Raw genomic sequence first — 144,179 nt, 5'->3', positions numbered from 1 at the left:
AACCAAATACACCTATAGACACCTAGAGTTCAGTGCGCCTGCCTCGACTTCATACCTCGGCTCGCCATGGTGTAATAGAGGAATTGAGGGTAACAATTCTAAGTGCCTAAGAGCCGTTAGGACGATACAGATGGTTGGGGTCTAAGGGTAGTTAGGAGGACCTGGACACCTTGTTCCAAACGACGAGCCTAACAAGCGGATTGTAAGGTGACTTGGCTCGACTCGTCAAGCAACCAAGCTTCAAAGGGCGGCTCGGCTCTGCTTCTTAATTGGCATTAGCCAAGTAAGCTCACAAACTTCGAGCTTTTTGTCTACTCTCAGCCCCTACATGTATGTTTGTAAAATCAGTTTTGAACTTTAACTCACGTAAGTATAAAAGTGTGGGACTGGGATATTCGGCTTTCATGTTTGTCATCTAGTTGCAATTTGCCTGCATAAGCCCAGCGACCTATACGATGCAATTTGCTCAATTCTTCACCTTTTCTTTCTTTTTTCTTCGGAGAGAAGCTCAATTATTCTTTACTTGACACTGTATATGCCTATGAATGATTTTTTTTTAAAAAAAAGAAATGAACAGCGATCAATTGTCAGGCCCAGCACGTGGAGAGGTACTTAATTATTCAGGAGATCGATCTATCTGGCTGTGTTTTGCGTCATGAACGTGTTTACCAAACATGGGTCCAATGAGTTGTATGCACACACATATGCTTACTACGAAGAAGTGGTGCCGTAGCCACAATCTGTCACTGCACTGCACGCTAATGATAAGGCTAATAAGATGCTTCGGTTGACTACTCACTGCTGCTCCAATCAGCTGGTTAAACGTAGTACGATTCGGGATGCTCGCTTTTACCGACACATTGGCCACGGGTCAAATCTGACAGATCAATTCACTGCTGCGATAATATGATCGACCACTACTTCTGTAAAGTACTAAACCACAGGGGTTTCATTTTCAAATTATTTCGCCGTCCCTGATCTTGTACTACAACTCTCACGACTCTGTAGGGTAGAACTTTAGCTTCATCTTAGATTTTGAGGCCGTAAGCTATAATAATATAGTTTAAATTATTATTTTTAATTAAAATAGAAATAAGATGGTTCATTTAAATATTCTAAGTGTACTCATATATAAAAAAAACAGATAAAGGAGATACGAAATGAGTGATGGATCATAACATAACCCGTTACTGATGATAAAAGTGATGAGTTATAGTTATGATACGTCACTTATAATTTATCATAAGTGACGGATCATATTAAATCAGTCATATGTGACAAGTCATAGTTGTGACCTATCACCTATTATGACTCATAAGTGATAGATCATCCTATCTAGTCATTGACTACGGACCACAATTTAATCCGTCACTGATGATTAGCTAGGACGATCTATCATAATTTGATTTGTCACTAATGATTAACTCATCAATTATAAGTTATCCGAGCTAGTCATTAGTGACGGACCAAGTTATGATCCATCACTAATAACTTGATCAATACATAGATCTATCATTTCATATATTATGTGTATATATATACCCCTAGTTATTTATACATACATTTAGGTTTATGTAGATATATATACACAATATTTTTCTCTATGCAAAAGTGCATGTACATATACTCATATTTATGTATAGTAGGCATTTTTTTCTATTTTTTTCTTATTTTTTCTCACCTTGGCAGCATTAGAATAGGAATTATTGTATAATTTTGCTCAAGTTTGATATAAGTCGTGGCGGCTATGGATACAAACGCGTGTTTTGAAAACGGTGCAAAAACTTTCGAGAGTGAGAACTCAATCTTTCAAGCTATTTTTGGCCTCGAAAATTTTTTCGAACCCGACAAAGTCAGATAGAAATGGATGTAAATTTTTATGCTGATGTCCATAGAGTTAAAAACGTCGAAATCGGAGTCCGTATGTAAAAATTATGCTATTTTTACTAAAAGCACTTCGGGTCACCTATTTTATTGGTCAAAATGAAAATCAATCAAAATGAAAATCAGTCACCAAGGCAAAAAAAAAAGTTAAAAGAATAATATCTCTGTCTTCCTTCAGAACGCATGCGAGGATGAGCTGGTAAGGGCGCTACGCGTGCGAGCCTAGGTCGTGGGTTCGATTCCGTTAGAACACAAAGTATTAAAACAATATGAAAAATCGCCTGTGACACGTGACGAGTGGTGATGACCTTACGTTGGGATGCCTCAGGTGAAATTTTTTTTTGATTTTTTCATGTAAAAAAAGGGAAAAATGTTCGTCATTGGTGATGGATCTTTATCTGTCATTTATGACTAATTATCAGTGACGTATTCGGGTGACGGATGCGGTACCCAACATCCATCACGATTATGACATGTTACTTTTGAATTTTTTTCACGTAGTGACAGCTTCAGTATCATAAATTTTTAAAGTTACAAATAATCAGCTCTAAATTTTTTTAAATTTAAAACTCTATTGAACAGACCCTATATAACATGCTTAAGCTTTTTGAGTTTGCCATCATGCATGTGGCTGTACATTTCCTGGCTGAATTTTCCCGTGTGGTTGATTACTGTGATCACAGCATTTTTCATGTGCCACGATTAGCTCTCACCATGAAAATCACTGCAGGAAGTTGCAAAATACATATTTATGGCGTGAGGGCTCCCCCCTCACATTTGCACCCTTCTTTAATATTTGTCAGCAGTACTAGGAAAAGTTTACCACGTTGCATGCTTCTGGTCTTCATCGATCGCAGCTGTCCTTTCGTTAGAAAAACTGATACGCTTGACACCGAGTATCTGTCGCCGTCGAGATGGCCGGCCGATTATAGATCAACCTGTTGGGAACAAGACGATTCGTCCAGCCATCATATCCATCCACTTCGCGACTGATCCATCCAACTCGATCGAGAATTTGCAGCTGCTGCAATATATTGTAGCTAGATGTGGACTTTTAGAACATTATACAAGAAAAAAAAAAAGTTGCGTGTGCTGGCTAGCTAGCCTCCTCTAGAATAAGCTAGAGAAATTTGGATGCAATATTTAACAAGTAGGAGCAATATAGTGATACTACACGTACCTAAGGAATGATTATTGAAGATGCATCTATTTTAAAAAAAATGTAAAATATTTTGGAGTGATGCGGGAGCTTTGGACTGTAGTGCTCACGATGGCAAATTTACGGGGCTCATGACGGCCGTATTACTGTAGTGAGAGAATGATTACAGGCTCGAAGCAAGGAGGAGAGTAATAGAATGTGAGAAATAAGATAGCTGCTGAAGATAGAAAAAATAAGAGTACTATAATATTGTTATGAGATGTTGTAATAGTGTTATAAAGAATAAATTTGTAGAGTATCTACTAGAGATGACTTTAGAAATTACCTATTTCATCCGTATCTTTTACACTGTAGTTGTGTTTTTTATTTTGCAATAGGCCTCATCAGGTCAAGGGAACCGTTTTATTTTTTTTAATTTTAGCTAGGACTAACATAAAATTGTTGAAGTATATCCCTTAGATTATTTGGTCAGCTTAAGCATTTCGATAAGCTTTATTATATCTCAATACGGTATGAAGGCCAGCGGTCTTTATGTTCAAATCTTTGCTGATGTAATTACTTCTAGGTCACACTGCAGACCTTGGCAGCCATATTGCGCACCGTTTTAGTCAACTCCATAGGCGTGAAGGAGCCTCAACACGGATCACGGAGCATTGAAGTAGACTCCCTCCGTTTTTTCTTTCTATTTGGCATCCTAAGTTTTGTACTTCCGAACTTTCAAATGTTTTTGACTATTGGATCGGTGTTATGAAAATTATATGACTAAATTTATCCTTAAAAATGGTTTCATAAATTATATTTCATTAGTATTTATTGGTATGAAGCTGAAAATAACTAATGCTCAAAGTCACATCCTGGGAACCGCGAAAAGTAAATAACACACGGAGAACAGAACGGGTAGAATATTATCCATAGGGTTAAGTTTTTAGGTGAACCATTTAATACATGCAAATAAAAAAAGGCACTTCATGTCTTTACTTACTATACTTAAATTGGGAACAAATTAAGCCAGATCTAAGTACACCAAACACCTCTATTAAATCCAAGAGAGAATCCAACCCAGCATGTGGGTTTGCTTCCTTGTTCCATTTCCCATCACTCCACTGTCTCAAATAGAGAGTTTCCATAAGAGCAACTCTAACCATTAGAGCGTATTTTTTAAAAATCTATATAGATTTCATCGTTTACAATTCTTCATACGTTACAGATAAGAGAGATATTAAGATAAAATCTATTTCGTATTTAGAGTTATCTCTTAATAAAGAAAATTATACTCTAATAATTAGAGCTAGCAACTAGCTCCTAACATCCCCCCCCCCCCCCCTCAACCAATTCTGCACCGTCTTATATAAGGTGTGGTGAGAATCGCGTGCATCAGGACCACATCGCGGTGGTGTTCGCCTCTCAACCACGCGTTCTTGGAGATGTCCATTCTTGTCTTCTGTTACCTAGTTCCTCCCCAATGACTTTCTGTCGATATAGCAAAATAGCTTTGCACAGCCTCTGCTGGATTGGATACTCATGCCATCATGTCACGACTACAAGAAAATTCAAAGCTTGGTGATGATGTATCCCGTGTCTATGGTAGATGCTCGACGCTTTAGACAGGTCGGATCAAATTTTTTAATTTTTTATCATCGATAAGTTTTAAAATATTTAGTTTGAAAACATGAAATCAAATTTGTAGATTCTTCAAACACTCTTGTAACCTCATAATTTTATTAGATTTTATAAATAGTTTCTAATAGAAAATAGTGATACACACTGTAGACCATGTCACATCCAAAACTTCATGTATTTCTAATGGTAAGGGATAGTTTATAAAAATCAGTACACACTGTTAATGGTTACATTCACTGTTCCCACAATTTCCTGTGTGTCATTTGTTTTTACCCTTTGTCACCACATGGTCTGATTATTGTCATAAGGACATGCCCAACCGTTTCCCTTCGGGGATTAAAATTCCGTCGTGAAGGGATTTGCGTTCCTTTCAACGCTCCAATGGTTTCCCTTCACGGTTCCCTTCACGACGGGATTCCAGGGTCATTCCCTTCAGGACAGGATTCTCTCTCCTTTCCCTTCACGATTCCTTTTGAAGGGAAGCTGTTGGAGATGAGAGAAAATAAAGGGAATGAGAATGGAGAAGAGAATCGGGAAGGGAACGAAATGAAGGGAATAAGCAGAGGGAGCATGGATGGGCATCAAAGTGGCATATGGTTTTGCATGACAGCTATGATGTGCTATGTATATGCACTCGCGTTTCCGTTTTGTGAAACGGTGGTCCCTGTGTCTTCCCTTTCTTCATGGTAGCTTGGTCCACTGCGGAACGAAGAGGTAGCAGAGGATTGTAGGTTTTAGGCAAATTCAATAACGAGTTAACAGGACTTATGGGATGTAAGTGGATATTTAGTGGATAGTTTTAGTCACTATTTAGTTTATTTTTTCCTTAACTTAGTGTTGACGCTAAAAGATGCCGCGCGCCAAACACCGAGCAACTTGTGTGCAATCCTGAACCAGAATCTCTGATCAGGATAATCGAAAGATCCGATTTAGATCGGAAATTCTGATGATAACTATCCGATGGGCAACGCCTAGGAATCGTAGTTGTGCTACTACACCATTAGACCTTCGTCGTCACCCACACTCAGGAGGAACCCCATCAGATCGTATATGGCCGGCGGCTTATCCTTGGTCGTCGAGATCAAGAACGAGTAGCAGCAGGAGAGAGAAGAAAAAAAGATGGGACTACAGGAGCCAGGTAAAAATAGATAAAAACAAAACGTAATGTAAATTGTGTTTGATCGATTAGATGATTCTCAATCGGCTATGATTCTCTCATATTTAAAGGACGGTAGGTCTTAGTTGTACAAGATCATGACTCTTAATTCAAATCGAATAAAACTTATAGATATGATTTGGCCATACTGTAGGATCTAGAATATCGATTAGAGGGAGGTGAATAGACGGTTTTAAAATTAATTGCTAAGCGATCAAGAAAACTTGCAGAAACAAACTAAAGATCACCAAAACAATAAGAAACAACTAAGAACTATGTCAAGATTTGCAATCCTAGGGTGACATGCAATAATTATATTCTAGGAAGATAAATCATATAAGGTAAATTGCATGAAAGTAAATAGCTCAACAATAAAGTAAATAGCTCAAGAGATGATACTCGGAGTTTATCCTGTAATATCGGTGATTTGACGATCACTCCTAATCCATGTTGAGATGAGTTCAAGCTTCTAACTACTTCTCTATAAAGTACCTAATTCTCACACAGAAAAAGGGCTCACACCGAGCAACTTGATCTTAAATCGGAATAGAGTAATAAACTACTCACTATCTCAATTTCACTAGAGTTGCACTATGTCACTCCGGCAAGGCGTGCTTAAAGTCTCTCACAATCACCACCGTAGCTCCTTCACAATCTTATTTGAAAAGCTCAACAGAATATGTTTAGACTCACTTTGAATGGTCTATATCCCATATGTTTAGACTCACAAGATGTTTGGCGAAAATTTGACTTCAAAAGAATGAGAGACATGATATATGGAGCAAAGTATAGATTTGGAGTTATGCTCACTGTGATATCATCAATAGCCTTCAACATATACTTGATCATATCAATTTTCCTCCTGTTTATGACATTCCAATAATGATCCCAAATAGCATCACCGTTTCCACTTTTTTGAGCAAAAATGGCTCTCACTATTTTATTGATAGTTGCATGTAGCACTTTTAACCCAGAAACTGTCCCAAGGGTGACTTTAGTAACAACTCACAGTGGCTCATAGAAGGCACTTCACATATTTTTAACCAAACATCCTTCATCATACCCATTAATGGATCCATAAACAATATCATAAGGAATTCGCACAGCATTTACAAAATCCCTAAAAGAAGCATTATATTTTCTAGACCCAGTCATCCACTCAATTTTTTGACTCTCATGTGACATTTCAACAGTTGCATAGAATTGTCTGATGATAGTTGCATTCCAATCACATTTGAAGCTTATAAACTCATCAAGACCTAACTCTTGAAAGATATCAGCTAAATCATCCATATTATGCTGACTTCTCACATAAGTCCAATCAATCCATTTTTATTCAAAGATTTTCTTGTTCACAATATGACCATAGAAGGCATCTTGTTGCACTATAGTATAAAAATATGGTTGAGTAGCATCATTATCTAGAGCATACTGATAAGTGTTTCTAGCTCTAGTATATTCAGTTTAAGTCCAAGATTTTCTATAGCCAACATAAGCATGATGATTAATTTCAAGATGTTCATCACTGATATCTTCATGTCATGATCAATATTACCAACAAAAGACGAGGTTTCCTCACCAATATACTAAGAAGGAATCCAACAATTATCCTGGGAATCCGATTCCGTCAATCTTTTTTTTAGCCTTACCCCAACCAAAATCCTTTTCAACCTCCTCCCAAGACCACTTCCATTTCCACTGATCATAAGAGATGTCAAAAGGGATTAAATCAAAGAAAAGGAACAATACATAATGAAACAGTGAAAGAAATAGATTCTGTCGCTGTTGGTGGTTAGACCGACATAGGCCACGATCTGACCGCGAGCGTGCAGACGGATCCAAACAATGGATTTTGATGAAAATTGAAGTTTCAACCTATCAAACTTTGAGAATAACTCAATATAGATGCTAATAACTTATTCCAACAAGTTTCATCTCAAATCCATGCCTCATGTGATAGATCATACCCTTCAAACCCTAAGCTTCAAAAGCTTTGAAAACCATGGCAAAAAGGGAAGGAATCAAGAAAATACCGAGAAGACATATCAGAGGAGTTCGCAGTTGGACCGGGGATGGTCTCGGATCGTCCGGGGACAAAGGGTTTGAGTTTTCTTGAGTTGGCACCGAGAGCACGTGTTCATGAGAGAGAGAACAAAAGCTTGGTTTGGTGAGATGGTGACCGGAGGAGAAGATAAAGAAAGAAAATGATTCGGCCATATCAGGCGTTGGCGGTCAGACCTTGACTTGGGGCGGTCAGACCACTGGAGTCCAGATGCTAGAAAACCCTCTTTATAGATCTGGCGGTCAGACCGGGCTTCTGGCGGTCGGACCGCTGGAACCAGAAAACTCAAAACTTCTTGTAATTGAGCTAGGAAGCAAGATATTGAGATAACCTATGATCTATAGAGATGAGATATGAGATAGAACCATATGCAATATAATTCAACCATAAACTTAGATGAAAAAACTTGAATTGAAATATTGCAACAATTTAACATGTTCAAGAACTAAATAATCATAAGCAATATGAGCATGTAAAGCATTATATGATTACTAGAACATGTAAATGCATAAACATTATGTGCCTATTGTTTCAATCAACATTTAAGAAGTCGATGACGTTGAGCTCATTTCTTTATTTGCAAAAATGACTCTCATCTAAAGGTATGATGAAGATGTCCACCAATCGATCTTCTGTCCTCACACTATCTACTAGGATATCGCCTTTGCTTACATGATTCCTAAGAAAATGATGACAAATATCTATATGTTTGGTTCTAAAGTGTTGGATCGAATTTGTGACTATTTTCACGGCACTTTTATTGTCACACAAAAGAGAAACTATTTTGAACTCAACTTTATAATCTACCCACGTAAACATATTCCGCTTCGGCGGTAGATAGTGCTACGGAGTTTTGTTTCTTAGAAGACCATGAAACTAGCGATCTACATAGAAATTGGCAACTTCCAAAGGTGCTCTTGCTATCTATTTTACAACCCGTATAATCGGAGTCCGAATATCCGATTAGCTCAAACTTTGCATATTTTGGATATCAAAGCTCTATACTAAGAGAGTATTTCAAATATCTTAAGATATGCTTAATGGCCATCAAATAACATTCTTTAGTTGATGCTTGAAACCTTGCATACATGTACACACTAAACATGATATCAGGCATAGATGCGATAAGATAAAGCAAACTACCTATCATGAATCTATAAAGCTTTAAATCTATCGGTTTATCTCCCTCATCAAGATCAAGATGACAATTTGTCACCATAGGAGTCTTGATAGGCTTCGCATCTTCCATACCAAATTTTTGAATAGATCATTCAAATATTTTGATTAGCTAATAAAAGTCTCATTTTTGAGTTGCTTGATTTGAAGTCCAAGAAAGAAGCACAATTATCCAAACATAGACATTTCAAATTCCCTAGACATCATTTTTTAAAATTCCTCACAAAAATCTTTGTTAGTAGATCTATAAATGATATCATCAACATAAATTTAACATACAAAGAAATCATTTGCAATAGATTTAGTGAATAAAGTAGTATCAAATTTTCCAACTTCAAAGCCTTTTGAAATAAGAAGATCTATAAGTCTCTCATACCACACACGTATGGCTTGTTTAAGGCGATGGAGAGCTTTAGAGAGTTTATATTTATGATTTGGACTTTTAAGATCTTTAAAATCGGGAAGTTATTAAATAAAGACAAGTTCACTATCTTTACCATTCAAAAATCTATTTTTCACATCCATTTGATATAACTTAATATAATAACATGAAGCAAAAGCAAGTAAGATTCTAATAGCCTCAAGTCTAGCTACAGGAGCAAAAGTTTTATCGAAATCCAAACATTTGACTTGAGTATATCCTTGTGCAATCAATATTGCTTTGTTTCTCACAAAAATTCCTTCTTCATCTTGCTTATTCCCAAAAACCCATTTTTTGCCAATGACATTATAATTTCTTGGTCTCTCTACCAATTGCCATACATTATTGCGGGTGAAGTTTTTTAACTCTTTATGCATTGCATTCACCCAATCCGAATCATTTAGAACTTTTTCTATATGGTTAAGCTCAATAAAAGATATAAAATAATAGTGTTCACAAAATGAAGCAATACAAGAACGAGTTTGAACACCCTTACTAAAGTCACCAACAATTTAATCAATGAGATGATCCTTGGCAATGGTATGGTGAACTTTTGGATGAGCTATCGACATTTGTGATGTATTTGATGAAGTGGTAGCTTGTTGTGATTGATCATCCATGTCTTCCACATTATGAGTTTGAACTTGATCATTTGTAGTGGAAGTAGATGGAATAGTCTAAATTGAGGTACATGGATCATTCTCTTGTTTATCTTTCTCTTTTGGCTTAATGTCACCTATTCACATATTCTTGATAATACTTCTCAAACCATACCTACATCATCCCAATTTCATTGCTCCTCTTGAGAGCCATTAGTTTCATCAAATTCAATATCATGTGTCTCTTTAACAAAACCAAAATTTTGGTTGTAAATACGATAAACTTTACTATGAGAAGAATAACCAAGTAAGAAATATTCATCACAATTTCTTTGGAATTTTGATAAATGAGTACCTTTATTTAGAATGTAGCATTTGCATCCAAATACCCGAAAATAAACGAATACCTTTCTTTAGAGAAATCATCAACGATGACAAGATAATACTATTACCTCCAATACTTACATATGTGGTTGGACCGAATAAATTCATGTGTAATAATTTTAAAGGTCCTAAGGTTAACATAGAGTTTTTGTACGAATGTGAGTTTCCCACTTGCTTTTCGGCTTGATAAGCACTACATAGCTTGTTTTTCTCAAATTTCACATCCATCAACCCTACAACTAGATCATGTTTTAATAAATAATTTAGTTGATTCATACTAACATGACTAAGCCTTCTATGCCAAAGTCAATTTTTGATGACTTTATAAATAAATATGTGCTTAGGCTTGCATCATTAGAAGAGAAATTAACTAAATAAAGATTACTATATCTTTTTAAAAATTACACACTATTATCCTTAATGCTAGATATTATCACATCATTTGTAGAAAAAATACATGAAAGATCAAGATCACATAATTGAGCAATAGATAATAAATTGAAATTTAGATATTCAACTAGTAAGATATTTGAGATAGATAAATCATTTGAGATAGCAATTTTACCTAATCCTTTTATATTTCCTTTGCTATTGTCCACAATTGTGATTTTGTCATATTCTGATCCATCATTACTCATAAAAGTGAACAACCTTTGATTTACAGTCATGTTTTAAGTGCAACTACTATCTAGCACCCAATGTCTCCAACCAAACTTGTAGTTCACATACAAAATAAAGTTAAGCTATTTTATGTACTCAAACTTTTTATCGTCCTTGGATGTTAGTCACCAAGGCTTTAGGCACCTAAATGGTATTCTTTTTAGCACCAATTATAGGAGTGCCAATAAATCTAGCTTTATCACTACTATTAGAATATCTCTTAAGATCATAGCATGAATAAAAAGATGTATATGAATTATCCTTGATATTTTTGCAATCTTTTGCATCATGCCTGATTTTCGTGCATTTCATGTAATAACCACTACTTTTCACAAAAGTGGTTTTGTGATGAATGAATGATTTCTTACCCTTTTTGGGAAGATACCCAAGACCTTTCTTCTTCATGGAGAACCTTTAACTATCCAAAACTTGTCTAAATTTGGATTCTCCAACATAGAATCTTGCAAGATCATTGGTTAGTTTTCTAACCTTTTCTTTTAACATGATATTTTCATCAATAATCAAGACATCATTACAAGATATAGCTTTAGACAAAGTAAGCAAATCATCATACAACGTAGATAAACACATAAGAGATGAAGTAGATATATCATCAAGAATATTACAATATATGCTCATATCTACTTTTATTTTGTTTATTTTATGAGAAATAAGAGAGTCATGAGCTTCTTTAAGCATCTCAGGAGTTTCTTTTAGACCCTCTTGAGATGTCTTTAGATCCTCATAGGATTCTTGAAGAGAGACATGTCTTCTCTTCAATTCCTTAAATTTTGCTCTTTCTTTGCTCATAAAGTCATCAAAACTATTTATTAACTTAACTAGATCATCGTATGAATATTCATCTTCATCACATAATACCTTAGAGTCTCCTTTTGCCATGAAGAAATAAGGTGTGGAGAAGAGTGAAGGTGTCTCCTTGATGGCTACACCGGCAAGACTCTTTTGAGATGACTTCTCATCATTGGAGTCGGAGCTTGAGCTTGCATCCGAATCTCACTCAACATAGCATGCTTAGCCAACTTTCTTCTTCTTGTAGTATTTCTTGAATACCTTCTTGTCATTACTCTCTTCTTTTTCTTGGTATATTTTTCTTCATTGTTCTTGTAATTTATGGCAATATGTCCTTTTTCACCACATTCAAAGTACCTTCTTTCTTTGAAGGGATTCCCTTTGGAAGATTATCCCTTCTTGCTATATCCACCTTGATATCTCTTCTTCATCATGAATTTCTTGAATCTTCTCACAAAAGAGCAATTTCTTCATCATCTTCATCTTCATTATCACTCTCCTCATGATCATCTTTGTCTCTTGATGATTGAGCCTTGAATATAACATTTTTCTTCTTGGCATCAGTAGTATCATCATGAAAAATCCTCTTGTGAGTTCTTGAATATGTCATGTGTGAGAATTTCACTCAAGATTTACCTTGGAGTTGTATCTTTCAAATTTGACCTCACAAGCAAAGTCACAATAATGTTATATTTGTTAGAAAAAGCTCTAAGAAATTTATGAAAGAAATCAACATCGAAAATATCCATATCAAGCCCCTTGAGCTTATTTATTATGTTATTTAAATGATTGAATATTTCTTCAATGCTTTCATTTGGCAACATAGTAAATTTTTCAAGTTGCTTTTTGTAAACAAAAAGCTTTGCATTCTTAACCATGGTTGTTCCTTCATGAATTTCTTTGAGCCTTTCCTAAATCTCATAAGCGGTTTCAAGTTTACAAATGCGATTAAACTCATTAAGATCTAAAGCACCATAAAGAACATTCATAGCTTGAGCATTTGAAAGAGTATTATCCCTATCTTCAATGATAAGATTAGTAGGATCAAGAATTACATAATGCTTATCCACTATACCCCATAACTTACCGCCCATAGTATTAAGATAGACAGTCATTCTAGCCTTTCAATAGGCATAGTTTGACCCCTCAAAGAATGGAGGCTTCCCCACATCACATGAGCATCAATAGCCATAATTCTACTCCAGGATAGTCATATGCTCTGATACCACTTGTAGGATCTAGGATACCGACTTGAGAGGGGTGAATAGACGGTTTTAAAACTAATTGCTAAGCAATCAAGAAAACTTGCGAAAACAAACTAAAGATCACTAGAATAATAAGAAACAACTAAGAGCTATGTCAAGGTTTGCAATCCTAGGGTGACATGCAATAATTTATATTTTAGGAAGATAAATTGTATGAAAGTAAATAGCTCAACAGTAAAGTAAAGTAAATATCTCAAGAGATGACACTCGAAGTTTATCCTGTTGTATCGGTGATTTGCCGATCACCCATAATCCACGCTGAGGTGAGTTCAAGCTTCTAACCGCTTCTCTATCAAATATCCAATTCTCACATGGAGAAAAGGATCACACCGAGCAACTTGATCTTAAGCCGGAATAGAGCAATGAACTACTCAGTACCTCGATTCCACTAGAGTTGCACTTTGCCACTCTGGCAATACATGCTCAAAGCCTCTCAAAATCACCATCGTGGCTACTTCACAATCTTCTTTGAATGGGTCAACATCGCAACAACCTCCAAACCATCTAGGAGATGGCAACCTACAAGAGTAACAAGTCGATGACCCTTATTTGAAGGATCACTAGTGTCTCAATGCTCAAACTCTTCAAAGTTATGCACTAGATACTCTCACACCCTCAAGTATGCAACCACTAAGCCAAGAGAGGGAGAGAGAAGGAGGGAAAGAGCTCAAATGCATTGTGTTGAAGTGCTAGAGAGCTCCCTTGAACCAACCAAGCGACTATATATAGATCACACTCTAAAATGTGACCATTTTTGTTGATTTGACACCTCTACAACACTGGCGGTCAGACCGCTAGCCGTTCAACAGCTATAAAGTCGTGATGATGACTTCTGACATAGGCTGGCGGTCAGACCGCGAGCAGGGAACAGAGTGCCAAAACTCTCTGTTCATAGGCAGTCAAACCGGCCATGCTCCCGATGGCTAGATCGCCAGCTCGAGCAGAGGGTCTGAACCCCGCTGTTCCTTAGCGGTCAAACCGGGCCGCACCACGGTCAGATCGGGACTAAGGTCCAAACACATCTCAAACATAGTTATATAGCGGTCAGACCGACAAAACCCTTCGGTCAGATCGTGACACTTGAAACTTGAACAGAACAATCTTTGCTATATAGTGGTCAGACCGGCCGTTCCAATGGTCAGACCGCCACAACTCAGAAACACCCCAAAGGACGTCTTTCTTTGATTTCTCTCAAACTAAATTTTCCACTCTACATGAAATGCAAGGTTGAGAAACTATGTCACTATAGATTTTTCAAGTAAACGCACATCAGCCTCTCTTAATAGTACGTCACTTATCCTATCAATTCGGTCAATTTTCTTATCTAATTTGCTTTGACCAGCAAAAAAAAAACCTACTATTATACCTTTGCCTTGAGCTAGCCATTTTCATGTTTTTCACATATGCTTCTTCTAGCTTCGCAATACCTTTGTGACTAACATTTTTATAACTTAAATAAACATGTTAGTCCACAAATTTCTTATTGTCATTAATTACTAAAACACGAATTAGGGGCCTAGATGCTTCACATACCTTCTAATTTCCAAACTTTCTATGACTAACATACCTTTCATAATCAACCACATAAACTCCCATATATTTGCCCGAATATTCTTTATTGCAGTTCGGTCTTCTTGGATTCAACTACAAGCTTGACCTGAGCATTTGTCCGTGTTCTACCTTCTGGGTCTGACTACCTGCTTAGAGACCAATTGATCTATGTACCCATATGCTCGAATCCGTCCAGTTCTTTCACCTGTACAGAGACCAATTACCGAAATTCGTGTTCGAAGATCACCGTGGTCGGTGGTCACTAGTCACTGGTTGTGGTCGTTGGTCGCTGGTCACTGGTCGTGGTCGCTGGCCACCGGTCGGTGGTCACTGGTCTATGGTCACTGGTCTATGGTCACTGGTCATTATCATTGGCTCGAAGATCACCTCCCACGTATTCGATCAGGTCCAACAATATCCCATTGAGCTGATCATCATTATAATGACCACTATAGATGTCAAATCTTGTCATCAACATATGTCTCCCTTTTTTTTGTTGGCAAAGCTTGCATGCCAAAAAATAAACCTGACTCTCAAGCATGACTACAAGCCCAGAATGATTACTACTTAAACACCGGCTCTTACTCCCTCGGACGACAGAAACAATTCATGTTTCTAGTTTAGATATCCCTTTGAGCATACTAATAAAACCGAAATAAAAAGTTATAATAAATGTTCTGGCTTTTAATACATAATAACAATGTTCTAGATACGACTGTAAAAGCCGATCACATTCATCCCCTTTTTATGATACCCAACTAAAATATGAAAACTTATAAAATGGCATCCAAGGACCATACACAGTCCACAACTTGTCTTGAAGTTGTTTGGATGCCAACTTCGGCTTTGTCTTTTGGGTAGCTTCAATAATTGATGTTTGAATATTAGTTTCAACCCTTTCTCTACCTTTAGGGACCTAAACCATCTTCCTCTCTTTCAATTTTTGTGTGCAAGGTTGCTGCGGCAATCTTCCCTTTTGTGGATATGCTAAACTGAGTGAACATCGTCTCAGTTGTGGCTTCGTGTCAGACAACATAGACACTTCCATTCCCTTTTTATGCATATCCAATTTTATTTCGAACACAGCCAAATCTGCTGCTTTTGCATTGCTCCTGGCCAAATTCACATTATCATTGCCTCTCTGCTCAGCCTGTATACTAGTCTAGACATCATTAGCATCCTTGTGACTAGCTCCCGCCATTGTTTTGTTATTATCACCAGCAACAAGGACAACCGTAGTAACTAACTATTTACGCTCCTTCAAATCAGCTGACTCCTCCTTTGCATAGGTAGTAATTTGATTGACCATATCTCTTTCAACCCCTTTGCCTTGCATAATAGCCAACCTTGAAGTAGCATCAATCTGCCTCTCCTCCTTTCCAGCTAAATTGGATTGCCCATCAGAATTGTCGTTATCCTTGACGCGATATACTTTCTTAACCATTTTATTCCCTCGTTTATTATTAGACCAATTTCTTTGATCAAAACAGTCATTGTTAGGATATGATGATTTGTCGAACACAAGTCCCCTTCGCGACACCCATCCCGAACAAAAAGAAGTAGAATGCATTTGAGATGGTGACATAACGTTGAAACCCCATGATGAGCAAGGAGGAAACGCAGTTGAATAATATCTCCAAGGCATGGGTATTGTCAGCCGGTATGGCGGAAACAGAATCTCTTCATTGTAACTCTTCTGTTGATAACGTTGACTGCCGAATTCTTGCTTTGATGATGACCTCGGTCGTCTGAAATTATTAAACTCACTAGTACTTTCCCTATCGGTCTTGTCCTTCTTATATTTAACCAGAAGCTCCTTGAATGTAATCTTCATCCTTTTAATCATGTTCATGTCATTGTCCTTGTTATTACTAACTTTTCATCTACCAAACTCTAGTTTTTTATTTTGACTTCTTCGACTTAGCACTCTTGTGCCCCCCGAGCTTGGTGTTGATATTGACTTACAAACTTCCAGAGTACTTTCAATATTCACTTTTCCCAAAAGATCCTTATTCTCTCCTGAAGGTCTTGGATGTTCCTCTCTAATAACCGTATCCCTGTCTTTTGTAAACTCGGCCTGAGATGGCCGAACAGGATACTTTTGCTCTCAAGTTTGATCATGTCGACGGGAAATGACCGAGTACCCTCTCATATCTTTGGGCTTTCAACAAACTTCAATTGCCCTTCATTAGCTTATTGATCCTTGCCTAATATCCTAGAATTATCTTCCATCACACGAATATCGATATCTTTAAATTCCTTTAGCATTGGTCTTGTATCTCTAAATCCAAAATAATCATAAAACTTATGCCCCATTCATGACCAAGTATAGACCGAATTTAGAAAAAGTAGAGTAATTCATACAAATACAATGCCTGCCAAAGATGATGGAAATAATTCTAACTTTAATATATCACTACTGTCGGCCTCCTCATATGGCGAAATAACTTGGCCGACAGACTCCACATCAATTCTATCATCATTACTCATGAATTGTGCAAGCTCTAGTACTTCAAATCCTCACAGGTACAGGACCGCATTATCATGGTCAGAGTACAGTCTTTTGCATATAGATATTGTCTTATCAAGTTCTATTTCAAATTCCCCTTGCAACACACTATCAATTTGTTTATTAACATCTCTACACTTTATACATAGTTTGACTTCAAGCAGCAAGGGTGTTTCTTTTTTACCTTTTGAAGCATCCAAACTATTCATTTATTTGGTTGTAGATGTTATTATGACTTCGCTCAAGCTAGTACCCAAACTATGATCATGCCCAGCTATTATGCCTTGTTTTGTAATGCTAGGGTTTGAAACCGAATTAAACTGTTGTTCAGTTATTATAGTCGATAACCCCTTTTCATTATGCTTAGCAACCAACAACTCTTCTTTTTCCTTAGTAGCTACCGACATCTTTTCCTTTTCACTAATCGACTGTTTGTATGCAATAGTAGTCGGCTTTTCGATATTTGTACTCAAATCTGATTGTTTACTTACATTATCTTCTTTATCCAATCTTTCAGAATCATTAAGCATAGTATAACCAAGAGATTTATCTATTGAAACTATAAAATCAGATTGGGAAACAGATAACGTATTTGCATATCGTACCTCTTTTAGCATGGTATCGATGGATGAAAACTCTTTTATCTTAACGATGACTTGCTTTGTTTTCTAATAGCATGAAAGCAACTTCTTCTGTTGTTCTTGTAATTCTGCTTCAATCGCGCTATGATCTCCTTCAAATAATTCATCAAGTGTAGACATGTTACCACTATTGATGTCAGTTGTACACATGGGTACGACTGAAACGCCTTTATCTGTGACCAACAAATTAGAAACAATAGCTGGTCTCTGTTCTTTTGAGCTTGAATTTGTCTCTTCATATGATGAAGTCCAAACTCCTTTTCTCATATCAAATTGCCCCACAGCTGAATTCACTATTTTAGCACCGTTCAAGCTAGGCATATGTTCAGTTGTATGCATTGTTCCTGTAACACTATTGCAACCAGAATTTCCTTCATGTTGCTCCAACCCAATAGCCGAATAAGGTATGTATAAAGGTGAACTATATGCAACAGTTGCATGTAGGTCCATACATGTTTGCTGATTTTTCGTTTATTCGGCTATAATCTGAAACCGAAGTGGAAGCAATAAGTGCAGCATATAACTGTAGTGTTTCATAACTTTGGGGCTGCATATATGTATTTTGCAAATGAGCCCTAAAATTTTCTTCTGATAATGACTCATATGGAATACCAGAACCCTGTGATAATGTATAAGGCACATCATAGGTTGCAACATTGTATGAAGGTGTATGTATGCTTGCCAAATCATCAACTCAGCTATAACTCATAGTTGAGGCATAGGTATTAGGCACTTGCGTATTTTCTGACTCAACTACTCGGCCATCACTAGCCGAATATGTGGCCAAGTTAAGTGAATATTGCGATGCAACCTCTGGTCTAGATGGCCTACTATAAGTATTTGAATCGCTAATATCATTCTAGCCATATATATTGTTCATCGGTGTAACTCGTTGCATAAACGTGTTAGATGAAAACATTGCTCATGAATTAATATGTAAACTACCTTGTTGCATGGTATCAATATTACCAGCAAATGGGGGCTCGAAATAATTTGTCAAATTCATCATCTTAATTCGGCCATGTTGATCATTCATCGACACTTTAGTTTGTGATGTCCTAAATGGTGTAAGCATTGCTGATGAACTAGGAATCATAGAATCATGTTGCATGTTACTAAAAGAATTAATATTTAGAGTACTAACATCATGCAATGGAAGTTGTCTCTGACGTTGCTCATATGGTACTTGAAACATTAAAGCTATAACATGGCTAGATAAATCTAAACTCTCAACTAATCTTTCACATTGTTTAGCCACGTCAGTACCAACTAATTGATCAATCATAGCTTTGTTAAGTGTGCTACTTATATTGGGTTGTACCTCTAGCTTAGTGTAGATAGATGGTAGTGCCGTTACCATGAGAGTAGCTGTAACAATACTCCCTTGATTAATTTTCAGCCAGATTGATTATAGCCAAAAGCTTCGATTCCCCAGCGGAGTCATCAAAAAGTGTGTTGATGTGAAAAGATATCGCGCGTTAAACACCGAGCACCTCGTGTGCAATCATGGACTAGAAGCTCTAACCAGGATAATCAGAAGATCCGATATGGATTGAAAATTCCAATGATAACTATCCGATAGGCAGTGCCTAGGAAACCCTAGTCATGGCACTACGCCATTGGACCTTCATTGTCACCCACACTCAGGAGGGACCCCGTCAGAGCGCAAATAGTCATCGGCTTATCCTTGGTCGTCGAGATCAAGAACGAGTAGCAGCAGGAAAGAGAACAAAAAGAGACGGGATTACATGAGCTAGGTAAAAAGAGATAAAAATAAAAGATAATGTAAATTGTGTTTGCTCGGTTGGATGATTCTCAATCAGCCTTCAGCCATGACCCTCTTATATTTAAAAAGTTGCAGGTCTTAGCTGTAAGATCAGGAGTCCTAATTCAATCCGAATGAGACTTACAGATATGATTCAGCCATACCTTTTAATTTCTATATTTTCTATGACTAACATATATTTCCTAGTCAACCGCATAAACTCACATATATTTACCAAGTATCCTTTATTGCAGTTCGGCCTTCTTGAATTCGACTACATGCTCTACATGAACATTTGCTCGCGTACTACCTTCTAGGTCTGACTATATGCTTAAAGACCAATTGCTCAATGTACCCATATGCTTGAATCCGTCCAATTCTTTCACCTGTCTAGAGACCAACTGCTAAAATTGGTGTTTGGAGATCTGGTCGGTGGTCACTGGTTATTGGTAGTGGTCATCGTCGCTAGTCCCTAACCACTGGTTGTGGTCACTGGTCACTGATCATAGTCATTGGTCACTGGTTGGTGGCCACTTGTCGGTGATCACTGGTAGGTGGTCACTGACTTAAAGATCACCTTCTACGTATTCGACCACATCTAACAATATTTCATTGAACCGATCATTATTGTAATGATCACTGTAGATGCTAAATCTTATCATCAACACTTAGCTAGTGATAGTAAATCTTTAGTTTACATTTTTAGTTTTGGGTTAACCCAATGATTAAAAAAATACAAACTTGCATCTCTCTAACAGGACTACGGCCATTTAACTCATTGTTCATTCGATGCTATATGATGGGATGTTTGGTTTTGAGAAAACCGACTCGCCGTGAACGGATTATTATTCCACAATAAAGTCATCTCATGGTTTTTATAAGATGATGCAACTCACCATCTTTATGCTAAAAATACGTGCTCATTACATAAGGAATGACATGGTAACAAACTAGCCCATTTTATTCCTCAAATAAAACGAAACGTGTTAGGTTGAGAATTAGGATCGAATCAAACACCCTGATACATCCCATCAAAGTGCTACATACATGGGCATAGGCTAGTGATACTTGTCAATCAAAACTTTGTCTTTTTACTTAGTACCTTGCAAGAATTCAAGCCATCCTTTCACACAAGCAACTTAGTTTCCACGGTAGACACGCTGTAAAATTCCCCACGGCACCCGCATCAGGCAGACAGCAGCAGCACAACGCTCGCAAAGAAAGCCCCGAAGTCCTCGGCTGATGATCACCGATTGGGAGAGGAAGAAGTTGCTTTCAAAATTATCTTCGGCTAAGAGTGCGACGCGAACCGAAAAGTGAGGCGTTCTCGCGAAGCCGTGAAGCTTTTTCTATGGGGCCGCTGCCTCCTGCTGCTTCCCTGGCCGGCTAGCTTATCCTGAGGAATCGATTCCTCCTGTGAAATGACCTACCAACCTCATCATCTTCAGCTAGCACATTGCACTGACCTTGCATGCATGTCTGGTTCCTGTCATTTCAAGGAATTACTGGTAGGATGAGCGCCCTTTTGGTTGCACGAGGTCAACACGTTTAAACTTTAATCATTGGTATCTTTCTAAATATTTTTATTGAACTTTTAAAATAGTATAGCTAGATTTGTCTTCGGTAGCAATTTCATAATATTACAAATTTGCTATGTTTTGCGTATAATTTATATTAGAAATTAGTAATTAAAATAATGTATTGATGGTCAATTTGATGTCCAAAACGACAGTCTTGTGTGACGAGAGGAGTACTGCAGAGAGCCACTGTTCCGGAGTTATGTACAGATGCAAGGGGAGATAATTAAACAAAGTCAGGTTCTGCATTAAAGTTACTCAGGTTGTGCATTAAAACTGCTCCAGCAATTGAGAGGATTGATCATAAGTTCAAAACAGTGGAACCAAACAGATGTGCAGTACTAATTGTTGTTTACGCTTTAGGCAACTAGGTCTGTCTGGGTCAGATCAGCTCAGATTAGGACTAGACAGGCTAACTAACGTTTCGACAGTGAGATATGGTTCAGGTTCAGCACCAGCTACCAACCTTTAAAGCACTCGAGATTAACAAATGAAAATTGGGCTTCACAAGATGGGCCAATTATTCGAGCTGCTTGATGCCCTGCTTTCCCAGAAGGATAATTTTGTTTTCTTACGATTTAGGTGCAAGCTGGAAGGAGCTTGCATTGGGGGGTAAAAATCTCAGCTACTTTCTCCCACTACTTTTTGTGCGTGCCATTGATTCATACGTAAGCTTGTTCAGGGGCGGATGAAGGGGAGAAGAAGAAAAGAGAGAAGAGGAGGAAGATGAGAAAGAGGAAAAAGAAGATGGAAAGAAAGGGGTGAATGAGTCTTTCTGCTCAGCTCTTTTGCATCCATCTCTCTACCTAGCTTATTACTAGAGCGTGTGTTGCTTGGACATCTTGCACCCCTTTCTGGTTGGATTCGGTGGCGAAGGCAAGGATAAAACAATGTCAACAAGCAGCCATTGTAGATGTCTATCTCTCCCAATTTCATCTGTTCTTTCTATTTCATTTACAGTGGCAGCTGTTGCTAACGAGAAGCTGACAGCATGAAGGTAATCTGTGTAGTGCGCGTATACTTGTGCCTCCTCTATTTTCGTTGTCGTATAATATGACATCTAAATATCCCACGTCTGTGCCTCCTCGTGTATGTGCGAGCCGACAAAACCAGCCCACGTCTTGGTTAAAAGAAAGAAAGAAAAAAACAAAACCAGCCCACGTGATGATGGAGCGGACACCGATGGTGAAGCTGCTCGAGGCGAGGCGCGGCGCCAAACTCCGCAGTGATGGGCGTCTCGGGTGTTGGCCAATGATCGATCATGCAGGTCGGCGAAAGCGATGCAGGACGAGCTCGGAGATTAACCTCAGCAGTCCGAGATGCAGCACGGCAAGTTTACCGGTTTACACATTCCATACTCTAGACTACTCGTATTTTTAGTCTGATTAGGTTCCCTTGAGCAAGTGGCCTGTACCATGAACCGTCGGCATGCATCGGCGACGTCTACGAACTCTTTCTTACACGGAGCCATGGACCAAGCATGGGCGGCAGGGTCGGCGCGCCATGCCGCCCAGCACGGACAGGACAACCCCGCGCCCGCGCGCCAGGAACCCACCCGTCCGTCCGTCCGTCGAAGCAAGATGCGGCCGGCGCTGGGCAGTGAACCGGCACGGGCGAGATACGTTGCGGCACCCATCATCAGGCAGCCCAGCCCAGGCCATGCGGGGTGCCCGCGGCTGCTGCGGCACTGGCGATAGCGCGACGTGACGCGGCTGCTGCGGCAGGCGAGACACGACCGCCCGTCAGCCCGTGTCAAGGGAATCCTGCAGCGCACGCTAGCCGCTGCCCCGGACCTCAGGGGGCTCGGGCCAGGCCCGTGACCTCACTCAGCGCTAACAATCAAACACACGAGTAAAAACCAAAGCTATCAAACACTTGATTACGCGGCAAACTTTGTTTATGGTATGGCTGTAAACGACTTAGCTCAAGTCCGCGGGTAATATAAACCTTTCCATGTATAAAAGAAACCGGCATTTAGTGAACTAAACTTGGAGTAAAATGGAACCTGGGCTTCCTCTGTGTCGCTAAGAACACGCAACTGAACTAGAGAGGGCTATCAAGTGACGTCCATGTCGGCAGGGTCCAGAGGGAGAAAAATAGGGCAGCTCATGGAGTAGCTCCAGGGCCGTATATTGGCAGGTGCGATTGCACAGTGCCTCCAAATTTTAGAGCCCTCAATTTGTGATTAATTTTCAGTAATTACTGTCTAGTCTGGAGCAATCAAGTGAGTTGGCCCGGCCTTGTCCTTTTTCCAAGAAGCTCTCGCATCTACTTTCTCAACCTCTCTTTCTCAGTCTCTCTTTACCTCGTATTTTTTAAAGAAAACAATACTTCTTTTCTCATCTCATCTCATCTGCACAACCGCTACTGTAAAAACTCAGAAAGTACACACATTAACTGCGAATCAACGCCTTACGCCTCCAATGACATTCTCCTTCTAGCTAATGATTTCCCTGTTACAATTATAGGGGTTATATAATTTTGATAATTATTAACAAGTCTCAATAACTCATCTTGTGGAGAGGTGACACATCATGCGGCCTTCTATCCATTAGTATCATATTACTAATAGAGATAGAGATAGATATACAAAGTTTTCTCTATATATATCTAAGGACATCCACTTCATTAGAGAAATAATATAGATTATTAATTAGAGAGTAGCCCTTAATTTGAGAACCCTCTCATTACGTGAATCTATATAAGAATTAGGGTTTCTGCATCTTCATCTCTCTGTTGCATTTTCGATGTAGTCTAATCCATCCTAGTGTTAGTTTGCACTAACGAACAGGAGAGTAGGTCTCCGAAACTCTCGCTCTTGAGATCTTGTATCGGGAGAGAGCGAATAAGGTTTTCATAAAGCACCCTACGTAACTACTCAGGTTCTTCGCCACGGCTTATCTTCCTGGTCGTCTGGGCGCCACCCGCTGTCATCGTCAACAAATCCAGCACGTTGTCAATAGGATCGATCGTGCTGTGAACACGGCGCAACCTACACCTTCAGTAACCTCCACAGTGCATAGCCAGTGGAGGAATTTTGCCACTACTCTGAAACACAAGAGACAAAGAGATTATATTATTGAGAGTTTGATAGCATCTCTTGATGTTGAGGAGAAAGCTCGGGCTAAGGATGCACTTGGAAAATGAGGCAAGAACCAGTCAAACAACAAATGGGACAAAGCTTACTATGTGTGCGGTGAAACTACACGCTTTGTTAAAGATTGACCAGACCGCAAAGGAAAGCAGTTTCAGTAAGGACGAAACTCAAAGTCTGTCAACGTGACCATTAGCAATATTGGAGGAGGAACTGAAGGGTATGGTAATTTACCATCTATTTTTTTCAGTGACTTAATCTACTAATTGATGGATTGATATATGTGCTAATGTACATATGTGTGCTGATATTTCATTGTTCACTTCTTATCAGATCGCTCGGGATGTCTCCTTCCTAATAGGGAATGGGTCACATGCTTTTATTCATGGTGTTAGCACGATAAATCTAAAGTTTACTTCGGAAAAGATTATGCAACTAAAGAATGTGCAACATATCCCTTCAATAAATAGGAACTTAATGAGCAGCTCCCTTCTTTTAAGAGTCAGGTTTAAGTTGGTGTTCAAGTCCAATAAAGTAGTTGCGTCAAAACATGGTTTGTTTATTGGTAAAGGATATGAGTGTGAAGGCTTGTTTCATTTTCCCTATCTGATTTTTGTAATAATTCTGTGAACTATATTTGTGGCCATATCAGTGATAATGCTAGTGTTTGGTATTCGCGGGGTTATGTCATATAATTTTTTATTGCATGTCTCAACTTTCTAGTATGAATTTAATCCCAAAGATTTTCATTGTCAAAGGCTCTAAGTGTCAAACTTGTGTGCAATCAAAGCAACCTTGTAAGCCCCACAAGGAAGCTGAGCAGAGAAATTTGGCACCTTTAAAACTCATACATTCAGATATGAGTGAAATGAATAGCATGCTAACAAAGGGTGGAAAGAAGTACTTTATGACGTTAATTGATGATACGACTAGATTTTGCTATGCATACTTGTTGAAAACGAAAGATTAGGCTCTAGACTACTTTAAAATCTATAAGGCAGAAGATGAAAATCAATTAGAAAGAAAGATCAAAAGGCTTAGGTCGGATTATGATGGAGAATACTTTCCTAAAGTTTTCTATTTATTCTGTGAGGAACATGATATTATTCATGAGATGACGTCTCCCTATTCGCCCCAGTCAAACGAGGTTGCCAAAGGAAAGAACTGTACAATGATTGACTTATTCAATGCCATGTTAGACACTGTGGGATTATTTAATGCATGGTGGGGAAGGCTATATTGACATCGTGTCATATCCTGAATATAGTTCTTACCAAGAATAATGAGAAAACAACATATGAAGAATGGATAGGGAGAAAATCATCGCTCTCTTATTGCGCAAATGGGGGTACTTGGTGAAAGTCAATGTATCAATAATGAAAAAATGCAAGCTCGGACCTAAGCCAATTGATTGTGTCTTTCTTGAATATGCTCAGTTTTTAGTAGTAAAATCCGAGGTACCTGACATGGTTATTGATACAATTATGGAGTCTCGAGATGCAACATTTTTGAGAATATATTTCCCATGAAAGATTTACATAGCACCTCTAGGAATTTTTCTGAGATAATTCCTGAACCTATTACACCAGTTGAGTTTTCTGAACAACCACATAAACAAATTCCTAAGGAGGAACAAACATATGAGCAAGTTACTGAGGAGGATGATATTGAAGCCCTAAGGAGGAGCAAGAGACAAAGGATTGCTAAATCCTTTGATGATGATTTCACTGTATACCTTATAGACGATACTCCCAAGAATAATTCAGAAGCTTATGCATCTCCTGATATAGACTACTGTAAGGAAGCAGTTCGTAGCGAAATGAATTCCATTCTCGCTAACGGAACTTGGGAAGTCACGGAACGACCTTATGGTTACAAACTAGTAGGTTATAACTGGTGTTTAAGAAGAAGTTTAAGCCTAATGGTACTATAGAAAAGTATAGGGCTCGACTTATAGCCAAGTGTTATACCCAAAAAGAAGGTGGAGATTGCTTTGATACTTATTCACCTATCGCTAGATTGACCACGATAAGAGTACTACTTTCCTTGGCTGCCTTACATGATCTTCTCGTTCATCAGATAGATGTTAAAATAGCTTTACTTAATGGAGAGTTGGATGAGAAAATCTATATGTATCAGCCTGATGGGTTTGTATTAGAAGGTCAGGAGGACAAGGTATGTAAGTTGTTGAAACCTTTGTATGGTCTGAAACAAGCTCTTAAGCAATGGCATGAGAAGTTTGATAGAACTTTAACATCTGTTGGATTTGCAGTTAATGAGGTTGATAGTTGTGTATACTATCACTATAGTGGGGGTTAGGGAGTTATTTTGTGCTTATATGTTGATGACATACTGATATTTGGGGTGAATCTTGAAGTGATTAATGAGGTTAAGTCCTTTCTCTCCAAAAACTTTGATATGAAAGATCTGGGTGAGGCTGATGTCATCTTAAATATCAAGTTAATCAAAGGTGAGAATGCCACTATTGCAATCTCATTATGCGGAGAAAATCTTGAGCCGTTTCGGCTATATGGATAGCAATTCTTCTCCAACACCATATGATCCTAGTTTGATACTTCGAAAGAATAATCGGACAACTAGAGATCAATTGAGATACTCTCATATCATTGGATCACTCATGTAGTTAGCTAGTACTATGAGACATGATATCTCATTTGCTTTGAGAAAATTGAGCCGGTTTACTTCTAATCCAGGAGATGATAATTAGCATGCACTTGAGCGAGTTATATGCTACTTGCTAGGCACTACGAAGACTTCACTATACTGGGTACACATCGGTACTGGAGGGTTATAGTGATTCAAACTAGATGTTTGATGCTGATGAGATCAAGATCACGAGTGGATATGTATTCACTTTTGGTGGTGCTGCTATATCATAGAGGTCTTGCAAATAGATCATCTTGACAAGGTCAATCATGGAAGCAAAACTCACTGCATTAGATGCAGCAAACGTTGAACCAAAATGGTTGTGTGAGCTCTTGATGGACTTACCTGTAGTTGAGAAACCGGTACTAGCTATCCTTATGAACTGTGACAATTAAGTGGTAATTGTCAAAGTGAACAGTTCTAAGGACAATATAAAGTCCTCAAGACATATGAAGCAACGAGTGAAGTCTGTCAGGAAACTTAGAAACTCCGGAGTAATATCATTGGATTATATTCAAACAGCTAAGAACCTGGTAGATCTTTTTACAAATGGACTATCACAAAATGTGATAGATAGTGCATCGAAGGAAATGTGTATGAGACCTACATGAGTTATACCATAGTGGTAACCCAACCTATGTGATCAGAGATCCTGTGAATTAGGACTTGAGAAGAACAAACTATTGGTTGACTAAAGGAGAGTACCTTTATTTTTTACCCACTCAAGTGAAGATGCATTACTCTCAAAATATGTAGACAGATTGACTATTGCCTTAATGTGTTCTATTGGCTTTAATTAACGAAAATGATGTTCTACAGAGCATTCATGAAAGAACACACATATATAAGTCCAATTGTTGGATAGCCGCAGTTTATGAGACTTGGATAATCTCTATTAAGCTCATAAAGAACCAAAGAGTATGACCTATATAAGCTCTACCCGCAGGGTAGCCTATAGTCAGCCAAGTACAAGTTATGACTTTAAGTGAAATTTATTCGTACAAAACTTGCAATTCAAGGCATAGTCTATTGTCCAAGTCGTGGATGAGTGTAACTTGAAACTCTAGGTGGATGTTCAACTTAATAGTCTTCACTGAAATGTTAATATATAAAACAACAGAGAGGATCAGGCAAATCTCTATAGGATTTTGAGATCTGATGGAGGATTGTTAGAATTATAGGGGCACATATAATTTTAATAATTCTTAATAAATCTCAAAGACCCATCTTGTGGAGAGGTGATCCATTATGAGGCTCTTCATCTATTAATACCATATTACTAATGGAGGTGGAGGTGAAGAGTTTTCTTCCTATATATATCTAAGGACCCCACTTCATTAGAGAAATAATGTAGACTACTAATTAGAGAGTAGTATTTAATTTGGGAACACTCTCGTTACTTGAGTCTATATAAGAATTATGGTTTTTGTCTCTTCCTCTTTTTGTTGTGCTACCGCTGTAGTCTACTCTATCCTAGCGTTGGTGTGTATCGGTGAATGGGAGAGCATGTCTTCAAAACCCTTGTTCTTGAGATCTTGCACCGGACCGGAGAGGACGAATAAGATTTTTGGGAAGCGCTCCGCGTGACTGCTCAAGTTCTTCACCACGGCTCATCTTATTGGTCGCCACTTATTGTCATGTCAACAAATCCGACACGTCATTAACAGGATCGATCGTGTCGTGAACACGGCGTAACTCGTATCTTTAGAACCTCCACAGCGCAGGATCAGTACGTAAAAAATATGTTACTTATACTTTATTTCCCGCGGTTACTAATTTCGAGTATAATAGATCTAGTCATATGTAGCTCTATCATTTACCTATCTAGATTATACTATAATAATACGAATATATTAATTTATCGGTTTATGCTCATGAACAATTTTTGAATTAAATTACACCTAAAAGTGTTTATATTTCCAACATATCCTAATGTAATCTCCGGTGGCAATGAAACAATCCAGTCCAGTATCATTTATTGTGTTTTCCCTTTTGAAAATTGAGATAAAGCGTATATTTCTTTCCTCTCAATTTATGTAATCTTGTTCTATTGGCCTTTTTGCATGGGAGCCTTCCATTCGTGCTAAGTTGACACCCCATTCATTTCAACAATATTCGCTTGATCGACCATGTCGTGCAAATTCATTCACAATATTCGCTTCACAACCAAAACAATACCAATAGTCGCCATAATAAGTGCATTGAGATATTACTCTACAATTTGGATATTATTTTAGCAGAAAGTCATTCTTATTGATGTAATAGAAATAAAATGTTTTCCTAATCTATTAGTTAACTTCATTTTAAATTTGGCACAGAGCCTTCAAAAAGCTTGGTACGGCCCTGACTAGCCCAGGACCTAAGCGTGTGGATTCTTGTGATATTGCCGGCCGGAGTTCTATCTTGTATCGAGCAGTTTCTCGGATGAATGCAATGTACTATATGAGTAATCAATGAAACTATCGTTAGCACAAAAAAAGGAGGACAACGAGTCCCATCTTCTTTTTCTTTGAGTGGGCAAACACTTTAAGCAATTACAAGTCTAAAGTTCACCCAAATAAGAAAAGCTAATAGCTCACTAGGAGGCTATGAGCTAGCAGTACGAAACTAAAACTAAAAGTGACCTAAACTTGGATTTATGGTCATGCAAGCAAGCGCATGGGTCAGCTAAAAAAAGCCCATGGGGGCAAGGCCCGCATATATCTGTTAGGGGCCGTTTAGGTTGGAACCTTGGAGAGAACGCGGGAAGAATGTTCATCTTCATTCATTCTTTTATTTTCCCTGCCAAAGTTCATGCCTTTTTATTAATGATGGTGCCAATTAATGTTCAAATTGAAAATTTGATATTCCTCTATCAACTTATTCTGTTTGGTATTTAACATGTGGTAAACCATTCCGACGATTTTGGTGGCTTTTGGGGTGAGGATTTGGACATAGAGCATCATCTTGACCTTATCTACCGTATAGGACCACATGTATAAGCCGAAATTGACCAAAACTTGATTATTGCTACCAAAATATCAAGAACTCATGAACTTCAACCCTATCTCCAAATTCTTAGATTTCGACCAACCAAATCGTGTATTCATGTCATGGGAGTCTAGAAGACTCACACACGGTGCTTATGGAGTTAGGTGACCATCGGATAACGAAGGAAATGGAGGAAATCACTCGGGAGACGAAGAAATACGGTGTTATTCATATTTCAACCCTAAACACCAAAAGACATCAAATCCGGCCTAAATCCTTCGGGAAAGAGCAAACGAATTGGAGGGATAGGAAGCTTATAAGCTAAGTATCGCGTGAGTACCACATGTATACCTCAAAATCCTTCTCTTGAGGTCGGATTTTGGGAGAAAGGGAGAGAGAGCTTGAGAATGGAGTGAGAAGGAGTTGCTGCCCTTGCTAGCTCGGTTGAGCACGGGAGAAAGGGAGTGGGAGCAGGTGGGTACTGTGGGGCTGTTGGTGGGGGCAGCCAAGTGAGAGAGAGAGAGGGGTAAAGTGTGGGACCGGTCGGTGGATCCCACGTATAAGAGAAAAATGTCCATTGCCGCAAGAACTCAAACTAAAAGTGACCTAAATTTGGATTTATGGTCGTGCAAGCAAGCGCATGGGTCAGCTAAAAAAGGTCCATGGGGGCAAGGCCCGCATATATCTGTTAGGGGCCGTTTAGGTTGGAGCCTTGGAGAGAACGCGGGAAGAATGGAGTTCATCTTCATTCATTCTTTTATTTTTCCCTCCCAAAGTTCATGACTTTTTATTAATGATGGTGCCAATTAATGTTCAAATTGCAATTTTGATATTCCTCTATCAACTTATTCTGTTTGGTATTTAATACGTGGTAAACCAGAAACAACCTTGACATATTTTAATAATACAAAATAAGCGACCCTGTTAAAAAATGATGCCACTATGCGAGGCAGCAATGCCACTTGCCACGGTGAAAGTAAGGCAAATGAGGGAGGAAAACATAGGTTGTGAGAAGCAAGGAAGCTTCAAAGTAACCAGTATGCACTACAAGAGATCGGGGCATTAGTGTCAAAAAATTTGTGAATAAATTTTGTATTATCACTCATTCTCATATTAATTGTGACTAAACTAATTTTCATCATTATTATATAGTTTATTGGTGACAAAATTTTATATCGCCACAAGATATACCATTAATGATGAAATATAGTAGTGAAACATTGTTTTGTCGCGATTACCAGGTTAATTATGACTAAATATTTTTTCCTCAATATTATGTAGTTTATTAGTGATAAAATTTCATATCACCACAAAATATACTATTAGTGACGAAATATAGTGGTCAAACATTGTTTCGCTACCATTTACTAGGTTAATTATGACTAAAATAATTTCCCCACTATTATATAGTTTATTAGTGTCAATTTTACATCACCACATGATATACCATTAGTGACTAAAAGTAGTGGCGAAACGTTGTTTTGCCACTGTTTATTAGTTTAATTGTGACTAAAATAATTTTTCTCGCTATTATATAGTTTATTAGAGATAAAAATTTATATTGCCACTGGATATACCATTAGTGACAAAATGTAGCGACCGAACATTGTTTTTGCCACTATTCACAAGGTTAATTGTGTCTAAATAATTTTTTCCTCACTATTATGTAGTTTACTAGTGATAAAATTTTATATCACCACAAGCTATTGAAGGATCGAGATACGGCCTAGAGAGGAGGTGAATGTACCCTTTTTCAAATAATTAAAACAGAACAACACAATGGAAATTAAGAAGCCATTGAAGCGGGATAAAGATTGAATTGAATTGGACAAGTCCCAGAAAAAAATATACATATCGGATAGTCCGGTGATGAAGTGTTGAATACGCCGGAGTATTTCTCAAGGAAGATTTGGAGTTGTACACGCCTAATGGTCTGGCGTATATACCGAAGGCTTCGCCAGAGCAATGTCCAGAGGGATTTCCTTCGGTTCAGTGGAAGAATGAAATATACACGCCAAATGGTCCGACACTTGCATCGGAGGAATCGTCGATGGATTCACAGAGCGGCAACCGCTAGTGACAGCTAGCAACTGAGGTTGTGAATGGGGAGGATACACACCGAATGGTCCTGTGTCTGGAAGTGGTGCACACTGGAACATCCGACGTTCACGAAATATGTGATCGTTGGGGCAACGACTCGTTCGCGGGTTTGAGCCTATAAATACTCCACAACTCGGTCATTTAAGTGTGTTAGAATCCAAAGAAGCTCACATACACTTGATGAGATATTCAAGCCACTAAAGTGCTAAAAGTTTTCATTCAAGGTAATTAGCATAAAATTAGTAAGTGATTAGTATTATTAGGTCAAGAGAGGGTTGTTGCTAGGTATTGTTGCCTAGAAAGGGGATCAAGGAGTTGTCCTACCGTGTACCAAGTGGTACGCTGGTGCCTTGGAGTCTTATTGACCCTTTGATTTGGTGTGAAGTGGTGGCAAGATGGTTGTGCGAGAATGCGGAGACTTTTGCCTTGGTGGCTCAAGCTCTGAAATGAAGACAGCGACAAATAACCAAAAGAGAGGCTTGTGATGAGCTTTGCCTTAGTGGCTTAACCTATTTGAGGCCAAGGTGGCTCAAAAGACGTGATTAGGTACCGTCTAGGGGCAAAAGCCTACATGACTGCTTCAATATGGATTAGGGGTGGTGTTTATGCTATCGATACCACGGGATAAAAATCATTTGTACCGAGTTTGCTCTCTCTATCTTATTTACATTTTTGTATTTAAATACTTGCAAGTTATTTTTGTATGTTTATATTTTAGAGTAGTTTGCTAAGATTAGCTATCGATTGTAAATCTTTTCAAATAGTAGAGTAGACACACTAGATGAATCTGGAGCAGATTTAGTTAAAAATTGATAGAAGTTTATCTTATGAAATTTTTAGAACTGATGGAGTTAGATATCCTAATTTACCCCTTTAGAACTCACTGATCCCTTTTAACTATTGTACCAAAGTTTAGTCCCTTTATCTTGTTCCTATATATAAAAAGGCTCCACAGACATACTCACCGTGTCACCTCTGGAGCATAGGTTTAGGTTACTCGAGCCTAAATGAACTAATGTTGGATCCGGAACATGAAATTGTCATGTCTTATGAAATATCTCACAAGAGAAACCTATTTACATCAATTCTCTATTTTCAACAATATTTATGTATAAATATTTATGATATGAAATATATGTTATATTAGGATCTGTGTCGGTTAAACATTTTAGAATTTGACCATTAACATTAAAATAATATTTAGATTGAGAATATAAAATTGAAATTACCAGATTCATCATTAAGAATATTGGAATAACATATATTTTTATTTGAAATAATGTATTTCACAGAAATCAGTAGCCAAAGTGTCACCTTGAAGACGATGTTACCATCCGAAACGACTTATATTTGGAATCATAGGAAATAAGATGCTGTACACAGTATACATCTCTCGCGATGTTCTAAAACAGAGAAAAGAAAGCACCTTTGGCCTTTGGAGAATGTTCTGTTCTGACCACTGAGGCACAAAACTGTGAATTCTGAGATACTGAACGCAGGACTAATAAAGGAGAATTTGGAGGACGAGATTGTGAAGTGTGCCTGCCTCCTAATCACGAGATTTTTTATTTTTTAAATTAAAAATTGCAAATATATAAAAATAAAAAATTCTCCTGATCACCATCCACGTATCTTGAAATTCCATAGAGTAGTTGAATACTTGAATTATTGGAGGTGGTGGCCCAATTCCAAACCAACGGTGGAGCGGCTTTTCCTACTTGGAAAGCTGCCCACGACACGGGGCCCATCACGAAAACTTCCTAGCGAGGCACTGCTGACAGGCAAGACTCCTCATATGACATGCGGGCCCGAGATAATTTCGGGCGAGTTGTCAGTGAGATAGGGTGACATTGGGTGATGTGAAGAGGGGCAACTTGTTGACTTTGATTACGAACTCCACCCACGCGCCAACTATCCCATCGGTTTGACCTTTTCTCAACCCGGTCCCTTCTCTTTGTGATCTTCTTTTATTCGATGGAAGCCCCACGTAGGTGTCAGAATTACAGGCTCGTCCCCCAAATCGATGGGACACGAGCGTTTTGAATACATGACTTGCAAAAAACATGTGAATTCAAATGTTAAAAAAATAAGAAATGATTAGGGAAATCATGCTGCACATCGGGACTCTTGAGAGTTTGAAAATCGCAACACAGTGGGAGCCCCTTCCAGATAGCCCCTTTTCTGCAGAAACGAACAAAAAAATCACGAGAAAGGCCCTTTTGTTCACATTTATGATTTGAAGAATGGAAACCGAAAGTGTGGTGAGAGCTGAGACTGTAAACGTAAATTTCACATAAGAAATGGGCCTGCACGCAAAAGGAACCAACCTCACCAACACCTAACGCGTCGTGGCAATCCAGGTTGGGTACCACCACTGGGAATGGACTCCACCAGCAACCAGCTCGCCGGCGCCGCCGGCAGCGGCAGCGGCGCGTTCAGGGGTGCTACGGCGCCGCCTCCGCCGACCATGATCCTGGGCGGAGAACCCTCTGACGCCCTTGTGGGCGGCGGCGGCGGCGGCGCCGGAGCCGGAAGGGACGGGGACCCCCGCGCCGCTCTCCTCCGTCTGGCTGCCCTCGGAGACCGCATGGCCGCCGTCCGGCGCCGCCTTTATGCCTCCCTCTCGGGCGAGTCCCGGCCCCTCTCCTCCTCCGACATCCACTCCGTCTCCTCGGAGATCTCCTCCGCCGCTCAGCTCGTCGTCTTCAACGCCGCATCGCTCCTCGCTTCCTCCCTCCCCTCCCCTTTCCCCGCTCCACCTCCTCCAGCCTTTGCTCCGGCTCCCGCTCCCGCTCCCGTCCGAGAGCTCCCCGCTGCGGCCGCCTCCGCCCAAGAGCACCCCCAAGAAGCCACCAAGGGCGACGGCGACTACGAAGTCGTTGAGCTCGACGCTGCCGAGCTTCTCGTGGAGCACGTCCACTTCTGCGAGATCTGTGGTAAGGGCTTCCGCCGCGACGCCAACCTCAGGATGCACATGCGCGCCCACGGCGATCGCTTCAAGACCCTGGACGCGCTCTCCCGCCCCGGCCAGCCGAAGCAGCCCGCCGGCCGCGAGGTGCGGTTCTCTTGCCCATTCGCGGGCTGTAACCGGAACCGTGCACACCGCCGCTTCCGGCCGCTCAAATCGGCGGTGTGCGCGCGCAACCACTTCCGTCGCAGCCACTGCCCCAAACTCTACGCCTGCGACCGCTGCGGCGGCAAGAAGCGCTTCGCCGTCCTCGCCGACCTCCGCAGCCACCTACGCCACTGCGGCGAGGAGGTGCAGTGGCGCTGCTCCTGTGGCACCACCTTCTCCCGCAAGGACAAGCTGTTCGGCCATCTTGCCCTCTTTGAAGGCCACGCTCCAGCCATCACCGGGCCGAACAAGGATGTGGTGACAGGACCTACAAAGGCATGTCTTGATGCGATGGAGGAAGGAGGAATTGAAGAGAATTGTGACCGGGAGGAGGATGAGGAGGGCGGCTATGATCCAGAGTTCTTCAAGGAGTGGATGGAGGAGCTCAAAGGTGGTGATGCTGGCTCGACTTGGCCTGGACTGGCAGCAGCCAGGCAATAGCAATGTAGCGAGGGCTATTTGGGGTAAGAGCTTTACCTTCCCGCCAATTTTGTTGTCATATTGAAATTTATATGAGAAAACTTGGCGCGCAAGAAGCTTTGAAATGATGCCAAGTAGCTGTTAGATACTTGGCATTGTCACATTCTTCTGCAACTTGACAAAATCGATTAAATCATTAAAACTAATAAGAAAAGGGAAATATGCTAGAAATTCTCACCAAAAAATAACCCGGCTCTCAATTTGGTGGGTTCTGAAATCCTGAAAATGATTTCATAACCATTAGACATCATTAGATATCATATCCAAATTCAATGGATACGTGTAGATATAATCGACTTGTGCTGTAACTACTTATAGATAGAACCGATTCTCTCCAATACTGCAAATAGGTCATGCTGTGGAATAGCGTGAACCAACTGACCTAGTTTTGATGTAATGGATGTGTCAAGTTGATCATGTGGGAAGTTACCCTGATACGGAAATCATAATATGCAACTAAACTCTGGTTTCTAAGACATTTGATGTAATGTCTCTTACTCAAGTTAGTTTTTAGTGGGCCTCCTGTTTCACCACAATAGTCGATGAATTGAAGTGGGCAATTTGATTTCAGGGGACAATTCTATTTGTTTAACTGGTGCACTCTTTTTTTTCCTCTCAGGATCTTTACTTTGGCTTTTCTTGTATGTCCTGGTTCTCATATTAGTGGATGCAATTCACTGCAATTATTTATCATCTATGTCGACTGAATCATTAAGTATGTAGTATTTCTGAAGTGCCGCATGTTTTAGGTCGGGCCAGGTGAGTAGCACTAGGGCCCGTAACAATTGCAAAAGGTTGGACAGGGTCCCTCATTTTATATTGTAATAGAAGTTTTTCGGCCCTTTAAATGCAAAATAATTAAAATGGTCATTTCACAGTTCTATTGGTTTTTGCATGGCCTCGGGGCCTCATTTTCTCTGCCATTTATGGTTAAGGTGATAAATAGATTATGTTTTCTCTATTGTTCTAGAGTTCTAGGATATAGACAACTAACTACCGAGGGTTATTATGAGCGAATATTAAAATTCTTGCTAAATTTTCCAGCATCGTCTGACTGTTGTGCATGACACCTGGTTTGAGTTCAATGGGGGTGCACCTATTGGCCGTATTAGGTAGTTTCATAAAGTCATAGTAATATTTTCAGATCTTCCTCGAATTAGTTTCAGTTGTCATCTAGTTTATTTCTGGACAAAGGTGGGTTTTCCACCCTGCCGTACAAGTATTGAACCATGATTGGCTTGTTCGCTCTCCTGCTGTGCCACCACCAGGAGCTCACCCCAACCTCACTTGCCCTTCTTGTCTGCTGTACCTTCATTTTGTCCCTTTTTTCAGCATGAAGCTAGCATTTTTTGTCATTACCATCTTTGTTTTTCCTCTAGATATGTTCTCATCCTGATGCTTGTTAGTGCCACATCTTTTTGCTCAACTACAATTTCACTTTTCTTTTAGGAATTAAAATTTTACTATTCGCCAATACACTCAGATAATTTACTTATAAGGAAATTTCTTTGTGAACTTTTTCTCATTGTTCCTAATGCATAAGAATATGGGTTACATTGCTCATGCTTGGTTAACGTAGAAAATACTAAATTCAGACAGGGTATAACAAGCATTTTCAAAAAGTACTAGCTTGTAGATCATTTCTACTAAATTCAGACAGGGTATAACAAGCATTTTCAAAAAGTACTAGCTTGTAGATCATCTGATTATGAATATATTGTAGGTTGATAACAACAAGGGGCATCAGTTTGCATTATATGACTGGAAGAATCAATAAAGAATGGGGTTGTGAAGAACAGAGGTGTTTTTACCCGTGTATGTGTGTGCTCTAACTTGTATTGTATGCTGCGAGAGCTGCCTTGCCCTGTCTAGTTTTTTCTTTATAGTTCACCTGGCCTAACTTATCATTCGCGGTTGCTTTCTTATTATCCTGTAGCTGGTACCAGTTTATCGGAATACAGCCGAGAAATGGTTGTGCTATGCAAGGCTTCTCCTTTCTGTTTCGGATCATGGGTCATGATAAATATCATGAAACATGGTGAAATCAGTTTCCGGTGCACTGGAAGAAGTACGGAATAACAAAGCACTGTTGTTACATTTAGGAATGAGAATGCTCGAAGCGAGGCAGACCATGGTGGCTCGGTGCCCACCAGGAACTGAAAAAAAAGAACTCCGCTGATTGCAGGAAGAATTTCAGTCTGGTGATCCTTCTATCAAAAAGGAAAAAAGTACACGTAATTGACAGACTGCGCTGACATCATCACCGAAAACTGATCCACCAGCATGATTACACAATGCTATACTGGCACTGTCATGATCATATGAAACGATATCATCTCCCTCCAACTCTTGCTCCATTGCTAGAAATCGTGCGCCTAGAATTGGGATCGTATTACAACACTCTACAGGCCTATCCTTCAAACACACAAACGATTCAATCAACCATCATATTTCCAGCAGAAGCGAGATCTGAAGACCATGGTGGCGGCGGTGATATACTTTTTCCCTTATGCATATCAACCAACAAGGACACTGCAAAGCCATCTCGCAAACATCTATGGTTTATCTGGATCCTAGTAGTGCAGCACCGGAGCTAGATTGGACTTGTACAGGCTTCGCCTCCTGAAGAGATCCCCAAACTTCCTCAGAATCGACCTCCTCTTCCTGTGCTTCATGGCATGCTCCGTGCCACCGTACTGGCCCACGTCGAAGTGATCGAACTCGTAGTCGTAGTCGTCCATGGCCGCCGCGGCCGCCGATGACTTGAGCTCGGCGAGGTTGCTGAGCGACGCGAACATTCGGTCCTTCCGGCACGCCGTCACCCTGCCGGAGTCCAAGAACGCCGCGCTGAGCTTGCCCTGCACCGCTTCGCTTCTCCACTTCTCCGGTGGCAGCTCTGATGTCTTTCCAGCGGCAGCATCGGTTGCTGTCTTCCTTGCTGCCGCGAGCACGAGCTGGCCGTCGCGCTCCTTGGCGCGCGCCCGCGCCGCGGCCTCACTGGCCTTGAGGCTCTCGTTCTCCTGCCGCATGGTCTCCAGAGCGCGCTGTTTCTCGGCGATGGCGTCTTGCAGCTTGGAGTTCTCACCGCTCGCGAGCTCGAGCGACTCGCTGCACGCGTTGGCCTCCTCGACTGCCTGCTCCAGCCCGCGGTGCAGGCCATCGTTCTCGTCGCTGAGCGCCCGGTGTGCCTCGGCGAGCTCGGCGTTCTCCTGCCGCGCCGCGCCAGCCTCCTCCTCGGCCGCGCGGGAGCGCCCGAGCAGCGCCTTCTCCCTGGCGCGCCACGCGACCGCGGCCTCCTTCCACTCGATCGTGACGGCGTCGAGCTGCTCGGTCGTCGACCACAGCTCCGCCTCGGAGGCGTGCAGCAGCCCCCTGAGCCGCTCGACCTCGGCGTTCGCGCCCTCCAGCTCGATCTGCGCGTCGGACAGCCAGGCCTTCACCTGCTTGGCCTCCATGGCGACCGCGGACAACGCGGCGGTGAGGTCGTCGGCCGCCTTCCTGCTCCGCTCCTCTGCCAGCACCGCCGCCCGGAGCTTGGTCTTGAGTCCGTTGATCTCCTCGTCGACGGCTCCGAACATGAGGTCCATGACGCTCCACTGCGCAGCGGACTCAGCGGCCCCTCTAGAGCCCTGCTGCCTCAGCGTGGCGACCTCGAGATTGGCCTCCTCGAGCGCGATCTTTGCCTGCTCGAGCTCCTTGGTCCGATGGATCAGCGACTCCAGGATCTTCATCTCCGTCTGTTTCGCCACCGCCACCTCCCGTTCAAGGAGCTGAACCCGCTCGCCGGACGCTTCCTCCTTCGCCGCGTCGCCGTTGCTCTGCAGCTCCGTCGGCTTCTCCTCCCTCTCTGCCCGGAGTTCCTCCTCCATCAGGCCGCCGTGAGTCTGCAACGAGTCCATCACGATCAAGTTACCGCTATTTGCGCGCATTATATTACGTGCGCGGCTGTAAACTAGGTATTGGATAATGACTCAACCTCTGCGAGTATCCTAGTCACGTAAATAAATATGAGCCACTCTTTTACTTATAATCTTGAGTTCTATTAATAAAGATTTGTCTCACATGGTTATTTATCTCTGTATTGAAGGGTTTGTTCACATAAATATATGTCTCATGTGTCCAAATTTCCTATTAAGTGGTACAAAAGCTTAGTTTGTTCGTCGCCTGTTCGAGCCATTGCGTTCGCACCCAATTCATCACACTCGTCGTGTTTGCGCTGTCGCCGCTCCAGATTTTGCATTGTCGCCCCCGGATTTTCGCGCTAGGCCTATCGCGCCCTTGGGTTTCCTCTGCACTGTGATCGCCTGTCGCATCGCATTCACACATGGTACACCTGTCTTCGTCCTTACACGTGTCTAGGATTTACGCTCGCCGCCACGCATGGCCCCTAGAATTTTTCGATGTCTAGCGCTCCCTGGGACTCACATGATTCTTCGCCATCATGCACCGTCGGGATCCTTCACCATCGAGCGACTCACATGATTCTTCGCCGTTGACAAACATGTCAAATAGCAAATATGAGGAATTAGATGAAAAAACACTCACTTCTCGGGTTTTTAGAGACAATTTCTTTATGGATATCTTTTTAAAGATTTTGAGTTAATGGGATGCTTTTTAGATAATGATATAAACTCTAGGAGCATCCTAGTCGAATACAACTAAAAAATATCTATAAATATGAATCACCTTATACTGGTAATCTCGAGCCAAATAATAAAGATTTATCTGCTGTAATTCTTTACCTCAGATTGAAGGATTTTCTCACGTAAATTCGTACCTACTTTGTCCAAATTTCCTAACACCATGCATGTAACATACTGCAACTACGCACCTCGGAAATGAGTGGCGAGTAGGTGGAGGACCGGCTGCGCTCGTGCCGAGGCTGAAGCCTGGGAGACGAGGGCGGAGTACTAGCAGTCCACGTCCCAGCTCCCCAGGACCAGGACCTGGACCTGCACGGCACGGCGAACACTCATCAGATCGATCGGAATGCTCGCCCGCTGCGTGTAACAAGCGCCGAAACGGTGACCTCGCCCTGGAAGACGGCAGCATCGGCTGGCCGAGTAGGAGTGGCGTTTCCTTTCCTTCTCTTTCTTAGTAGTATCACACAGGGCTAGCTAGCTGTGAGGGGAAGCGCAGAGTAAAGCAGAGAAATTTTATAGCTCGAATTGAGCTCGGGGTGTGGAGCAGGTACAGTTAGAAAGTGACCTTCCCCCGTTGCGTGTGATCCCATGCGGGTCTTCCTTTTGCTACGAAGCAGCCAGCCGATAGATTATTTGTCAGCGGACGTCCCAGGCACTGGCGTGTCGGGCTGGCATTGGCATGGCAGCTTCCAATGAGTTGAAAAACAAAAGGCAAAATGGATAGATTTTTGTCATGGTATGCTTGTTTAGCATCGCAAAACAGGATGATCAGGTTAGCATCAGCACAGTCCATTGGATGGCTAGCAGCAAGAGGCAGCGGTAGCTAGTAGCAATTCAAATTCAGCTAGCGGCAGTTGCGTTTGCATCATCCGCGGGACCATTCAATGAGCTTGCCCGCGTCACTCTGCACCAACTCAACATGATAAACTTGCTTGTACAGCAGATACTAGTATCTGACCAAACGGTGCGCATACATTTTACGGCAGTATTGATAAGAAAGGTAAAAATTTAAAAATAGATAATATATGGTATCGTATTTGTTAAAATAGATAATATATTGACGTATTTACAAATTTAGCATGTGTATTTGGCATCTCAAATTCTGAAAACCAAATTTCAGCAACCGAGACACGAAAAAGCGTGAGCCCGACAGTATTCAGCACCTGATGTGTTAAATATGGCACGGTGCACCATATTTGACACCTCGTGTGCAAAAAACGGCCTACTAAGATGATAAAGTCAGACACTTCAGAAGCATAGAACCCAGAAATTATGAACATATATTTACATTCATCTTTTCAAAGTAGGTAGTGATACGATAAGATTTAATATTTATCAATTAAATATGATAAATGATATATCTAAAATTTAAACAACCAGATAAGGAGTATGCAGATGGGGATGTCATCTCTCAAAGCAGGAAAAGAAAAAAGAAGAAATGAAGCACAGAGAACAGCAAGAAGAGGTTTAATATTAATATGAGAGGTTGTCCGTTGTTCTCAGCTTGGTGCCGGCAACAGATTAAATGGAATATGTTTGAATTAATCTCAGAACCAAGGTTTTGTGCATGTTTGAATTTTTTTTATTCAAATTGAATTAAAAAGAGAATATCACATAAAATGATAAATATGCATATAAATGAAGCATTACAAAGGCTTAATATTAATATGAGAATCAAGGTTTTGTGCATGTTAATTTTTTATTCAATTTGAGTTAAAAAGAGAATATCACATGAAATAATAAAAATATATATAAATAGAGCATTACAAAGGAACTCACTTTTTCACCAAATAATCTAGGGTTAGAAACATTTTTATAAATTAGTACATCACATGCAAAGAATATTAGTGATTTTTTATATATTTTTGGGAATTTATTTGAGGCATTAAAAATTACTAGAATTTATAAAAGTAGTCTTATTTGGAGAATCTTAATTAAATATTGGCTTAGGCTTTTTGATTAAACTAATTAAAATGGGTTGTAGTGAGCTCTAGTTTATTCATGAAAATGTCTATTTTTTATACTCCTAAATAAAAGCATGAGTTAAATAAAATACTTAAACGCACACGTACACACAACTTGTTAGCTTCTTTCTTCGCGACGGCACGACACTGGGTGGTAGCTGTATTCGGCACCTGAGGCACTGAATTCGGCACTGTTCACTATATTTGACACATCAGGTGCCGAATACAAGCCTTTTTTTGCACCTGAGGTGCTGAATATGGTACTGTGCACCATATTCGACATCTTAGGTGCCAAATACTGTCGGGCTCACGCTTTTTCGGTGTCTCAGGTGCCAAAATTGGGTTTTCGAAATTTGCGGTACCGAATACACATGCTAAATTTGTAAATACGCTATTATGTTGTCTATTTTGGTAAATATGGTGTCGTATGTTGTCTATTTTTAGATTTTTGCCGATAAAATAGACAACATATGAAGTTTATATTAAAAAATAGATAATATGTTATTGTACTTGTAAATATATCATATGTATTTGACACCTTATTTATCAAAAATAGATTCTCGATACACTATGCACTGAAAAAGGGGAGCCCGGGTGTTTTCGGCACCTCATATGCCAAATACGATACTGTGCACTGTATTCAGCGCATGAGGTGTCGAAAACACCTAGGCCCTGCCGCATTATCACGTGTTGCTGCTTTCGATGCTGCGTGCTGCTGCTTTCAGTGTCTCCTGTGGCGTGTGTTGCTGCTTTCCTCGCACTCACTTTTGTAGTCAGTGCTATAAAATGAGAGCTGGCTTCAGTTGAGGAGCAGCAGCGTCAGGAGTGGCGGAGGAGCAGGAGAGGAGCAACGCGAGTTAAACACTCCGAGAGCGCTCCCTTCAGTTATAGTAAGTACTTAAATTACGTATTTAATTAATACTTAGATTAGTAATAGTAATTAGAATAAGTAGATTGTTTAATTTATTCAATTATATTTGTTTGATTATATTAAGTTAATAAATTAGAATACTTATATTATTTGCTTAGTTTGATTATATGATTAATGAGTCAGTATAATTAGATTATTTACTTAGTTTAAAAACATAAATTTCATTAACAGTATAATTAGATTATTCTTTTAGTATATTTGTATGAATATCATTAACTAATATAATTAAAGTATTTATGTAATTTAATCGGAGTTATTAGAGTATATGATCCATCATATTAATTAGTTTAATTCAACTAATTTGAATTAGCTTAATCACTTAGGTTAAGTAGAGTAATATGATTAATCAGATTATTTAAATAGTGTATTATGAATTTATTTAATGGTTATCAAATAATTATGACAAGTAACTTTAAATATTAATTATAATTTTTAATAGTTGTTTATTATTTACTAATTATTTTGGGATTTTTGTTGTTTAATGTTTATGTAATAGTTATTCAGTAAATATTTCTTATTACTTTTAATGTTTATTAAATATTTAATCACCTTAGTGGTATATTAATACTTAGTTAATGTATATTAAATATTTTAATTCAATCTTAAATATTAATTATTTCATTTGAATTCAATATTGATGATTTAATTAGCATTCTTAATTACTTAAATATTTAGCATTGTTAAGTACTGTACTTTTTAATTTGCATTGTTAATTTACTTATGATTCATTGAGGGGCATAATTAGTTATGTATTGTATATATATTTAAGTAGTTATTTTATTACATATACGTCTGTTTAGCAGATACGATATGACTATCCATATTTATTATGCAGAAAGTCCCGCTGTTTTACACGGGAGGTTTGTAATAATTCAGAACTGTCAGCATATAGAGAGTCCGGTTGAGCTATCTATTGACCTAGATGGTCTGAAATCGCATATTATGAGCCTTTTGCGTGTGAACCAATAATCTCCTACTATTGTCCTAGAGGGCATGGTCACGGCTTATTCCAAATAGCTTAATCCTTGTCCATACGTTGTTTGAGATGAGAAAGAACAGCTCATGGGCTTTGTACTCACGTAAGGCATTGGAGGATAACTTTGAAATGAGGGTGTACATAAACATAGTACCACGATTGGTGTAAGGTGATGCAGTGACTAGTACAAAAGGATCATGCTAGTAGGTGATGCATAAAGAGGAGGGAGGGTATGTCAGGGAGGGCAGTTTTGGTGCAGAGGGAGCTGGAGTGTACACTTCTGAGGTAGATACAGGATGCATGGATGATGAAGCCGATGGTAGCGGGGATGAAGAAGTTGCTGATAACGATGATCTGGTGCTGACGATCCAGTACTTTTGTGATGTTGGGCTGCTGGATTATGCCGTCGTTGAGTATAACACATTATCTAACCGGGGATATCAGAATAGTGACATCCAAATCGGACAATAGTTTTGTACAGGGAGGATGTCATCCACTTTATTAGCAACTATTTTTGTTGGTGTATCAAGTAAAGGGGTACCCCGACTAACTAGCCCCACGAAGGGTACAAACAGCTAGGGGAACATCTCCTAAAAATGCTAATCGATCGATGAGCTACCCCGACCAATGCAAGGCCTCCAGCGACCAATCTCGCTACACCTTCACACATACCCACGACCAGCCCCCCTGGTCGTAGGACTGGATTGGACACTAGCCCGAACACTTCTCTTCACCAGGCACCGGCCCTGACGGATAAGGTCGTGGGCGGTGCAAGGGGGCGTTGTCCCATCCCGTAGCATTAAAGGCTATGGAGTGAGACTCTACAGGCTGGCGCAGCGCCGCACAACAGATGGGATGTTGTCAGCCATTCGGCAGGGCAAGTGGACGGAGATGGTACAGAGAGGCAAGTGGACAGGGATAGCACAGAAGGCAAGTTGACGGGAACAACGCAGAAGGCAAGCGGACGGGAACGTTGTAGAAGGGCACCGTTCCGTCCCGTCGCATTAAATGCAGCAAGATAAAGGCTCTACGGGCTAAACAAAGACAACGCGCGGCAGCACGATACAATGCCGTCAGAGCAAATTGGCATGCCCGGTACTCCGTGATGATGAGTTGAGTTAGATATTAGAATGAGCAGATGTCATCTGTGTAGGGCCCGCTTGTAAGTTCTCCTTCCCCCTACTATATAAAGGGATGGGGACCCCGTCTGTAACCAAGATAGATCAATTCTGGTAAACTGCTAGAACACAGTCTGTAACCAAGTGAGATCTACTATAACACAAAACACAAGACGTAGGGCTATTATCCTCCGGGAGACCCGAACCTGTATAACCCCTGGTGTCCCCGAATCCCTCATCTATACATAAACACATTCAGTCCCTGAAACGTCGTTCACGCACCCACTGTCTGACATACACCAGAATCACTGTCAGGGATTTACCCTCGACATTTGGCGTACCAGGTAGGGGGCGTGTTTTCGTCGTTTCAGCAAGTTTGAAAAAACTTGATTAGGCTACCCATGGCCGAATCCACGGCAACCGCTGAGTCCCGTTCCGAGGACCCCGGCCACTGCGACGTATTCGTCATGGGGTAACATTCGGACGAACTAGGTGTACTCCAGGCGTGGGACACCGAGCCGGAATCAGGGAGCTCCAAGACCTAACGCGAGGTCTGCATGGTGGCCCATTCCACGGAGGGCGTTGGAGGGCTCCACGCCTCAAACGCCGACAGTGAACCCCTGGCTTTTCGCCCAGAGGGAAACCAGCTAGGAGGCATCATATTCTGCAACACGGCAGGTGATTATGTCATCCCCTATATTATATGATTAGCGGGTCAGCTCGCGTCACGTCCTTATGAGATGACATCTTATAGTTGGGGATCTGCTATGCTGGTTACAACTTATAGAAGATTGTGTGTTGTAACCCAGCGGTCAAAGAATAAGGAATCTGTTATAGGCTATTTACACCTCTTACAGCTATGGAGTTGGGAGTACCTCCCAATTTGTCAGCCTTGGGTGAGCAAGAGCTACTATCTAGTCCCCATCTCCGATGACATTGCAGATGACATGAGGACTACTATGGGGTATCAGTGGATTTATGCTAGGCTAAGATGGAGTCAACAGCAATACCATTTTTGCTACTCTCTGGTGGTTTGTGATCTGGACGTAATCAACGCCGATCTCGTGGAGTGGGATCTATGACGTATGGTACGAGTGGCCGAAATTACAATTGGAGGACTCATCGCATCCTTTTGTTTGCATGACTCGAACTTATGGATGATCAGATGCTTTTTGTTGTACATGAATAACGTGAAAGTATATTCTCCTGAGTGTGTGGTGCCAGTACCTCCCGTATGAGATGCCAGATGGGCGCATGAGTAAGTATGTTATTGTACGTAGCATTAGTATCTTAGGTGATCCATGTTAAGAAGTTATAACTATTTATGTCACATACAGGAGGAGCGCACAGGGGAGCGGAGGCATGCAGGAGGGGCATTTGTGAACACCGAGCACATACAGAGGTGGATGGAGCCAGCCACTATGGATGTCGTCATTCCTGATGGACAATACTACGATGCCACGTATTGAGAGTAACTTTTGTGGTACCGTTTATGCACGTGTGCCACCTTAATCAGTGGACTTGTAGAGGCGACCCCCAGAGCCTTCCTCGAGGATCGTGCCTACCTTCTTCATATTGTGGTAAGTGATGCGATACTTCTAATAATTTTTTATCGGTTAAACATCTGTATTACTAACATGACCCTCATCTTATGGGGAAGCAAACAGGTCATCAACGCTGAGGGATCGAAACCCTCTCCGAGACTATATGAGGATGAGAGGGTCTTGCTTGTTGTTAGCTATACCTGGTCTAGGTGGTTGTGCCCCGCGTTGGAGGAGGTACGACCTACTAGCCATGGACTCGTCTCGTGTCTCCCACAACAGGCGCTCATTCAGTGCCCGTGAGGAACCCATTCGAGCACAGTCACGAGAGGCACCTTCGGTTGTGGAGCATCATGTGTCACGTTCCTATGCTGAGGCCGATGAGTGCACGCAGGCTCCTGAGCCCGAGCAGTGTATACTAGGTTCACAACCCTTGCAATGGACACAGCATCCTCATACTACAATGATACCTCTGCCTGCAGCATCGACTCATCACGAGGACATCATGACTGCACGCAGTAGACACCTGACTGAGCGGCACGCATGATTTTAGCTGGGCTGCTGTAATGCAGGCCGCCAGCTTCACCAAACTCCTCAGCGAACAGTACCCCTAATATCCCAATGCACCTGAAGGTTCACAGTGGTACCAGCAGGGTGAGCCTTCGGCACACTAGACTCTATCGGAGCACGTACTAGCGACGTTCACACTTTCACATGAGGATCCTTCATCATGGTATATGCAGGGCTGAGTTAGTAGATCTGGTACACAGGACGATGATGACGATGAACAATGGCACACGTGGCAGGGGCCAACGTAGGCCGCTGGGATGAGGGCCAAACACCCACCAGATGCTTATACTCATGGGGATTGCATGTGGCGTCATCGTCATTGAGTAGCCAGTGCAGTTGTTCGGTGTACTTGTACTTGTTCATGACACATATATTATTCATTTTATTGTCATAGTTATCTCTATTATGTCTTATTCACTGTATTTTTAATGTAATTACTTTTAATTTATTCAATATTTGTCAAATAATTATGGCACACAACTTGATTTATTAGTTATTTATTAAGCATTGTTATATATTAGTTATGATATTTAATACTTGTTTAATATTTCTTAAATAATCAGGGATTTGTGCTTTGGTGCAGAGCTAGAACGTTGCAGTCAAGGATCAATAAATCTATAACGGGATCTTCTAGTTCATGCTTTCCACAGGCACCTATAATAATTGATATAACACTTAATGCCTCATTGTAAGTTGTACGTGAAGGGAATGATGATTCCTTTAAAGAGAACAAGCTAATCCAAGCCGTGTCTAAATTGCATGCAAGATCCTTCTGTTCTGCGTTAACCACTCTGCTCCAATATATAACTGCCGAGGACCTTAGGCCCTCTTGCATGAGTAATGTCAAATGTATCTCAGAGTCTACGAACTAGTCGACCATCCTTCTGTGCTAGGTTTCTTTATGAGGCAAAGAAGAATAGTGATGTTGCCTTACTAGTATGCATCCCATATTCAGATTCGTTATTTTCTATTTGGTCACCCTACTTATCTTTTTTCCATTGATTTGAATACTCCTCTTTTGCGCTAGGTGTTCTCAAAAGATGCAGAGTTGACCAACAAAGACACCCCAAACTTCTTGGTGATGTATATGCTATTCAGTGGGAGTGTGATGCCTAGTTCGCGTAAAAGACGACGAAGATTAGCGAACCTAAGGGGTACAGGGGAGCCCTCGACTATTCAACCAAAAAATAACGATGGTGATAAGGATGGTGATTTCATGCCACCAATACCTTGATGTTCCAGCAGCAATACAGGAGAAGGTTCCAGGAACACTGCAAGAAGACGTTCACGCATCACATCGAGATAGCGTACAATCAACAAGGAAATAAGTCATGATCCTACCGTGATAGCTCAACATGACAACGACGACGACGATTTCATGCCATAACAACCCCTCCCTCCGAGGCCTTCATTTCTGAAGGACACTGATGACCCTGAAGATGATGGTGGATTTGCTTATACCTATCCTTACAACTTCTCATCACCACCTCGGAGACGACAACCATCTTATCCTGATAATATTGACTGACACAACTCGTATTCTTCCGCTAATTTACGTCGCCACTTTCCACCATCATCTTGAGATGATCTAGGTGTTCAACAACTATGCACTATGCATATGATGGTATTGTTTGTGGCTTAAGCAATCTCTTGCGATCTTGTTCTCCTTTGACATCAACTTTGGGCAAAGGCACGATCACAACACGATGCAATTAGATCATGAGTCAGAGAAGGTGTCGTCCGCTTGAAATTTAAACCATAGAAAGATAGAGCTTCCCTTGCATATCACGCAGAACGATAGCGACCCTAAACCGGTATATTCATTCCTCTTTGATTTGTGGTCCTCATTCCAATAGACTTTGTTGAAGTCTCATCAGTTGATCAAGATGGAAACTAACATTTAACCAACTTTGTTCATTCATGTCAAAGATGAATAAATTCTCAACGAAGTAAACCGTTGTGATGGAATATTCATATTTGTTTTAGAAGAATAAACACTAATAAATGTAAATTTGACAAATTCGGCTACATCCATCTATTGTGACCACACATGAAAAATAATACATTCCTTTGTGCAAAAGAAACACCAATTTAGCAATGTGTGGGGGTAGAATTACCCAACCAACCATTCGAAAGGCTACCGTTTCCTAAATGTATCTTGAAAATGAGATCTTGCGTGATCAAGCAATCCTACAATCAATAATGCACCTGCAATCCTGCATGCATACATCTCCATTATTGCATGCATGTGGATCGATATGATCGACCTGTGTTTTCATCGAATTATAGCAATCCTGCATGCATGCATCTTCATTATTGCAGGCCTATGGATCGATATGATCGAGCTGTACTTTCACTGAATTATTGCTGAGGGAGCCGCCCGACAGAAGCACAATGCACTCAACACAGGAGGGAGCTAGCCGACAGACAAGATGAGGAGCAGGTCGTTTCCGTGTTGCTCGTATTCGACACGCCATATGCCGAAATACAGGGCATCAAGACGTATTTGGCACATGGTGTGCCGAATACGCTTGAGGTTCTACGTATTCAGCACACCGTGTGTCGAATACTATTTATCTTATATGTTTTCGACACATCATGGGTTGAAAATTTGATTTCAGCACACCACATAGTGAATATACTTGCTATATTTATAAATACAGCATCATGTTATTTATTTTTATAAATATGACCCAGTATTTTATCTATTTTTAGATTTTTACCTACATTTGACTGTTTCTTTCTCCCCACTCAGGTCAGAGTCTCCTTCCGTGCTGCTGAATACTAACGTCCCTTCCTCTGGTAGATTTAATCGAATGCCCAGGCAGGGCGGCACGCAAGAGCATAGCCACCAGCCAAGTCGAAACGCAGATCAGTCTGCAAAGCAATTCAGGGAAAAGAAGTGAGGACAGGCTCCTAAACTCAATAAAAAAGTAAGATGGATAGTTTGTTCAAATGTATAAATGGCATGCATAGTATGATCTGTGGTCTCACCTTGAAATCCTGAGCAATCTCCCTAACAAACCTCTGGAATGGCAGCTTCCTTATCAGCAACTCAGTGCTCTTCTGATACTAGCGGATTTCACTAAAGAGAGGGGAGATATGATATCAGTGGTTGCATAATATCTTCAAGCCAAAGATTTATAGTGCGCCTACCGAAGAGCAACAGTCCCAGGGCGGTAGCGGTGAGGCTTCTTGACTCCTCCAGTTGTTGGTGCAGACTTACGGGCTGCCTATCACAGCAAACCAGAAGATTGTTAATGCAACAAGCTACAAACTCTACAGCCCGACCATCGAGAAGGATCAAGCCAAAAAATCCGAGCAGTACTGAATTCGGTCGCACTAACCTACCGCCGAAAAAAATGATCTAGGCAACCAATTAATCTGAAACAACAGATTTGAGGCGAACGCAGAGTCAGAACAAATCAATCGTACTGCAAATTAAAGGGCGAAAAGTAGCAACTAGGCACCGCTAAAAAGGAATAAAAGCCGCAGCGCCCGCCAAAGCATCCGATCGCACCAGACGATTCGAGCGAAACCTTAACCCCCAACACGCGCGCGGCGCGGCTAAACGACATCGCCGCTTACGCAACTACCGCGAATCCGCACACCACGAAGAAGGAAACTACCAAAAGCGGAACAGGACAGACGGTCACTCACCTCTCGTCTCGCGCTTCGCCCGATTTTCTTCCCCAAATCTGCAGCGAGAGACCGAGAAAGAGAGGATTGCTTGCCCACTTTTTGCCCAAACGAACGATGCGGTTAGGCCATTCTCAGGGGCTTCCTTTTGCAGAGGAGATTCCTGTCGTGAAGGATTCTCGTTCCCTTCAGCACTTCAACGGTTTCCCTTCACAACGAGATTCTCATAGTCATTTCCTTCAGGACGGGATTCTTTCTCTTTTTACTTCGCGATTCCTCTCAAAAGAAAGCTGTTGGAGATGAGAGGAAATAAAGGAAATAGAAGTGGGGAAGGGAATCGGGAAGGAAACGAAATGAAGGGAATATGGTTTGGGTGGTCTTAGCCGCCAGGCGGATTTAGGCCCTGTTTGGTTGTAGTTGGGCTTCTCAAACATGCGGCTGAGAAGTTGTTTTTTTAAAAACTGAAAAACTAATATATGTTAAAATAAATTAAAAGTTAAGAAGCCATTTAAAAAAAGTTTTTCTAATTTTTAATGTACTGAGAAGCTAAAAATTTATTAAAAAATCAATAACAAAAAACCATCAACTAGAAGCTATTTTTTCAAAAAACCAAAAGCCTCGGCACAACTAAACACAATCTTATTATAGGTGGGTGGCCACGTTTCCGTTAGAGCGTACGGCTGGTGTGAACGGCTTGTGTGTTTTGGCTCGACTGATCGGACAGCGCGGATGGAGGTGGGTGCGGCCTGCGCGGCAATTGGCTGGTGGACGGAGTACACGGATCAAGACTGCAGCACCATCGGGCCCATCAGTATATGACCGGCCTACGGCCGAAGGGTCCTGAGAAAGGCCTTTTGATTGGTGGGACGCCGCCATCGGAGTCGAGTCAGTTAGGACTCAGGAGTAAACTGCTTGTGTGTCTTCAAGGAAAACTAGTGGGAGTGTGTATGCCATCATGAATATTAGAGCATCTTTAGCTATATTCATTTTATTTTGTTTCTTTTTTTATTATTCTCTCTATTTTCATACCTTTTATTTTCTCTTATGTCTAATAGTTTTTCTTCGAATAGATTCGTAAAGTGAAAAGAAAGAATCTCAAAGTGGAGGAAATGAGAGAGAATCCTTTCATAAAGGGAACTGTGAAAGGAAGCCATTAGAGCGTTGAAGGGAATGAGAATCCCTTCATGAAGGGAAGCCGTTAGAGATGGTCTTATCTCAGAGCGAGCAGAAGGAGACCAGGCGGTGCAATGATCATGGAGCATCGTTTTGTGGGGAGATGCGATGCGATTACTAAAAGGAGTTGTTGTGGATTCGTGTCAGAATAGAATGAACGACACTCACATAGTAGGCTAGGTTAATAATAAATAGTGTGTTGACCGTCCATCTCCTTACATATCAGTTACGTGGGGGTATTTATATGCATAACTTAATCTTCATTACACTAGAGCCTTTGTTCTTTTGAATGTTCCTTGAATATTCTAGGTGTATTACTGCCCCTATATTATTACAGTGTTACATCAACCATGACGTGACACGTGTTTCCAACTACATGCGTTGGCCAACCCTTCGGCCCTGTGTGTGGGACACCAGACGCTGTCATGAACATTAGACCATCTTCAGCCATATTCCCTTCATTTCGTTTCCTTTCTGACTCTCCTTTCTGTTCTTATACCATTTATTTTTTCTAAATCTTCAATAGTTTCCCTTCGAAGGGATTCGTGAAGAGAAAGCAGAGATAATCCCAAAGTGGAGGGAATATGAGAGAGAATACCTTTATAAAGGGAGTCGTGAAGTGAAGTTGTTGGAGTGCTGAAGGGAATAAGAATCCTTTCACGAAGGGAAGCCATTGGAGATGGTCTTATCTCCGCCATCCAGAAGAAGCCCAGGCGGTGAAATGATCATGGAGTATCGTTTTGTGGGGAGATGCGATGCGATTACTAAAAGGAGTTGTTGGGATTCGTGTTAGAACAGAGTGAATGACACTCACATAGTAGGCTAACAATAAATGGTGTATTGACTGTCCATCTCCTTACATACTCCCTCCGATTGCAAATATAAGTCATTTTAGACTTGTGCATAAGAATTAAGAAAGTAAATCAAATGATCTTATTACCCTTCATTTATTCTGCATTGGAAAAGATAACTTATTCATTTGTGAGAGTGGTAGTATTTATTAAACAAGGACAAGACGGGAACAAAAGAGAAAAAAATGCAAAGAAGTTCGAGAATGACTTATATTTAGAGAATAGTTGAGGAGGTTAAAACGACCTACATTTGCAACCAGATGGAGTATCAATTAGGTGGGGTATTTATATGCATAACTCAATGATCATTACATCAGAGCCTCTTTTTTTTGGAATGTTTCTAGAACATTTTAGGTGTATTATAGCCACTATATTATTACAACATTACATCAACCAGGACATGACATGTGTCTCCAACTGCGTGCGTTAGCCAACCCTTCGGCCCTGTGTGTGGGACGCCAGACGCTGTCATGAACATTAGACTATCTTCAACTATATTCCCTTTATTTCGTTCCCTTTCTGATTCTCCTCTCTATTCATATACCCTTTATTTTCTCTCATCTTCAATAGTTTCCCTTCGAAGGGATTCGTGAACGGAAAGGAGAGAGAATCCTAGGGTGGAGGGAATATGAGAGAGAATCCCTTTATAAAGGGAACTGTGAAGGAAAGCCGTTGGAACGCTAAAAGGAACGAGAATCCCTTCGCGAAGAGAATGAGACTCGCGAAGGAAAGCCGTTGGAGATGGCCTTATCTCTGCATGCCCAGAAGGAGCCCATGCGACGCAATGATCATGGAGCATCATTTTGTGGGGAGATGCGATGTGATTACTAAAAGGAGTTTTGGGATTCATGTCAGAACAGAGTGAACGACACTCACATAGTAGGCTAACAATAAATGGTGTGTTGACTATCCATCTCCTTACATATCAGTTAGGTGGGGGTATTTATATGCATAACTCGATCATCATTACACTAGATCCTCGGTTCTTTGGAATGTTCCTAGAATATTTCAGGTGTATTACATCCACTACATTATTACAACGTTACATTAAACAGGATGTGACACGTGTCTCCAACTGTGTGCGTTGGCCAACCCTTCGGCCCAATGGTGGACACCTTTGAGCCTTTCTTCAGCTGATGTTTGGTCCCCTTCGGGTCCTTCACTTTGTCGTTGTCGGTGTATTAGGAACCAGGGGTCCCTGAATCCCGAAGACCGGGCCGGCCATCCGCCACATATCACCATCCCGCGAGGTCCACCCTGCAGGATAAGAAGAAACTAAGTCCCGGGGGAAGGTGCTCGGGGCCGTAGCCTCTAGGTTCCCGAGCACCCCGGTTCCCCGATGATCCGCAGAGTCCAAATACCGGGAAGGAAGTGCTCGGGGCTGCATGTGGCAGCCCCCGAGGACTCGGTTCCCCGAAGGTCCCACCGAAGTGCTCGGGAGAGAGTGCTCGGGGCTGCACGTGGCAGCCCCCGAGGACCCGGTTCCCCGAAGGTCGCACCGAAGTGCTCGGGAGAGAGTGCTCGGGGCTGCACGTGGCAGCCCCCGAGGACTCGGTTCCCCGAAGGTCTCACCGAAGTGCTCGGGAGAGAGTGCTCGGGGCTGCACGTGGCAGCCCCCGAGGACTCGGTTCCCCGAAGGTCCCACCGAAATGCTCGGGAGAGAGTGCTCGGGGCTGCGCGTGGCGGCCCCCGAGGACTCGGTTCCCCGAAGGTTCGCGCAAGATCATTCGACGACCCGAAGGGTCCCATCGTCGGGGTGTCAGCCAGTCAAAGGCCCAATGCCGCATTTAATAGGCACGCGCGGCCTGACATCCTGACATCCTGACATTCTCAGCTGCCCACGCCCCAGTGTCAGACCCTGCCATGCCCTGGCAGGGGGGCGTGGGTCCATTAAATGCACGGGTCCCGTCCCGTTTCATCCGAGTGCCTCGGGATAACGTTGCCAGAATCGAAGCGCTCCGCCTGCCACCCTGCCCTGGCAGAAAGACAAGACAGGGGGGGGGGGGGGGCGCACCGGGCACCTCTGAGGCTGCCCGGTGGGCCCCCTTTATGGCGCCCGAGGGCTTCCACAGTGGCGGGTGGACGGATGCGCGCCGCATTTTTCCACCGCCCCTGTCACTTCACCAAGACGGAATGATGACGCCTTTCTCCGTGGCACCTTGGCACTCGCACCCCCTCTTTCCCATTCAGGATATGTCGAGGTCGGCGCGCCTATAAAAGAAAAGGATGGAGTACACGTAAAAGGGGGTGTGGAAAAAGAAAGAGGACGCAGACGTTCGAACCAATTCAAGCCAAGCTAGAATACGAGAGCCTCAAGCTCTCTGTAAGCTGCTCTCTCTTGTAACCAGATACATCCTTGAAGAATTCCCTTCGAGGATAGATATAGCACTCACACAGGAGTAGGGTGTTACGCCCCCGTGCGGCCCGAACCTGTCTAAACCCCGGTGCACCCATCTTTCTCGCACTAGGACGATCATCTCCCACCAGCCACTACATTTATTTCCGTTCCCGCCTATTTCCCAAACAAGCTCGTTCAGGATCATCCCCTCGGCCGAATCTCTAAAAAGGGGTCTCTCGGGATCCCTGCGACAGGAGTTCATCCTCCGACAGTCGTGTTTGCCCTTTTGGCTCCATCCCTTCATTCGTGCCTCCCGAAGGGGTGCTTTCAGCCTTCGTGCCTTCGTCCTTTGTCCAATATCTCTTCGGGCCCCCCTCGGACCCTTCAATGTGCCCTCAGAGACATCCGGCTCCTGTACTTGGCACTGACCTTCCCCTTCGGCTCCTTCTCTATAAGGACCACAAAGTAGTGCTTCAGCTTCTTGATGCCATTATTATAGCATAGGTCATCTTCTCGAGCTCGGAATATCTATCCTTTGCGCCATTTAGCGCCTGCGAGACAAAATAGACCGGTAATTGCCAAAGGCTCCTCTCGACTTTCTTTTCTTGAACTAAGACTGTGTTGACCGCGTGGTGAGTTTTATCAAGTGACTTTTCAAGGCTTTGAAGGCCGCTTGCTGCTCGTCAGTTCATCTGAACTAGTCCGAGCCCCGGAGGACCCAAACGAAAAGAAAAATCTTCTATGCGGATCAAGCAATGAAACGATTGAGCGAAGTCACTTTCCTGACCAAGCGTTGTTGTTTCCTTAATTGACTTAGATGGTGTCATGTCCACGATAACTAATATTTTCTCTAGATTGGCTTTGATACCTCTTCAAGATACCAGACACCCTAGCAGTTGATCCGACTTGATGCTAAAAACACATTTCTCTGGGTTCAATTGTAAACTCGCCCTCTGATGGTTAGCAAAGGTCTCTTCCAAGTCATCCCCATGGTTCTCCTCGCACTAGCTTTGGACTACAATGTCATTAACATACACGGCTACATTGCGGTCTAGTTGCGTTGGAAGGACCTTGCTTATCAGCCGTGCGAAGGTGGCCCTGGCGTTGCGAAGAACAAACAACATCCAGATGTAGCAATACATCCTGGAGGGCATAATGAAACTTATTTTCACTTCATCTTGTTCGGCCATCCAGACCTAGTGGTACCTGGAGTACGGGTCGAGAAAACTCATCAACTCTGACCTACGGTTGCATCTACTAGATGGTCTATCCGAGCTAGAAGAAAATCATCCTTCATGCATGCTTTGTTTAGATTGGTAAAGTCCACGCACAAGTGACACTAGCCATTGCTCTTTTTTTTTACTAGTACTGGGTTTGCCAACCATTTAGGGTGTATGACTTCACGTATTACTCCTATTGTTAAGAATTTTTTAACTTTGTCTGAGCAGCTTCCAAACAGTCAGCAAATATCTTTCGAAGCTTTTGCTTCCTAGGCTTCACTCCTTGGGCCACATTCAGATGGTGTTCTATAAGCTCCTTGAGAACTCATGGTGATCAAACTCTCAACAGTAATCTCTTGTCTCTTGTGCTTTAGAATAGTGACAAAGTTTCTCCAGGAAGGAGGTAACTTAGCAACGATGCCTCCAGCCACAAACTTGTCAGGTACATTGATCTTGAGGAGTTTGAGTTCCTTCATGATGCATTGAACCTCATGAGCCTACTCGACTACAGCGCAATTTTCAACCATCTTATAGTCATGATACTGCTCCATGATATACAGTTCGCTTCTTACATCTAATGCACTAGATTTAGCATTCAGTGTATCCTAAAGCTCATTCATGCTTTGTATATGCATGCACACATCACAAAGACGGTCACCAAAAACGCTAAGAATGCATACTACAAAGAGTGTATTGGCATATGTGAACATCTTTTACTGCTTAGCAGTGAGGATTCCTTCCGACTTGCTATTAGCCACCAAGTAGACATTCATAGCTATCAGCCACAGAGTGACCTTGACTTACTATCTCTTGAAGTGCATACAAGAAAACTTGTCTGGTCTCAGTGCATCAACAAATTCAGCCATTAATAAACCTAAGTGCCTACAATAAGATTTTTGGGTTGTTGAAAAATAATACATACTTAAGTTTAATTTAATCCATAAATAATTTATGAGCAGAAACTGATAAACTGATATAATCATATCATCAGAGCATAATCTAGATATGTGTATAAAAGCACAGCATATGACTTGATCCAGTCTACTCAAAATTAGGAACCGTAGGAAATAAAGTACGAGTAACATGATTTTTACGTACTAGTCCTGCATTGTGGGGGTTGCTGAAGATGCTGCTTGCACTGTGTTGATGGCACGATTGATCTTGCTGATGATGCGCTGAATTTGTTGATGATGATAGCGGGCAGCGTCCAAGCGACTAGGAAGACGAGTCGTAGTGAAGAACTTGAGCAGTCGCGCAGAGAGCTTCCCAAAAATCTTATTTGCCCTCTCATGTTTGCAATCTCTCAAGAGCGAGGATTTCGGAGACCTGCTCTCCCGTTCGCCATTGCACGCCGATGCCAGGATGGAATAAACTACAGCGACAGCACAACCGAGAGAGAAAAAGGTAAAACCCTAACTCTTATATAGACTCACGTAATAAAAACGTTCCTAATTTTAGGATTACTCTCAATTAGCAGTTATGTTGTACGTGTAACCAATGAGTTAGGGTCCTTGTATTTATATAGAAAGAAAACTCACTATCTCTACCTCTATTAGCAATATAATATTAATAGAGGGTGAATTTTAACATGAGTCACCTCTCCACAATATGTGTCTTCAAGATTTATTATATAGGTCAATCTCAATAATTCTAATAGGCACATGTACTGATTTATTTATGAGATGACTGCGAACGCTTAGTCGTGAGATGTTTCTAAATTTGGTGAAGAATGTAACAGTATGTAGTAATTTATGATTACATCGGACGCTTTAATACAATGCGTCATCTTTACTTTCCTTCAGAGTTTCTTAGTTTATCTTTCTTTTCTTACTTCACAGTTTTTTTTCGCGGACGACACAATTTTTTTGGATTGCTGGTGGTTTCTGATATTTTTTCGAATTTGAGAGATGAGTTATAAAATAATCTGGCTCCTTTCTTAGCATATAAGGTGATGATTTTATTCCTATCAATTCATCTAGCTAAAAAAAACATTTGATATAGCAGACTAAACTCTAGTGAAGCGATCGGGTGGTAAGAGGGGATCCGCCTAATCCGCACGTGGTGATTGTTTATCACGTGGTTTGTTTCCCATAAGTCCTAAACGAGGACTTAGGCTTGGTTTGGCCGCGCCGGGAACGAACGGGTGGGATCGAGGTTTAATCCACGTGTAAAGCTTAACCGAGTAAATTTTTCATACCCTGCTATTATACATTTGGATGAGGCGTGCGTGAGGAAACTTCCGGCTCGACCCACACCGACCCATGGGAAAACAACACCTCCTCCCCATCCGCGACCGTCTCGCCTCCCTTCCCCTCTACGAACCCGATTGCGGCAGTCGGCACCGCTTCAGCCAACGCCTTCGCTTATGCCATCCGCCTCCCCTGCTTCTTGTCTTGCGAACACCAAGCTGTTCAGCGGCGTGGATGATTGCGGCGGCCCTGTCTTGCTCAACCGCGGCCGGATATTGCTCGGACAAGCTGGTTTTTCCTCGCCCATGATTAACTCAGCAGATACATCAGAACTGTTTGGTGAATGTAAAAACTCCAAGTTTGTTTTTATTTAGTTGGGTCTCCAAGCTATTTCAAAGGATCAGAGAGTAATCGTATTTGGTCTTATTTAGTGTTTGGTTTAATAGTAATCAGCTAAGGTAGATGCTATTTCCTATCAAGTAGTGATAGTTTATGAATGGTCTTCTTATTGATTAATGTTGTTTTAGGCTTGCTACCTCCGCTTGTAAATTTGCAAGTTATCTGGTTTGATCTCCAATGTTTGAGTCCAAGATGTATGCCGTGTGTATGCTGGTCTGATCTCCAATACACTCAGTTACTGTGTTATGTTTGCTTGTGTCCAAGATGTATATCGTGTGTATATGCACCTAGCCACTGTCATTAGGAAAACTGAGTTTACACAGAAGTACTATGTTGCAAATAATAAGTAAAAGTATTACAAATTATGTTTAATATTGATCTTCATGACGTTTGCACATGTGTTCCACGAGATCAGTTTGAAGCTACGAGTGTATTTTCTTGTTTCTAATTTTTTATGAGTTTCAATAAACTCATGAAGTCCAGCGTGCATTCATGGAAAATTGTCACTACTTCTCCAACCCGTCAAAATTGATGTCATTTTCTTCATCTCGTTCATCTTCAACGGTCATGTTAGGCATGATTACACAAGCTCTCATAATTTGATCGAGTATGTCTTAATCTCAAAATCGTGCAGGTCCTCGAACAATAGCAAAACGAGCTTGCAAAACCCTAAATGCTCGTTCCACATCCTTACTAACTGCTTCCTGTGCTTTCGCGAAATATTTCTTCTTATTACCATATGGTATCTGAATGGTCTTGACAAATATGGCCTATGAAGAATATCTACCGTCAGCAAGATAATATCTTATTGTATAATTATTACCTTTAATGGTATATTTCACTTTTGTAGCGTGATCTTCAGCTAGCTTCGCAAATAGTGCAGAATGTTGAAGAACATTTATATCATTGTGTGAACCAGGTAAACCGAAGAAATCATACCAAATTCATATATCTTCTTGTGAAGCAACAGCTTTTAAAATAATTGTAGCCTTATGTATATGACCGTTGTACATACCACTCCATACAGCTGAAAATTTCTTCCACTTCCAATGCATATAATCTATGGATCCTAGTATTCCCGAAAGACCTCGTTCCTCCCCAAGTACAAGCAATCTAGCAATATCATTTTCATTTGGTGACCTCAAATACTCATATCCAAATACTTCATTAATATCAATGACAAGCCTTCTCAGACTATCTATAGCAGTATTTTCTCCGATGCGAACATAATCATCTGTTACATCCGTCGCTACTCCATAAGTTAGCATACGAAATACTACGGTAATCTTTTGTAGACAACTTAACCAAGTTTACCGGTAGCATTTATTTTCTACATAAAATAGTCATTATATTCTTCTACAACACGCATTATCTGTACAAACAGAGAATATCTCATTCTAAACCTGCACGGGTAACAATGAGACATACATATCACTATCTACAAGGAAGACAAAAAATATAAGTATGAATTACAAACCTTCGCCTGAATAAAGTAGAGCCATATGTAGTATCATTCGAGAAGTAGTCTTCATACAACCTCAAATACTCTGCTTATTTGTTCTAATGAACTACTAGATGCCCAATGACAGATCCTTATAAAGCGGTTTAGTGTGAAGTTCAATTTTTTTTTGCAACATCTGTTGCAGCAATAATAAATTCATCGTCATCATTCGATGACGACGAATCCAACTCCCATTAGAAAGCTACGACGACTCATAGATACCTATTTTTACGCCACGGGGAGAGAGAGGGAAGACGATGTGGGGCGGCAATGGTGGCTAGGAAGAGCCGGCCAGGCCAGAGGAAGGATGCGCTACATTACACGCAGGAGAGGAGAGCGATCTGCTACAATGCGCAGGGGAGATGCTCTACGAAATTGTTTTTAAGAAACAAGTTTACAATATATGTATGTGTTATTAGTTTCTTAAAAATTTATAAAATAATTTATTTTCTCATAATTATCTAGAATTATTAAAAAACTAATTTCTTCCAAAAAAATAAGTTTATTCTCTCATATGTTTACATAGATTACCGTATTATCTATTTACTTAGATGAATATCTAATTAATATAAAAAAACTAGTATTAGGAGTGGCCTCAGTGAATCCGGGCGCGGCTGGTTCGCCCCAAGTCCAACCAAGCTCCGGTCGTGCACGACGAAACGAACCTGCCGCGTTGGTGGCCGGCCGCACGTTATAAATCACCCGCTCCGTTTCGCCTCTTCTTCCACCCGCACCAACCCCAATTCCTAATCTCGGACCAAAACCCAAACAAGACTTCTCCTAATCGCCGGAGAAGCGTCGACGGTAAGCCATTCCAGGCCCCGCTTGCTCCTTTCGGTGAAGCTTTCGGGCGCGAGTAATCGTCGCCTTCCGCAGTTTGTCCCTGACCAGATCTCGCGTTCCGACGCGGGCTTCCCGTTTTTTACCCCCAGTTTTTCGATTGAAATCCGAGTGGTTTGTCCTTAAAAAAAAACCGAGTGGCTTGACCATTGGATGTGCTGTTAGCTAAATCTGGTGCTCTCCGATGTGATTTGCAGGTTGCTTCGTTCTTGTGGGAGGGGAGCATCGGGATGGCTTCGATTGCGCCTGCGTCTTCGTCCGTCGCCGCCCTCAGCCGTCAACCGTAAGCGCTTTTTGCCTGCGCCACCCCCTCCCTCCGCGCGCACTTGTCCCCGCGTTCGCGCCGGCTCAGTCCGTTGATTGTTTTCGATTTGTTCTGCTTTGGAGCATAAAAATCGATGTGCAGGGCCACGTTTTTGTATTCCTGATAGATACGACACAGTGTAAATCTATACTGATTCGATCTCTCTGTCTGTGTGGACTAGTGAGTAACATAGTTACAACTAAGATGACAAAACGAACCTTTTTTTACGACACAGCGATGTGAAAAGAGTAACCTTGGCAGTTGGAACTGGGCTAGAGAAAAATGTTTGCAACAATGTTAACGTTTACTCACGCAGTCATGATGGTTTGGGTAGGCTGATAATGATTTTTCTTTTGCTTCTGTGTGCTCCTGTTTGTGTCAATGTAGGTTGCGGTTCATGAAAGGGAGTGCATCCAAGGAGACAAAAGGGACAGTTTGCAGTTTTTTCACTGCACATTCAAATAATGTCAAAGTGAAATCAGTGGGCTTGAGAATAGCATCATCCTTGAAAAGGGATGGTGGTTATCCATCTGGTAGTGTCTCTGGGAATGGCGACGCGCTGTTACCAAAGAGCACCTCTGTTCATGGCCAGGACCATCCGATTGCTGACTCAGTACTCCCGATGGATTCCATGATTGCACCAGAAATCCTTTCTGTTAATTTGGCACGTGTTGTGGACAAGTTCTCAGATGATGACACGGACACTGAACTTGATTTGGATAGCCCGACTGAGGGCTTTGCATCCATTGCAGTGGCAATAGAGGACATACGACAAGGAAAAGTTAGTACTTCTTAACAATTTACTGATGATATATTATTACTGCCATCTAATGCTCTGCTGACATTGGTTATACGTGAAGCTTGTGATTGTTGTTGACGATGAATCGAGGGAAAATGAAGGTGACCTTATAATGGCTGCTTCCTTGGTTACCCCAGAGGCTATGGCTTTTATAGTAAGGCATGGGACTGGAATTGTGTGTGTCAGCATGAAAGAAGATGATCTGGAAAGATTGAACCTTCCTTTGATGGTTACCACAAAAGAAAACGAAGAGAAGCTATGCACTGCCTTCACTGTTACAGTGGTATGACATTATCATCATTATTCTCTTTTCACCACTATTGTATTAACTTTTGATGTTTAAATGAGAGAACATTATTTGTTTCTTGCAGAAGTATGTGTATGTGGCATTGTAGTGTTGTCATTTCCACCGTTTGTTTCCTTATCAAGAAAATAACTCATCCACGGTAGCACATTGTTGTTTGTTACATGATGAGTTTTAAATACTCATGATGTTGATGACAATATATTTTTTATGTACACAGCCTCCTGACGTTTATTAATGTCAAAATAAATTTCTTTCCTGTTATATGCCACACCATAACATTACTTCTGCCGTAAATATCAAATATGCAAGTTATAATCATTGTAGGAGTAAGTAACTACTCCGGAAAAATATATATCAACACTTCTGGAAAACAACTGGTTAGTTATTTGAGCTCGGTATTGGTCTGCAGTTTTGCTAACTTGGAACCTAGTTTTTGGAAAAAGAAAAGAAAATGCTCTTTCTTTACTGTTCCTGCCAGTGCCACCTACCTTTTCTATGAATTCGAGACATTTATATTCCACTGAATATCAAAATTGAGCTAATTTTATACTCTTTGGATGTTGCTGCTAAGTTGACGGTGCATATAGCTGGCTATCTTCATTGATTTAGAGAAATATTTTGACAACTTACCTTAATTTATGATTTGGTTCCTATTATACTTCTACAATGTTTTTTGTATGCTACTGAGCTATGTACTTATATTTCTTGCTTCTTAGGATGCGAAAGAGGGCACAACAACTGGGGTATCTGCTAAGGATAGGGCAAAAACGGTCATGACTCTTGCATCTCCCAACTCTAAGCCTGATGACTTCAATCGCCCTGGTCATATTTTCCCTTTGAAATACAGAGAGGGTGGTGTTCTGAAACGAGCTGGACACACCGAAGCATCTGTTGACCTGGCCATTCTGGCTGGATTACCTCCTGTTGCTGTTCTTTGTGAGATTGTGGATGATGCTGATGGCTCCATGGCTCGCTTACCAAAGTTACATGTGTTTGCTGAAAGGGAGAATCTGAAGATAATATCTATTGCTGACTTGATTAGGTGAGTTGTAAGTACAGAAACTTCAGCTCCTGATGCTTCATATTTGCCACTAAGACAGTAGCCAACAATCTCAGCAATTAGCTGTGATATATGTCAATAAGTCATTCCTGACTGCTTATTATTACTAATTAATAATAGCCATATGGTCCACGTGTATTGCCTATTTTCTTTTTATGTTGAAATAATATTTTCTGGCAAATAAATGGATCTTGAAATGTTTTCAGGCAGAGGCTTATGAATTTTCTATCCTAGTTACATATTATCCAAAAACAAAATACTTTATATGGTTGCAAGAATGATATTAGGCCCTATGGCTGGCAATGTGCATGCTTCTTTGATGTTCTTATTGCACAGCCTGTGATTGTAGAGGTATTGATTGGTATGCTGACAGCAGTTTTTCTGTTACAGATATAGGAGGAAAAGAGACAGGCTAATTGAACGTGCTTCTGTTGCACGCTTGCCTTTGAGATGGGGCAATGTCCATGCTTACTGCTACAGATCTGTTATTGATGGAATTGAGCATATTGCAATGGTGAAAGTAAGTCATTGAAGTATTAATATTGGTTGGATGAGGTAGTTACTGTTTGTAAAACACCTGGTCTAACTATGAGTCATTTACTTGATGATCGACAGGGTGAGATTGGTGATGGTCAAGACATTTTGGTGAGGGTGCACTCCGAGTGCCTCACAGGAGACATTTTTGGATCTGCAAAATGTGATTGTGGTGACCAGCTTGCCATGGCAATGGAGATGATTGAAAAGGCTGGAAGGGGTGTATTAGTTTATCTCCGTGGACATGAAGGAAGGGGTATTGGTCTGGGTCACAAGCTCCGTGCTTATAACTTACAAGATGATGGACTTGACACCGTGGAAGCTAATGAGGAACTAGGACTTCCTGTGGACTCACGGGAATATGGGATTGGTGCTCAGGTAAGACTGAATTATCTCTCAGTTTTTCGTGCAACCTCACTACGTAGAGATTTTCTTTTTTGTTAAACATGGCATATATAGGAAAGTTGGTGTCATATAAATTAAGCCATTATTGCTCTAACTTCAAATTGCTTAAAGGCATATTGAAGAATTTCATGTTTGTTGCAGTTCTGAAACTCGTGCATACGTGAACAGAGTAGACAGAATAAAGCAATTTTATCATGTACTACGTATATTCACTGACAGTTTACTGCTTCTATGTAGATATTACGGGATCTAGGAGTCCGTTCAATGAAGTTGATGACCAATAACCCTGCAAAGTATAGCGGTCTCAAGGGTTATGGATTAAGCATTGCGGGCAGGGTGCCCTTGATAACGCCAATAACCAGTGAGAATCGGAAATACCTGGAGACCAAAAGAACAAAGATGGGGCATGTCTATGGATTGGCCAATGGACAGGTTAACCATCCAAGTGACAGCAAGAGCACAGAAGAGAAGCACTAGGCCAACATAGCTGGTGATATAGTGATACGATATTCTTCTCTGGTGGAGTTCATCAAATTATTTCGCTCCAGATATTTCAGTAGATTGATTTGTTCTTCAATTGTAACAGTAGGTTTACAGATGGCTAATAATAAAAGTTGCCCTTTTACCATCATACTATCACTGTAAATACATGCAAACAGCTCCCTGACAGTATATACTCGAACCCACATATACCTGATCCAGTGGACTGGAGATATTTGTGGGTTGAGAAGCCAATACAGCGTCAAGGCAACCTCTGTTAAGAGAAGTTCGAACACTTGGAGGCATATGTGCTCACCCAAATGTTCCCATGTTTTGTTATCATGAGAAAATGTGATCTTGTCTAGTATATGTGTCCAGAGCTGTTACTCTATGCTAATTAGAGTTCTAGCTTCAAGAATTCTTAGCTAGATATATCTAGTTTTAGAAATTCATAGAGTTAGAGAAATAATACATTGGGATCTTTTAGATGAACCATCTTGTTTTTATTTTAAATTAGAAGTTGATATTTAAATCACTTTACTAACTTAGAATCTAAGGTAGAGTTGGGAACTGAAGCCTCGGCAAACAGCTTATTATTTTTCTGCCTTGATCCTTTCCCCTGCAATAGATTAATCTGATGGTGGGCCTCGTCAGAAAAACGTCATGCAGGGCTAGTGTGAGGCTTCGAGCCGACTGCCCTGGCGACCAATGGCCTGGTGGGCCGGTCGCCGACGCCCAACGACTCCCGACTCAGTCTGCTGTCCGCCTGCCGATGTCAGCCACCCGCCAGGCCGCGCGACGCCAATCGAAACTGCCCGCCGCCTCCTCTCCTCCGTCAGCCTCAGCCAGTGCAGCGCGCGCGGGCAAAGTTTTTCCACGCGGCACCGCGTCGGTTTAGTTTTAAGTGTAAGCGATCCGGCTTGCGAACAAGCCAAGAAATTACGGCACTGCTCCCTCCCTCCCGCGGCGTCCGCGTCTCCTCTTCCTCACACTCCGGCTGCCGCTAGCCGCGCCCGAGTCACCGTCCTCCGGCCTGATGGCACCGGACACCCCGAAACCTAAAATTACTCAGCCTCCCCACCAGGACCCTCCTGACCCTCCGGACTGCCAGGATTCAGAGAGAGGATGCTCGCCTCCGGTTCTTCCTCCTCCTTCCTCCTCTCCCGCCCCCCACGGCCGCAGTACCTTCGTCACCGCCCTCATCATCGCCGGCTCGGTGCTCGCGTTCCTCGCCGTCTGCCTCTCCATATTTCTCTTCGTCCGCCGCAGGCGTCAGAGGCGGCTGGAGGCGCTTCTTGAAGCCACCTTGCCCCCTGCGCCGGCAGCCGCCTTCCCCGACGGCGACGGGGGCGGCGGCCCCGACCCCGAGGAAGACGCCGTGCACCACGCGTGGCACATCCGGACCGTCGGGCTCGACGAGGCGGCGATCGAGTCCATCGCGCTCACGCGGTACCGCGCGGGCGCCGGCGGCGTGCTCGGCGCCTCCGATTGCGCCGTCTGCCTCGGCGAGTTCCGGGATGGCGAGCTCCTGCGGCTGCTTCCCAAGTGCACCCACGCGTTCCACGTCCCCTGCATCGACACCTGGCTCCGAGCCCACGTCAACTGCCCGCTCTGCCGCGCCCGCGTACTGGACCCCGCCACCGCTGAGCAGCCCGACCCACCCGCCGAAGCCGACGCCGACGCCGAACGCGACATCGGAGCCTTGGAACACGAGCAGCCGGGTCAGCACGCGGACGATCAGCAAGAGCTGCGTGTCCATATCGAACAGCGCGACCAACCGAGCAGCTCGCCGGAGCAGCGGCACCGTCAGCCCGGTCCCCGGGGGCGCAACTTTCGCCGCTTTGCTTCTATGGACTCACCGTGGCCGATAGAGGCTCCGGAAGACGAGCAACGGGGTGGTGACGAGAAGCAGGGGACCGGTGGTGCTGTTTACTGCGAGTTATCACCAGGCTCCGGCCATCTGAAGAACCACCGCGGCATGAAGCGGTCCTTGTCCGTCGGCAGCCGGTGGGCTCTCGCCTCGCAGCACTGCCGCAGGTCCTACTCATTGCTGCCGTTGTGATGGCGGCCGACACCTCTACCTGCTGCACGAAGACGAATTTTTTTTGCCTGTAAATGGTCACACGTGAGTGCTTGTTCTTGAGCAGTGTTGGTTGCACTCTGTACAGCTTTCGAGTTCAGAGCAGAGGGTTAAACACTCACAGCTGCATGTCAGATTATAGAAAAGGGACCTCTCGTTGGAGAATCTCCTCCTCGTCTTGAGACTTTGTGTTGTGATGTTCAACTTGGTCTCCATTGCAGGATTGAATCATGGATGCCTCCCTTCACAAGACTGCCACATGCCCGCATAGAGATTCAAATGTTCTTGGTGCCATCATATTTTGTCTCTGGGTGAAAACAGATCGAGTATTGTCCAACCACGTAGGTGTGTGTGGCTATGTAATCATCTTTTCGTTTTGAGACTTTTCATATTGTACATTTTAAAGCTGAAATTCCAACTAGTTACGAAAAATTTCAATTGTAAAGCACACCTTGGTGTTATTGTTCGGAACCATTAAAAAGGATTTTGTACCTTGGTGTTTGAGACCAGTGTTACCTGAATATGTACATGGCTGTTGAAATCTGACTCGGATTTGGATGTTTGATTCAGTAAAGAAAATTCGGACATACAAAATACAATTCAGAATACAACATAGGTGTCATAATCGAACTCAAATTCGAGATGCCCAATTCAGCAAGAAAAAAATAGACACATGCGTACTTTTCGTGTTTGCTCAATTCCTACTCCTGAAAACGAAGTCCATGTAACTTATGGTCAGTACCTACTACTGAAAGGGAAATCTACCAAGTTTATGGCCAATATATAATGGGCCAGTGGGCCGAATTGCTTTGCTGTGATGGAAGAGCAATCAATTTCTTTCCGGCGCTATTGTTAGAGTTTTTTTTATATATTTTTTTATTAAATATTTAAATAAATACTTTTGGCGGCAAGATTTGTAAAAATAAGTACCTACCGCTCTCGTAAGGATGGTCACGGTGGCAGAGCCACCCCTTACTGCTCCCTGAAAGGGCGGGTAGGGCTAACCGCCCTCTCCCTCTAAGAGGGTGGGTAGGAGGTAACCGTCCTCCCAGAGGGCGGGATACGGTGAAATTGGTTTGTTTTTTTAATTTTATGTTTGTATTGCTCAATATTAAAAATAGTGCGCATTCGTTCGGTGAAAAATATTTGAAATTGATATGTTGTAAATCTTAGATCAAAATGATAAAAAAGTGGCCAATACGACATCATGGAGTAGTGATATTTTGGAGAATCTAGATCGTTGTAAATTTGTCGATATTTGATGTAAAATTGTATCAATAATTTTTTAGTGACGTATTGTTGGGAGGATGCAAATCAAATTTTGTGAACAAATTATAGATGCGAAGCACTCGTAGCATATTACGCAGCGCGGAGATTACAAACGGCGACAAACATTACATGGGACATACGGTGACAAACATTACATGGGACCCTAACCACGAAGACACGACGACAAAAAATGGTGGCATTTACGGTACGCATAAAGACCTACCTAATAGCATGTCGCTCCTAATCATAACATACCTTAGGGAGTGAAAACATGTCGGGTTACATTAGATGCTCTCTACTGAGTGCACATAGGATATTTTCCCTTTCTCAGGGCATCAGGACTTGCCGCCTTAGCGCGACGGGCCCTCTCCGTCTTCCTTGCCCTCTCAGCTTCACGGGCCTGAGCCGCGGTATGGTCCTGTGTTGCATTCCTCATGCGCTCTTCTTCCTGCCGTTTTAGCCATAGTTCCTCTTGTTGTTGCTCGTACTCCTGACGTGCGTAAGCTTCCCTCCTGCACCGCATGGTCATGTCGACCCACCGCTTCTGGTCTTTATTTTCCTCAATGTTGAACCATTTAATGAAGTCACAGATAGGTGGAGGAGACTGAACAAATAAAACAAGATGAGAGATTAGTAAAACACTGCGTGAAATCGGGAATAAGATGTGGCAAGTGCCACACGACTGATCTATGTCGCTATACCGGTGGGTACTCATACGGTCCATGTTGAGACTTGTTGTATTGGTAGTTGGTACACATGAAGAAGCGTAGGCTATAGGTGTAGGAGATATCTTGTGACTCGCGAAGCCTACAAATGTCGCCACAGAAGCACATCGGTGGTTCGACCCCCTGAGGGATGAAAATCCTCCAATATTTCTTGGGTGGGCTTGGTGGAGCTGAGGAGGATATTGCAGTTGAAAGAACTGAGAAATAAGTGGTGTATCCATGGATGAAGGTGGGGTTATTTATGGTGGCAGAGGGCAAGTGCATGCAATGAGTGTATGGGCTTGGTGGGGGGCTGGAGCATTGGATTTCCTGTTCAAGAATGGAAAAGTTGTGGCATTGATGCGGGGCAGAGATTCCATGTGTCAAGATACATGTGTTGTCATTTAATTTATGGTTAAAGCTCTCTCGTGTGGTCACTTCTTGTCTACAGCCTGCGCAAGGACAGATGTGTTGTCATTTCATGGTTAAAGTTGAGTCGTGTGGTCATTTCATATCTATAGAATACGCCAGGACAGAGGTGTTGTCACTAATGGTTAAAGTTGAGTCGTATGGTCACTTCGTGTCTAAAGCTAGACTCCCGACAGAGATTTCGAGTGGTCACTTCGTGTATAAGTAGCTTTGTAAGAAATACTTTTCTAGGTCTATCGTGAACGGTTCGTACAAAGCCGAGGACGATAGAAAGTAGCGTGTGGTCACGTTGGATTAAGAAATGCAACTAGTGTGCGGTCACATTGGAATAAGAAATACAATTATGATATGGTAAGTAGACCATAGAGAGTAGACACGTGTGAATATGTAAGAATAGTTTGCTAATCGAAGATGCATATGTAAGTTACAAAAGCAAAGGTACAATCCTACTGCTGTCTTCCCCGTTGACATCGGCTGTTCCCACCATTATGGTCCTGGTTCCGCTATCGCTGGTTGGCCCTCATGTGCCCCCTAGAGTAGGTCAGGGTGTCGGGTGGACCAACCTGCCTGGTAGACCTAGTAGGGATCAAAGGTGTCGAGACCTCCTCCTGGGTGTGCTGTGTCCAAAGTGGAGTACTGGGCAACTGGGACTGCGGAACGACGTCGTAGTCCGGTGTGCCCCTGAAGAAGTCCCTCACGTGGTCGAACAGGGGGTCTATCCTAGGCTCATCCTCCTGAATCGGGTATGACGACTGCGAAGGTTCCACCGGCGTCCATGTGTACTGACTAGAGGGGCCTACGAACAGATGAAATTATTAGATACGGAAAATATGCAAATGAAAGTATTTGTATAAAATGCAATTGTGTACCTGTGTGGTATGCAGGTGCAGAAGTAGATGGCCAGGCGTGCGTGCCGTAGTAGGGGGCGAACGGTGGTGGTGGGACCGGTCGAGGTGCAGCTGAAGATGGCCCGGCCTCATCACCATAGTAACCTGCGGACAATATTAGATATACTATTGAATATATTGAATACGGTAATTTAGTGTCGCACATTACCTGAGTGGCCTGCAAGAGGTGAGGGTGTCAGCACTAGGCTTGGTCTAGGTGGCAGCATCGAGACGTGTGTATGTGCACCTAATATTTGTTTGAAATTAATGCATCAGTAACAAATGAATATCTCTAAATGCTGTGTGTATGAAATATCCGTACCTTTTGTGTCTGGGCCTGTAGGTCATGGTCCAGGTGGCCGTGTGGGTGCTGGCCCCGGTGGACGGCGTTGCACATCGGACCTCTTAGACGACTCTGTGTGGTTCCCACTCGACCTAGGAGGAGCCCTGGAGACGTCTGCGGTGGACCAGCAAGAGGTAAGCTTCAGAGCCCATGCGGTCTTGTTGAAAACCCGCTTGATAAACCCCGTTACATCCGCCACACTGAGCTGCACCCCTTGCCTGAGGCGGTCCATGGTTCCAGTCGTGTCCCTATGTATATCATAAATGATATTGGCCTGTGAAAACAAACAAGAAATGAGAATTTCAGTTTATAGTCGTTCTTATGGGATTATATGCTAATTAAATGAGATGTTAATTACACATACCGCTAATGCAGCGTCCTCGTCCCAATGGCCCGGTTAGGCCTCTGTAGTCGACGCGACATGGTGCCGGACAATCTCACGGCTACACAACGGAGACAGACCCATAGACGCACGGGCTTGGATGGACAAGTAGCTGTAGGGGGTTCAGACCACGTTGTCTGGACGAAGACGGTTGAACTGCGACCTAAAAAGCTCGTACGCGCTATGGGCCTGCTCATGAGCCCAGTGCAGCTGTGGAGAAACATAGTCAGAATCTAGAACAAAAACATGTGACAAGTAAAGCATTCAAATATTACGTACGTAGCCGGCGTCGACACCACAGCGAGGCCATGGTGGGCCCCCCTCCTCGGGCTCGCCGTACCATTCCTCAGGGTACGGGGAATGATCCACAATTCGCCGACCTATCGCAAACCACTCGTAAGACCACAGCTGTAGTAATAGTGGACACCCAGCAAATGTGGCTAGTGGCTCCTTCTTCGTGCATGCGTCGCACAATGCCCGGTATGTCGCAGCAAGGACAGCAGAGGCCCAACTCAACTGTGGGACATCATCAGGTTCCGCATCCGCTATCCACCTTACATACAGAACAAGGGTCCTCGACACCAAGTGGCCTTGGCCGCTGGTGAACATAACCTAGCCAAACAACCAAAGCAGGTAGGCCTCCAAGTGCTTCGAGACCGAGTACAAGCTAGCCTCCGGGTGCATGTATGCGGGCTACAAGTAATGCAAATGATAATGAGTAAAATATTTGAAAATCTGTAAAGTAATTGAGAAGTTAAATTGGAAGGTACCTGGAACTGTATGATCCACTTCTTCATGGGCCCTCGTGGATCCGACAAGAACTTGGGCACGTAGGCAGGTGCGTCGTCAGTCCGCTGAATAGGGGAGAACCACTGATGCATGACGTTCATCCAGTCTGCATCCATGTCGACGACTCTAACGGCAGCTCCGGCGCAAGGTTAGCCTAATAGGTAGGCTACGTCCTGCAACGTTGGAGCTATCTCGCCGTAGGGGAGGTGGAAAGTATGGGTCTCAGGCCTCCATCGGTCAACTAGGGCAGTGATCTGCGAGCTATCAAAATAAAATCGTCTCACCGCTGCCTCAAGGTTCTCTGTTGCTCGGGCCTCCACCAAACGACACAGCAGTAGGAGTCCAGATGCTTCCAACCTGCACCATTAGGAATAGAACATGAATGCGGGGCATGCAATACATAAATAAATCGGCATATACGTAGCTAATTAGCGATATACCGGTGCTTCCAACGATCATCGATCGTAAGTAGCTCCCCAAGGCCACGTGGTCGAAATACCCCTAACTCTGTCTGGTGAATGGTAGACAAGAAGCTGCGGTGCTTCTTATCCACTGCAGGGTCAAGAAGCTCGGGGGTCGGTGGGTGCGTCATATCTGCATTGAAACCAAATGTACATGTATATTACAACATGTAGACAAGAAAAATATATATTGAATCCAAATATACATTGCAACTACATATACATGAATAATATGTACATTCTGTTACATGAAAATATACACATAGTTACGTGAACAGCATATAACATACACGTACGAAAAGTTACATGAATATATTGCAACATGTAGGTACAAATGTAAGGTCCGAATGCAACGTAGGTAACTAAGGCTAAGACCGTACAAATATAACAGCAAGATACACTAAATACATTCACACTTAACCGCGGTCATGCCCCCAACACAACAGGTACTTTTTTGGTATAATACTAGTATGTGTGACATATTTCATTGCACTTGCTGCATCGCTTCACCCTTGGACCTGCCTCGGATTCATCCATATCGTTTCAAATCTGGCGAGTTTGTCGATGTCCTGGTGTGTTCTTCATCCTTTCAAAATCTGGCACATACATTCGTGAGGGACCTGGATTACTTGTAAATGTATCAACAATGCTATAGCCATACAGCTCATGGCCCATGTGTTCAGTATCTGATCCTTCATAAAGTACTTAGAAACATATTGCCTAGGAAGCATATTGTGCTCTGCACATGTAGCTATGACGTGTGAACACACCCTATGTAGCAATTGTGGCTTCTGGCACGTACAGATGCATGATCCACTCCTAAGCACGCACTCTTGCACATACCGCTCATGTCTTTCACCCCCCTTATCCCGGCACAGGACACTGAACCCGTGCTCCGCAGTCCCCTCTTGATTAGCGTGGTACATGTGTGCCTTCTTTATGCCCTTCTCCATGTACTCACATAGCATCGATCCATACAGCATACGGTTATCTTCCATTACCTTCAAAGCAGCTGCGTAGCAATCAATAAAATATCTGCAAGTCCCATACATAATACATTATACAATTCCAACAAGTGGGAGGGACCTTATACCCCGTATGACCCAGTTGTAGACCAAGATTAGTTGTCAATATCCCATACCTTGCCCCACCATTGTCGTACATCAAAGCCCAATTTTCTTTTGGCTCATTTTAATATCCACTACGAAAAATTCCTGATAGCTGACCCTGACCTCCTTACTATCTGAGGAGTATCTGTTGGGAGAGGTCCAAGAGCAATCGGTTCATCACCTGTGACTACTAGCTTAGCTGTCTACATCATAGTCAGTTCGTCTAGTCTTGCCCATAGGGCATTGAACTTCCTCTACTGTTTCTGATTGCACAATTTCTTGAAAAGCTTTATCAAGTCCTTGTTTTTGAATTATCTATAAAAGTTTGCACCCATATGCCTCTTGCACCACCTGCTCTTCAAGTCAGGCCACTTTTGTCGGACCCCTCCTTTGGGGTCACCTCGTGTAGCTCATACCAGCCCCTGGATCAGTAGCTGGTACGCACGAATTTCAACAGAAGTAGACATCACAGTCATACATCGAATAAATACAATAATAGAGTACAACACAGAGTTCATTACAACAGAAGCCCGTAGGCATAAAATTAACAAACCCTCAAAGCACAGCGGAAACACACAAAAGCGACCCAAGCCCTACAGGCAGCTTGAGTGCAGACGAAACTGGCTTCTCTGATCTTCATCTTCTCTTTCGGCGAAGTCAGCCTCTGGATCATCTGGATCCACAATTAGCAAGTGTGAGTACATAAGGTACTCAGCAAGTCCTACCTCAAGGGGGAAAATTAGATGCTTAAAGGTAGATCAAGGATAAGGCTGTAGAGTCTTTTAGGTTTTGCGGAAAGCTAGTTTTATTGATGCAGGGTTCATTTTGGAAGGACAAACTTTAATAAAAACACTTCCGAAGAGAAATACATAAGTTGAGCTTATGGGGGTTGACGGCCCTGGGGGAGATACATCCGTCCCGCTAGTTCCCAAAAGACTTTGCCAGCGAACACACAGTCCAGGAGGCTTAGGGCACAAAGCCAAAATCCTTCTTTTCAAAAACACGGGCACACAGCCCACTCACACACCAAGGAGATACTCACGCCGAAAAGCTAATCATTGTGACCAAACCATAGCACGTCCTTGACCGAGGACACGGCTATCCGGATAGGTTTAACACTCTGCAGAGGTTGTACACTTTACCCACAAGATATGCACAGGATCCCACCTTAGCAACTGGTGAAGCTGTCATAACGAGACGCAATGACCTCACAACGAAGCCACAATATCCATCCATGGGACACTAAGATACCAGGGGCCTTAGAAAATTCACGGGAAGGACCACTTAGCAATCCCAAGGCTTTGACATAGCCTCAATCAATATCACCAGCCGGACCTTGGGCTACACACTACCCAAGTCTTCTCCTGGTCCCCATTGCCACTACCGGCCTCCGGGTGGGTACCGCACTAAGTCAGAGGGGTTAGGTCAAGTCCTGCCCATACAGGCCATGTGGTTGTACGAGTGGATACTAGGTGAGATGTCACAGCGAACCGGTCCTTATATGATCGAGGCAAGAGTCTCCTAGCAAGAACACCACAAAGGTGAATCTTGCTCCAAGGTAGTTCCCACCTTTGTGGGGCAACTTACTCACCCTCGTCAACACTACTCTAGAGTTTTCCCAAGAACACAAGTTTTACATGCACACGCACCAAGCACACATCACTTCACATTGTAAAGCATGATTATCATATGAAAATAATCTAGTTCTTTCTTTTGAACAAAGCAATCCTAAGCATACTAGTAAACAAGCATTCATCCAAACAATCATTATAGTTGATGTTGGGAACCTTCTAGGGTTTCAATGAAGTAACAGTAACAATGACAAGGCATGGGATAAACAAGCTGGGTCATAACTATTCTAGCATTTCTTTAAGAATCACAACTATTAATCTAATCATGCATACTCCTATTATTTGAAACAATGGCTCTACGGGTTGTATTTAAAAACATAGGATCAACATGATCAACAGTTGTAGGACTTGCCTTCGTTGAAGTCCTCGTCTGCTCCTTCTTCAAACTCCGGGTCCTCGGGGTCTTCCTTGAATGCTCCTTCCTCTAATAATCGCAACAACGACAAGGGCACAATCAATCAAACAATTAAAACAATGACCAAACAATTTACAAAAATTATGAAATTGACATGATTGGATAGATCTCGAATTTAGATGAATATCGGTGGAAGAATCGACAAAAACGGAGTTAGGACGGAGGAGAAACGAGCTTTGGAAGTTTTGCCGGGAGAGAAATTCAGAAAAAGAAAAGGGGAGAATATTCCAGGAATATTCTATTTGGGTCGGCTCACGGCTCGGTTTCTCGGCTCGGCTCAGGCTCAGCGGCTCGACTCGGTTTTCGGCTCGGCTCTCGGCTGTCGGCTCAGGCTCAGCGGCTCGGCTCGATTTTTGGCTCGGCTCTCGGCTGTCGGTGGGCTCAACGGCTCGACTCAGGCTAAAATGGGGCCCACTGTCAGCCACACAGGGAGAGAGAGGGGGATATAAGAGAGAGAGAGAGAGAGAGAGAGAGAGCAGAGGGCCGCTCGGGTAGAGGGAGCGCGAGCGGGCGAGAGAGAAAGGGGGGAGGGGGCGCGGGCGGCGGCGGCGCACCAACAGCGGAGCGCCGGCGGAGGGCGGTGGCGGGCCTCGCAGGCTGAATCTGGCCGGCGGGCGGCCGGCGGTGGGGAAGTGGCTTCGGCCCGGCGCGGAGGAGCGGTGGCCGACAGCGGGGAGGACGGCGGCAGCCCGGCGACGAGAAAGCGGTGGCGACCGGCGATGGAAGAGACCCAGGTACGCCCAAGGGGGGGGGGGAAGGAGGGAGAGAGAGAGAGAGAAAGGGGGCCGGGGCAGGGCTCACCGATGGCGGCGCTTGGAGTGAGGCGACGAGGCGGCGGAGTGCTCGGGGAGAGAGAGAGGGTGGGTGTGAGGTGGAGGAAGGGGGCACTGTTAATCCTTATATAGGGGCGGCGACGGAGCGGGCGCGCGGGGCTAGGTGGCTCGGGGCGCGAGGCGGCGCGGGGCGCGAGGCGATGGCACGGGGCGCGAGGCGGCACGGGGCGCGAGGACTACCGGCGAGCGGCGACGGGATAGCGCGGCGCGGCGTGGCAGCGACGGTGGCAGACGGGTCACGGGGAGGGGACGGGAGAGAGAGAGAAGAGAGAGAAAGAGGGAGAAAGGGGATAAATTTAGGGATTTGACAACTTTGCTGTAACACACCGTAGAACACTCCCATATTGCATATCTAGCAAAGCCTGCAACAACCCCGCATGTCTATCATGAATCAAACAAACATCTGGCCGGTCCAGAACGATAGCATGCTTCACCCGCTCAAAGAACTAATACCAGCTATCCCTATTCTCACTCTCCATGAAGGAAAATCCCAGTAGCACGACTTGGTTGTTCCCGTCGACCCCAATTGCAGACAATATTTGTCCTTTATACTTCCCAGTAAGGAACGTCCCGTCCAGGCAAATGATGGGTTGACAGTGTCTAAAGGCTTTGATGGTTGCCGCAAATGTAAAGAAAGCACACTGCAATACTCATTTCCCGCTATACTTCACATCAATCAAGGGGTAATACTTGATGTTATAGTAACTTCCAGGGTTTTCTTGCACATATTGTGGCTAATTGACGCGGTAGATTGTGATATGAATCTTCATATGTCCCAAACCTCATCTCATTAGCCTTCTATTTCGCACTACATGCCTTCAGGTAGTTTATTGTATACTGGAACCTTTCCTCAATAGCACGAATTATTGATCGTGGCTCATACTTCAGGTTGTCCACAATTTCCCCATACATAACATTGGCAACAAAAGCAGATGACAGGTTCTGGTGGGAGAACTCTATTTTCTCAATGTGACAATTATGCTTCCTGACTATTGAGCATTGCCAGTAGTCAACCCACTTCTTCCTGAACACGTGCGCCCACCAAGGAGAATCAGGCACCAAACACTTCACGTCGTACTCTCTTTTATTCGACTTCACAACCTTGAACTGCCTCCGAAGAGACAGCGACCATAATTTAATTACATCAATAACAGACTCCTTAGTATGGTACATAGCACCCTGAAACACCTCATTCTCATGATACTCCCACGGTGTCCGATTAGCCTCACTAACCACTAGCTTCAAAATTCCTGATTCCTCGACTCTGTAGGTACATGAGCATTTCCCTCCTCATCAGATGAATCCTCATCAGCAACGGCTTCCTCCAGCTCTTTATCCTCCATCTCCATCTCTTCAATTATGCTAGGGATGTGCTCCCCCTCACTGGCTATACCCCTCGGTTGCATCTCATACATATCCCCAACATCTTGTTTGTCCCCAATATTTATCGAGTCTGATTCATCTACCATTGTCTAACTTGTTCCCGCTACTGCTTCCGCAGAGTTTATCTCTGTTGGATCCTTCTGGTACGCCTTAGCTAATAAAACCAGAGAGAGCCCACGAGCACATTATATATCTACATACTGCCTCCAAGTAGATATCGCATTGATCGGGATGAGCTCGCCAAAGTAGCCCTGATTAGCACGACTTAGCACAGCTCTCAGCTTAAGATCATGTTGCTGGGGATCCAGTTGAAAATGACGCATCAGCCACTTGCACACGCCCACTATGGTCCTCTCATTGGCTCTACTAAGTCTCTTAATGACATGCTGAAATTCAGAGAGATCTACACTGTTAGGACCATAACTAATTTGACCTCACCATAATATATCTGAAAATATAATTTATCTGACATCCCTAGAAACATCCGAAAATATATCCAATGTTAAGACCGAAAAACTATATTTCTGATTATCGAAACTATAACAGAATTACCGACACCGATTATCGCCTAACAATAGGTTTCTTTAATATTGCCCATAAGCAAACTAACCTAATTAAACTAATTAACCATCCGTCTACTTAATAAAATTTCTAATTACCTATAATTATTACTTACATCATTATTCTGTACAATCTAGATATTCAAAACTACCATACTATAAATAATACTATACATCTAATGGCTATCCTATCATGTCGTAATTAATATTTACAATATATTATAAAATACAACATTTTCTACATTTCTAAACCCTAGGTCATATCTAATATAGCTATTGTTATACCACTAAATCCTAGATCTAGTGGTACTTTACTTACTAATAAAAACGTGAGTATTAAAAAATTACCGGAAAACACGCCTCAAAATCTGCAGATCAAAAACAGTAGGGCTTCGCCACACTGCCTCCCTCTCTTCTCCTCTTCCTTTCTCTTTTTTCAGAATAAAATAAGTATTTTTCCTCATTTTTGAGGTTTATATAGAGGAGGGGACGGGGCCGGCCCTCTAACCGCCCTCTGAGAGGGCGGCAAGGGGCCTTAGCCCCACCCGTTCTTTCAGAGGGCGCTATGAGGTGGCCCTACCATCGTGGCCATCCTTACCGCCCTCTGAAAGAGCTGCAGCCCTTTTAGAAGACGGTAGTCTCCTATTTTTGCAAATCTTACTGCCAGGAATCTACTTATTTAAATATTTAATTGAAAAAAATATAAATTAAAAAACTACTATTGTTACGGTAGAATGTGGGCGGGAGAGCAATCGATTTCTGAAAATAATTTAGATTTTTTGGTCTCTTGTGTGCTTCATTTTATAGATCTATTTGTCCTTCTCCAATGAGCCCTCTTGCCTGATTTTATTTTATCCTTCATGGGTTTTGGGATCAAATTACCTCTATGGCCAACTCATTGTTTTCCCAATTACAAGGTGAAGCATACACGCACACACCACACACACTTATAATATCTATATGAATTAATTTGAATTTGCCTTTGAAAAGAAATGATTTAAAATTTCGTTGAAAAATATGTACCCAACTTCTCAAACAATAGCATTCATTATACTTATAATAGGAAAGGCATTAGACGGCACCTTTGATCGGTGATGCAGGCTGCTAATGTTGATGCTAGGCGAAGTTAACACGATCGCACCTTTGATCCTTATAATGCTTGTAAGATAGCTTTAGCGACCGATATTTAGTTATGGTACCCGTTCATTACTAGTGTTGTTTCTTTAAAGTTTAAAATATTAAAATTAAAATTTTTGTTTTGTTCTTACCTTGTTGTATGTATAAATTATGTTTCTAAACTCTTAGTTTTAATGGACTAGTATATTTTGTATGATTTTTATGATGAGAGAAAGTCATAATATATTCACTACTACATAATATTTTTTGGTGTTTTTAAATACTGCTATTGGAACTCAGCGCGCACTATATTGACCGTTATCTGTCATCCGGTATCCTGATACTCGATCCGCTATAACTCTACTATCCGCTATTTATTACTACTTGATCAGCAACGGCACGTGAGTATATATGCGTGGGTATATGGAACGTTCCAATAGTTGCTAGGACGCACAGGCTCGATCCATCATACGGTGCGATACCTAACAAATCACGAAATCCGACGGTGCATGTAAGTTTACAAGTTCACCGGGGGCCATCACTACTATAAAATAGGTTATAAATAGTATCTTATTAGTGTCAGTTGTATAAAAACATAATTAAAGACGTATCAATATCAGCTATTAAACTCTCTCGTGTGAACAATATCACTAAGAAACAACACTGATAGTTCATTTTCAGTGCCGATTCGAGGCACAACCGATACCCGAAATTTATATGCAGTGAAATTTAAGCTCGCACTCTGCGTCCGCTCAGCTCCTTCACAGCTTGCCTTATCCTCTTGGTCTCTCTCCTCTCGCGTCCTCACTCCTCAGTCCTCACCCCCATCTCTCTTGTCCGATCTCTCTCATCCTGTTTGTTAAAGTGAGCATGAACGAAACCCTCTACCTGAGGAAGATCGACCTCAGGATGTACAAGGGCTACCACGAGCTCAGGAAGGCCTAGGAGGCCATGTTCCTCTGCTTCTCCAGCAGCGTGGACATGCCCGGCCATCAACACGTCAGACTTTGCTACCACCTACAAGGACAAGGACAGCGACCTGATACTTGTTGGAGACGTGCCCTTCGAGTAGGTGCTTGCAAATACACGTTCTTTAGTTTGTTTTTCATCTGCTGATTTTTCTCTACATATTAAGATTTAATAGGAGGTTTGTTAGATTCAACAGTGCCTGATGATGTTTCATGCTTCAGCACCTGCAAGAGGTTCAGGATCACGAAGGGATCTGAAGTAAGAGGACTCGGGTCAGGGAAGAACAACTGATCGAGCAAGATGCATGCCTAGTGCATGAACGAATTCTTTTGTTCTTTTGGGTTCTCCAAGGCTTTGTTATTTTCTTTCTTTTTTCTCCACCTGATTCATTTTATTTGATAGTCACCGGTTTAGTTTTCAATCCCCTTAACTCCCCGTAAATCTGTGCTATTAGCATTGATGGAATCGTAACCTATATGATTGATTGTAAGATGTGCTTGTATGATCGGTGTTGATTGTGAGATTGATCTGAGCTATAACCTGTATGTCATCGTAACCTGATAAAATTATGTGGGATGAGTCGATTTGATTGTGAGATGTGTTTGTACGATGAGATGAGTCAATTTGTGCATACGGCGGTGGTGGCGGCGGTAGGAGCACAGCAGAGGTGGTGGCGACAGGAGCGGTAGCCGAGCTGGCTCAAAAGAGCCGACTCTTTTATTTTTTAGCTTGGGAAATTTTTTCAGTGTCGGTTGTAGGTACGAACCAACACTGAAAAGAACTTTCAGTATCGGTTCCAGACTCGACACTGATAGTCATTGATTATCAGTGCTGAGTAAAGAGTGTCGGTTGAAAAACCGATAATGAAGCTATTTTTCAACCGACACTGATATACCTTTTTATGGTAGTGAATGTTGAGAACATATGTTTTCCAAAAATAATATGTTCAGAATGTAAGAAACATCAGAGCATTTCAAACGTTGGCCAGTTTGGCCTGCCTGGCTGCCATCTTTTTTGCGTTTAAATGTTACAGCTGTCGACCCAAACTGAGAGTATCTCCAAGAGACACCTTATTCTGTTCCCTATAGTTAAATTTAGAGATTTTAATTAAAAATCATTCTGCAATAACTCCCCAAACAGAATCTCTATTTTTATCAATCCTCTAAACACATCTCCATCCTAGCTAGAAATAGAAAACCCTTTCAAACTCCCAATCCTACTAGCTCCACGCTCCCACAGCCCGCGCCTCTTGCTCCTCCCACACCTCCTGCTCCTGCCCGATGGCGTCCTCCGCCTTGTTTGGTGTCCTCAACAACGTTGTGTTCTTGGCCCAGGCGTGGTCTTGCCTCTCCACGACGCTGCAGAAGCCGCTTAACAACTCATTCCCGCTCAAGAAGCTCAAGAGGCAGCGACAGACCCGGTATTAGAAGTTTATTAGAGATGAAGGAGATTTAAGAAGTAAATATAATTAAAAAGACTTTTTATATGAGAATATAAGGAGTGAGTTTTAAGACTCCATTGGAGTGCATCTCACATACAATTAGTCTGTAATCTCACACGCAATGAAATCAATTCTACCGTAACCCCAACTAAATCAATTCTGCTGGCGCATCTCACACGCAATTAGTCTGTAATCTCCGTCTCTTAAAACCCCACCCCCTGAGCCGCTAATCATACCCACCACCGCACCTGCCATCTCCGCCCAAACCCTACCACAGGGGTGGCGCTATGTACCATTCGCCGGAGCCGCGTGACAACTCGACGGTCGCCGACGTGATGAGCATCTCCGTCTTCATGTCCGTTTTCTTCCCCATCTTCATTTTGCTCTTCGCCTTCGCGTGCCTCTACTTGTTCCGGCCCCACGACGGGTGCGAACGCCTCTGCGTCGATGTCGGAGTGGTGGCGCGGCGGGAGCCACAGGCCGGGAGCGCTCAACGCTACTGCGATCGCTGCTCTTCTGCATGTGTTCTACAGGGACGTCAGGCGGCACCGGATCATGGACGGGTGGGACGACAACGACGATGCACTCGAGTGCTCGGTGTGCCTCCTCGAGTTCGACGACGATGACACGCTCCACCTCATCCCGACGTGCCCCCATGCGTTCCACCTGAAGTGCATCAACCTCTGGCTCGAGAGGCACGCCACGTGCCCGCTCTACCGCGCCACCGTGTCACGGCGGCACACAGGACATGCAAGGAAGGCACCAAGAGCTCTGAAGCTGGAAGTGCTGGCAAGAACGCCACAATGGGCTGCAAGGTGGAGCCAAGAGCACGTCGGCCCAGCTCTCGTTACCCAGCTGCAGAATGGGCTGTGTAATAGGGTCGTAGTCGATTGTCTGAACCTGAGTGTTATAACCGGACAACGTGTGAGAGGCGGAGGGAGGAGATTACAGACATGAACTTCTAAACCCTTCCAATACAATTCCTCCTCCATCCTCTAAAACCTTCCTCCTCCATCCTCTAAAACCTTGCCATTCTTCCTCTTCTCGGGTCTCCCCCTCTCCTCTTCCTCCGTCACGCTGTTGGGCTTCTCACATCTGGTATCAGAGCCGGCATCCTGGAGCCATCGTACTACCTCAAGAAGCTGTTGTATCACACGTGTGAGTAGCAACATGCCATGGAGACGGACAAGCAGCTGATGGAGATCGCGAAGAACATGGTCGCCCTTCAGGAGACCACTCAAATCAACTCGAAGACCTTGGTCGCTCTCCAGGAATCGAACTAGACCATCCTGGAATTGATTGGAGATTTGATGGGTTGGAAGCCGAAGGTTGAAGCAGTGGTGGAAGAGGTGCGCGATGAAATCGGCATCCTGCGCACGCAAGTGGAGCAGATCGCTAAGAATCCAGTGCTGAGCGTGAAGGCACCGCTGCTACCGACCCCGCTGCCTCCTCCAACACCCATCGAAGGGCAAAAGGATGGCGATCGCCTCTTCTACAGGGTGGATCACGCGCCCAAGTTGGACGGCCACCGCTACCAGCATGGGAACCAGGGGATGAAAATTGGGGAAGTTTTTTCCCCAATTTCACCTCCGGAGAAGGGTATGTGTTCTTCTCCAACATCTCATCGCGCCTCTGATACTCGTGGGGATGGATTGCATTGATTTGGGCCTGGGTATTCTCCTGTTACGCCTCCCGGCATGGATATTCCCCAATTTGGTGGAGACAATCTGAGGCCATGGCAACTCAGATACGAAGCTTATTTCCATGTGTTCAACATTCATGAAGATTTTTGGGTCAGTGTGGCACTTTTACACTGTGGGGGTTGTGCTGCTCTCTGGATTTAATCCAATCCGAGAGTCAAGAGCATGGAATGGCGAGAGTTCATGTTTGCTTTGTGTGAGAAATTTTGGAAGGGCGAGTTTTAGAGCGTGTTGAGGTAGTTCTCACACTTCAAACAAGTGGGTAGTGTCACACAATACACCAAGAGGTTTAATGATTTGATGCACAGCTTAATAGCTCACCATTCTTCATGGGATCCTCAATTTTTTGAGACTTAATTCTTGGATGGGCTTAGAGAAGAAATCCATGCTCCAGTTATGTTACATCACCCTGGAGATTTGGATACTGTCGTATCTCTGGCTTGTTTGTAGGAGGAAATCATGGATGCATCCAAGCAGAGAGATCACCGGTGTTTTGATGCGCCCACCTCTAAGGCACCAATTCGGACGGGGTATCCATTACCACCGCCACCGAATAAGCAAAGAACGCCACCAGTGGATGATTGCAAGGGGATTGAAGGAGCACGAACGCATGCTGGTGAAGACCAATTGGCAGCACTACGCACTCATCGAAGAGCGCAAGGCCTCTGCATGAAGTGTGGAGAAAAGTGGGATCGAGATCACCGTTGTTCTCCAACTGTGCAGCTTCATATGGTTGAAGATATGTTGGATTTCTGGAGTGGACAAGAGCACTACAACCCAATTTCAGATGATTCTCAATCCCAGACAAACGAAGGTAATTCATGTCCCTGTCCTCAGTCGCTCTTTCTAGCGTTGAGGGGCCCAGGACAATTCGGTTGAAGGGTATGATTCAGAAGAAAGATGTGCTGATGTTGATTGACTCTAGGAGCTCACATAATTTTGTGAGTACCAAATCTGTTGATCATTTGTCAAGAGTCAGAAGAAGTGTGCCAACCATGTCAGTCAGGATTTCTAATGGAGGCATCTTGTATTGTCAGCAAGAAATGGCTTAATGTGAATGGTGGGTTCAAGGTGTCTCATTCTGTATTGATCTTAAGGTATTACCTATTGGGGGTTATGATGTAATTTTAGGCATGGAGTGGCTTGAAGCTCACAGTCCAATGACATTTCATTGGAAGCACAAGCTTTTGACATTTGAGTACAATGGTGCTTGGGTTACCCTGTAAGGAAATCAGTTAGAAAATGGATACTGCAATATGATCACTGCTAATGAGTTCCATAATATGATGAGAAGAGATGCTATTGCTTCTATAGTGCAGGTATGCAGTCTTGATTCCTTACAACAATATGAAGGATTACCAGATGCAGTTGCTCTTCTTTTGCAGCAGTTTGCAGATCTCTTCACTGAACCAAAGGGGCTTCCTCCACAAAGACCATATGACCATCAGATCCCACTACTTCCAGGAGCACAACCAGTTAATCTCAAACCTTATAGATATAGCCTAGCTCAAAAGAATGAGATAGAAAGGCATGTAACAGATATGTTGGAACAAGGAATTATACAAAGGAGTAACAGTCCCTTCGCTTCACCTGTCTTACTAGTCGAAAAGAAAGATCACACTTGACGATTTTGTGTAGATTACAGGAGATTGAATGCTATTACAGTCAAAAACAGATTCCCTCTCCTTGTCATAGACGAGTTGCTTGATGAATTAGCTAGTGCTTGCTTGTTTTCTAGTATTGATATGAGATCTGGATATCACCAATTTCGAATGGATCCAAAAGATGAGGCCAAAACTGCTTTCAAGATTCACCATGGTCATTATGAGTTCAAGGTAATGCCCTATGGCCTCACCGGAGCACCTGCTACTTTCCTAAGCATTATGAACATCATCCTTGCTCCATTGCTTAGAGGAAATGAGATTTTTTCTTTTTACTACAAATTAATAAGCGGTTGGTTCGCTTTGTATAACTACTTTAGGTTCAAATCCTATTGGACGCAATCTTTTTTCTATCTATTCTTTAAATAACTATACTAAAAAAATAACTATACTAAAAACTAAGAAAACTTTTTTGCATGATTCAAATGAAAAATCTTTCTCAAAGATTCCTCTTCTATTAACACGAGTTATACTAATAAGAGTATGCTATATTTATGTTTGTTCCTGAAGGGAAAACCGTTCGAGCTGTTCCTGAATAGCTTCCTTCAAAAGGATTTCCGCTTGCTCGGTGAATGTCTTGCTAGAACTTTAGTTCTTTTCTCTATCTAGAAGTGTAATAGAATAACCCGGTTGAAGGAGTGACGCAATCCATCGGTTGATTTAAAGCCCCCGCCTTTCGCCCATAAAATTGATTCACAACTAATAGAACTATAGCCCCTCCGGGGCGAGGGCTCTGTTCTCTCTGCTCTGCTGCCCGGAAGGTGTTTGTGTTTATAGATGATATATTACTCTATAGCACATCTTTGGAGAGCCACTGTGGCTTATTGCAACAAGTCTTTCATATACTGCAATCACATAATCTGAAGAGTAAGAAGTCCAAGTGTGCCTTTGCCAAGGATAGTCTCACATACCTAGGCCATGTGATTAGTGCTGCTGGTGTGAGTACCAATCCTAAAAATATTCAAGCTGTGACAGATTGGCCAACACCTACTAATGTGAGAGAAGTTTGAGGTTTTTTGGGTTTAGCTGGCTATTATCGCAAATTTGTGAGTGGATTTGGTGTAATATGCAAGCCTTTGACTGATCTCCTTAAGAAATACTCCATCTTCATGTGGACACATACACATCAGGAGGCTTTCCAAGCACTGAAGCAAGCTCTGCTCATAGCTCTAGTCTTGGCTTTGCCAATTTTTCTCTGTAGTTTGTTATTGAGACTGATGCCTCTGATAAGGGTATTGGGGCAGTTCTCATGCAGCAAGGGCATCCTTTGGCATTCTTAAGCAAGGCATTAGGACCAAAATATCAGGGATTGTCTACTTATGAAAAAGAGGGCTTGGCTATTTTGATGGCTGTAGATTATTGGAGACAATACTTGAAAAATGGTGAGTTCCTTCTGTGTACTGATCAAAGAAGCTTGGTTCACTTAGAGGATCAACGTTTAACCACACCATGGCAACAAAAGCTCATGACAAAAATGCTGGGATTTCAATTCAGGATAGTGTACAAAAAGGGTTTGGACAATAAAGGTGCTGATTCTCTTTCTCGTTGTATGTCATCATCCACACCTGAAGTAAATGCCATCTCTACTGTCATTCCCACTTGGTTGGCTAGCATTGTTGAAGGTTACAAGCAAGATCTAGTTACTCAGGACATCTTGACTCAATTGTCAGCCACTGGAACATCAGAACAGGGATTTCATCTCTGAGATGGTCTGTTGAGATACAAGGGCCGCATTTGGGTGGGTAATAACTCTGATATGCAACACACTATCATTACATCACTTCATTCGAGTGCCTTGGGTGGTCATTCAGGGTTCCAAGCAACTTATGCTCGAGTGCGAAAGCTATTTGCTTGGCCAGCCATGAAGAAAGGGATCAAGGCTTTTATTGCCAGATACACAGTATGCCTTCAATCCAAAACTGAACGTGAGCTACCCAGGGTTGTTACAACCTCTACCAGTTCTCAGCGCTGCATGGCAGATAGTTTCCATGGATTTTATTGGGGGGGTTGCCACGTTCCACTGGTTATGACTGTGTGATGGTGGTGGTCGATAAATTGACCAAATATGCTCATTTTTTGGCTATTCCTCATCCATTTACAACAGACTAGATTGCTCAGCTTTACCTCAATCATGTCTATAAATTACATGGAATGCCTTAGTCCATTATTTCAGATCGTGACCGTATCTTCACCAGCAACCTATGGAGGGAATTGTTTTGTTTGGCTGGCACTAAACTTTGCTTGAGTTCAGCGTATAACCCACAATCCAATGAACAAACTGAGCATGTCAATCAATGCTTAGAAGGGTATTTGCGCTGTTTTGTTCACACTTGTCCCAGCAAATGGTATTCTTGGTTGGCCCTCGCTGAATTTTGGTACAATACAACCTGACATTCAGCAATCGGTTGTTCACCTGTTGAGGCTTTATATGGTCACTCACCAAGGCACTTTGGTATTGGAGATACTTCTACATGTGCTCTGCTTGATTTACATCAGTGGCTCAAAGAAAGGTAGCTCAAGAGCAAGCTTCTGAAACATCACTTGGAGAGGGCATGACAGTGAATGAAAGACCAAGCAGACAAGAAACGATCTGAGCGGTCGTTTGAAGTGGGCGACTAGGTCTACATCAAATTGCAGCTGTATGACCAAACATCTATTGCTAATCGCGCTAACACAAGTTGTCTTTTCGGTATTATGGCCTGTTTCAGGTGATTCAACGCATCGGACAGGTGGCGTACAAGCTCAAGCTTCCTCTGGCATTCCGTATTCACCCAGTCATCCACGTGTCCCAGCTCAAGCGTGGCGTGCCCCCTACTACTCCAGTGCACGCCTCGCTGCCGGATCTTTGGGATGAAGAAGAGAATTCGGCAGCGGGTCCAGCACGGGTTCTGCAACATCGCCTCTATCGTTGAGGGTCCAAAGCTGTCAAGCAAGTGCTGATCCAATGAGAAGGCATGCCTCCAAAACTGGCTACTTAGGAAGATGAAGCTGAGATCTGTCATAGCTTCCTGACGGTGACGGCTTGGGGACAAGCCGTGTCTCCAGAAGGGGGGATGTCACGGTGGCACATAGGACAGGCAGGGCTGGCCCTGAGGGGGGTCGAGCAGGGCAGCCGCCCCGGGTATAATATACTTGTGTGTATGTAATATATATATATATATAGACACACACACACACACACACACACACACACACACACACACACACACACACATATATATATATATATATATATATATATAATATAAATCCGCATGACAACACACAACATATAGAACTAAGTCTAAAATAACAGGTAGGCCTAATAGTCCGTATAGTAGGACGCATGTGGCCTGGTTCCTTCGATCCATAAAAAATCAAGTGACATGCCTGCATGCCTAGTCTATTTGGTTGTTTGCCTATTTCGTACTTTCTTCTGTCCAGTTAGTCCAGTTTTCTACGTTCCGTGGAACCACGACTCCAAGGCATTCCAAATGCGCGCAGCTTTGATCGTGGACAGGCATCAGCCATTGCCATATGAGTTTTCGTTGCTGGTTTTTCTCCTCTATAGTTTCTACTCCACCTCAAATGGATCTGATCCTTGCTGAGATCGCACGTTTGAAATATGAAAAAGTCCCCGCTCGCTCTAGCGATCGATGGGTCTGGTTCCATTGCACGGTACGGGGGCGGCTTCCGCGTGCGCTCAATCATCACTGTCACAAAACATGATCGTTCACGCTACCAATCATTGAAGCACGTAGCCGATCGACCACCAGCAATTGAACCTAGCCGTTTAACAGTAAGCAGCTGCCTACCAGCGCAGCGTTTGTGCTGTGGTGCTAGCACCTGTCAGATAGCTCCAAAGCCATACTATGGTTGCAAGCTACCTGCTGCATGTATTGGTGAGTAACTAGAGTTACACGCAACAAGTTGTATATAGGAATGCAAATACAGCTGACCGAGTGATTATCTCTACCTAGCTAGCATGTATTAACGCAAGAATACGTACGTGTACTCCGATCTTTCACAATTTTGTTCCCACGAGCATTTACAATAATTCTGTTCCCACAAGCATTTACAATAAGCTGGAATAACTTGGAATACATCTGATCATCAGCTGGAACAACCTAGAATATGTCCGATCAGACGCATTTCAAGTTGTTCCAGCTTACCGTAACGGACGCATTTTAAGTTGTTTCAGCTTATCGTAAATGCTCACAGACTCTACCTGAAATATTGTCTCTGCAATAGATATATAAATATTTTAATGTTTATGTTCAATAGGGCCATGTTTTTAGTTTCGCCCCGGGCCACTGAAATCTCAGGGCCGGCCCTAAGGATAGGCAAGGAAGGCGCCAAGAGCTCTGAAGCTGGAAGTGCTGGCGGGAACGCCACAACGGGCCGCAAGGTGGAGCCAAGAGCACGTCGGCCCAGCTCTTGTTACCCAGCTGCGGAATGAGCTATGTAATAGGGCCGTAGTCGATTGTCTGAACCAGGGTGTTATAACCGGACAGCGTGTGAGAGGCGGAGGGAGGAGATTACAGACCTGAACTTCTAAACCCTTCCAATACAATTCCTCCTTCATCCTCTAAAACCTTGTCATTCTTCCTCTTCTCCGGGCTCCCCCTCTCCTCTTCCTCCGTCACACCGCCGGGCTCGTGACACACCGTCCTCGACGCACCGCCTATGCCGGTGCCGCAGCTCTAAACGCTGCCGCCGCCACCACCACTAGACTAGACACCCGAGAGTGCGGCGGTTGTTCTGATTGGCGACGTAAGCGATAGTGAGGAGGACAGGATGATGATCCAGTGCCTAGCGAGGAAGCGGCGCGCGACCGGGCAGCAGGCGCTGCCGTGGTCCAACTTGACGGGGCACGACGGCGACGGGATGGAGCGGTTTACACTACGGCTGCCGTAGCACGTGCACCTGGAGATCCTCATGTCGCACAGGCTGAGGCACGTGACAAGCAGGGTGGCGTGATGGCAGCGCCCACGAAGCCAGTACGGTGGGAGAGAGCGTCCGGAGCGCCGTAGCGCGGCTGCTTTCGCTCTTCGTGCCAGGCACCGGGTGGAAGGGCGACGACGACGACGATTGGTCTAGCAAGGCGGCCAACGCCGGGGCGTTGTCTCTCCGCCCTTGCCAGAACTTGTCACGCGGAGGAGTAGGAGAAGAGAAGAGAAGCGTCTGATCAACAAAGGCAGAGAGAGAAGCGAAGTAATCCGTGGTCAAGCGCCAATTGGTACGCCTGTTTCCTCGATCCGATTTCACATCTCCAACGACTCCATCAGTTGTTCTTTGGAGCTCAGGATTGAGCTCGAGTGATTTGCAGAGTCTAGCTGTTTTAGTAGAGATGCTTCTCCCAAGATTGAGGCATCAAAGTGTAGTCATCAACCATGTGGCACTGCAACATTGCAGAATTTTGTTCATTTTTGTGGGAGCAAGAAATCGGAAATGTGAGCAAAGGTCCTAATTGAAGCCCCAAATGAAACATGTTGTTTGACAATTGACATTGCTATGGTTGAGCGTTCAAAGGCTTCAATTCAAGCATGTGCCTCGCTTTTGGCTTTGACATGACCTCCATCCTGCGTTCACGACGTTGCATGGCTGACACGGCTGCTCCATTGCTACGCGGCCGATTCAGGTGTAAATTCTGTCGCATGTGCTCTTGCGCACATGTCCATTGGATCTGCACTGAGATTCGTGCACTCCGGCCCATTTGGACTATGATGGCACATGAGACATTGCCACATCTGAACTACAATGTGAAAACGTAGCTAACCTATGGAAGCGTTTGTACCTCATTAGAGGCTGTGTACTGCATGTTAACATAGGCCAGGAATACGGCAAAGATTACAAGCGTGAGGAGTTGGGTCTTGTGTAGAGAGATCACGCTACAAACACGAAGATTCAGTCAGATGTTTATTTTAAAAGAGACGGGCTTTGAAATCATGAAATTGTTTTCTTAGGCAATTGCATCAGAATTTTCGTCTCATAGATGAGGGGATTGACGCTAAGTTTCATGCCGCCTGGGCGATGTAGAGGGTTCCTTTTTTTTCACAAGAGTCAACCCAAGCTAAAAAAAATCCTGGAGGAGGAGGTAGCCGGGAGTTTCTATTTCCCCTCTCGCATATTCTCCTATAAAAGCCTCCAAAAAAGACTGAGTAAAAGGGGTCCGGATAAAAAAATAATAATGAAAAAAGCTAAAAAAAAGAAGAAAGAAACCAAACACAAACACACACACCGAGGATGAAAACAAAACAAACCAAAGTCAAGCCCAATTCCCGGATTTGCACCGGGCTGGCCGCCGCGCCGCCGCGGTTCCCACTTCTCCGCTCCCATCCCGTCCCCACTACGCCGTCCTGGCCAAGAAGGACTGCCAGCGGCGCCGTGCACCGTGCCAGCTCCCACCACCACCTTCACACACCTCGCAGCTCTAGCCCAGTAGGTCGATGACGAGGTTGGTTGCATGCCGTAGCCGCCTTGACTTGAGCACCTCCGCCCGCACGTGCGGCGGCAGCCGCACCATGAACCTCTCGTCGCCGCCCACCGTCTCAGCCGCGACCGTCTCCGTCGTTGACGGCGAGTGCCCCGTCGAGTGCAACCGCTGCATCCTTGCCGCACACCGCACGCGGTGTAGCCTCTCGAGCTCCAACTCCAATGCATCCTCCCTCCTCTCCTCCTCGTCATTCTCCACCTCCAACCGCACAACAACGGCCTCCGGTGTCTGCGCCTGCGTCTCAGGCGATGAAAGCGCCACCACTGGCGCAGGCTTCTTGTGGTTGGCGCAGCACAGAGGGCAGGTGATGTGGAATTCGAGCCAGGGGTCGATGCAGTCCGGGTGGAAGGCGTGGGAGCATTGCGGCAGCAGTCGCAGCTCGTCACCATCCTCGAACGCGGTGAAGCACACGACACGGCGCACTCCATCCCGCCGCCGCCGCTCCTGTGCTTCCTGATCTCCGCGTACGGTAGGATCGGGAGCGCATCCATCGCCGCCGGGTCAAGCCAGCGCCGGCGCCGCCCGATGGACCCTTGCCGCTCTCCGGCGCCGGCTCCAGGGCCCTGGCCGCAGAGGACGAAGACGCAGAGCAAGACGAGGATGAAGAAAGCGACAATGGCTACGCTGATGAGGATAGGTAGGTGACAGGGTGTGGCTGGCGGTGGCCATAAGCAGTGGCGCCTACGCGGTGACCATGGTGATAGCACCTATGACGGTGGGGTGGAGAGAAGCAATTACATAAGCAATTTCGTACGCTATGTTTCATGCCGCCCCGGCGATGTAGAGAGGCTCCGATTTTTCTACAAAGTCAAGCCACACACAAACAATTCTTCCATAAAAAAGGGCAAACTCAAATACAGAGAGAGACCATCCCCTCGAGCAATTCGTGGGAGAGAGAGAGAGAGACTAAAAATGATAAAAAAACAAAGTCAAGCCAAATTCCCGGCTTTGCACTGGGCCGGCCACCGCGCCGTGGAGCATACCACATGACCGCATGGCGGTCTTCTTGCGACCGCCTCGGGTCCCACGCCTCCTCTCCGCGCCGACTCTTCCCCACCGCCCTGTGCCCACGACGTCGTCCTGGCCAAGAAGGACGGCCAACGGCGCCGTGCGACGTGACATCTCCCACCACCACCTGCACACGTCGAGCTCCCCTCGCAGTTCGAGGCGCCGCCTAGGCTGACGACGAGGCTGGTTGCGTGCCGCAGCCGCCTCGACTTGAGCACCTCCTCCCGGACGTGCGGTGGCAACCGCACCGTGAACCTCTCGTGCTCTCCCATCTCAGCCGCTGCCGTCGTGGGCATCGAGTGCCCCGTCGAGCGCGACCGCGGCATCCTTGCCGCGCGCCGCACGCAGCGCAGCTTCTCGAGCTCCACGGCCTCCTCCCTCCTCTCCTCCTCGTCGTTCTCCACATCCACCCGCACAGCGACGGCCTCCGACGTCTCCGGCTTCGTCTCAGGCGAAGAAAGCGGCACCACCGGCGGCGCAGGGTTCTCGAGGTTGGCGCGGCACAGTGGGCAGGTAACGTGGCCCTCGAGCCAGGGGTCGATGCAGTCCGGGTGGAAGGCGTGGGAGCACTGCGGCAGCAGCCGGAGCTCGTCACCGTCGTCGAACGCGGTGAGGCACACGGCGCACTCCAGCCCGCCGCCGCCGCTCTTGTGCTTCCTGATCTCCGCGTACGGCACGATCGGGAGCGCGGCTACCGCCGCTGGGTCGAGTCCCCGCCTGCGTCGCCTGATGGACCCCTGACGTGCTCCGGCGCTGGCGTCCGCGTCAGCGGAGCTGCTGCTCCACTTGTTGAAGAGGACGCAGAAAAAGACGAGGACGAAGAAGGCGATGATGGCGATGGTGATGAAGGTAGTAGGCACGGTACGGCCGGCAGTCGTCGTGAGAAACTGCAGCTGTGGCGGCGGAGGCGCCTGCGCGGTGACCATGGAGAAAGCACCTACGACGGCGAGGTGCAAAGAGAGGACGACAAGTGGGTGTCGCCGCCCCGTGTTTGTGGTGGCCATGGCCGGCTGCTGCCGGAAGGATTCGCACACTTGTTTGCGTGCAGCAGACGAATGAATGGACGGATTGATGGCTTTAGCTGGAGCACTTCCTAGCGGTGCTTGACCACTCCATTCTATTTGTGTGATCGAGTTGGAGGGGGAGCAGTACGGCAACTATGTCGTGCTGGCAAGTGACAACGGGAAAGTTTCGGTGCTCGGTGGAGGAAAAAGCCCTGAAATGTCAACGGCAGGCCCAATTCGGTGGACCTCTTGTGCCATGGGTAAACCCTGCTGCCCGATCCCCTCCTCGGCTCGCTCCCTCGTCCTCTTCCTCCCTTGATGTCACCTTTGCATGCATGGCTTTGGCCCGACGCAAGGTAGATGAACGGGCATGGGAGGGAGAAGGGCAGCGCCCCGATATGATGTCGGGTACCGTTTGTCAACGGGAACACCGAAATCTGGTTTTGTCTCGATAGGGCGATATGGCTCTTTCTCGGCTACGAAAATGACAAAAAGTGCTACGCACATGTCGACAACGTCTGTGAATCTACCCACCCTATCGGTTACCTAAATGTCGAAACATTACGGTCGACACAGGAATAGGGAATATCGAAATCCCCAAGTTGTCACTAGAAACACCGTCTGGTTTCTATTTATATAATTTTGCAAAAATGGCTACTATTTTTATAATTATCCATTAAAATAATATTATTAAAAAAATTCGAGTGGCTGTGCCAGTTGGTAGATTTATACGTCTAGGCAATACATTCTGATTCACCTTTTGGCACCGGATTGGTCTATGCGTCTTAAGATTATTTCTTTTCCAGTTGGCCTATGCGTCGCAAAATTACGTGGGCGTCACTATTGCAGGTGAAGAAAAGCAACTCCATAAATTGTTTATTCAGAAATGTCCCTCTTCTTTCGAAATGCACAAATTTGTTTATTCAGAGTATGAGATTTGTACGAGCTCTTCATTTACAGGAATAGATATAGAGTGGTGCTATTATTCCTAGATGACATCTTCAAATATGACCATGGATATGTGACTATCAATTGTTTCAATTAAGCAATGAGCAACGTAGTAGTAGCTCTTCGCCACATGGTGAAATGTCTGCCTGGTCACCCTGTTGATAGAGTTGCAGCTCTGAAGAACACACTGAGCTAGTTCCTGCATCTCCAAACCCACTTGCTGATCTAAATTGTCAACTTTCTCCTTATTTGCTCCATTCTGATCGATCGAAGACATTTGTTTTGGTAAAATGGTGAATATCATACAGTGCAAAAAGTATATATGTAATTTTTTTGATGATGTATGCACATACCTGAGCATGAACTCTAGAGTCTAGTTTGCAGCAGATGGAAGAGGTGCGCCGCTCAAGCTGGGAATACTCCAACAGTTCACATTCTGCTCAGTCAAACTGTGCCTTCCTGAACACATATCTACCGTACGGACTAACAACAATGCTGTATTTCCTTCAAATGATTCATGGCTCTCCTTTGCTGCCCATGACTTAGCCACTGCTTCCACTACAATCACAAAAATAGATAAAATCCACTATTTACTTCCATTTATGGATAAAATTTGAACATCATCTGGTTGAAAAATAGTGACAGTAATACCAACAACATTGAATGATATATATATATATATATATATATATATATATATATATATATATATATATATATATATAAAGTGTAAGGTATTTGTTGCATCATACAGCATCACAAAGACTGTGAGAAGAATTGTCAGATGAAGGTAGGTCGATGAGGTCGTGTAGTGCAGACAGGAGGGCTTTCCCTGTCGGGTCCTCCTCTCGCCTGCATCCAACACATGTTCCATGCATCACTGAAGGGGAAAAAAAAAATCTAAAACCAATGAAAACACACTAAATTTACTAGTCTTGTGCCTCTAAACAAAAAAATAATCAAAAGAAGTATGCAGACACACTCAAACCTAGCTAGCTCATGGTTGCCATTGTTCTCGGGTTCACTAATAAACACTTCCCTCTTGCTGTCAGTACAAGTATTGCATCGCAAGCGCCTGGAGACAGCATCGGCAAGCACCGCCGTGCGTGCCCATGCGAGGCGCTCCGCTGCTCGGTTTGGGTCGAAGATGTTGGCGGCAGCTAAGAAGTAGGCTCTCAACGCGCTCTTTGGAGTCACACCAAACACTCCAAGGCCGTTCTTATCAAACCACCAGCATATTAACAACAGTAAGCACCTTCTTTTTTTTTTTGGCGAGGAAGAGTAAGCACCTTCGAGTAAGAAGTTCAACTGAACTTTGGAAGACATGTCCAGGTAGCTAGTGAACTGAACCGAAGGAGGCTCACTTTCTAAGGTCATGCATACTACATGAAAAAACCCTCATAAATGGGTAATAATCTTCATAGGTGACGGGTCCCGCACTCGTCACCCCGAACGTATCATTGATGACTAGTTATTAGCGATGAGTAAAGATCCATTACCAATAATATCATCGATGACAGATCATACCGTTACCCGTCACCTATAAGTGTCTTCCATGTGCGGGGTGATAGATATAAGTGATGGCCCGTCACTTATGTCCTAATATAAGTGATGGATAATCCCTTCACCCATCAATTATGTCTTAATATAAGTGACGGGTAACTAAGTTATCCTTTACTTATGTCTGTCACATATATGCTCGGAGGAATACATAGTTACCCGTCACTTATATTTAATATAAATGATGGGTAACCAGGTTATCTATCACTTATGTGTATGTTATCCTATAGAAATATCTTGTTTCCAGGCTGCATCCTGGAGCGTAGCCAGAATTTAGCAGTTGTCTTCTTCCTGCAAACAACAGCAACACATTCAAATCTATATTGACAAACACGTATATAAGAACTTGCTTCATCGTATAATCGCAAAGGTTACAAAATTTCAATCAATTCATTACAGAATCACAAGATTCTATAGTGGAACTCGTCGTATGGGCTTATGACTTCAGCCACCAAGAACTCTGCGATCCGTCGTTGAATCTTCGGAAGTGCACCATGGGCGAAAAAAGAGCGTCAAATTCCTAAATAATTTGACACGTAACAATGTCATGTTATCATAAAATTAAACTAATTACTAAAATTAGTTACGAATAATCTCATATTGAACTTACATCGGAGGATTCGATATACTTCATACGGAGCGTGAGAAGCATGTTCCACACAACATAGAATCCACATGTGTTGCCTGGTGGTTGTTAGTGGTACTACTGGAAAGAAAATTTAGTATTAGATAAAAAGGAAAAAATCAGCAACAAAGAGCATTTAGTATTCTGTTAGGTAGTATTTACCGCGAACTCGGTTTTGTGTGTCAGTCTGCGGTCGACTTTCGCGTCATAGTCAGGTTGAGCTCGAATGTATTTGTCAAAAGCCATGAATAAGGATGGATCGATTAGGGAGCATTTGAATGTTAGAAAAGTTAAATATGTAAACTAAGTCAGGTAGAACTTACATGTCGAGCATTCCTTTTACAACGCTGTAATCACGCTCTATAGGTTTGCCTTTTCGTTCTACTGGTCTTGACAAGTCGAGGTAGAACACCAAGACCCACTTGAGACAAATGACCAGTACGATTTGTGGGCGCCCATCAGGTACTACATTTTGGAATATTGTTGCATTGTCTTGGCCACATGGTCCATTGCATAATCGGGGTGAAGTTGGATGACCGATATTGTAATGGCCTCAGAGTTAAGACATGCGATGGAATCCTTATTCCATCAGGTGTCTACAGGTAACAACATAGTTAGATTCAAGACTTAGTGGTATTAATTAATGAATATTCATTTTCAAGGGACTTATAATGTGAAGATCCATAATAACGAAACATCCAGACCATTAAGGTTGAAGAGGTAGTATAAGTCATTGAAACCCACAATGAAGTAGCTATCGTCATTACTTAAGAGATGTCGTCATTTGTTCTGTACAACTATGGATGTGACATTGCTGTATCTAGAAGCCTGCATGTAGTAATTATACAGGTCGACACATACTTATCTTGCCCTTGCTAGGCCATCTACCGTCATCATGGGCTTCTCATATTGAAATTTCATGTTGATACTAGTCCACACTGCTCCAATATCTGTGGACTTCTTCACTGGTATAATGGCCTTAGACATCTTCGGCAAGTTCTTCTTAGAGCCTTTCTTCTCAGCTCCATTTCCCTTCTTCTTTGGGCTCTTTGGGGGCGATAAAATTGGTTCTGGAAGCGAGACTACCGGATACGAAGAAGAAAGAAGTGAAGCCAGCTTCTCTGGAGGAGGAGAAGGCAATGAAGCTGCCTTCTCTGGAAGTGAGGGGCGTGACAGTAGTGCACTTGGAGCTCGTGCAGACTGGGATGCACTAGAGACAACGATGTTGCCCCTCTTCCACTGGATCCTTTGACGAAGAGCTTCTCTCAGAGTTGTGACGTCATCATTGGGGGGGGGGGGGGGCTCCAACACATGATCGATGTTGCCTGCACGTATCGGGATCGTATGTAAGATGCGGATACCTGGAAGCACCTGACCCCTTGAAACCTCGATGTGATACCTGTCAGGCCTGATTACAAGGCTGCAGGGCGTGGGACCTTCTAGCGGGTCAATCATATCTGGCTCAGTCACAGTAGCAACTACTTGTTGATCAACCTCGTTGGAGGCGCAGCTACTCTTCCCTGCAACTCCAGGGCTAGCTTCCGCTGGGATGTAAATATCTATTCCCTTTGCTAGAAGCTGCTCTGTGTTGTTTGCGTAAACTTTCCGAGTGATATCCTATGTCAATGTCAGTGTCAATGCATCCACGTCTACTGCAGGCCTCTTCCTCTTCTTGAACATCCCGAAGTCTTCAAAAAAGCCGTATTTCTAGTCCTGAGAACTTGACACACCTTGCACTCGACATGGGTGCTCCGAGTTTCCCAGCGTCGTTGTTCCCTAAGCCCCTTCGACTGCCTTTTCTTTTATTTTTTCTGCTACTGCCTGGGTTTTATTGTTTCTGAATGTGATTTCCCTGCTCTCGAATAGCTCACCCCTTGCACGCAAATATAACTGCGATCGTCCCAGGAATTGGAGCCAATGATTCTCGCATCCTTATCTGGATAACCTTTTGTCCTCTGCCTGCCATTTGGCTCTTTTCCCAGCGTACCCGATTGCGTCGGTCCTGTGGTTATGCTTGTTCCTAGCCCGAAGCTGCTTCTTCTCCTCACTCTTCTTTTTGAACTGCTATGAGTTCTTCATCTGCACAAAAGCATCCTAATCTTCCTCTTTCAAGTGCTTGTAGTTCTCGAAGGGCGCCACCCATTTAGCCAAGTACCGATTCACAAGTTTGCTCTTAAAGCTTCGGTGAAGTTTCACGATCGCTTTCATTGCTGCATTGAGCGCGGTAATCATTTGACGTTCGCTCATGTTTCCAGGGTACTCCAGATACTCCTTGACGACATTATTGAACAAGTCCCCTCTTAGCTTTGTTACTGAGGTCTTTGAACTTAGTCGTTATCGGCATCCTCTCCCGAGCAATGAGCCCTGCGACCCTCTAGAATCTATTTAGGGCCTTTTCATCCATAGACAGCCCGTCAAAATCGATTCCCGTGACGGTAACCTTGTCTGTCGGCCACTGTGTTTGTGACCTTGCCTTTCGGGCTCGTACACCGCTACCAGCTGTTTGGCTTGGAGACTACGCTTCTGCCATCTAGAGAGAAAATAAGGGGAGTTAAAATAAACAAAAAATACTCCTCCATTCAATAAGTATAAAATGCATTGACTCATATCGATACCTCTTCGACGAGATTGTATTCTTCGTCACTTGCCCGATGTCAGCTCTCCCGCATCGGTGACAGGTCTGGGCTCGAGCTGTGATACTGGCTTTCGCTGCTCCTGGAGGTCGACGCGTGCGGTCTTGGGCTCCTATCCGTCTCATCTTGTGCTGGGACGACCTCTAGTGCTAGCATCATTTGTGCTTTTAGTTTCTCTGGGGTGATAGTCCTCTTCTTCCCCACGATTTCTTAGAGGAAAGAAAAGGAATCAAGGTTAAGGATTTTATTAAGTTTGCAAAGTCAAACTATCTCCCCCTTCATTTTTATCAACTTTAGTCATTGCATGCAGTATAATCCCACATTCTATTTTTCCTACCATCTTGGACATTAAAAACTATTTCAGCACTAGTCCTCTCCTATTCTAGCTTATATCTATACATTTGTGTAGAATTCTACAAAAACATTCATATGGATTGAGTCACTCCATGTGTGTTAACATTTTAGAGATCATAATTTAATTGTAATGACCAAAAGATAGCAATCAAAAATTTATTGTACACTAAATCAAGTTTGTCGGAGGATGAACTCCTGTCGCAGGGATCCCGAGAGACCCCTTTTTAGAGATTCGGCCGGGGGGATGATCCTGAACAAGTTCGTCGGAGAAATGAATGGGAGTGGAAATAAATGCAACGGCCGGTGGTGGGGGATGATCGCCCTAATGCAAAGGGAAGCAGTTGCACCGGGATTTAGACAGGTTCGGGCCGCACAGGGGCGTAATACCCTACTCCTGTATGGATGCAATATCCTTCCTCGAAGGGAAACCTTCAAGGATATATCTGGTTACAAGGGTATATTGTCTAACAGAGAGCTTGAGGCTCTCTTGCTCTAGCTCTACTCGAGCTTACTTGCCGTGTTCTTTGGATGCTTTCTCGTGTATTTCTCTGATTCAAGGATCGATCGCTTCCTGTCTTGCTGATCTTGTTTTCTTTCTTTCTCCCGGATCGCCTCTGCTGTCTTGCTCAAAGATCGGGGTTGTGGGTGAGTGTCTTTTCCTGTGTTATCTATCCTTTCCTTTTATACACCGCCGACCACGACTTACCCCGAACGGGAAAGAGGGGGCACAAGTCCCGAGATGCCACGACTGAGAAAAGCGTCATCATTCCCTCTGGGTGAAGTGACAGGGGCGGTGGAAGAAAGCGGCGCGTTGCCCGATCGCCCGTCGCTGTGGACGCCCCAGCGGTGGGCGCCGTTGAGAGGGCCCACCGGGCAGCCATAGCGGCATCCGGCGCGCCCACCCTGTCTTGTCCTTCTGCCATGGCAGGATGGCGGGCGGAATGCCTTGATCCCGGCAACGTTATCCCGAGACACACCGGGCGATACGGGACGGGACCCGTGTAATTAATGGACCCACGCCCCCTGCCAAAGCATGGCAGGGACTGACACTTCGGCGGGAGCAGTCGGGAATGTCAGGATGTCGGGCCGCACATGCTCATTAAATGCGGCCTCGGACCTTTGACTGGTTGACACCTCGCCGATGGGTCCTTCTGGGTTTGTCGGGGCGTCGGGTGTTCTTGCGCGAACCTTCGGGGAACCGAGTGCTCGGGGGCTGCCACGTGCAGCCCCGAGCACTCTCTCCCGAGCACTTGTGTAGAACCTTCGGGGAACCGAGTGCTCGGGGGCTGCCACGTGCAGCCCCGAGCACTCTCTCCCGAGCACTTGTATAGAACCTTCGGGGAACCGAGTGCTCGGGGGCTGCCACGTGCAGCCCCGAGCACTCTCTCCCGAGCACTTGCGTAGAACCTTCGGGGAACCGAGTGCTCGGGGGCTGCCACGTGCAGCCCCGAGCACTCTCTCCCGAGCACTTGTCTGTTCGGCCCATCGGGGGACTATGGCATTCGGGGGCGAGCGGGCACCTCCCCGAACACTTTCTTCTCGGTACTTGGACTCTGCGGGCCATCGGGGAACTGGGGTGCTCGGGGACCAGAGGTTGTGGCCCCGAGCACCTTCTTCCCGGTACTTAGATTTTCTTCATCCTGCAGGAGGGACCTCGCGGGATGGTGACACGTGACGGACGGCCGGCCTGGTCTCGGGACTCAGGGACCCCTGGTTTCTGATACACCGATAAAGTTGGAGGACATTAGGAAGATGTATCTATGTATTTTCTCAAAATTCAAATATCAATAAAGAGAACACATCTACAGTAATTGTTGCTGCATTCTTGGGTTAGTTTCTCCCTTTTTTTTCTTAGGTAATTATTTCGATCAACGGTCAATACACATGATCTTTGACAACAAAACTGGAATAACAGTTTCAAATATCATGTGTAAACCATGAACTAGACAACATGTGTGAAGCATGTATAAGTATGCTCTTAGAAAATAAATAATAATTGGCCTCAGGACAATTAAGTTTCTGCCCCTAATTATTCCATTGAGTATATCATCGATTGGGCAGATTATAAAGTTCTGAACTAGCTATAAAACTTGGTCAATACCCTCAAGCCAAGTAATCTCATCACAGAGTGTGTCGCTGAATCGAATATAACACTTAGATTCTGGACAGAACTAGTAAAGAGCTACCAAGACAGATGTGGAAACGAAACAACAAGATCCAAACAATTACTCACAAAAGCAAAATGATGAATCAACTTCCTTGTCTAGAATCTAGTACGCTAAAAAAGTTCTAAGTTAACAGCAGCACAACTTCTAAGAATCAATGATAATAAATAGCTCACTGTAAAACTGAATTAAGCACTTCACCTTGCATACAAGAACATATCAGAGAGTGTTGTCAACGAGGACTTCTAGAGCTACCAAATACATTAAGCAAGATCACATGTCTTAAGCTATTATACTCATAATCATGCCCAATCTCAGTAAATCAAGTCATCACCAAGCAACATAAGTGCGCACTTGAACCGTAGTTGTAGGCTACACTACTGCAGGCTTCATCTCGAGCTAAAATGTGAGAGGGGTGGGGGTGGGGAGGAGCCAGCGAGCTTCACATAAGATACTTGGCGAACATCTTCAGCGAGTATGAAGGGTTCAAACTTGTATCCAACATGTTTGAGATCAACGTTAGTGAATCCATACTTGTCATTAGTGACATCCTTTGCCCCATGTATCTAACGGCACTGAAACAGGGTTACCTTGAATCCCAAGTAGTTCAACTCCTAGATCTCCTCTATTTGATCGTAGTATCTGCCCCTCTGCATGTTGTTATTTTAAGTATCTATACGGACACCACTATTCTAGTATATGCTCTTCTCATCTTGGGCAACTGTGTAAAATGTGTATCCATTTATATCGTACCCTTGATATATCATAATTATGTATATAGGGCCCGATGTCAGTTTTTTTTATCAGAGCACTGTAGGAGTACTCGATTGTCTGATTCAATCTCGGAACCAAGTCGTGAACCTTTGCATATGTTGCCTCGCAACCCATGCTTCGTTCTCCCCAGATTCTCTTCAAGTAGTATCTGCTTGTGCTCATCGACATATGGACACACTTCACTCATTTATTGCAGCAAAAATTATTTTTAGCTCTGTCACCGAAACAAGTCTTGCGATGTTAGACGAGTAACTGGATGGAACTTTTACATTGTGCAACAACTCACATATTTCTTTTTTCTCCTTCTTGGAGAGAGTGATAGCTGCTAGGGGTAGGTCAGCTCGTGCGTTCTCATGATCCTTTGTCCATATCATGTGCATTGAGCTCTGGCTTTAAACCCATTTATTCAAGGTCAGCTCGTGCGTTCTCATGATCCTTTTCTTTTTCCTTCATTTGGAGCAATGTACCGATCAGACTCTCGCAGATATTCTTTTTTACATGCATATTATCGATAGAGTGGCGAACATCTAAATTTTCCCAATACTCTAGCTCGAATAGTATTGATCTATCGTTCCATATTTCTAACTGTCCATCATCCTTGGAGGATTGTTTTCACTTACCAAGGATAATATTGATATTCTTAACCTGATTGTGGACATCTTTCCTGCTGAAATGCCTCGGAGGTAAGGCTTTCTCCCTTGTGTCATCGAACTGCTTGTCCATGTTTCGGTACGGTTTCTTTCTAGTTAGAAAATGTTGATGCTGCATGTACACTATTTTCTTTGAGTTGTTCAACCTCAAACTGCACGCGTGATCTAAGCAATGTGGGCAAGCTTCACCTTTTCTTTTGCTCTGACCTGAAAAGTTACGAAGTGCTGGCAGATCATTGATGGTGACGAACAACATAGAGTGCAAGGTAAAGTACTCTTGCTTCTACTGATCCCAAACCTCGACATCTTCTGACAAGATTTTCTTAAGATCATCGACTAAAGGTTTGAGGTACACATCAATATCGTTGCCAGGTTGTTTTGGTCATGATATCAAGATCGACAACATAATGTATTTCCGTTTGTTACAAAGCCAGGGTGGAACGTTAAAGATCGACAATACAATAGGCCAGGTGCTATATGAAGTACTCATATTACCGAATGGATTCATGCCATCTGTGCTCATAGCAAACTTAATATTTCTCAATTCTTCAGCGAACCAACCGAATGTGGAATCAACGATTCACCACTGAGCGGCATTCGTCGGGTGCCGTATCATTGTGTCGTTCTTACAACTCTCTTTACACCAACGCACCAATTGTTCCTTATTTCTGTTGGTAAACAGACGCTTCAGATGGGGAATTACAGGAAAATATCACACCACCTTCCAAAGACCACATTTAATTTTCTTGCCTCCGTCCATGTCACCACTGTCATTTCTACGCTTATATTGATGGGTTCCACAAACGGAGCATTGATCCAGCTCTACATTCTCTTCACAAAACAAGATACAATCCTGCTTACATGCATGTATTTTTTTCTATTTCTAGTCCTAAAAGATAAATTATCTTCTTCACGTCATAGACGCCCTCAGACACCAAGTTCCCCTAGCTTGTCCCTTAGCAGAACCAGTAATGTTTTGAAACTCTTGTTAGTCCAACCATGGGTTGCCTTCAGCTATAGAAGCTTTAGGTTCCCAAATATCCACGTATACTTCTTCTTACAGTTGGGATAAAGGGACGTCTTAGAATTCCGCACGAAGTCCTGAAATTTAGCAAACTCACCATTGTTATATTCGTCGTGCTGCTCGACATCATGTACCATCTGATCCACATTCTCCACAAAATTCTCGAGATCATTACCATTGAAATCTAATATGTCCTCGTCCCTAAGATCATGATCCATTTCACCGGGTGTAAGTTCTTGATCCATATTGTCGGCATGGAGGGTCCGATCCAACTCTCTCTCGTTAAGGCCTCCTCGTCATATTTGTTCCAACATATATAATTCTCTTTAAATGCACGCATGACCAAGTGTGCATGGATATTGCCTGATTTCGGGAACTTCTTATCATTCTTCCAGTCGCGACATAGACAATACATTATCGTTTTACCACGATCTTTCATATCCGCCAAGGAAGCACTCATGAAATGATTCACCCCGCTCAGGTACTCCGGACAAGTCCGGGTCTCTAGGTACATTCAACTTCTATCCGTCATCAACAATTAATATAAAAATATTAATTCTTTATTAACAATTATGTTAATTTCGTAGTTAAGCATGCGATTAAAAATTTCATATAAATACACTAGATCTACGGCATCTTAAGGTAGATCGGACAAACATAGTATCAAATCTAACATAAATACAACTCACTTGTACTAAGATTTTGAATAAAGATGCAAAATAGTCGATTACAACTCAAAGCATAACAAATGTACCAAATAAGGATTATAGGAGAAGGAAAGAGGAGATGTAAACCTTGAAAGACCTAGCACCAATTCAAACTTCAAATCAATAAGATATAAGAAAATCTCTAGCAGAGCCAATGAAAATCTCCAACACTGTATGGGTGATGAAGGATTTTGTGAAGCGTTGTAACCTCTTCCGAGGTCGCGTATCTTGATTTATATGGCTGACAAAACGCAGCTTGAGATTACATGGTAGTTGAGAGAAATCAGGGATGTATTCCTATCTTTACATCTTAGAAATATATCCTTCTATCCCTGGATATATATATACCAAAGCATATCTATCTAACATCCCCTCTCAATCATAACTTACATAAGTTAAGATTGTGCTTAAACATTTCTAATTTACAGTTACACAAAGCTTTGGTGAACCCGTCAGCTACCTGATCATTGGTTGATATAAATCTGACTTCTAGAAGCTTCTGCGCCACTCTTTCACGTACAAAATGATAATCAACCTCTATATGCTTCGTTCGAGCGTGGAAAACTGGATTTGCTGATAGATAAGTGGCTCCAATATTGTCACACCAGATTTGAGCTGTTGATGGACTTGGTATCTTCATCTCTTGTAACAAGGTTTGGATCCAAATTATCTCTGCGGTGGCATTAGCTAATGACTTGTATTCAGCCTCCGTACTTGACCTGGACACCGTGGCTTGCTTGCGCGCGCTCCAGGAAATTAGATTGCATCCAAGAAAGATTGCAAATCCACTTGTAGAGCGGCGATCATCAACGCTTCCTGCCCAGTCTGCATCAGAGAAGCCACTAACCAGTGTAGAAGACTCTTTCTTGATTTTCAGTCCAGTTTCAAGCGTATGTTGTAAGTACCGAAGAATTCTTTTTACGGCTGTCCAATGATCTGTTGTAGGTGACTGAAGAAATTGACAAACTTTGTTTACTGGAAAAGAAATGTCTGGTCTTGTGAGTGTTAAGTATTGGAGTGCTCCCACCACACTTCTGTAGCGTGTTGAGTCCTCGGGTCCAAGTGTTTCACCTTGCTGCAATGATAGCTTTTCTGAAGTGCACAACGGAGTAGCAACCGGTTTGCATTTTAGCATATTCACTTTCTTAAGTAAATCCATTGTATACTTACTTTGAGATAGTATGATGCCATCATTTGATCTTGATACCTCAATGCCAAGAAAATAATGCAAGTCACCAAGATCCTTTAGGGCAAACTCTGCTGCAAGATCCTTGAGTAGTGCTGTCACTGCACCTTGTGAAGAGCTGGCTACTATAATATCATCTACATATACTAGCAAAAACATTGTGACTGATTTCTTGTTATAAAGGAACAGGGATGTGTCAGCTTTAGAAGAAATAAAACCAAGTTGTTGCAATTTGTTACTTAGCCTTGCAAACCATGCCCTTGGTGCTTGTTTAAGGCCGTAGAGAGCTTTGTTCAACTTGAGTACATGATGCGGCATTGATTTATCTTCATATCCTGGGGGTTGTTTCATATAGACCTCCTCCTCAAGAACACCATGAAGAAACGCATTCTGTACATCCAATTGCCTGAGGCACCATCCTCTACTAACTGCAATAGATAAAACTACTCGAATGGTTGCAGCTTTTACTACGGGACTAAATGTGTCCTCGTAGTCAATTCCATACCTTTGCTTAAATCCTTTAGCAACTAGACGAGCCTTGTATCTGTCAAGAGATCCATCAGCCTTTCTTTTGATTTTATACACCCATTTGCAATCAATTATATTTCTTCCTGTGCTAGCTGGTACAAGATGCCAAGTTTTATTTTTGATTAAAGCACTGTACTCACAGTCCATAGCTTCCTTCCATTTTTCATCTCCTAGAGCCTCATCAACACTTCTTGGTTCTCCTGAAACAGTCAGCAACTTGTACCTGATTTGGCCATCAATGTAAATCTTTGGTTTAGTAATTCCACTCTGTGACCGAGTGTGTGGCCGACTGAATCTGGGAGCCATAGACAATCCAGTTGCTTCGGGTCCTGAGGGAGTCTGCTCTGCCACTGAATGTTGCGCTGTGCTGTTTGCGCCACCGGTTGTGCTGCGATTGGTTGAGGGAGCCAGTGCACGCGCATCAGCAAGGTCAGGCACAGAATCCGGGGCCTGCGCTGCTGATCCCGAAGACGAACCACCAGGAGCTGACGAACCACCAGGAACTGCAACTGTCATTGCAGGAAGAGCATCCTCGTGTCCAGTGCCCTGTCTAGCGCCCTCCGGTTCCATGATTTCATGTGAACTGTGTTCAGAATTTCCTTCAAAATTTTCATCAGAAACTGCACCAGAAGTATTAGTATTTTCAGGAGAATTATGCACATTAGTTAACTGATCACTCATTGCTATACCCCCTTGATCAGAACTGGGTAGTAGGTGCGGAAAGAGGAGAATTTCCGATCTAAGCAGAGCACCGGCATTGGCATGAAGGGTAGTGAAAGGAAAAAAATACTTTCATCAAAAATAACATCACGAGAGAGATATACCCGCCCAGTGGAGACATGCAAGCACTTATACCCTTTGTGCATGGGACTATAACCAAGGAAAACACATTGCTGTGATCGGAATTCTAGTTTTCTGGAATTGTATGGGCGAAGGTTAGGCCAACAAGCACACCCAAAGACACGAAACATTGAGTAATCTGGTTTCTTTTGAAATAGCTTTTCAAGAGGTGTAGAGTATTGAAGGAGTTTCGTAGGTGTGCAATTGATAAGGTGAGTGGCTGTGATAAATGCCTCATCCCAAAATTTGAGTGGCATAGAAGCATGGGCAAGAAGAGACAGCCCAACCTCTACTATGTGGCGGTGTTTGCGTTCGGCTGCACCGTTTTGTTGGTGAGCATGTGGACAGGATACATAGTGTGTGATGCCGATCTTAGAGAAGTAGGAGTGAAGTTTTTCATACTCGCCACCCCAATCACTCTGAAGAGCGATGATTTTGCGACCTAGCAGGCGTTCTACTAAGGCCTGAAATTCTTGAAACTTATGCAAGGCATCAGACTTATATTTGATCACATAGATCCAAGTGAACTTGCTATAATCATCAATGAAACTCACATAATAGTTCTTTCTGCCCACAGAATCAGGAGCAGGACCCCAAACATCAGAAAATATAAGGTCTAAAGGAGCAACATAAATACTTGATGACACAGGATAGGGGAGTTGGTGGCTCTTGGCCTGTTGACAAGCATCACACACCGACTCATTATTGGACGCACTAGAATACAAAAGTTTATTCTTGGAGAGGACTTGACGAACGATGGAATGAGATGGATGGCCGAGCCTATCATGCCACCTAGCCAAAGAGGGTTTTGTAGTGATGAAGGCGTGCTTCTCCATGGTGGGTGCGGACGAAGGTGGCAGAATGTATAGACCGCCCTCACGCCTGCCTCGAAGCAGAACTCTCCGCGTGATTAGATCCTTAATCAAGAAGAATTTTGGATGAATCTCAAAGAATGCATGATTGTCAGCAGAAAAACGACAAACAGATAAAAGATTCTTCTTTGCATCAGGAGAATAAAGGATGTTATTGAGGTGGAATTTGTGATTGGGAGTATGAATTTGAGCATGACCAGTATAACTAATGCGCATACCTGAGCCATTAGCCGTCTGGATCTGATCAGCACCGTGGTATTTCTCCCGTACGCTCAGCTTGTCGAGTTCGCTGGTAACATGGTCCGTTGCGCCGGTATCGACATACCAGTTTGTGTCAACTCCATAGGGCTGTTGAGATATGAAGTTTGCTGAATTTGCTGTCCTTTCTTGTGGCGCGAAGTCGTGGTCGAACCGGTGCCAGCAGATGTTGACGGTGTGCCCAATCTTGCCACAGAGCTGACAAGTCGGGCGATCACTTCCTTGTCGTCCTGGCAGTGCTTGTCCACGGCCACGGCCACGGCCGTGGTTGCCTCCAGTATAGCCCCGGCCACGCCCGCGACCGCGATGATTGCCTCTCCCGAAAGAGGCGGAGTTTGCTGAAACTTGATAGGTTCCTTGTCGAAGATCATGTCTTCCTTCAAACCCTAGGAGTTGTCCATAGAGTTCTCCAACGGTGACTGGTTCTGTTCTTGCAGCCAGCGCCGACACCACCGGCTCGAAATCAGCATCAAGGCCGGCAATCATGTATGCCACGATGTCTTCTTCATCTAGTGGCTTTCCTCCGCTTGCCATCTCATCACCTAATGCTTTCATCTTATTCATATATTCATTAACTGATAGATTACCTTTCTTGGTAGTTGAAAGTGCGATCCGGGTGTTGATGGATCGTGCACGGGTTTTTGAGGAGAATATCTCCTCCAGCGTCTTCCAGAGTTGCTCTGCCGTTACGACCGACACTACTTGTGTCAGGATGTCGCGCGTTAGGGTCGTCATGAGATAACCGAGGACCTGCTGATCCTCAGTCATCCACCGGACATATTCCGGGTTCACCCTTTTGACGATCTTGTCGCCTTCCTTCTCGTCAAGTTCCTTCGCGGGTGCTGCCGTGGTGCCATCAAGATACCCAAACATCTGGACTCCTCTGATGGCAGGAAGGACTTGAGCTTTCCATAGGAGATAATTGTTCTTTCCTAGCTTCTCTGTCACCGGCACGCCGAACGGCGATCCACCGGCCGGAGCTGAGGAGGATGATACACTCATGGCTTTACGATGAGGAGGATGGCTCTGATACCATGAAGCATTTTGTGAAGCGTTGTAACCTCTTCCGAGGCCGCATATCTTTATTTATATGGCTGACAAAACGCAGCTTGAGATTACATGGTAGTTGAGAGAAATCAGGGATGTATTCCTATCTTTACATCTTAGAAATATATCCTTCTATCCCTGGATATATATATACCAAAGCATATCTATCTAACAGGTGAAACTATTTAGTAACTGTTCACTCGTACAATAACTGACCAAGTGTTAAAACAGATCTATGTAATAAGTAATAGGTGATAATATTATCCGTCACTTCTTATTTATTATAAGTGACGCATCATGTTACGATCTATCACTTATGACTAGCTTAGTGAGACATGTCAATTTTGCCAAGTCATAAGTGATGGGTCGTAACATGACCCATCACTTATGACTGATATAGGAAGAACCGTCACTTATGACCAGTGACGGGTTTAGTTATTACCTGTCACTCATGTTATATGTGACGGGTAATATTACGACCCATCACCTATTATTTATTATCTGTGACGAATAAATACTTGATACCAACATAACACAATATAAATGATGGATGATGTAATAACTCATCATTTATGTATGTCTCTTTACCCGTTTTTCAGTAGTGGTAGCTCGAGTCGGCAGAGCGTGGGAAACTGCGAAAATCTGCTCTCGCGGCCTCGAGGTACAGGTCGTTGCTGAAGAGGGGCATCCTGCAAGGCTCAGAGCCGAAGGTGAGGGTGAGCATGCGTTTGTGCTTGCTAATTAATTACCTTTTGACCTAACGGAGTTCACTAAATCATCGTCGGTTTAGTGTTAGGAACAGTTACCGACAGTATATGTCACAATCGTCGGCCACTCCATTACTGACAGATAATTCCCGATGGCACACTATTGGCCATGGTAATTGACAACAGCAGCCAAAAATGGCTGACAATAGTACCACTGCCAGGAAAAGTTTGCATGTCCTGTAATCTTACATCTCTAAATCCCGGTAGGGAGGAAGAGGTGTGATTGGGTGGTGAATAATGGCCGTCCAAATGCTGATGAACGGTTGGAGATATTAAAAAGTGTTGTGCTGCAGCGACGGACAAAGGGAAAGGGAAAAAACAACGTTCTCTAGAGTTTTCCAACCTAGAGACTTCTCCAACTATTCTCTCATATTGCAAATCCTGACAGACAAAGGGAAAGGGGGAAAAAAAGAACGTTCTCTGGAGTGTTCCAACCTAGAGACTTCTCCCACTATTCTCTCACACTGCAAATCGCGCAGTCTCTAGCAAACAAATATCTCCTCAGACATACATTTGTAACATCCAGGAGCAGAGCCACTGCCACAAATGATTTGCACCTCACAGGATAAATATTTTAGATACACTCAGTAGAGATCATCTATTTTAATATGAGTTATTTTTATTCCATAAGGCATGTTAGGTTTAGTATTGATACGCTATTAGATTAGTCTTTAGCAATACCATATATGTCAACATTTATTATTGTCATCTCTGTATAGTTAGGGTCTATTCATGCTACGATAAATAACTCTATGTCTCATGTAATATTTATCATCATATGTAACATCCATACTGGGTTTTATGTTGCTAGACGGGACACGGTAATCCTGCGCCAGTCATGCCGCTTCAGTCGGAGTGAACCGCCTGGGGAAGGAAAAATGACATTATTAGTGGTATTAAATGAGGTTTGACTGGCCAGACGAGTACATGCCCTGCGACCAACAAGAGCTGGTCATGGAAAATCCCTCGAAGGTTAGGGTCATGATCGTGCTGACACCGACTGGTTGTGCGGTGGGCCCGGGCCACAGTAAATCAACTGTTATTGTATATCTGGCCGGATACTAGATTATTGTTGGTTACACTTCTGGATCTTTTCTCTTTCAGGAACAATAGTTACGACGTGGCGCAATTCTATTGGCCGAGTAGCTCTTAAGTTGCAACAACAGTTCAGTGGTAATAATTTGTCCATAACACTTTAGCTACCTCAATAAAAAAGATCAATCATCGCAAATTACAGGCCCGTGATCGCACCGCAGCCTACGACCACACCGCTCACCTGCACATAGCAAAAGTATCTCGAAAACACCGACGTGTATAACATCATACAAATTAGAATGTCTCAACTTACACGAGGTTAGCTAGTTCTTTCCTACTTATACAGAACATGATTAATGAATACCTCTTAATCATTTATATATTTTATAACATGTATAAGCCTTGAGCTCATCTGTATAACATCATACAAATTATAATGTCTCAACCTGTATGAGGTTAGCTAGTAAAATCAGTTCTTTCCTACTTATACAGAACATGATTAAGGAATAGCTCTTAATCATTTATATTTTTTTTTCTGATTCTAATTAAGGCTATGGTCTCAACGTTTTGTTACATATCATATTGGATTTACACGAGAACATTGTGACAAACAAGACCAGTTAACATTTCCAAGTATACAGTTCACTTTTCCTAACTTTTTTGTGTTCAACATGCTAATCATTTATGCAGTTATGGCAAATAATATCTATTAATATTTTGATATATATATTTCACTCATCCCCACCTTTGGGTGCACAACATCCTGATCGCGCATGAAGAGGTACCATAGAATATAGTACCTGGGGAGCGATTAACATTTTGATGTATAGAGTTTCCTCATCCTAACTTTTTGTCACATAACATACTGAACCTGCATAATGTAAGGCTAAACAAAAAGACTGTTTGTATTTTGATGTATATATAGTTCACTTATCCCGACCTTTTTATATATATAGTTCATGATGCCTCTCTATTTTTAACTATACTTTATATCAATTCCTTTCTATATATATTATAACAAGTATGTAAATCAGTTTCCTTAGATCATGAATAATCCAACGACGGTACAATCGTACGCCAACGGCCCATCATTTTCTAGTGTACTCCTAATTCACGTTGAAATCGAACACATTGCGCCGTGAATTTACCTGTAGAGGACCTTCCCGATCCACACATCAGCACTGCCACCGTACTGCTCTAGATATATCCTCGTCTCAATACGCGGCAAGCTCGCCTTCCAGGGGAAGTCCAGTGCGTACCCCACCTGTTAATTGAGTACAACATGCACACATTTGCGATCCAGCTAAAAGATGTCTATGTTAGATGTATATGTGTATTTGTGTTTTCTCCATTGTATAAGGGGTTTTCTGCATATTTGCCCCCACTGTACATATATATATTTGGGCCTAGAGCCCCTATGATGAATACAAGTGCTATTCATAACATGGTATTAGAGCCAAAAACTACGGTTAGGGTTTAATCTCTCTCTCCTTGGCCGTTTTTTTCCACCGCACGTTGCACTTGCGTGCCCACCACCATCGCCGTCTGTTCTTCATTCTGAACAGCGGGATCTCTTACTATTCCGCCGGATCCGCTCGCCGAGCCGTCGCCGTCGAAGTCCGTCCTGCTGCCACCGAATTTGCGCCGCCGTCGGACTCAACTGTCCCGCCGCCGCCGGATTCGCGACGCTGCTGGATCTTGGCGTCCCGCCGTCGCCGGATTCGAGTTGCTGTCCGTACCGCCGCCACCGGACTCAACTGTCCCGCCGCCGACCTCGCCTCGCCCAGTCCCGCCGCTACCGCATTCGCGCCGCCAGACTCCACAGTCTCGCCGCCGCCAGATTCGCCGCTGCTGGACCTCGCCCCGCCGCCGACCTTGCCTCGCCCCCATTAGGACCCACCGCGTCGGGCTCCGTCGGACTTCGGGGTCCGCCGCCAGGGTCTCGCCGGCGCCGGAAGCCACCTCCACCGCCATCGGGATCGCGCCGGAGACCCGCCTCCCCTGCCGTCGGGACCGCGCCGTGTCTCTACTCCGCTCTCTCTCTCGGTGCCTCTCTCCGTGCCTCTGCTTTGCTCTGTTCAACAGAGCCGTGAGCATCCAGAAAAGGGAAGCACCGTGAGAAAAAAAAAGGGACCTACCCCTCTCCTGTTTTGACTGTACGTAGCTCTCTGCTGCTACAGTCTTCGCCAGCTCATCCTGCTTGGCTCTGGAAAGGTAGTATAAAAAAAAACTGTTGCCGTCGCCCGCCGCTTTTCATTTGCGCTCTTGCCGTCGACAGGTGTTTTGCTTCAGGATGTCGTCCTCAGCTCCTTCGTCAGGTGGTCTCCAGGTTCCGCGATGTCCGGTGCTTTTCAATGGCACTAATTATCGTGACTGGGTGCCACGGATGACATGGCACATGAAGGGTCTTCGTCTTTGGGATTTTCTTACTGGTGATCTGCCATGTCCACCCAAGCCTGTATGCCCTATTCAGCCAGTGATTCCCGAGAATGCTTCAGAGGATGATAAGGCGCGGCTGCTTGCCTCTTATGATGATAATCTGTCAGCTTATGATACAGATTTTGTTGCATACAGGACTTGGTTGGATGAGGATGCTCGTGCTGCCTCTATTCTTGTTGCCAGTATGGAAGAGCGTCTTGCTGCAGACATTGTTTACTTTGATTTTTCACATCAGATGTGGACTTCTCTTCGTGATCTTTATGAGCCATCTGGTCAGTCATTGTATATTGATGCTTTACGCAAGGAGCAGCTGTTACAGCAGGGTGATGCCACAGTTGAGGAGTTCTATGCACAGATGTCTGCTGTGTGGTGTCAGCTTGATTCTCTTAGTCCTCAGTTGTCAGTTGCCACTTGTGAGTCCTGCAGGGGTCAGAAGAATGCTTTGTTGGTATGGCGCACATATGACTTCTTGACCCGTCTTCGTGCTGAGTTTGAGCCGCTTCGTGCTCAGCTGCTTGCTCGTCAGCCTTGTGTGTCTCTGATGGATGCTCTTGCTGCTATTCGTAATGAAGAGACGCGTCTTCGTACTGCAGGCCTGCTACAGTCTCCTTCTACCTTGGCTGTTCGTTTGCCTACTCCTCCGCCCGCGGCGCCTTCTTCAGTGGCGCCCTCTTCTAGGGCTGGAGGGAGTGGCGGTCTTCATTGCAAGTATTGTGATAAGGCTGGACATGTGGAGGATTATTGTTACAGGAAGAAGAAGGCTCAGGGTCGTCGTGGTGGTCGTACTTCACAGGGTGGCAGTAGTGCTAGTAGTCCTGGTACTGGAGGTTCTCAGAGGGGTTCTACTGGTTCTGAGACACAGGAGATCCTCATGTTGCTTCGTCGCCTTGCTACCTCTGCACCTCCTGGAGCTGCTGGTTCTGTTACTCCGGCCTCTGCACCGTCAACTCCTGCTGCTGCTGCTGCTTCTCAGTCTTCCACTGAGGGATCACTTTCCACTTCCGCTCCAGGTACTTTTCCATGGATTCTTGATTCTGATGCATCTTTTCATATGACTCATGATCGTACCAATCTTTCTTCCATTAGTACTCCATCTATCCCTATCACTGTTCATACCGCAGATGGATCACCCCTTTCTGTTGCAGGACGAGGCACTCTTTTGTCTGACTCTTTTCATGTCCCTGCTGTTTCTTATGTTCCCAAACTGACCATGCAGCTTATCTCAGCTGGCCAGCTCACTGATCATGGTTGTCGTGTCATTCTCGACTCTGACTCTTGTTGTGTTCAGGATCGCAGCACAGGTCTCCTGGTTGGTACTGGCCCTCGTCGACGTGATTCTCAGCGCCTTTGGGAGCTTGACTGGCTTCGTCTTCCTTCCGCTGCCTCTGCCAGTCTCGTGGGCTCTGCTTCTGCTGTTTCATCTTCATCGTCCGTTGCTCAGTGGCATCATCGTTTGGGCCATCTTTGTGGTTCGCGTCTGTCTACATTAGTTCGTCGTGGTCTTTTGGGATCCGTCTCTGGTGATGTATCATTGGATCAGTGTCAGGGATGTAGGCTAGGTAAGCAGATTCAGCTTCCCTATCATTCTAGTGAGTCAGTGTCGAAGTGTCCTTTTGATCTTGTTCATTCTGATGTATGGGGTCCGGCTCCCTTCGTTTCGAAAGGGGGCCATCGGTACTATATACTTTTTATAGATGATTTTTCTCGCCACACATGGGTTTATTTCATGACACATCGTAGTGAGGCTTTATCGATCTATAAGACATTTGCCACCATGGTTCGTACTCAGTTTGACATTGCCATTAAGATTTTTCGTGCTGACTCTGCTGGGGAGTACCTTTCTGGAGCCCTTCACCAATTTCTTTCGGAGCAGGGCACTCTTACCCAATTCTCTTGTCCTGGTGCTCATGCTCAGAACGGTGTTGCTGAGCGCAAGCATCGTCATCTTCTTGAGACTGCTCGTGCTCTTATGATTGCCTCTTCTGTTCCACCTCATTTTTGGGCTGATGCTGTCTCTACTACCACTTATTTGACTAACATCCAGCCTTCATCAGCTCTTCATGGTGGGATTCCATATGAGCGTCTTTGTGGGAAGACGCCTGACTACTCCAGCCTTCGTCTTTTTGGCTGTGTGTGCTATGTGCTCCTTGCACCTCGAGAGCGCACCAAGCTGACCGCTCAGTCTGTTGAGTGTGTCTTTCTGGGATATAGTGCTGAACATAAGGGGTATCGTTGTTGGGATCCTATTGGACGTCAGATTAGGATCTCTCGGGATGTTACCTTTGATGAGTCTCGTCCTTTCTATCATCGTCCTTCTTCAGATGCTTCTCATGCATCTGTAGTTGAGCCACTTTCTTTCCTGACTTTTCCTGATACTCCTATTGTCACTGCTCCGTCCTCACGCTTGGTGCCCTCTTTTTCTGACCCTTCTGTGGTGTCGTCTTTGGAGCCTTCTTCTCAGGCTCCAGTTGGTACCATCTATGATCATAAGCCGCCTGTGACACAGTTCTACACACGTGACCGATGTGTTGCAGATCCATCCTCTGCTATGCCTTCATCTGATGTGCCATCTTCTCCTAATGCATCTTTGTCTGATGTGTCTTCTTCTGGTAAGTCATCTTCTGCAGAGGATTCTTCTTCTGAGTCTCACCACTATGCCCTTCGTGATCGTCGATCGATTCGACCTCCAGACCGTTTTGTTGCTGGCACTGTTCTTTCCGAGCCGACCTCTTACCGCGATGCTATTCATCATCAGGAATGGCAGCATGCGATGGCAGAGGAGATTGCTGCTCTTGAGCGCACTGGCACGTGGGATCTTGTTTCCCTTCCTGCACATGTTCGTCCTATCACGTGCAAGTGGGTTTACAAGGTTAAGACCCGATCTGATGGTTCTCTTAAGCGTTACAAGGCTCGCCTTGTGGCACGTGGTTTTCAGCAGGAGCATGGTCGTGACTATGATGAGACCTTTGCTCCTGTGGCTCACATGACCACTGTTCGCACTCTTCTTGCTGTGGCCTCTGTTCGTGTGTGGTCCATCTCTCAGCTTGATGTCAAGAATGCCTTCCTTAATGGTGAGCTGCGTGAGGAGGTGTATATGCAGCCTCCGCCTGGATATTCCGTCCATGAGGGTATGGTTTGTCGCCTTCGTCGCTCTCTTTATGGGCTTAAGCAAGCTCCTCGTGCTTGGTTTCAGCGCTTTGCTTCTGTCGTTAGTGCTGCTGGTTTTTCTGCCAGTGCTCATGATCCGGCACTTTTTGTCCACACTTCATCTCGTGGTCGGACACTTCTCCTTCTTTATGTTGATGATATGATCATTACTGGAGATGATTCTCAGTACATTGCCTTTGTGAAGGCACGCCTCAGTGAGCAGTTTCTCATGTCTGATCTAGGTCCTCTTCGTTACTTCCTTGGAATTGAGGTTTCTTCCACGCCTGAGGGCTTCTATCTGTCCCAAGAAAAGTACATTCAGGAACTCCTTGATCGTGCTTCTCTCACTGACCAGCGTACTATTGAGACTCCAATGGAGCTAAATGTTCATCTTCGTGCCACCGATGGTGAACCTCTTTCTGATCCCACACGCTATCATCACATTGTAGGGAGTCTTGTGTATCTTGGTGTTACTCGTCCTGACATTTCGTACTCTGTACATATCCTCAGTCAGTTTGTTTCAGCTCCCACTCAGCTCCACTATAGTCATCTTCTTCGAGTTCTGCGTTATCTTAGTGGGACTATCTCTCATCGTCTGTTCTTTCCGCGCTCCAGCTCTTTACACCTTTAGGCCTATTCAGATGCCACTTGGGCTAGTGATTCCTCTGATCATCGTTCTCTTTCTGCCTATTGTGTTTTTCTTGGTGGTTCCCTCATTGCTTGGAAGACTAAGAAGCAGACAGCCGTTTCTCGTTCGAGTGCAGAGGCTGAGTTGCGAGCTATGGCTCTTGTGACAGCAGAGGTTACTTGGCTACGGTGGTTGCTTGAGGATTTTGGTGTTTCTGTTACTACACCGACTCCTCTTTTGTCTGACAGTACAGGTGCTATCAGTATTGCTCGTGATCCGGTGAAGCATGAGCTTACTAAGCATATTGGTGTTGATGCTTCTTATACACGAGCACAGGTACAGGATGATGTGATTGCTCTTCGGTATGTGCCTTCGGAGCTTCAGTTGGCAGATTTCTTCACGAAGGCACAGACGAGAGCTCAGCACAGATTTTATCTCTCCAAACTCAGTGTTCTTGATCCACCCTGAGTTTGTGGGGAGGTGTTAGATGTATATGTGTATTTGTATTTTCCCCATTGTATAAGGGGTTTTCTGCATATTTTCCCCCACCTGTACATGTATATATTTGGACCTAGAGCCCCTATGATGAATACAAGTGCTATTCATAACAGTCTATATACATAGTATTTATCAAGAAGCACTTTAATCCGGGTACCTCGCCAGGCAAGTCCTTGGCGATGACCCACTTGTCCTTGAGTTTGCCGGAGGCTTTCCTCTCATCCAGGAACACGCGACAGTAGACGTTCGCCGGCGAGGAGCAGCGCGACATAGGTTGTACGTCGCCGTCACCGACTGGTTCGACTGCCCTAGATAGCACAAGAACTCACCGTCCTCCTCGAAATGCTTGAATACACCTGTTAATTAAGTCGAGACGTCAGCCACATGAGGAACGCGAAGCTGTTAAAGCGTTGACGGGAAATCGTCAGCTTCACTGTACACTTGGATTAGCCGCAGAAAATGATATCTATAATTTTTTTTATCGTTGATTAAAGCAATTCTTTAATGTCATATTCAAAATGACATCGTGAGTTCGTGACCGAGAGTAGTAGTATGGTAACAGTGGGAATATAGAAGGATTACAAGGTACATGCAGGGGCGGAGCCACTTAGGCCAGCCAGGGCTTCGGCCCCTCTCGGCCTAAGAAATTTTTTAAGACCCGGGTTGCTCGCTAGCTATTAGTGGTATGCAGGATCGACTGCTAGTGAGCTGGGAGCGGGAGAATGAGGAAGAGGGAGATAAGGCCCAGCCTAGAAGATGACGCTCTTGCCTGCATGCCCCATGCCTAGACGACCTACACGGTTGCCTCTGCAGCCGCTCGATTCCTAGGCTCCGAGCACTGTCTGGCTTCTTGGTCTTGTATGCATGGCCCCCTTATAGTTTATTGCTAGCTCCGTCACCGGGTATATGTGTAAATATCGACACAACCAAGTTTCCTTGAACTCTTCTCTTTGTTTATGTAAGATTTCTGCGTTCCAAATAAATTATTTCCTGTCGTTCGGACTTCACACACACTACATTTGCCTAAAAAACTAAGAAAAAAGCGCACGATACATACATGGAGAGACGTGGTAACCATGCAATCGGAGGAGACGAAATCCCATGGCCGTGTCGTCAATGTTATTAAGTGGGCAGTCCCTCGTAGCAGGCAGGCCTTGAGTCCAGTGCCTGTTTATTTTGTGTAACTTCTATTGGACAATGGCTTGGATAAATTGGCAGTAGAGATTTAGTTTAAGAGAAAATGGGCTGAAATTCTATACAATTTTTTTACACGAGTATTACTGTAGACATAATCTAAGCACTCCTCAATTCCACTTGTGAAGTACTTCGAAATGCCCAGACGTTCCAACCGATCGACCGCCAACAAGCACTACCACAAAACGGATCTTTCGTGAGGGTGATAAATTTTCGTGAGAGGAATTGAAAACCCTCATAAAAACATGTATTTTCATGGCGGGGAGCGTTAAACCCCCACGAAAACACTTTTTCACGGCGGGTCTTAGTGCACTCCCAGGAAAATTAGTTTCCTGCGCGTAGGTCTCCGTTGGCGAGTTACTTTTTCAACATCGCGCGCGTTAATTGACACCACCTGGTCCCCTCTCAAAAAAAATCACCTGTGTCCAGCCCTAAACGCGACCCTGCAGCCCCCCCGCCACCCACCTCTCCAGCCCCCGCCGCCGCCTCTCCAGCCCCCCCCCCCCCGCCGCCCACCTCTCCAGCCCCCGCCGCTGCGTGTCCAGCACAAACGCGCCCTGCCGCCGCCTCTCCAGCCCCAGCTGCCGCCTCTCCAGCCCCCCCCCCCCCGCCACCGACCTCTCCAACCCCCGCCGCAGCCTCTCCAGCCCCAAACGTGACCCACCTCTCTAGCCCCCGCCGCCACCTCTCCAGCCTTCGCCCCCCCCCCCCCTGCGCTTTCAACCCCCCTCCGTCCAGCTGCCGAATTCGTGCCGGCCCCGTCCCGTTCGAGCCCCTGCGCCGCTGCCTGTCCAAATCCATCGTCGTGGTGCCCCCAAATCACCCGCCTCCTCCCGATCTCCTTCGTCCCATCACTGCATCATCCTTGGAGCCCTACATCGACCTTGGGGGAGGCAGCTGCACCGATCCAGACCGCTTCACCAACGCTGGACAAGGACGCATGCGGTGGCAGCTGCACTGACGCTGGAGGAGGCCGCGCGAGGAGCCCGCTGCAAGGACGCCGGACGAGGCCAAGCAAGAAGGCCGCTGCACCGTCTGCACCTCCAATCCATTTCAAGTAACGAATGAAAACAAGGTGTAGTTCATGACCTGTGGTATGACCTCTAGGACCATAGTCATCATAGAGGTATGCAGTTAGGCACCTTTTGTATGAAGTTTAATGGTTGCCACATAAAAATCATGTCTATAACCCCTAAGTTGCTACTGTTTTAAACTTCAATTCAATTTAGTTGACAAACTAAAAAAAGTTCTGAACATGTTCTGTTCTAATTTGATATTCAGATAACTGTCAGTGTTCAGAGTTACCTAGTCTTCGGATTTTTCAGTGACTCTAAGTTGGGCTATTTGTACATTTTCACCTTCATATTATTCTGAAATCGGAATCCTCTTGTTGTCCATTAGTTTCTCAAGTTTATTTCCTCTAGTAGTGCACCTCCTCACTCAGTGTACCCATTTTTATTGCCGCTACATTTCACTTCTGTTTTCTGACAGTTTTTTGGCTGCAGGTCTCTTGACCAAAGATCTCAGGAAAAGGCTCCAAAGAAAACTCATAAAGCTGAACGAGAGAAGGTATAACTGAAATTAGGTTCTATCATAAAAACTTCAGTATCTGCACTTAGATTCTATCATTCTGTTCTCCACTTGAACTTGTCTATTAATGGTAACCAGTACAAAGCACACTCCCCATGTGAAGGTATAACTGAAATTAGGTTATCTTCAGTTCATAGTGAATCCAGTGGTAATTTAGTGGCCGTTTGCTGCCGGCTTGGTGAGGGCGGTATCTTTTGTCGTAACACTCTATTCTTCTTTAATGAATGGCAAAGCTCCTGCCCTATTTTTGAAAAACTTGGGTCTACATTAGATCGCTGATTTCATTATTTGTGAAATTAACAATGTGCAGTAGTGAGCTGATGTTACTTCTCATATTAAGTGTCCCATTGAACACATTCTTATCTAGTGATCTGCATTGCAAGTTGGAATATTAACTTGTGTTAGAGTAGCAATTTTTCCACAAGTTGTTGCTTGTTCATATGAATTTTTTTATACGGTTGTTCATATGTACAGAACATATACTTGCTCAGTACTTGTATTAGATAGCAATTTTTTGATAAGGTGATGCTTGTTCATATGAATTTTTTTCATGTGCCATGCCATTAGCTGTAATTATTTGAACAATCAGACAACATGAGTGAATGATATTGCTCATCTTTTTTTTAAACAGAATAAAGTAATGACAGACCGTGAGTGGATGTATGCTGGTTGGTCTCGTGGGCAGGCTCCGTCTAATGATTGGATTGAAAACACCAACCAATTCTTAGATCGTGCATTCTCTATGCCTAATCTGGTTGTAGGTGGAACCATTAGGTGTCCATGCAGTATGTGCCGGAACTTTGTTATGCATAAAAGGTTCACGATAGAGATGCACTTGTGTAAATTTGGGTTTAAGGATGACTATGCAACATGGACAGCACATGGCGAGAGACTTGTTGATAGTCATTTTGAAGGTGGACATGATGAAGGATTTGGAGAAACTAACCGCATAGATGATATGTTGGTTGAACTTGGCGGCAACCATTCACCGCCAATCGATGAGGAGCCAACAGAGTCTGCTCGAGCCTTTTATAGGATGGTTGCTAGTGCTGATCAATCGGTCCATGAGAACACAACACACTCATCTCTGTCTGCTGTAGCACGCTTGCTCGCTTTGAAATCACAATACAACATGTCAATTGCACACTTTGAAGCGAACTTGAATTTAATCCATGAACTTTTGCCTCCGGGATCTAAGTTGCCCAAGGACTTCTACCAGTCAAAGAAACTCTTAGAGGGCCTTGGTATGCCATACATCAAAATTGATGTCTGTTATAACAATTGCATACTTTACTATAAAGATAATGAAAATAAAGACAAGTGTGATATTTGTGATACCTCTCGTTATGAGGAAGGCCATAATCGGGTCCCACGTAAAGTGTTGCGGTACCTTCCCATCACAGATAGGCTACAAAGGTTATATGCACATGCGGAGACGGCAAAGCTAATGAAGTCTCACAAGCGGTCCACATTTGGTAAGATGGTGCACCCATGTGACGGAGAAGCATGGCAACAATTTGATGAAGACTTTCCAGACTTCGCTAGTGACTGTAGAAATGTGCGGCTTGCTTTTGCAACAGATGGTTTCACGCCCTTCAGTTTGAGTGCAGCTCCATATTCTTGCTGGCCAGTGTTTGTTACTCCATTGAATTTTCCACCAAGCACGATTATGAAGTCAGAGTACATATTCCTTACCCTTGTGGTCCCGGGTCCTGAACACCCTGGAAAGAAACTAAACGTTCTAATGCAACCTTTAGTTGATGAACTAATGAGGTTGTGGGAGGGGGTAAAAACATGGGATGCTTCACTCAAGCAAAACTTTACAATGCGAGCCGCCTATCTGTGGTCAGTTCATGATTTCCCTGCTTATGGTAACTTTGCTGGATGGAGCACTCATGGTAAGTTTGCGTGCCCAGTATGCTTGTGTGATAGTATAGCATTCACACTTCGTTATGGTCACAAGGCTTGCTGGTTCGATTGCCATAGGCGCTTCTTACCTAGAGGCCATGAATTCAGATTTCAAGCTAATGCGTTCTGTAAGAACACAGTGGTGCTTGATGAGGCTCCAAGGCATTTATCAGGGGAGGAAATATTTGCACAAATGAATACACTCGTAGGTGACATAAGAAACTTTGGTAAAGTGCACAATTGGACCCATGTTAGTTGTTTTTGGCAGCTTCCATACTTTCATAAATTGCTATTGCCACACAACATTGATGTGATGCACAATGAGAAAAATGTGGCTGAAGCTATATGGAACACATGCTTTGACATACCCGATAAGACTAAAGACAATGCGAAGGCGAGGCAAGATTTAGCCGAGATATGCAATCGTCCAGCACTGCATTTGAAGCTGAAGGAAAATGGCAAGTGGGACAAGCCACGGGCCCCATTTGTCATTGATAAGAATGACAAGCCGAAAATTCTTAAATGGTTTCAAGAACTCAAGTTACCTGATGGCTATGCAGCAAATATTAGGAAAGGGGTTAACTTGTTGCAAAAGAAGATCTTTGGTCTAAAGAGCCATGATTACCACATCTTCATGGAACGTTTACTTCCCGTTGCATTTCGTGGCTTTCTTCCGGAAAACATATGGGTCTGTTTGGCTGAACTTAGCTTCTTCTACCGGCAATTGTGTGCCAAAGAGTTGAGCAAGGATACCATATGCTCGCTAGAACAATAGATTGTTGTTCTTCTCTGCAAAATGGAGAAGATATTTCCTACTGGGTTCTTCAACCCTATGCAACATCTAATCATTCATCTTCCTCGTGAGGCTCGACTTGGAGGACCTGTCCAATCCCGTTGGAACTATCCATATGAGAGGTAAAAATAGAAACAGTATACTATGTTTTATTGTATACTATTCTTCTCTTCATTCTTTGTTTGGTTCATGCAGGGAAATCCAAAAGCTTAGAAAGAAAGTACGAAATAAAGCTCGTGTTGAGGGTTGCATTGTTGAGGCTGAATTAGTTGAAGAGGCCACAAATTACCTTTCTCTCTTTTTTAAGCCCCAAGCTCGGTCAATTAGAAATAAGATTCCTCGATATGATGATGGTGCTTCTACCTTCCAAAGTTCATGCAACCTTGAAATCTTTCAATGCCCTGGTCGGTGCATTAGCCCTCGAGGTGTTCGTGAGCTCTCAACGGAAGAGTATGAGGTTGCTTTTCTATATATTTTGACAAACATGCCGGAGATGGACGAATTCTTCAAGTATGCACACTTTGAATCTACAAACTCTAATTTATTTTCCATATAATTTATTGGCAGCATGCTAACTTACTTTGTTCCCTTAGAAAATTTGAGAAGGAACAATGGAAGAGCCGAATTAAAGCAAAACCTGAGCAGCTTCGTGACTTATGGTTGCATGGGTGGAAGAATAGCCGTGGGAAATACGGGTCTAATTTTTTCGATTGGTTCAAAGAACAAGTATGTTGCTGAAAAATTTCACATTAAAGTAATGTAGCCATCTGAATACTTCAAGAACTAACATATCATACTATTTTGAACTTGCAGTGCATGAAGTTATGTAGTGTTGATAATGCCTTGCGTGAAATATCTTATGGATTTCGCAGAATAGTAACCAGCTATGGATGCTATGACGTGAATGGGTATAGATTTCGTTCAGAGGCATATGAGAGAACTAAATCAATGTTAACAACGGTTAATAGTGCTGTTTGTGTATCTTGCCTTGATGATAACAACAATGAGCTGGAGTATTATGGTGTTATTAAGGACATCATAAGAATAAAATGGGAAGGAGGCTTGCAACTAGAGATGGTTTTATTTGATTGTTATTGGTTTGATCCAACACCAAATGGAACTAGGCGTACTGAGAAGTTAGGGTTGGTGGAGATTAAGCATACTTCTAGACTTTCAGTGTTTGAACCATTTGTCATGGCAAGTCAAGTTAAACAGGTTTATTACTTGCCTTACGCCTGTACGGCCAAAATAGATCTAACGGAATGGTGGATTGCATATCATGTTTCTCCGCGCAGCTATATTCCTTCAAATGACATCATTGATGATTCAAATCCTCCTAATGGGCCAACACAAGAAATATCATTCTATCAAGAGGATGGGCTGCCGGGAACTTTTGTCATTGACTTAGGGATGGATCTAGACAATATAATTTCAACTGTCTCAGATGAGATAACGAATCCAGAGGATTTGAAATTTCTATCCAAACTGAATATTGAAGCGGCAAATGAAGAAGATATGGCTGATCAAGATACCGATGAAGATGATGAAGAGGATCAAGATGATCAGCCTGAACACCCACCTTATGACCCAAATGATTTTTGACTTATATTGTCTTATATGGAAATAAAATTGTGTTGTATGTATGTAATGCTCTAAATTTCCTCCAAGCTTTATTTACATGTCCTTCTGTCTCTGTAGCATCCAAGTTTATGCCTCTTACTGTTTCTTGTCACTTCTCATATGATTTAAGTTGAAGTTCAGTGTTGTTAAGTCATTCCTCGATTTGGTCACTTTGTTCTAGATGTTGGGGTTTTATTGGGAGAGCGGGGATCATATCTACTGGAGTTTACATTACTCTTATGATATATATGAATTTGGCTATTGCCTTAATTTATGGTGCGAGATTCTGATGACTAAGCACTCGCAGATAGTTAAAGGTGGAACTACCATTTGGCTATTGCATTAATTTACATGTCCTAAATCTTTTTTTTTTGCAATGAGCTTATAATTTTTTTGGTAATGCAGGAGATGCAGGGCCTTCGACACAAAAAACTTGCAGGTAACCTGCGTGCAGCCACTGGCGGGAGCTCCCAAAGGAGCGATGCTGACAATGTTGACTCCCAAAGAGTTGGTACTAATGGTGCCAACTCCCAATTGAGTAGTGCTGCTGGTGGTGATGACTCAAATGATGGTGCTATTGGTACTACACGGGCCAGCGAGGATCCTCCAAAAAGAGGGAGAGGGAAGAGGTGTAGGACACAACTAAGATTACCTCCACGTGATGGGAAGGTTCAGCTAATTCCTAAGGGTTCTAGGTAAGTATAAACATGAATTGAGCACTGTTTTGTAAGGACCAGTTTACTAATGTTTGATGCCAGCCTCAACTCTGGGACAGCTTAAGCTTCATTGTCTTTGTTCCTTTGAACCAAAGTTCCAGAATTTGATTATTCCTTTTTCAGAAAAAGGGAACTTATACGATGGAAGTATTATGTTTATAGCTTAATTTCAAGTTCATATGTACCTTCCTGGCAAAACATGGATTGATTGATTCTTTGAGCACACAGGAAATAATTTGATAAGAGTGAATATGCTTGTTAATTGTGAAGAGCCAAAGTGCTCGATAACCTGGGTGGCTGGGTTGCTGTTTTTATATTGTGGTAGTTAGTCATATATTGTTTTTCCCAACCATAAATCATGTAGCAGTGCTGCAGTGGTCAATTGAATTTGTGTATTATGCTTTATATTTCACGTATCTGGTACAGCAGGACATATATATTCCACACTGAATATATATGCTAAAATTGCAAACTAACATTTGAAGTTTATATGCTAACAGTCAGTTCACCTATGCCAATTACAATCCTAAAGACTACAAGTATGGCTCGCAGCTTGGAGTAATCCTCAAACGGCTATACCCGGGTATTATCCAAATCCATGATGAGGAAGGCAGAGTTGTTGATACACATCCGGCATTTTCATGGAGCGATTATTTTTGGAAAAAGAATGAACGTGGAATATCACATGCCAGACTAGTTAAGCATGAATTCTGGGTAAGAAAACTAACTAGCTTGTATCTTTTGGGTTCTGAAATTTGAGTGGACATATCTGACTTAGTTGGTTTTCACATGTGCAGAGTTTGTTCTCGGTTAGGCGACAAGATATGAGAAAAGCTGACCATAATTTAGAGACCTATCTAGTTAAAAGAGTATCTGATATGATGTATCAAGCCCGCTTGGATGCTGTCAAATTGTACTTTTCCAAAAAGAAAGAGGACTGCGATGACAAGCGAGCACGTACCATAGAACTTACAGAAGAACAATACTTAACCTGTAAGCTTGATTGGTGCAGTAAGGAAGTTTGGACCAAACTCTCCCATTATTGGACCACTGATGAGTACAAGGAAAAGAGAATGAAAGCTCAAGCATCAAGATTGAAATCTGAAGATGTTGCTCAGAACAGAGGAGGTTCAAGGCCATGGGGGGAGACACAACAATTGCTGGTACGAAATCCTTGTGCTTTCCTTGTCGGTGAATATATATGTAGCAGTATCCTTGTGCTTTCCTTGTCATGCTCAATCGCTCTATAATCTGTCCAATAAACTGAATATGCAACGAAGTCAATTTCCAAACCTACAAGAATTAGCCAAGCCTTGCAAATATCATACTTATCTCTCTCCATAGCAGCAAGAATCTCCATGCCCCTGGTGGAAAGATCCTTCTTGGCTAAAACACGGACCAGAGCCACAAAAGTTTCATGTAAAGGGCGCACACCGGAACTTAGTTCCCTTCTAAGAGGTTGCATCTGCATTCAGAAATGCAACATTTTAGTAAATCCAATGCTCTACTTCAGTACTTCTTAGTGTAAGCATGTCCTTGTTTACTTTTCAAAAGTAGAAATTATCAAGTCAATGCAAGAAAACACTGCAGAGATAATTAGGCAACAGCTACATAACTAAGGCATGTCAAGTGTAGCTCCAGCTTAGACCTATCATTGAAATAAGCTAGAGCCAAAGAATCAACTTATTTATAGGTGTATGTTTAGTCTGAAGCTGCCAAAGAGAAGCTAAACTCAATGGTGGTGACTTGTGGGCTTTTATCCCTCAGAAGTTATAAGCTAAGTTGAGATGTTAGCCTATTGCATGAATATTCATTTTATATGACGAGTTTGGTCTGTCCTCTAAAAATATATGGCTATCTTGTCCATTATAATTTCTTTATTGTTTGATGGTCTTATAGGAACATAAATTTGGCCGTGAGAAGGCTGGCACTCTAAACACATATGCTGTAATGAAATCTGGGATGAAAAATGTGGACAGCAGTGGAAAAAGTGCTCCAATCCGCAGCCAGATAGCACAAAAGCGATTGGTACATTCTTCATGCTTAGTATTCTTTTTAGATGAGTTTTTTCCATTCTTTGTAATTTTGATATTTTGTTTTTAGGATGAGTACAAAGCAAGGGCAAAAACAGATGAGAATTCACAAGAATTGGATGTCAAAGTGTTATACTCCATAGGACATGGCATGCCTCATGGCCGTGTACCAATAGCTAATGGTGTTGTAGAAAAGGCTGACATTCTAGCAGCTGTGAAATCAAATAATGTCCACATATCCAAAATAGCTCACGGAAGTCTAGTCGAAGAAAATGAGCAATTGAAGGAGACGAATGAGCAACTGAGGCAGACAAATGTGCTCCTCATGGAGGAAAATAGTGTCAATCGTGAGCTAATCCTGGTAATATCTGCTCCTTTGCTTCCAACAATCTTTTTAGTCCTGTACAACTTTGGTTGATTGCCTACTTTTCAATTGCAGAGGTTCTATGCGGACTTTGGAAAAGAACCACCTGCTGATCTGCTAAACCGTCTAGCCAATATTGATGCCCGTCATCATCAGGTCAGAATGCAGTCCAGCTAGCAGTTCTACGGTCAATATATTTATCTCTTTGAACAGTCCTAGTAATTTGCTGGTAATAGCCCCCAAAATATTCTTAAATACATGCACAATAAAAAAAATGATATCTTTATGCTTACCAAACTCCCATCGTGCCCACATATCCAAATGCATACATGGATCAGAAGAGAGAGTCATGCATATACCCTGCATATCAAACACAAAACCACCATGATCAAATGCCTAATCTTAGTTTGATTTTTGAACAGCCACAGGGGTATATGTGTATGATCATCATCATGAGGAAAATGAGAACTAGGGTTTGTAACACTAAGTTAAGCTGAAGAAATAGGTCTAGCTGTTATATGCACAAGATTAGCTTTGATGAAATCCAAGCTAGATTTTTTTTTTACTCAAAGATTTCCACGAGCAGCTAGCTAGCTTGTTATTCCTATCTGGAACCTTTGATCTTGCTGTTTTTGCTAAACAAAAAATTGTATGTTATTTTTTTCATTTCTTTTGATCCTAACTTCCTTGGAAGATGCAGAATGAGGAAAAGACTAGCTGGGGACCAGGAAAAGTGACTCGCAGCACTTTCCCTGAATTATGAATCTCGAACTATGACTTATACTTAGTATCATATACTATAATACCGCAGTAGCACATATGTACAAAATTCAAATTGATATTGTGTTCTTTTTGCAGGGGACAGGTTCATCACATGCAGCCACTGACCCAGACGACATGCGCAGCAATGGCAATGACCTGGACGACTATGGTGACGATGAGGGCAGCGATGACGTCTATGGTCATGAGGGCTATGAGGGCATGTATGGTCGCGATGAGATGGATGGTGGATACAATAGTGATGACTATGGATACGATGGATGGTGAATGTCAAACTGGATGAAGCACCTGATGCTTTTGGCCTCTTTTTTGTTCAGGCGGAATAGATGCACCAGGAGTACTTTTGGTAACTAGTGACTAGCTTCAGGTTAACTGAGTCAACGAACCTTTTGATATTTTGGTAGACTTAAACTATAGCTATTGTGCTTTTGGGTGCTGGAGTGGATGTGTACATGTGCTGAAATGATATCTTTGGAACGGATATAAGTGTGCATGCTGTTCCTGTGTACATGTTGCTCGAATGAGTGTGCATGCTGTTCCTATGTACAATTTGCTCGAATGAGTGTGCATGCTGTTCCTGTGTACAATTTGCTCGAATGATATCTGTTCATGTGTGCTGGAGTTGATTGTGGCTGAGGTGTATTTGCAAATTGTACTATGACTGTTCCTGTGTCCTTGTAGTTCTAACCTGAAAACACATTTTCCTGTGGGTGAGGAGCCTTCTCCCTGGCGGTGCAGCTGGACAGAGAACGAATACTTTTCGTGGCGGGTCATATATTTTTCCTGAGGGTTTAAAATGGGACACGGAAACATGTATTTCCCTGGCGGTTTGGAACCCACAGGAAATAAACAATTACCCTGGCGGTTTTGTACCGTCAGGAATAATATTCCTGTCGAATTTTTGTGTAGGTTGGCCGTCACAAATCCGACTTTGAAAATCTGACGACACATGATATTTCGTGAGGATCACCGTCACGAATTCCCGTCACGAAATTATTTCCTGGCGGGCACCCACCAGGAAATAAATATTTCCGTGGCATCAGTTCCGTGAGTGATTTTGCCTGACGGTTGACCCACGGGAATAATTTTTGTGGCGGTTTTTGTTATTTTCGTGGCGGTTTGAAACCCACAGGAAAAGTCTGTTTTGTGGCAGTGAAGCGCTCAAAATGTCGATAGGGTAGGTAAAGGGTACTGAAACCAAGTGAAGATCCGACCAAATTAGGATTTGAAAAATAATTGGTCATACACGGAGTATCTTGGGCCTATTCAGAGCTAATAATATCACGGGGATTCTGTCTTCCGAACTCCACAAAACTAATAATCGCTGTATCTTTCAGAACTCCACAAAACTTCCGAACGAAGTGGCGGGTCTCATTGTAGACAACATCACTCAAAGGAATCGAGCGCCTTTTGTTCAGGACTGAGGAGTACCCAATTTTCACTGAAGTTGCTACCTTGATTTTACTTAAGTTGGAACACTGCATTTCGCAAAAGTTGCTATCTAACTTTTGATTAAAATTGCTACTCCTTCTTAGTCAAAAATACATAACGTTTTTGACTTTTCTTGATCTTCAATGTGTAATTTTATCCACTGTTTTCTATTAAAATATAGTTATAATATCTAATAAAATATAATATTATGAAAGTATTTTTCAAGATAAATCTACACGTATAATTTTATGTTTCCAAACTAATTATTTTAGAAGCTATTAACGATCAAAGTTTTAAAATTTTAATCGGATCTTAGTCAAGACGTCAAGTATTTATGATCAAGAGAGTCACTACTACAAAATATGTCATAAGTAGTGCTCTATCAGTGTTGGTTGTGCAAAAATCGATACTGAAAATATATCAGTGTCGGTTGTTAAACTACCACGCACGAACAATGGTTGAGACGCTAAGAACCGTTACTGAAAAGTCACTATCAATGCCAGTTTCAGTCACAAACCGACACTGATAGTGACTTTTCATTACCGGTTCGTACCACAACTGGCACTGATAATAAAGAGACTATCAATGCCGGTTCGTGTCATGAACCGGCATTGATAGTTGATGACAATCGATTTTTTGAAATTCATAACTTTTTTATACGGTGTCGGATGGAGGTAAACTTTATATGAAAATTATAACTTTCGATGAGACCTATAACTTTGTAGTTGATAATTTTTTCATTTAAAATAATTTAGGAGCCTAAATAATCATAACAAACTTTCAGCATGAGGGGTCAAAAGGAAAATATCTCGTAGTGCTATCAGCAATGAGAGATAGGTGAGATGCTAAGGAATGTACGCGCGAGGGAGGAGGTCGCGGCTTCGAATCCAACGGAACGCACATGCACGAAAAAACACAACGACGACGTGTGCATGTAGGGTAGCTCGAGCCTCAGTCACTGGTTGGTTGCCAAAAAAAAATATTTTTTGGCTTTAGAACATCAATTTTTAGAACCGACTATCAGTGTCGGTTCCAATTAAGAACCGAAACTGATAGTCACCGACTATCAATACCGAGTAGTCAGTATCGCTTCAAGAATCATCACTGATGACGATTTTGAACCGACACTGATAGCCTGCTATATAGTAGTGAGTACCATGTTTCACAAAAGTTGTTACCGTAACTTTCATCCAAGTTGTTAGCTAATTTTCACTGAGGTTGGTGCCATATGTTTGGATAAGTTGCTACCTAACTTTCATATTAAGTTGCTACCATAACTTTCATCCAAGTTGTTAATTAGCTAATTTTTACTGAGGTTGCTACCATATTTTTGCATAAGTTGCCTTCTAACTTTCATACAAAATTGCTACCTAACTTCACTGAAGTTGCTAATAATAACTTTTTAAATAACTTGCTAACAGACATATATATATCTCTAAATATATACATACCTCGTTTTGTAGAGCTTATTGAATAGAACATAATGGTGCAAATAGAACTCGAAATGAATGCTCAATGAAAACTATCATCAATATGCTCGCCCGAGGGGAGGGGAGGGGAGGACGTGGTGGAGCATACTAACCTATCTGCTTCAACGTAGTTTGTATACAAAATTAAGCAACATCCTGACTGACATGCAGGTCAGGTCTATTTTTGTCGTCCTCCTCGACTGACCTTGCATATCTCTTACGTAGATACTAGCTATAGCAACTGATGACCTCGGCGAGGAGCTTGTACCGTCGCACGCGCACTTTCGCCCTGAACCGTGGCTTCCCTGTGTCGGTCTGCGCCTTCCTCCCTTTCGTCGCCACCAGCCGTTGCACCACCCTCTTGTTGCCCTTGGGCTTCTTCACCGGCTTCCCGGGCTCTGCCGAGAAGGCTGATCTTGAGCATCCACCGCCCGGCCTCTCCTTGACGTAATCACCATCACGAGAACTGTTCATCCTCCGTTTCGACACCGCAGCTGGCGCCTTCACCAACGAATCATCCCCGCCTCCGCGCTCCTCTCTCAGGCACCAGTTGCAGCTCCGGTAGGCCGCAGCCCTCGGGTACAGGTCGCTGCAGTATCTGCACACACGTACGCGTGCATATGAGCAAGTGATCGTACGTAATCGGCGGAAACCTCCACGAATCGGTCGAGCAAACAGAGAGCGAAGCAATTACTGAATACGTATGCGTGTGCTCGACTACTCGTACGTACGTGTACCTGTGCTGCAGCCGGAGGCGGCAGAGGTCGCACCGGAAAAGCTCGCGCGGCAGGCCGTGGTCGCCGCACATGCAGCATACAGTGGCAGCGGCGCCGGCATGGACGTCGGAGCCGGGGGACGCCATGGAATCGAGATAGATGGAAGGACTGATTCAGCCGGCCATGGACGGATATATAGACAGGTGAACTGAAGACGATAGAAAATTAAGGCCGTGTACGCATGAGGCTGTCACATGCATCCATGGGACGGGGTAGCTTTCATGGCGTCAGGGACGGAGGAAAACGAGAGAGTCGAGTAGACCAGACCACACACGCATGCACGCACGGGTTTGAGACTTTGAGCGTCTGTACGTTTGTAGTGGCTGCTAAAGAAAGCAAGGGCGCGTGACGGCTATCGTGGACTGAGGGGCGAGAACCGAAGGGGTGGCAAAGTAATCCCGATATGGTACGTGGATTATGTAGAGTTTCTTAAAAAAATTTGCCGAAACTACGTAAAGTTTCTGCCTGAGCAAGTATCATCAAGATCCTTGACATTTTGTATATTAGTCTTTCTAGCCCTTGCCAAGACCTTGTCAAATCAGATTATGACTACAACCTCAGAAATACTGCAACGATAGTCGATGTTGTATTAATAGAGGTGTCACTAAAGAGTGGCATCAGGTTATGTTCCTCTACCTCACAATGGATGATACATCTACAATCTGAAATTCGACAGATAGCTCGAATTACGAAAAATAATAATAATAAAACCATCAATTTTTCACATTGCTGGATTTAATTTTCTTACGAGATTCATGTGCTAGCGACACTTCCCCAACTCTAGGGACAAATCTCTCGCTCTCTGTAATGGACTCAGGGGAAGACAATAGAGCATACCAACAGGGTCTAGATGACTGGATCCAATGGTTGGAGGAGGTAAGAATTGAACACGAGTGTATGCAAGAGGCAACCCGTATCCGAATTCCTAACCCCAACTTGCCAATTTTTGCCACTCATCAGTCGTCTGCGATCGCTACAGTTGGAAACGATCTTGATTGGTATCTAGTGCATGTGCTTTCGTTGATTAAAAAAAAAACAGGGGTTGATCAGACGAAGTATTGTCCACAGACTCATATATACTGAACTTGTTAAAGACAGAAAATTTGAGGACCGAACTGAAAAAGGTTAGACTAGAGGTCAACTCACTGGGGTCAAACATTTCTCCCCACGCATGGGCATCATCTATACCTCATTGCATACGTCCTGTGCCGTTCAAGAAATGCCAAAGCGACTGCACTAAAAAAAGATCCAAAGATTTAAGCAACTGTACACATGAAATTAATTTATGATATAATTATCTAAAGAAGTAAAAAAATATAGCATAACAAAATAGATATTTGTATATCAGATTTTATAAAAACGCACATGTATGATTGAAAAAAAAAAGAGCGTAATCACTGTTAATTTCTTGATTCGTGGACGAGGAGATTGAAAGTATTTTTTAAAAATAAAATAAAATCTAATTTTATATAGTAACTTTAATTAACTCGACTAGATGGTAAAGATCGTCCAAATTTACCATAATTAGTATATTTTATAGTAAATTTACCATAACAGAGGGAATGAAGCAGCCTGGATCCCGGGCGTGTGCTTAGGAAAACACTGGAGCAGCAGACCACAGCGAGCGGCATGCGGCCCAGCCCAAAACATTGTACAGAATTCGACCCTCACTGAACAATACGATGCAAATACCAAGGGCCCAGTGCTGGAGGAAAGAAAAGAAAATGGGTTGCGTACTCGTCTCCTCGAGATCTGGAAGGGAGGCACGGCTACATCATGATCAGGGCGGCGGATCCGAGAGGTCGATTGACCTGCTGACCTCGTCGCCGAACGGTGACGATCTAGGCGCCTCGAAGGCGGCCAACGAGGCGATGAAGATGGCAGTCAGAACGTCTTCAGGGCTCAGGCGATGCGACGATCGAGCTCGACACCGGCACACACTTGGCAAGCTGCAGAGGCGACAGCGGTCACTGCGGGCTTGAGTTGCAATGTTCGATAAAGGTCGTGATGAACAGCTGATCGCGGAAAGATCTTCCCTTTTTTCGAGAATTTTTTAAATAATATTATTTTATTGAAAAATTATAAAATGATAATTAAATTTATAAAATTGTAAAAATAGATATCTGTCGGTACTCCATATATCAACATCCTATGTAGCACTGGTTCTAAGGTCTATCGGTACTCCACGTACCAACAAGTCATATGTTCCGCTGACGATATTTAAAAAAAATTATAACTTTTTAATATAACCTTAAATGAAGATGATCTTTATATAAAAAAAACTATATCTCTCAATAAGATCTATAACTTTGTGGTTGTTTATTTTTTATTTAAATCAGTTTAGATATTTCAAAAATATCTAAAATTGAAAAACTAGATCTAGAAATTATATCCATTTTTTTAGTATTTAAACAAATTCAAATAGAAAAGTATTCAACTAAAAAATTATAGATCTCATCGAGAGACACAATTTTTATATAAAGATCATCTCTATCTGAAACTATATAAAAAAATATGAATCTTTCTTTAAATATTGTCTGCGAGACACAGAACATGTCGGCATTCGGAACGTCGGCAAGCCTCCGGACCCACTGCCACCTAGAATAACATGTGAAGTGCCAGTACTCCACGTACCAACAAATAACTATTCTTGCAATTTGGTAAATTTAACTGTTACTTTTACAATTTTTCAATAAAATAATATTATTTCAAAAAAATCTCTTTTTTTTTCCATGTGCTAATTGAGCAGGGAAAACCGGCTTTGGGTCAAATATCTTAGTTTCTTGTCCATGTGCCCAAGAAATTGATGTTTGAACCGCGTATTGAATGCAGCTCAATGTCCAGCAACTTTTGAGTGAGAAATTTCCTTTTCTCACACATACATAGAGAATAGAGATGTTTTCTGTTATATGATCCTGTAGATAGGTTCAGTTCACATAAGACTAGCTAGAACATGCCTTTGAACATCAGTCGTTCGTCCACGGATAAACTACGCGGTTACTTTCAGCAGATCAATGTCGCAGCTACACATAATTAAGTTTGCAAGGACCACACCCGGATCAGTCACATCTTCAGGAAGATAAGGAGTCATACCATCAGCTGATCATTATCGCTGAACTATGCAGCATGATTGAGAGCCATACTTAACTGTAGAGACCGCGACGGCATGGCTGTGTTTGCTCACTGCGGCAACAACTAGCCATGGCTTGGTAGCTAGCTACAGATCTCAGCACGTTTCAATCAATCATATTTCGCCAGGTATGATATGAGTCTGATATCTCTGAAGAGAAGTGGAAAAAAAACAATATCGTTGTAGTCATGGAGCGATGCACCTCGTTGACGGTGTGGTCAAGCGTGTGGCCTCCGGTGCCTAATGGCCTGTAGCATGAGTGTCTTGTTTTTAAGAATATCACATTAATAAAATAGTAATAAATTGATGGCTGAAATATTTTCTTTCTAATGTATAGTTTTGTTTGGTTGTTTCATATGCTCTTTCCGTAAGACTCATTAGATGTTGAACTTCGTGTTCGGATAGTTTCATCCAGATGAAACTATTTTAATCTCTTATCTTAATTAGCTCGTCACATCATAAAAATGTTGATATGACATCTTATTAGATGAAATAAAACCCTCATTAGGAGTAGTCTTAAAAAACTTCTCTGGACTTCGTGAAAACTAGGCTACATTTACTGCTGCGTAATGAAGTTACCACTTAACAGTGTTACACAGTCTGGCTGTAGGCATTCTTATTTAGTGCGGAGTGAAGTTATCTATTATTTTAAAAATAGTGCTATGCATTAATACTCACTACTAAAAAATTAGCATAAGTGTCTGTTTGAAACCGCAATCAGCTCTAGTTTTTAAACTGGTATTGCGCAATCGGTAGAGATAATTTAAGATTATCATTACCGGTTTGTAGTTCAAATCAGCAATTATAGTGGTGTTATCATTGCCATTTTGTAGTTAAAACTGATAGTGATAACACCGCTATCACTGTCGGTCTGAGCCATGAACCGGTAATGATAATTTCACACTCAAAATTGCAATATTTGTATTTTTAGCTAGCCTAAGATATTGCTAGCTATGCCCTCTAAAACAAAAACAGCACATGATTCACATATAATTTATTATTTACATATGGTTTGTAACAAGTTCATATACAGTTCATCATTCTTTTAAAACACCATAGTTTTGCAACACCATCATTCTACGAGACTGCAAATTAGTTCAAGTTTCACTCATATTTTTTATTTACTAGAACCTAAGTCATGATTCTCCAATGTAGGAGATGTACGAGGAGTCGGACGGTTAAGACGTTTATGGAGTTCTACATCAAAGAATGTCGGGTCATGAAACTCGTACTCTAAATAGATAATGTGTTCATTGATGAACCCAGTGAGATATTCCTGAATGGCTATGATTTATTGGAGTAGTAGCCGACAAATTTTTAGCATCATGCGTTATTATTAATGAATTGAGAAATTTAATCCATGAATAGGTGTAAAAATTAAAAAGTAGGTATTAATATATACAATTACATACCTCAGCATCAATTTGGAGGACAGTGTTTCTATCACTGCAAAATCCATGCATGAATGTGCATACAAAGAATACACATAAATTATTGTCTTGATCCTACCTCATACACTGAAAAAAGAAATGAAACTTCATTGCCATGGAACAAGCCATTTAGTAGGAATTGCAAGACATCAACATTAGGTCGAGCTTACCAATTTAGTAAGTCGATTAGGTGTTGGATTTTTTGCCCCTTAACTAGTCCAAGACAATGATCTAGCTATGGTCTAACTAGATGATAAGGAGGATTTAGATAAAATTGCAAATATATAACACCATAGCCAATTTGTCATAACATCATGTTGCGGATAAAGAGTAGAAGAACAGGTAGAAAAATACATACTTAAAGTTATATGGTAAAAGTACGGAGGTCTTGTATTCTTGCTTTAGCATAGCATTCAATAGGTAGTCTGTCAGAGGGTGAACTCCTAAAGCGGGGATCAGGAGGGACCACTTTGAGATTCGGTCGGGGGGATGATTCTGAATCTGCTTGCGGGTGAAATAAATGAACGTAAATGCAATGGCAGGTGGGGTGGAATGATCGAGTGCAGAATGCAGTAAATGCACTGGAGGTTTTTAGACAGGTTCGGGCCGCACTGAGCGTAATACCCTACTCCTGTGTGGATGCTATAAATGCGCTGAGAGTGTCTCTCAGGGATGGCTGGTTACAAGAATGTTTGTCTATCCTAGAGCTTCGGGCTCCTTGTTCTTCGGTAGTCTCAGCTTATGTGCTTGTACTAAGTATTCCTCTATCTTCGATCTTTGTTCGGGTTCGGAGAGAGAGAGTGTGTGAGAGTTTCCGATGTGTCAGGATTCGGCCTCTGTCTTCTGTGCCTACCGGCTCCTCTTAAATACCCGCCGGTGGTAGCGTGCCCCAAAAGGGAGGGCACGAGTTCCAAGGTGCCATAAATGGAGAAGCAGACGTTATGGGCTGCTGCTGGGAAGTGACAGCGGGGTTGAAAATGCGCCCCCCGTCCGGTCTCGGTTGTCATAATGGCGTTTTGCCACGGGCGCCGTGAAGGGGGCTCACCGGGCAGCCACCGAGCGACCCGGCGTGCCCGCTCGGTCTTGTACGCCTGCCACAGCAGGGCGGCAGGCGGAGCGCCTCGAGCCTCACGATGTTATCTCGAGGCGCGCCGGATGACGCGGGATGGGACCCGTGCATTAAATGTCCCCACGCCTCTCTGTCAAGCCGTGGCAGGGGCTGACACCGAGCGTGGCAGGAGCAGTTGGAAGTGACAAACCACACACCCTCTTAAATGCGGCATCGGGCCTGTCACTGGTTGACACCTCACTGTTGGGCCTCTGTGGGGGCCACCGGCGAAGGACTTCTAAGGTCCCCGGGGAACCGAGTTGGGGGCCACCGTTCACAGCCCCGAGCACTCTCTCCCGGATATGCCCCTTCTTGGTCCTCAGGGAACCGAGTGCTCGGGGGCCAGAGCTCGCGACCCCGAGCACTCTCTCCTGGAACTTAGCTTCCTTTGGGTCTTCGGGGTACTCGGGCGCCCGGGGGCCGTGGCTCGCGGCCCCGAGCACCCCCTTCCCGGAACTCGGCTTTCCTTGGTCGTCGGGGGACTCGAGTGCTTCGGGGCCACTGCTCGTAGCCCCGGGCACTCTCTTCCCGGCACTTGGTCTTCTCGGGTCATCGGAGAACTCGGGTACCCGGGAGCCACTGTTCATGGCCCCGAGCACCATCTCCCGGGACTTAGTTTTTTTGCGCTTTGAGGAGATGATCCTTGCGGGAGGTCGCCATGTGGCAACCTGCTGATCTGGCCTCGGGACTCGGGGACCTCTGGTTCCTGTGTCACCGACATAGTCCTTGATATTTTTTTTTTGGTTGTCTTTGACAAGTTTCTCGTTTACAAGTCCCTTTTTGAGGAATCCTATTCTTCACTGCCAACTAACCTATTTCCACCAAAACCATATGCGGCGTCAGCTGGCATATTGTTGTCTTCATCTTCTTCAATAATGTTTTGCCCTTCCTGTATAGTCTCATCTTCACCGTGCTCAGACCAGACATAAAACCCCTTTGAATCAAATGTGAATGGATATTCTCTATGCTAGAAAAACTTTTCTCGTTCTTGCAATTAACGCATGGACAACATGTCTGGTTTAACTTGTACTTCATGGTCATTCTTAGAAAAACGGCCACGCTATTAATGAACTCTAGGAGCGACGGTCCGCACTGTACATCCATATTTGGTCCATCTACAATTAATTATAACAAACTAAATTTTAGTAAATCAATATTTCATAACAACAATCATGATTAAAAAATAATTTTAATAATTAATAATTGTTCACATAATATTTTAAGTTATCTTAAATTCACTAAATTAATTAATGATAATTAATTATGTAATGCTACTTAATTAGAATTAAAATTTGCTCATAACAATCTAATACAAATCCCCTTTATGAGTTTATCCATGATAAACTACAATTGTACTAGATCTAAGCCTTAAATTAGAGTTAGATCTTGACCTAAGCATTCTCCATACCTCTACAATGAGGTAATTGCAAACCAATTTCTAAATTGGAGCTCAATTGGAGCTCTAGCTACTTAAAATTTCATCACCATGGAACAATCAATTATTTTCAAAACCTAGAGCAATATAGCAGTTAACTACAAATAAAATGTAGACCAATTTACTAACTTTGGAGCACCTAGGGCATGACTATTCCTCTAAATTTGGAAGCTTAGAAGCACCAAGTGGCCACAAATGGCAGATGCTGAGCAAAATATATTGTACACTTATCAATGCCAGTTTGGAACAAAAACCGATAGTGAGGAGTATATAATTGTAGGTTCATGGTATGAACTGGTAGTGATAAAGAGTATATCATTGTCGGTTCGTAGCATGAGCCAGCAGTAATAAGGAGTATCATCGCTATTTCCAACAACCTCAATAATTGATTGGCCATTGGACGATATGAACCGGCAGTGATGTTGTCGCAAATATGCTATTAGGAAGATTGTAGTGGATCATCTTTAGGACAATATAATCAATGGGACTAATATATTTGTTAAGTATATGCTTTAGTAGGTCTCATAGATGCAACAAAAGAGAAGTCGCCGAAGCCAGAACAACGAGATGAATGAATTGGACTTGTTCTATGAATTTTGATGTGATCAAATGGGATCGATTTCTATATAATCTTGTAGAGATCTTCACAAGATTTCCATAGATCCTAAGATAATCAAAATCGGAGTGGCTCATCTTGCTTGAGACCTTATCTTGGTGACTTGTTAGTTCAAGAGCCATGACTGTAGACTTGGTGACCGGAAGCATATCCTTTATGGAGCTCCAACGTGGACTAAGGGTGACTCGTGTGCCACCGATACCATAGGATAAAAATTCCTTGTGCCAAGTTTATCTCTCTACGTTATTTATATTTCCGCATTTACATACTTGCAATCTAGCTTGCTAGAGTAGGTTGCAATCCTCTTTAGCGGTAGAGTAGACACACTAAATAAATCTAGAGCATATTTAGATAGAAATTGAGATAGGTTTATCTTGTGAAGTTTTTGAAGCCATTAGTTTCTAAGTGTCCTAATCCACCCTCCCTCTTAGAATGTCACTGTTCCTCACAATTGGTATCATAGTCTCGTGCTCTTGATAGGCTTAACAACCTAGAGCTGTGATGTCCGGGGTTATGATGGATACCCATAACGCTCCATATTTTGACGGTACTAATTTCCCCTGATGAAAAATTCTTATGACTTATTATTTGCAAGCTAAAGGTTTAGATGTTTGGAGAGTCACCGAAAGAAGGAATGCGACCACGTGTCACCAACAAGGAGAGGCAATTAGATGCATTAGCAAAGAGTATTTTTTGTCATCTTTAAATATTGATGCATTTAATTGTTTTATTCTCTCACCAATACACAGGATATTTGGAATAGTCTCATTAATATACATGAAGGCACAAAGGATGTGCACAATGAAAAATATCATGTGCTTGTTACTAAGATCAATGGCATCAGACAACTACCCCATGAAATTGCTAATGACATGTACTCACGTTTGAATATTCTTGTCAATGAGATCAATGAGCTAGGTTTGACGTAAATTGAAGATGCTCAAGTGGTGAGAAAAATACTTCAAGCTCTTCTTCTAAAATACAAGCTAATTGTCTCTATCATCTACGACAATCATAACATGATCAAGATGAGTCCTAGCCAAGTTCTGAGCAAGATCACTGCCTATGAGATGACCATGAATATAGAGATTGAAGCTTCTACCTCATCCGACACCAATAATCTTGCTCTCACATACAAGCAAGCTCAATGCTAACACATAAAGACAAGGATGAGGAGACAAGAGCAAGAGTCAAGCTCAAGCGAAGATGATGGTAATCAAGATGAAGAGAGCTATAAAGAGAATGATCAAAGCACATCAAGCGATGAAGAAATTAGTCCCAAGATGGCCAAGATCATGTTACAAGTAGAGAAAAACATCAAGAGGATCAACATAAAGATTGATCATCCAATCTCCTTAAAAGACTTGGTCAAAATAATTGATCATATCAAGAAAAAGAAGAAAACCAAGAGCAAAAAGAAGACAAGAGGAATAAGCAAAGCATTCACAAGCATAGGAAGGTGGATGAGCGACGACGAAGAACCGAGTTCAAGTGATGAAAGCCTCACCATCCTCCCCACCAAGAGAAGCTCTTCATCAAGGTCGTCATCATACAAGTCGTCATCGCGCAAGTCATCTCATAAGTATCTTATGATCAAAGGTATGTATAGCGATATAAGTAATGATGAATCCGATGATGATTTCTCCTATCAAGAATAACTTCTTCATTTGCTTCTTTATTTGATCAATGAGCAACAAATGGCCCTTAAGAAACAATTAATAGAATTTAAGAAATTCAATGCACTTAATAACATTCATGATATCTTTATTTCTAATTATGAACAATTATTGAGTAAATTTAATTTGCTAAACAAAGATCATGAAGAGCTTAAGGCTAAATTTAAGTACATTGAATATCAAACTAAGACCCCTTTGAAGCAATCTACTTCTCTCTTTAATTTCAAATCTAAGATAGATGCTTCCACTTCTTATGACGATTTGATTGATTTATCTAGCTCACCTCTTTGCAATGAGACGTGCATTGAGAATGTTGTTGTAGTACTATCTAATGAACTCATTGCACAAAAGAATGATAAGCTCAAGAAAAAAGTGGAGAATCTCAAGAAAAATTTGGCAAGATTAAAAGGCAAGAACCATATCCAACCTCCTTAAGATAACCATATTACCATGGTAAATAAGTTTGCGGAGGGGTCCACCGTGATATGCTTTAAGTGCCATCAAGAAAGTCACAAGTCCTTCCAATGCAAGCAAGTCAAGAAGGAGAAGAAGAAAATCATTAACCTTTCTAACAAGACCTTTAACATGTACACTAAGCCCAACTACAAGACCAAGACCAAGAGCAACTACTACAAGCTCAAGAAGAAAAACAATAACAAAGTGGTTGCACAAATGGTTGGGAGAAATGATCAGGGGTGGAACCAACCCATTTGGTGCCTAAGGAAGTCATTACCAATATGAAGGGGCTCTAATCAGTTTGGGTTTCAAAGAAAACTTGAAGCACAAGTTGACTCAAGGATTTGGACACTTGGCTCATAAGATGAAGTGAAAGTTCAATCAAAGAAGTCAAGTGTATAAGATTGGACGCATTAATAAAGATCATAATCATCATATACCTAAATTCCCATCCAAAGATAAATAAGGCAAAGGTATTAGATGATAAATCTCTAAATTGATGAATTTATTTGCCTTGTAAAGGATTGAATCCACTCAATTCAATTTATTGCAATACCTAGTGTATATTTTTAATATGGCAGGTTACTTGTGATTGTCGCTAACGTATGAGCAACCTACATGGTTTATTAATAGTAGGTTTCTTATTTGGCACTAATTCTTTATTTAATATATTTTATATGCCATAAGTCCAATCTATAGAATAAAATTCACATTGTTATCAATAACAAGTGTATATATCTCACAACTATTCAACACTTATATGCACACATTTAGTGGTAGCATATCCTATGAGTTGTGATTTTGAGACTAACATATATAGCAAGCTGTATCTTTTGCAGTCTTATGGAGCTATCGATATATCCCTAAGGTATG

At 43.2% G+C, this 144,179-nt stretch overlaps 8 protein-coding genes, 1 long non-coding RNA gene, 1 other non-coding gene and 2 pseudogenes across 13 annotated transcripts; 5 read left to right on the top strand and 7 right to left on the bottom strand.

The window, feature by feature from the left end:
* Positions 1-34,395: 34,395 nt before the first annotated feature.
* LOC133919136 (protein SENSITIVE TO PROTON RHIZOTOXICITY 1-like) lies at positions 34,396-37,645 on the top strand. Of its 2 annotated transcripts, none has more exons than XM_062363412.1 (2): positions 34,396-35,649; positions 37,602-37,645. In XM_062363412.1, the coding sequence occupies exon 1, from the start codon at positions 34,451-34,453 to the stop codon at positions 35,624-35,626; it is 1,176 nt and encodes a 391-aa protein (XP_062219396.1). In that variant the 5' UTR covers positions 34,396-34,450; the 3' UTR covers positions 35,627-35,649; positions 37,602-37,645. The 2 variants fall into 2 exon arrangements, with proteins under 2 accessions (XP_062219396.1, XP_062219395.1); XM_062363411.1 differs by lacking the exon at positions 37,602-37,645 and adding an exon at positions 37,389-37,590 and having other exon boundaries at positions 34,398-35,649.
* A 229-nt stretch (positions 37,646-37,874) lies between these two features.
* LOC133919135 (uncharacterized) lies at positions 37,875-40,823 on the bottom strand. The gene is made up of 3 exons (XM_062363410.1): positions 40,695-40,823; positions 40,497-40,617; positions 37,875-39,549 (listed from the first exon to the last, which is right to left on the bottom strand). Exons 1-3 carry the CDS (start codon positions 40,715-40,717, stop codon positions 38,239-38,241), a joined length of 1,455 nt encoding a protein of 484 aa, XP_062219394.1. The 5' UTR covers positions 40,718-40,823; the 3' UTR covers positions 37,875-38,238.
* Positions 40,824-50,270: 9,447 nt separating this feature from the next.
* Positions 50,271-51,174, bottom strand: LOC133917557 (uncharacterized). The gene is made up of 4 exons (XR_009909696.1): positions 51,069-51,174; positions 50,565-50,641; positions 50,403-50,493; positions 50,271-50,285 (listed from the first exon to the last, which is right to left on the bottom strand). It is a non-coding gene; the product is annotated as an uncharacterized LOC133917557 (long non-coding RNA).
* A 10,197-nt stretch (positions 51,175-61,371) lies between these two features.
* LOC133919133 (probable bifunctional riboflavin biosynthesis protein RIBA 2, chloroplastic) lies at positions 61,372-65,598 on the top strand. 2 transcript variants are annotated; one of them, XM_062363406.1, is made up of 8 exons: positions 61,372-61,522; positions 61,756-61,841; positions 62,250-62,643; positions 62,723-62,944; positions 63,685-64,010; positions 64,419-64,548; positions 64,644-64,940; positions 65,205-65,598. In XM_062363406.1, exons 2-8 carry the CDS (start codon positions 61,789-61,791, stop codon positions 65,442-65,444), a joined length of 1,662 nt encoding a protein of 553 aa, XP_062219390.1. In that variant the 5' UTR covers positions 61,372-61,522; positions 61,756-61,788; the 3' UTR covers positions 65,445-65,598. The 2 variants fall into 2 exon arrangements, with proteins under 2 accessions (XP_062219390.1, XP_062219391.1); XM_062363407.1 differs by having other exon boundaries at positions 61,436-61,672.
* A 154-nt stretch (positions 65,599-65,752) lies between these two features.
* LOC133919134 (E3 ubiquitin-protein ligase RING1-like) lies at positions 65,753-68,028 on the top strand. The gene has a single exon (XM_062363409.1). The coding sequence runs from the start codon at positions 66,484-66,486 to the stop codon at positions 67,507-67,509; it is 1,026 nt and encodes a 341-aa protein (XP_062219393.1). The 5' UTR covers positions 65,753-66,483; the 3' UTR covers positions 67,510-68,028.
* A 14,507-nt stretch (positions 68,029-82,535) lies between these two features.
* Positions 82,536-90,776, top strand: LOC133917928 (RING-H2 finger protein ATL11-like; annotated as a pseudogene).
* Positions 90,777-91,560: 784 nt separating this feature from the next.
* Positions 91,561-92,850, bottom strand: LOC133917927 (E3 ubiquitin-protein ligase ATL6-like; annotated as a pseudogene).
* Positions 92,763-94,390, bottom strand: LOC133919132 (E3 ubiquitin-protein ligase ATL6-like). Its single transcript, XM_062363405.1, has one exon. It carries the CDS (start codon positions 94,094-94,096, stop codon positions 93,014-93,016), a length of 1,083 nt encoding a protein of 360 aa, XP_062219389.1. The 5' UTR covers positions 94,097-94,390; the 3' UTR covers positions 92,763-93,013.
* A 240-nt stretch (positions 94,391-94,630) lies between these two features.
* LOC133917926 (ent-copalyl diphosphate synthase 2, chloroplastic-like) lies at positions 94,631-121,428 on the bottom strand. Its single transcript, XM_062361740.1, is given in 15 exon segments — positions 94,631-95,303; positions 95,398-95,471; positions 95,474-95,587; positions 95,590-95,602; positions 95,797-95,896; positions 96,033-96,299; positions 105,624-105,633; positions 110,892-110,956; positions 113,218-113,333; positions 118,939-119,039; positions 119,042-119,137; positions 119,839-119,918; positions 120,041-120,150; positions 120,859-121,010; positions 121,425-121,428. Coding segments are annotated over 15 exon segments (1,521 nt in total). The 3' UTR covers positions 94,631-95,084.
* LOC133920196 (small nucleolar RNA Z247) lies at positions 109,598-109,736 on the bottom strand. The gene has a single exon (XR_009910013.1). It is a non-coding gene; the product is annotated as a small nucleolar RNA Z247 (small nucleolar RNA).
* A 966-nt stretch (positions 121,429-122,394) lies between the features above and the next one.
* On the top strand, positions 122,395-124,248 carry LOC133917925 (uncharacterized). The gene has a single exon (XM_062361738.1). The coding sequence runs from the start codon at positions 122,395-122,397 to the stop codon at positions 124,246-124,248; it is 1,854 nt and encodes a 617-aa protein (XP_062217722.1).
* An 8,417-nt stretch (positions 124,249-132,665) lies between these two features.
* Positions 132,666-133,680, bottom strand: LOC133917556 (uncharacterized). Of its 2 annotated transcripts, none has more exons than XM_062361438.1 (2): positions 133,411-133,680; positions 132,666-133,277 (listed from the first exon to the last, which is right to left on the bottom strand). In XM_062361438.1, exons 1-2 carry the CDS (start codon positions 133,539-133,541, stop codon positions 132,908-132,910), a joined length of 501 nt encoding a protein of 166 aa, XP_062217422.1. In that variant the 5' UTR covers positions 133,542-133,680; the 3' UTR covers positions 132,666-132,907. The 2 variants fall into 2 exon arrangements, with proteins under 2 accessions (XP_062217422.1, XP_062217423.1); XM_062361439.1 differs by having other exon boundaries at positions 133,417-133,665.
* Between the last annotated feature and the right edge of the window lie 10,499 nt (positions 133,681-144,179).

The sequence above is a fragment of the Phragmites australis genome, chromosome 5 (genome assembly GCF_958298935.1).
Source record: "Phragmites australis chromosome 5, lpPhrAust1.1, whole genome shotgun sequence".
Lineage (NCBI taxonomy): Eukaryota > Viridiplantae > Streptophyta > Magnoliopsida > Poales > Poaceae > Phragmites > Phragmites australis.
Note: the sequence above shows the minus strand (reverse complement) of the source record. Positions and strands in the feature narration are given on the sequence as shown.

Coding starts and splice junctions, on each gene's coding strand:
- LOC133917556 (XM_062361438.1), bottom strand. CDS start 133,541: ATGGCGTCCCCCGGCTCCGACGTCCATGCCGGCGCCGCTGCCACTGTA. Junction 133,278..133,410: donor CGGCTGCAGCACAGGTACAC/GTACGTACGAGT, acceptor ACGTGTGTGCAG/ATACTGCAGCGACCTGTACC.
- LOC133919136 (XM_062363412.1), top strand. CDS start 34,451: ATGGACTCCACCAGCAACCAGCTCGCCGGCGCCGCCGGCAGCGGCAGC.
- LOC133917925 (XM_062361738.1), top strand. CDS start 122,395: ATGCACTTGTGTAAATTTGGGTTTAAGGATGACTATGCAACATGGACA.
- LOC133919134 (XM_062363409.1), top strand. CDS start 66,484: ATGGCACCGGACACCCCGAAACCTAAAATTACTCAGCCTCCCCACCAG.
- LOC133919132 (XM_062363405.1), bottom strand. CDS start 94,096: ATGGCCACCACAAACACGGGGCGGCGACACCCACTTGTCGTCCTCTCT.
- LOC133919135 (XM_062363410.1), bottom strand. CDS start 40,717: ATGCTGCCGTCTTCCAGGGCGAG. Junction 40,618..40,694: donor CTGCCGTCTTCCAGGGCGAG/GTCACCGTTTCG, acceptor CGTGCCGTGCAG/GTCCAGGTCCTGGTCCTGGG. Junction 39,550..40,496: donor ACTCGCCACTCATTTCCGAG/GTGCGTAGTTGC, acceptor GACTCGTTGCAG/ACTCACGGCGGCCTGATGGA.
- LOC133919133 (XM_062363406.1), top strand. CDS start 61,789: ATGGCTTCGATTGCGCCTGCGTCTTCGTCCGTCGCCGCCCTCAGCCGT. Junction 64,011..64,418: donor TCTATTGCTGACTTGATTAG/GTGAGTTGTAAG, acceptor TTTCTGTTACAG/ATATAGGAGGAAAAGAGACA. Junction 64,549..64,643: donor AGCATATTGCAATGGTGAAA/GTAAGTCATTGA, acceptor GATGATCGACAG/GGTGAGATTGGTGATGGTCA.